Consider the following 143,725-nt stretch of genomic DNA (forward strand, 5'->3'; position numbering starts at 1 on the left):
GCAGGGGCTCTCTAGAGTCCCTAGGCTCCCCCAGAAGGCACTATCTAGCCATCTAGTTTAGATCTTTTATTTTTGAGGGAAATAGAGGCCCAGACAGGTAGGGGGCTTCCCCAGATCACTCAGGTCTCCCACAGTGCTCCAGAGAGTCCAAGAAAGTCATATTAAAAAAACCACCTCTCTCCTGTGCTCAGCCCATGGACTCCCCTCCAGTCTCACCTTCAGAAATTCTGGGCATTTTATCTATACTCTACTAACCTCGCTGTGACCTGCTTTAAAAACAGCAAGGCTGCGAGGCTGTTCCAGCCTCTATCCCTGGTGATGGTCAGCCTAGACTGGGCATCCCTTCCCCAGCCCCTCCTGCCAAACCCTCCACAGGGCCAAGATGACACAGCTTCCTCTAGGATGTCAGGGCTGCTGCAACTCAGCAAGGGCTTCCAAATCCCCGGGTGAAGAATTGTAACACTTTCTCTTCATCTGTCTTTTATTAAAAAGCATAGGGAACACAACAAGGAGAATGTACCTAATGTCCCAGAACTGTACATGTAAAAATGGTTGTAACAGCAAACTTTATGTGGTGTGTATCTTATCACAGGAGCATAAAAAGCACAGGGAAGATGAAAGGGTTCTAGAGACCGATGGTGGTGATGGCTGTGTAACAATGTGAACATGCTTAATAATACCATTGAGCTGTGCACTTAATAAGGGTTAAACCAGTCAACTTTATGTTGTATGTATTTTTACCACAATTAAAAAAGAAGATAGCCTGACCAGGTGGTGGCACAGTGGATATAGCATCGGACTGGGATGCGGAAAGACCCAGGTTCGAGACCCCGAGGTCAGCAGTTTGAGCGCAGGCTCATCTGGTTTGAGCAAAAAGCTCACTAGCATGGACCCAATGTCGCTGGCTTGAGCAAGGGGTTACTCGGTCTGCTGAAGGCCCGCGGTCCAGGCACATATGAGAAAGCAATCGATGAACAACTAAGGTGTCACAACGAAAAACTGATGATTGATGCTTCTCATCTCTCTCTGTTCCTGTCTGTCTGTCCCTATCTCTGACTCTCTCTGTCTCTGTTAAAAAAAAAAAAAAAAAAAAAAGAAAGAAGATAAAGAGTGACCTACACCCCTACCCTATTGCCTCTCAACTGCTTTGCTTGGGCCGCTGCTGGCTTCTCAGAAGCCTTTGCAGCATTGCTGAGAGGCCCAGTCTGGAAGGAGCCCTAAGTTGTGGGTTTGGTTCCCATCTGCCATTGCCTTGCTCTGTGACCCTGGTTAGCACCCTGCCCTCTCTGGGCCTTAGTTCTGTGAGTAATGGAACTAGATGCACTCTAAGGACATTTCCCAGCTTGGATGTTCTCTGAGTCTGTGTTCTAAATTTTCAAAGGGACACTACCCCCAAACCAGGAATTCTTGCTACTATACTCTTGGGAGGTTGGAATAAGGCTGCAGAACAGGAGTCCTTGAGCCCTGGGCCTGAGGATGAGGATTCTTGGGGACTTGTAAGGGGAAGCCAGCTGGGGATCGTCATGAAGACACAGGATACTAATAAGCACAACCCCCTCTGGATGCCTGCTTAGTCTGTTAGCATTTATAAAATAAACACTCATGTTCATTACCTCCATGACCTTTCTACTTCTCAAACATGTAGGGGCCCAGAACCATGGGGCAAATGGGACATGAGACATCTCTGGCTTCCAGGAGACTCCCTTGGAGGAGAAAGGGACGGCGGTGTGGTCAGCACTCGGACTGGGCTGGCTGGAACATGGTCTGGAGTAGGGGCAGCTTGCATAAAGACCTGGGAGAGAGAGACAGAGAGATAGGTTAAGAGATGGAGACAGGCCCTGGCCGGTTGGCTCAGCAGTAGAGTGTCGGCCTGGCGTGCGGGGGACCCGGGTTCGATTCCCGGCCAGGGCACATAGGAGAAGCGCCCATTTGCTTCTCCACCCTCCCCTCCTTCCTCTCTGTCTCTCTCTTCCCCTCCCACAGCCAAGGCTCCATTGGAGCAAAGATGGCCCGGGCGCTGGGGATGGCTCCTTGGCCTCTGCCCCAGGCGCTAGAGTGGCTCTGGTCGCAACAGAGCGACGCCCCGGAGGGGCAGAGCCTCGTCCCCTGGTGGGCAGAGCTTCGCCCCTGGTGAGCGTGCCGGGTGGATCCCGGTCGGGTGCATGCGGGAGTCTGTCTGACTGTCTCTCCCCGTTTCCAGCTTCAGAAAAATACAAAAAAAAAAAAAAAGAGAGAGAGATGGAGACAGAGCTCTGGAGTGTGGTGTTTGGGTGTTTGAAGGGCGTTGGCCAGGTAGAGATGGGGCAGGGCCAGATTCCCTTAGGGCCACACAGACCACTCTCAGAGGTAGTTCTTTATCCTGTGGGCGCAGGGAGCTGTCAGAGAGGTCATGGTCACGAGAAGGAGGCGCTGTCAGATTTGAGAGGAGGAGAGTGAATTGGAGAAGGCATGAGAGGGGCAGGAGGCCCAGGTAAGAAGCCACAGCAGCTGTCAAGGGAGGCTGTGGTCTCCCAGACTGGGGACAGCCCAGTGGATCACGACTCTACTTTCCCCCTGAGGAAACTGAGGTTTTCACAGGTCAGGTGATTGTCCAAAGTCATCAGCGAGTTAAGGGATCTGAATTTGAGTCCTCATGCTTGCTGAGACCCCAACCAAAGCTTTTTTCACCTCCCTGAGCTGTCTTTCAGGACCCAAAACAGTACTATTGAGCACCTGCTAATACTTACCGTATTCCCCCATGTATAAGACACAACTTTTCTCGAAAAATTTGGGGTCTAAAAACTGGGTGCGTCTTATACAGTGGTTTTAGATTTTTTTACTTGCATTTCCCGCTTTTTCGTGCTTGTTTTTGTGCTCATTATTGAAGACAGTGATTTGTTATCAGACACCAATGAGGACAAGGTAATGGATGGGAGTTCTGACAATGATGAGGAGTTGTATGAATTTTATGATGAATAAAACTTGAGGTCAATAACTTTATGTAATACATTTCTTTTCCAAATTTTGGGCCCCAAAATCAAGGTGCATCTTATACATGGGAGTGTCTTATACATAGGGAACTATGGTCATACATGCCAGTTTGGAGTGCGAAGCATACATTAATTTATTTAATCTTCCCAGCAACCTTAGGAGGTAGATGCTCTTATTGTTATTCAGATGAGGAAACTGAGGCACAGAGAGCTTAAGTAGCTTGCCCAGGATCATATAGCTGGTGAGTGGCAGAGTCAGCATTATAATAAGGCAGCTGCAGCCAGAGGTAGCTAGAACTTTAAGCCCTCTGAAATGTATTAATATATGTGGGATGGGCCCTGGCCGGTTGGCTCAGCGGTAGAGCGTCGGCCTGGTGTGCAGGAGTCCCAGGTTCGATTCTCTGCCAGTGTACACAGGAGAAGCGCTCATCTGCTTCTCCACCCCTCCCCCTCTCCTTCCTCTCTGTCTCTCTCTTCCCCTCCCGCAGCCAAGGCTCCATTGGAGCAAAGATGGCCCGGGCGCTGGGGATGGCTCTGTGGCCTCTGCCTCAGGCACTTAGAATGGCTCTGGATGCAACAAAGTGACTCCCCAGAGGGGCAGAACATCGCCCCCTGGTGGGCATGCCGGGTGGATCCCAGTCGGGCGCATGCGGGAGTCTGTCTGACTGCCTCCCTGTTTCCAGCTTCGGGAAAAAAAAAAAAAAAAAAAAAATATATATATATATATATATATATATATATATATATATATATATATATATATATATATATATATATGGGATGGGACCTTTCAGGACAGGGAGAAGGGGAATGGGGGGAGTTTCCAGAGGGAACAGAGGTATGTGCACACCCTCCAGAGCACAGATGGAATCTGTACCCAGACACAGAGGAAGCAGCCAGACCAGAAATCCAGAGACCTAAGTTTTAGGTTCAACTCTGCCCTAAACTTGCTATGTGAACTTGGGCCCCTCCTTGGTCATGAACCCAAGATTTGCAGATTCCCCTCTCTGTCCCAGCTCTGCTTCTTCCACTCCCAGATTAACACTTCCACCCCCCACACCCCTAAACACTCCAGGAGACTGAGGTGGTGGTGGGGAGTTGGAGATGGAGGGAGTCTGTGGACAGGAGGAGGCAATGAAGAGACTAACCTAGTCAACTGCCGAAAATCCCACCTCCTCAATCCCACCCCCACTCTAGGCCTGAGCTTGGGTTTGGGGGCATTAAGCCCCACCCACATTGTTTGCCAGGGCCCACAGGGAGCAGACACTCTCCAGACCAGGCCTTGCTTAGAAAGTATTTCTTTTGGAGCCTGAGAAACCAGATCCCTGGGTGGTCGGGGGAAACCACAGTTACTAGGGGCACTATGACTAGCAGAGGGGAAGGATGGCAGTTCCTGCCACCACTTGTGACAGCAAGTTAGCCTCTCCCGTCTGAGACTTGATTTCCCCATCTGTAAACTGAGGGGCTAGAATTGGATTCTCGGACCCCCATGAAGAAAGGCAGCCACCACCTCTCTCTCCCTGACACCTGGAGCCACCCAACCACCTCAGGGATATCCTTAGCCTCAAAACAGAGCAGGTCTGAAAGGCAAGATAGCTGTGAGAGTGGCGGCCCTGGGTCCCCAGAGGTCAGGCTCATTCTCCCCCATGGACAGGCCACTCCAACAGAACCAATCACAGCTAGCACACAGGAAGAACCCCCAGCTCACTTCTGAGACTCCTTCCCCCAGGGAGCTTGGGCAAATGACAGCATTTATGTATCAGTTTCTCCAACTGAAAAAGGAGAATGACTGAGAACACTGCACAGAGGTTCTTGTGAAGATCAAATGTATAAAGACACTTAGCATGCAGGAAGGGCTCACAAATGGTGTTGTTAGTTACCAACTTGAAAAGAAAAATTCAGTGACTCCCAGCCCATCCTCATGTACGTAGCACAGCCCTGCTCCACTCAGTGCTCAAGAGGACCAAGGCCTGGGACGTGCAGGACATCAGATGGAGTTGTGTCTCCCAGGAGAATCAGGTCCAAGGGTGGCAGAGTGAAGGGGTCAAGGGAGGAGTCTGGGCTGGCAGGGAAACCAGGGGAAAGTTTTCCGTGAAAGAGTGTGGCCATGAGGCTTAATTCTAGAAAGAATCAATGTCACCTGCTTGGGTGGGCACCCTCTAAGAACCTGGGAGATGGGGAAAGGATGTCAGCATCTGGTTGGCATGGAATGGTAGACCCTGTGGTAGGAGGCAGGAAACCTGGTCATATCCCAGCATTTATGATCACCCAATTTGAGATAAGCATTTCCATTCCCTAGGCCTCAGTTTGTTCATCTATAGAATGGGAGTGTCCATCTCTGTCCCTCTTGCTCCTTGGAGGATTATGATCACTACTTCCATATGCAGGCATTGCGGTGTGACTGCTGCTTCCTCTAAAGGCAAGGAATCTGTCAGGAGACTGACATTAGTGAGAACCGTCCTCAGGGAGCCAGGATGGATTTCAGGGCTCAGATGACCCATTCCTACCTGCAGCCTAGCTGTCCTCTGGGAAGCCCCTACAGAGAGCTTCTTCTTTTTTTTTTTTTTTTTTTGTATTTTTCTGAAGCTCAAAACGGGGAGAGACAGTCAGACAGACTCCCGCATGCGCCCGACCGGGATCCACCCAGCATGCCCACCAGGGGGCGACGCTCTGCCCCTCCGGGGCGTCGCCCTGTTGCGACCAGAGTCACTCCAGCGCCTGGGGCAGAGGCCAAGGAGCCATCCCCAGCGCCCGGGCCATCTTTGCTCCAATGGAGCCTCGGCTGTGGGAGGGGAAGAGAGAGACAGAGAGGAAGGAGGGGGGGAGGGGGGGAGAAGCAGATGGGCACTTCTCCTGTGTGCCCTGCCCGGGAATCGAACCCAGGACTTCTGCATGCCAGGCCAACACTCTACCACTGAGCCAACCAGCCAAGGCTTCTTAAAGCTTAGCTCTCATCACCTCCCTGGCCCACGCAGAAACCTGCCCACCTGCCCCCAGAATGCCAGCCCAGCTCCTCATCTTAACATTTGAGGATTCCCAGCCTTCCTTTCCAGCCCTGGTCCTGTTTTAATAGCAGCTGATAGGCACCGATGATGAACCAGGTACTAGTGAGGTACTTAATTCTTCCAATTAACACTTACTTCTCAGGAATAATTTTATTCTCTTAACACTGAGGCACTTTCAGAAGTCCCTGAAGTCACTCTATAAGTGGTACAGCCGAGACCTGAATGCAAGCACGAGTGTCTGGGCCTGACCAGTGGTGGTGCAGTGGATAAAGCGTCGACCTGGGAATGCTGAGGTCGCTGGTTCGAAACTCTGGGCTTGCCTGGTCAAGGCACATATGGGAGTTGATGCTTCCAGCTCCTCCCTCCTTCTCTCTCTCTCTGACTCTCCCTCTCCTCTCTAAAATGAAAATTAAAAAAAAAAAAAAAAGCACGAGTGTCTGAAGACTCCACTCTCTTGCTGCATCCACACAATGGCCTTCTGATTTCTGCTACCTCCTGTGGCATCGCCCCTTTGCTCCTGCCCCCTCTGCTACTCCTAACTTGTCATCTTGCCACTCATCTCTCAGGTGAGGGTCAGAGCTGAAGCACTGAGCCATCCCGGGAGGCGTCTGATTCCTCTCCTCAGCTCTCCCACGGAACTGGCTCCCTAATTCCGTCTTGCCTGGGGACGTTACTAATCCTGAGGAGCCTCTCTAGACCCCACAGATACTGCACCAGTGAGGCAGGTACTCCAGGTGAGCATCTTCAGGGCAGGGCTCAGTGTGGGGTGCCCTGGCATACCCAGCAGTCAGCAGTGACCAACCAGCCCAGAGGTACCAGTGTGCCTTGAAGTGAGAACAGGATTAACAGGGGTGGAGAGTCTGTTGGCACATAACTTCGGGAAACAAAGTGAAATGATACATTTCCTGGACATGGTATGGTGGCTATCCCTACCTCCTGGCATTCACACTCCTGTGCAGTCCCTCCCGTATTTTAACAAGAATGGTTTGTGTGATACACAGAATATGGCAGAAGTGATGGCATGTCACTTCCTAGGTAAGGTTATAGGTGGTGACAGCTTCGCTCTTGGTCATCTCTTGGATCATGTGCTCTGGGGAAAGACATTTCATGAATAGCTGGGGAGGACTCCATGGTGAGGAACTGAGGCCTCCGCCCTATAGCCCCAGGAGTGAGTTTGGAAATGGGTCCTGCTGCCAATGTTAAACCTCAGATGACCACAGCCCTGGCCGACGGCATGAAACCCTGAACCAGAACCACCCACCTAAGCAGCTCCCATACTCCTGAATGCAGAAACTGTGTGATAGATAATGTTAGTTGTTTCAAGCTGTTAAATTAGTTATCCACAGGACTTCCGAGAGCATCTGCTATACAGTACTGATGTAAATCTCCAAGAAAGATACATGATGTAAAATTCCCCTTCATTATTTGGCTAAGGAGGCTTTCTTTTTTTGAGTTTTCAAGAGAAAAAACCTACTTAATATGGCTCTTGTCCTACAATTAGATGTAACTTCTAACCTAGGTCTGTCTCATGAACTAGCCATACCCTTCCAGAACCTCAGCTTTTCCCTTTTATAGAGAAAAAAGAAACCACCCGACTTTCCATAGTTCATGAATGCAGCCCAGATTCTGAACTATTTAGAGGTGGGTGGGAGGGTCGCTTGGTGAGGTCCTGGTCCTAAGAGCTTCACTCTGGAGCTCAGGTGGGCTCTACGTGGTAGTGAGCGAGCCTAAGGCCCACCATCTCAGTTCCTCAGGACATTTCCCAGAGTGGTGAGATACAGCCTGCTCTTCTAGCTGTGCACAGCTCAGAGATGGGAGGGATGGGCCTGCGTCTCCACCATCAGGCTGAGAGTTCCTCCAGGCCAGAGCAGGAGCCTCCCCCATCAGACTGGCATGGATGACTCATGCACTCTCCATTATCCCTCCTTCTCCCCAGCCTCTGGACACAACACAGCAATGGGCAAGAAGGAACAACACGACCTCCTGTAGCCTTAAGAGTAAAGGTATGTCCTTCTTCCCTTTTTCAATGTATTCCCTCTAATCTTTATCTAGTAAAGGGCTTCGTCAAGTTTCAGGATCCCCGCGGGGTCAGAAACCCACTGAAGCCCTGCATGACCCTCTTTGTTAAAATGAAGACAGTTTTTTAAAAAAACAAAACTATAATGCGAATACTTTATTATCAACGAGTGACTGGTATTAGCTTGTTGTCTGGGCATTAATATTTCAAAAACCATACACCAAACCCAGGCTTTTCCACCTAGCTCTGCTGTATCGTTTTCTTTAAAAAAAAAAAAAAAGAAGAATAGGAAGAAGAAGAAGAAGCGGGAGGAGGAAGAGAAAGAAAATATATCTGTATTGAAAGAATTATAAGCCAAAGTGCGTCTTTCTTGTTTTGTCCATATACACACATTGCACCATACATAAATAATTACATTGTAAAAATGACTCCATAATTACAAGTATAATATATATTTCCATATAATATATAAAACTTTATATTAAATCTAGGTAGATGATATTTGGGAGGTTGCGTCCGTGGGAGCAGTGTCTCTGGGCACTGGCACCCCCGGCGGGGGGGGGGGGGGGGGCAGATGGCGGGCCGCTGGTGGGCAGCTGCCGCTATCTGTGGTTGTTGAGCAGGATCTCTAGCCAGCAGGGACAGGAGGTGATGAACTGCCGGGAGTAGCAGGGCCCCCAGCCCTTGGCGAAGCTGATGCGGACGCTGTTGGGATCGTAGGGGCCGTCGGCGGCGTCGGGCTCAGGCCCGTGCTGGAGCAGGCCAGAGCGCTCGAAGTCGAACACTTTGATGGAGTAGCCGGGTGGCACCTTGCGCACGACGAGGGCGCGCCCGCCGGGCGCATCCAGCGTCGGGGAGTTGACGAAGATGGGGTGCTCGCCGCGGTTGTAGGCCCACACGCCGTCAGGTTCCTTGCTGAGCAGGATGCCGAAGCCGATCTTGCTGCGCGTCCGCCGCACCGACTCGCTGCGCTGTTCCAGGTTGAGCTGGCCCAGGCAGAAGCCGCTGCCCTGAGGTAGGTCGTAGAAGATGCTGACGGCCTGGTCGTACACTGCGTAGAGGCGTCCCACACGCGTCCGGTGCTCCCAGTATGCCACGCTGCACCAGTGGCTTGGCTTGGTGGCATCCGGAGACATGCTGGCGTCTGTGGGGCAAGCACAGGGCACAGTGTGTTTATTCAGGGTGGGGAGGTGGGTGGCAGAGGGGAGCAAAGGTGGTACTGCTGCCTGGATGGTGGGAGTTGGGTGGTGTTTCTAGCGGTCAACAGACCTGCCAGCATCTACTGTGTGCCAGCCTGTCCTCAGGAAACTTAACACACAGTGAGACCCCTCCCTTCCCAAAACATACACAAAGGAAGAAATAGAGGCTATGAATCTACAGCAGAGGCAAGACACCTACTATGTGCTAGGTTTTGTAGGAACACAAACATGAACCACATCTGGTTCTTGGCCAAAGAATTTCACAAGCTAGCAGGAGTCGGAAATACACCCATGTGCCCAAAGGAGACCCTGGGCGCTGAGAGCCTACAGTGTACCAGGTGCCATCACTGTACTTGTTACTCTGCACGTGACCTCACTGGGTTGGGTCCTCCAGTCACTTTGTGATGAAGCCACCTTCTTTTTTTTTTTTTTTTTTGCATTTTTCTGAAGCTGGAAACAGGGAGTGACAGTCAAGACAGACTCCCGCATGCGCCCGACCGGGATCCACCCGGCACGCCCACCATGGGGCTACGCTCTGCCCACCAGGGGGCGATGCTCTGCCCATCCCAGGCGTCGCCATGTTGCGACCAGAGCCACTCTAGCGCCTGAGGCAGAGGCCACAGAGCCATGCCCAGCGCCCGGGCCATCTTTGCTCCAATGGAGCCTTGGCTGCGGGAGGGGAAGAGAGAGAGACAGAGAGGAAGGCGCGGCGGAGGGGTGGAGAAGCAAATGGGCACTTCTCCTATGTGCCCTGGCCGGGAATCGAACCCGGGTCCTCCACACGCTAGGCCGACGCTCTACCGCTGAGCCAACCGGCCAGGGCACCACCTTCTTCTTTTACAGGAGGATCTAAGACTTGGCAGGCACCAGCCACCTGCCTACGGTCACACAGGTAGTGAGTGGCATAGCCAGGATTGGGACCTAGTCAGTCCAAGCCTCTGTCTGAACAGCGTAGGGTTAGATATCAGGGGGCAAATCATCACTCGGGGGGACTCAAGCATAGGAGTTGGCCCCCGGGATCCCTTCTAGCTCAGAATCATAACTGTCCGACTGCCCCCGACTGGTCTTTGGGCATTATGTCAAGTTCCCTCAATGTCTCCTCGAGTTGGCTCTCTCGGCAGAAAGTGCAGGTTTTCACCAGAACTGCAGTCACCTCTGTGAGACAGAGAAGTCCAAGGTCTCTAAAATGCTAAAGAAAATTGCTCCTCAGGGGCTTCAGAGTTTGCCGGCTCTCAGTTGTGTGTTGTGCCTCTCTGGGCCTCAGTTTCCCCACAGACAACAAAGAGGTGCACTGCAGCATGACTGGAATCCTTTCTCATTCCAGCTTGGGGCATCTCTATGTCTGGATAAATTTGGCAATTTTCTGAGACCAGACCTAAGACCACACACACAAAGGGTGGGTTCTGTCTTGAAGGACAGCCCCATGCTTACTGCTCTCCTGTGTGGGCAGCTTCTCAGAGTCTGAAGCCCTTTAATATCTGCTCTTTCCTTTGAACTCACAGCTCTGAGAAGCAGGTGGGTACCCATGACTGCCTCGTCATGTTCCCACGTGGGCCCTGGCTGGGGCTTTTGCATGGAGGCAGAATTCTGTTGATGGCCTGATGAGAACACACCAAAGCACTCTATGGCTCTTATTCTCCAAGAGAAACTGATCAAAGTCCAACTAAACTAGAGGGAAAAACAGCACTAACAACTTCATTCAAGAGCCTGAGTGAGGTCAGTTCTGTCTGTCAGCTCAGCCCCACTAGAAGTCCCACAGCAGCAGGGTGACAGGCCCCCTGACATCCTCTTACGTGCTAGGAGGCCTGCCTAGCTACCTAGCAGGAAAACCTGTCTGAGGGGCCTCCTGTAAGCTGTCAGCTCTGCTGTGGCCTTGGGCTGGGCACAGCCCCAAAGGGCGTGCCCCTCACCCTATGTCTGGCTTCAGATGCCAGTCACAGGTTCCCAGGCCAGCTCCTGAGGAGGTATCATTTTGCCTCACAGCCTCCATCCAGGACCCTCATGGTTCTAGCTGATTGTCAGGGAAAAAAGAGACCCCACTCCCTGCCCTCACTGACCTAACCCTTAGCCAGTGGGCGAAAAGACAACTCTACCCTGTTATAGGTGACCAAGCTGTGGGCACTAGGCCAGTCCCAGCAGGGGGGCAGCAAGGAACACCCAAGCCATTGCCCCTCTCCATTCATCCGTCTGGCACCGATTGGGAATTCTCAAGTACCACCCCAACCCAACCATAAAACTCTAGCACCAACATTCTCAGCGAGCAAAGAGGATTCCTATTAATGCTCGTGGCAGAGAGAAGTGAGGAAGCAAAGAAGCCATGCTTGGAGAACACTAGGCAACAGGGTAGGCAACAGGCATCCCTGGGTGCCTAACACGAGCTAGGCGGCTTCTCCGCAACCATCCTGGTACACCTGTTATCACCCCATTTCACAGGTGCAGAAACTGAGGCCCAGGGAGGTGCCCTAACTGGTCACGGGTGCACACTAGTGAGTGCCATAGCCAGCCAGCATCAGTGCCAGACCATACTCCTGCAGGAAACGCTTCTCCATACTCCAGGCAGGCTCCCGGCTAAAACCCACGCACTGAGAAAGTCCCTCCCCTTCCCTAGGCCGCAGTTTCCCTATCTCTAACCATGACTTCTCTCGTGGTCTATGAGTCCTAGAGGTGTTTACCCACAAGCCTGTGAGTCACTCTCCCTCCCTAAACAAAGGGCCTTCACTCCCCAAGGACTCACTGCACAGTGTCACCAAGTGAGGGACTGATGCTACTTCCCTTTCCCAGATAAGGCTCAGAAAAGGCCACCTCATCCTAAAGTGGCAGCTCTTCCCCAGGGTGTAGCCACTTCGTTGTAGAAGGGAAAGAAGCAGTTTCAGAGTCAGAGTGTGGGGGAGGAGGGTGGTAATGGGAAGGGGGGGGGGGGGTATGTACTCTCTCCCAGCTCCTATAGAGCTTTCAATCCAAGGCCAGGTGGGACTTTCTGTCTCCCTTCTCCTCTCACCAGCCAAGCAAAATGCCCCCTATCAGCTACACCCACCCCCATCAAGACCTGTGTCCCTTGCCTTGTCCCAGTGCCCCTCACAGGGATGGCATCCTGTGATTGAGGACAAACCCCACATTGCTGCCCTAGGGCCCAGCATGCCCCGGCCGTCTGGCTCAGAGACGCGGCCTGGGCCAGCCCTCACCTCCTGCGGCCTCTTCGGTTGAGCAGACTAGGTAACACCTCATCAGGCCCGGGCTGGTGGCCAAGTCTTCCAAACTCCAGGAGACGGACTGCTGCCTCAGAAAAGCCCTCTCTGACCCCTCCCTCCCGTGTGGTTACAGGCTAAAGTGCAGCCCCACCCTTGGCCTGAGCAGGTGTCTGTGCTATTGGTCAGTGTCCCTGGCTAGGCTAGACTCTCAAGTGGGAAGGGGTGGGTTTCAGTCCTCTCTGTGTCGGTCCCAAGGCTGCATGTATCCCTAAGGCACTCTTGGAACACACACTAAAAGGGAAGGAGAAAGGAAATAAAATATATCACAAGTGTGGGCACACTGTCCCTGCCGCCACCCCCATGAGAATCCTGCCCAGCGGGTAAAGCTCATGGCTTTAGGCCCAAGGGGATGGTGGGCAACTTAGATCTCAGGTACGATGGAGAACAAACCGGCAGGTGAGCCATCACCATGTTCTGGGGGCTTCCCCACCCCCACTAAGCTGTCGGGGGACTCAGGGCTCCAGAGCTTGAAGGACTCCTGACAGAATCTCATCCAAGGAGCCCCAACACTCTGGGCTTTCACAAACCAACACACACAGTTTAACAGAGGGGCTGGGAATGTCAGAGTAACCACTATTTTATTTTGTAATGACATTAAAATCCTCAAGACCATCTACTATCACTAGCACAAAAGTGTAATTTAATACTAACAAAATTATAATTTTGTATAGCTCAATTAAAGTATAATTTAATACTAAAAGAAATCAGGGATTTTAAAGTTACTACATTTAGGTCAGTGATTTTCAATCGGTGTGCCACACGAGTGTTTAAAACATGCAACACCTGACTGTCAGCAGCACTGACCTCTTTTCCCTTAGACTGTCAAATTAAAGAAGGGAGGGAGGGAGGGAGGGAGGGAGGAGAGAGAGAGAGAGAGAGAAAAGAAAAGAAAAGAAAAGAAAAGAAAAGAAAAGAAAAGAAAAGAAAAGAAAAGAAAAGACAGCTAACACAATAGCCATCTGGTGTGAATGTCCTGTCCTGAACCATAAATGTATGGGTCATGCGACAGCATTACATCTAATTGGTCACACAGCATAATAAGGTTGCATCTGACTTTTTTTTCTGGTGTGCCACAAAATTTTAGTAATTAGTTTATGTGTGTCATGAGATTAAAAAGGTTGGAAATCACTGCATTTATAAGAAATTTTCTTGGCCCTGGCCGGTTGGCTCAGTGGTAGAGCATTGGCCTGGCGTGCAGGAGTCCTGGGTTCGATTCCCAGCCAGGGCACACAGGAGAAGTGCCCATCTGCTTCTCCACCCCTCCCTCTCCTTCCTCTCTGTCTCTCTCTTCCCCTCCCGCAGCCAAGGCTCCATTGGAGCAAAGTTGGCCAGGCGCTGAGGATGGCTCTATGGCCTCTGCCTCAGGCGCTAGAATGCCTCTGGTTGTAACACAGTAACGCCCCAGATGGGCAGAGCATCGCCCCCTGGTGGGCGTGCCGGGTGGATCCTGGTCGGGCACATGTGGGAGTCTGTCTGTCTCCCTGTTTCCAACTTCAGAAGAAAAGAAAAAAAGAAATTTTCTTATTTCTTTCATCATGGATCAATGAAAAATTAGTCCTTTGACTAACCTGTGTGAACCACTGATTTAATCCAATGTCTTTGTGCCCCCAGATACAGGGCGAGTCACCCAAGGACATACCACAGTGTGTGGCAGAACACAGACCAGACTTGAGACCCCAGAATTCTAATCTGATGCTTGTCATATGATCTTGTGGACAAGCCTCAGTATCTCCATTTGGAAAATAAGCTTATTCATAATCAAGTGCCTCACTTAGGTAGCCTATCTTTGGGTTTTCTGGAAACTCTGGAAGCAGATCAACAGGGTGCAAAAAGAAGCAGCTGTCTACTGGTCCCAGCATTGGCCTGACCCTTCAGAGGTCAGGGATACAGAGGGGTGTTGGTGGAAATGACCCAGGGTTACCACCATGGGAGGTTAAATAAGACAGTGAATGGCAATGCCCTTTGCAAACTGTAAAGCACTTTACAATGTTAAGGTTTAGCTCCTAGCTTGGTAGCTGAGGCGAAAGAGGTATTCAGATAGTGAAAGAATGATGAATCAAGCAATGAATAAGAATGTCTAGAACAAGGACTAGTACTGCTGTGACAGTATTTCACTCCACACATATACGTACATATGTGTGTGCGTCCAAATCTCATGCAGTGTTAACATAAGCTGACACGCTGTCTGCGAGTGAGAAGGCAGGTTCCCCCAAACCGAGGTCCCCTCTGCACTTCCCACAGCTGCAGAGCACCAGTACACCCACCACACTTCTCATCTGCAGCCTGCGCTGCCACTCAGCGTGCAGGCAGACAGTCTCTCTTGCAGAAGATCTTTTTCTCCTCAAGGCTCCAAGGCTGTGGTCCCGCCATCAGCCTAATTAGGAACCATCTCCTTAATTGCAAATAAATGCCAGAGAGTCAGACCCGAGTGAGCAACATCAAAGATGACCGCGCTCTGACCGAAACTCCTGCTCACTACCCCCTGCCTGCTAGGGGCCTGGCCTAGTTCCCAGACAGATTCTGGGTCCTGGCTGGGAGGGTTCCAGGGGGAGGAGGAGAGGAGAGGTGCAGTCTGGCACTCACGTGGCAGGAGTTCTGTAGTCAGGTGTCCTGCCTCCTGGCTCTGATCAGGCAGGTCACCTACATTATCCTAGCCTCAGCCTTCCCAGCCAAACAACGAGCTTTCAATTTCTGTGATTTAGTGCATGTTCATAGCAGAGCTCTCCTCATAACCACTTAATCTTGGAAAACTGCCCAGATGTCCAACAGGAGAATGGATGTTATAGGCTGAATGTTTTTGTCCCCTTCAAATTCATATGTTGAAATCCCAACCCTTAATGTGATGGCAATAGGAGAGGTGGGGTCTTTGGGAGGTCACAAGGGTAGCTCATGACCGGGATTAGTGCCCTTTTAAGAGAGATGCCAGAGAGCTCTCTAACCCTTCCAGCATGTGAGCAACAGCAAGAAGATGCCGTCTATGAACTAGAAACAGGCTCTCACTAGACACCAAATCTGCTGACACCTTGATCTCGGACTTCCCAACCTCCAGAATTGTGAGAAAAAACTGTGTTGCTTAAGCCACTCAGTCTGTGTTACTCTGTTCTAGCAGCCGAAATGGACTAATAATAAATAAACAAAAATAAGGTACATCCCTGGCATAAAGACAAACACAAAGATCATTAGAATAGAATAGAGCCCAGAAATCAACCCACGCATATATATGGTCAGTTAATATACAGTGGGGACACAAGAATATACAGTGGGGTCAAGATGGTCTATTCAAACAATTTGTGTTGGGAAAATTGGACAGATAAGTACAAAAAAAATGAGATTAGACTACCTTCTTACACTATATACAAGAATAAACTCAAAATGAATTAAAAACACAAATGTATGACTTGAAACCATAAAACTCCTAGAAGAAAACAGGCAGTAAAATCTCTGACATTTCTCTTAATATTTTTCCTGACATACCTCCTCAGGTAAAGGGACACCTAAGAAAAAATAAACAAATGGGACTACATCAAACTAAAATGTTTTTGCGCCTGACCTGTGTGGCATAGTGGATAAAGCATCGACCTGGAAATGCTGAGGTCGCTGGTTCGAAACCCTGGGCTTGCCTGGTCAAGGCACATATGGGAGTTGATGCTTCTAGCTCCTCCCCCCTGTCTCTCTCTCTGTCTCTCTCTCTCCCTCTCTCCTCTCTAAAATGAATAAATAAAATAAAATAAAATCATTAAAACAACTTACTATAGTAAAACCTATCTTTTAAAATGTTTTTGCACAGCAAAGAAAACCATCAACAACATGAAAAGACAGTCTACTGAATGGAAGATTGTATTTGCCAGTAATACACCAGATAAGAGGCTAATATCCAAAATTTATAAAGAACTGATACAACTCAACACCAAAAAACTCAAACAATCCCATTAAAAAAATGGGCAGAGGACCTGAATAGATGCTTCTCCAAAGAGGACAAACAGATGGCCAACAGACATATAAAAAGATACTTAATGTCACTAATCATCAGAGGAATGCAAATTAAAAACCACAGTGAGATATCACCTCACACCTGTGAGAATGGCTGTCATCAATAAATCAACAAACAAGTGTAGGTGAGGGTGTGGAGAACAGGGAACCCTTGTGCACTGCCGGTGGGAATGCCGACTGGTGCCGCCAAAATGGGTAACAGCATGGAGGTTCTTCAAAAAATTAAAAATGGAACTGCCTTACAACCCAGTGATTCTGCTTCTGGGTATATAGCTGAAGAAACCCAAAACACTAATTCGAAAGAATATCTGCACCCCTGTGTTCACTGCAGAGTTATGTACAAGAGCAAAGATAGGAAGCAACCCAAGTGCCCATCAACAGAGGAGTGAATAAAAAAGTGGTGGCACATGTATACAATGGACTATTGGTCATAAAAAAGAATGAAATCTTACCATTTGTGCCAGTGTGGGATGGACCTAGAGAGTATTATTATAAGTGAAATGAATCAGACAGAGGAAGACTTAAATACCGTGTGATTCCACTCAGATGTGGAATCTAAAGAACAAGATAAAGAACAACAAAGTTGAAACAGACTCATAGACTGGGATCAGACTGATGGTTGCCAGAGGGGAGAGGGGGTTGTGGGGCTGGAGGAAGAGGTGAAGAGATGAAGAAGGACAAATTGGTAGATACAAAATAGTCACGGGACGTAAAGTACAGCATAGAGAATGTCATCAACAGTATTGTAGTAACTGTGTATGGTGCCAGGTGGGTACTGGAAATATCAGGGGGACACTTTGTAGTGTATTTGACTGTCTAACCACTATGCTGTACACCTGAAACTGATACAAAATAATACTGAATGTAAACTGTAATCAAAAAATAAATTTTTAAAAAAATTTAGTGAAATTAAAAATAAGGTACATGTATACAAATGGAACACAACTCGCCAACAAAAGGGAACAAACTACTGAAAAATACAACGTGCATCAGAAGCCTGGGCTGCCAAGACGCCCACAGCAGTGCTGTTTGTTTCCACTAACAGGAAACTCTCGAATAGAAAAAAAAAAAACGAATCTATGGTGACAGACATTAGAACAGTGATTACCTCTGTGGGGTGGGGATGACTGGGAAGGGGCACAAGGGAACTTTCTGGGGTGACAGAAATGTTTGATATTCCGATCGGTACAATGGGATCTCAGGTGTACACATTGTCGAAATCATGATCCGTACACCTAAGAGCTGCGGATTTCATTGTAGGTATGAGGCGTTGAAAGGAATAAAATGAGAAAAAATACGGTGCGCCACCAGGCCAGTGGCAGGCCCGGCGTGGCCTCAGCAGGGCTCTGTGATGGACCGGGGACAGCCCTTGTGTTTCCAGGCCGGGCAGGGGGGGCCAGTGCTCCTGGTGGTGCCCACATTCCTGCCACCAGAGGGAGGTGGATGCCTGCAGTGGGCTGGGACAGAGAGGCCCTCGACAGGCCCTCTCCCCTAAACTGGAGCCAGCCCCTCCAATGGTTGGCATTCCTTCCTCTGGGCCTCTTTGCCCACAGAGGGAGCTGTGAGCCCAACATGTAATTTTGTGGGGGTGATGGGGCACCAAGGGGGCCAACTGCAGTCTGGGGGAGGCAGGGAGAGCTGAAATCCCAAGAAAAGTCTTCAGCTTCTTCGAAATCAGCAGTTTTCTGTCAAAACAAAGGGCAGGAACGTTCCTGTGTGCTCCCCCGTGAGCTGCACGCTCCAAAAGCCTGAGCACACGCAATGCAGCTTGTTTTCCTCGTGATTCCCCCCTTTCCATTTGGCCAGACTGCCTTGGACTCGGCCTTCCTGTGAATGGAACCTAAAATGTGCCCAGATTAAAAGTTTTTGATCCCTTAGGCTTTAGCTAGCCATAATGACTCAGAGCACTTGCAGAAGGCCAGCCGCGGACCTGATCTCCGGGGTCCTGGCCGTCACCCCCACCCCACGCTCCTCTGCATTCAAAGCCTGTGCTGCAGCTTCACACCAGACTCGGGGGCCACAGCAGCCTCCCTGCCTCTCCCGGGGCAGGATGGAAAGGGCCTGCCCCACCACACCCCAAAGGAAGACTGACACAGACCCAAACCCCACTGACACCTGGGAAGGGACATTCAGAGACAGAGATCCTGAGAGGTTAAGTAACTTGCTCTGGGTTACCCAGCAAGTTGGTGGCAGAGCTGGAGAGGAGTCCAGGGCTGGCTTTTCTAATCCTCTTTTCACAAGCCACACTAGGGCCTCCAGCCCTTCTGGAAAACACCTTTCTTCTGTCCTATGTCATGACTGTGGCTTCAAGTTCCAGTCCAACCGGCAGCTTTTTCATCTGCGGCTCTTAGGCCTGGGAATAATTACATGGCCCTGCATCTGGTTAACCTTACACCCCTTTAAAAGCCTTGTTTGCCCATTAGATAAGTAGTTTTTGTTATCAAACTTAAGGAGAAAAAAGGAGTTTCCACTTAACTTTCCTTTGTCATTTTAAGCTATAGAAATGGCTTCAGGTTTTGCAGCAAGTCCAGAGATGCAGCATTAATTAAAGGCTGGGTTTTTTTTTTCTTTGTTAAGGAGGGGGTGACCAGCCCTTTATCCACTGGGCTCAGGCAATAAAAGCAGAGAAGGAATGTGCATGGACCATGTTAATGGTCAACAGCTTAGACCAAGCCTCTAAGCTGAACTCTTTCCAAAAGCAGGGCCCAGCTGACAGGAGTTTCCTCCTATTCACTCCCCCCCACCCCTCCCCACCCCCCACCTCAGAGCCAGCACCTCTGGCTCCTAGAGGAAGCCGGGCTTCCAAGAGGAAGTTCCTAATCGGTCATTACATCATGAGCGGTCTGGCGACCACTGCCTCCTGCACAGGGTCCATCTTGGGGTCTCTTTCGGCCACTGGGGCCAAGGACTGTGCTCACCAGACAGACCACCAGCCACACATCAGCTGGGGTTGAGGTTTACCCCCAAAACAGAGAGCAAACAGAAATGCAAAAGGAGAATGACAGTGAGCAGAGAAGGGAGGCCAGGAGAGGTGCAGTCCATGTAGCCAAAATTCACGATTTTAAGACGCAAAAATTGGGGCCCAAAGAGCTAAAGTGACTTCCCAAGATCACAGCAGAAATTAGCCACATGGCTATGAATGGTCAATTGTCTCCTACACCAGGCTGGATGAAGAGCATAGGCCCTGTATCAAAACTGCCTGCATACAAATCTCAGCTCTGCTACTCACCAGCTATGAAATCTTAGGAAAGTGACTTCACCACCCTGGGTCTCAGTTTCCTAATCTGTAAAGCGGGGATGCAATCAGTGCTTACTTCACAGGGCTGTCGCGATTAATTTCAAGTGTATCTGATCATGCCTGGTTCAAAATAAGCACTCCATAAGTAACAGCTACTGCTATTTTTACTAATACTATTACCACCCTATAGTCTTAACTCTGAATATTATTTACCTAAATAATTTTTATTTAATAGATTGATTCAGCCTGTCTAGTTTCATAAGGGTATTCATATAGGCAGTACTAGTACCGGCAAAGATAAGACGTGTCAATGGAGTTGAGAATGGAGGGGAAGTCATGACAGTAGTCGCAGTAGTAATGATAATAATAAAACATAGTAGCTAATAATAATAATAATAATAATAAACCAGCCGACATTTAATGAACCTTTACCTGGCACCATCTCAACATACTATTAATCCTCTCAGTCGTTCCCATTTTGATATGAAGGAGCTGAGGCCTGAAACTCACACAGGGTATCCACGGTCCTCAGCCAGGATGTTGCAAATCTGGGACTGGGACTCGTGTCTATCTAGGCTTAGAGACAGGGGACTTTGCATTACTCCCATAGGTGCAACCTGTGGGCTGCAAAATCCCAGAGGACTGCAGGGTAAGGGCGGAGGAACTGTGCTGCAATAACCCAGCCCTGTCCACTCCACGCTGGCACACGAAACCTCTATAAAGACTGGACATTAAAAGGGGTCCTTGGATGTGGCAATGTGGGGGCCACTGCCCCACCACATGCTGCCCACCTCCCTGGGAGGGCAGTGGGGTTTTCTAATAGCATGCCTCATCACAGCTATCTACGGCCCCCTTCACAGCCCTGCAAACACATACACTTTTCTGGTTCTTCAGCTTCTCTCATACCCTCCCACCACTCCTCCAAAACACAAGCATTCTCTAGATGCGCTGCAATGAATGGTGCTCCTGGGACGGGCTGCTAATGCTGGCTGAGTCACTGGAGGGTGGGAGGTGCCGGGTGCTCCGTGCTCCCCATCGGTTCTCCCTTCCAAAACCCCAAGCCCAGGAGATGGGATTATCCCCATTCTGAGGACGGACACCAAGTCAGAGGCCAGCAGCAGTGCAGTGTGGGAATCCTGACTGGCTGGCCAGACTCTGAGCACACTCCCCACCAGGCCTTTTGTCTACCTCAACTGCTCCCTCTGCTATTTTGAGGAGTCCTCAGAGTCCTCAGAGCCCCTGGCCTGGAGGGGTTTAGGAGGGATACGAGTATAAGGACAGTCAGTGGCTACCCAGATGGGCCATAACTGGCCTTCTCCAGGGATAGGCCTGTTGAGCCCTGCAGGAAGACCTTTTTTTCAGCCTTGGTGCCCTGACCCTGGCCTGCTCAGTCCCATGTCTCTAACGGAACAAAGTGGCAGCCTGGACTGAGGTGGGTGAGGTTTCCATTCTTTTATCATTTTTTCTTTTTTTTAATTATGTGAGAGGCAGAGAGAGGACAGACTCCCGCAGGCGCCCTGACCAGGATTCACCCGGCTAGCACGCTAGGGGGCTAAGCTCTGTTGCTCTGCAACTGAGTTCTTTTAGCACCTGAGGTGAGGCCATGGAGCCATCCTCAGCGCCCGGGGCCAACTTTGCTCCAACTGAGTCATGGCTGGGGGAGGAGAAGAAAGAGAAAGAGACTGAGAGAGAGAGAGAGAGAGAGAGAGAAGCGGGAGGGGTAGGGGTGGAGAAGCCGATGGGCGCTTTCCCTTTGTGCCCTGACCGGGAATTGAACCCGGGACTTTCACACACCAGGCCAATCAATGTTCTACCACTGAGCCAATCTGCCAGGGACCCATTCTTTTATCTTGTGTAGTATTCAAACAGATCCTGAAAAGATGAACTCATTTGCAACCTGACATAAAACAAGCTTTAGCCCAGGCCCTAATACACAGACCCGCTGCTCAGCATCTCCCCCACAAACAGTCTCCTCGGGACCCCACTGCTCTGGTGGGCAGGGCGTTCCACCAGAGGAAGAAACCGGGGCCCTGCTTTCATCAGCACCCTCCTCACCCTGGTGCCCTGGCAAGACTGTTCCAGGCTCTGGGGCCCAGGGAGCGGCGGCTTTTCTGCCCAGGCTTCGGGGCTTCCTCTGAACACTCTGCAGGCAGCTGCAGCTCCTGAGAGCCACAGTGAGGCAGCCACCAGACTGCTCTCCCCTCCCAGCGCCGATGGGCCAGGCCGCACACCAGAAGCACCGGCGAGGGCAGGGAGCAGAGTCAGCTGGGAGAATTCTGGTTCCTGTGTCCTGGCAGGGAAGGATGGTGACAAGTATCTCCAAGGGAAGAGACAGTGATGAGCAGGTTGTAATATCAGCCCATGTTTTTTTTTTTTAAAGAACCAGTTTCAGCAACAAAAGGCTCTGAACTTTGCTCCCATTCCAAGTCCTCCTTTATCAGTCAGTATGTTTGTTTGTTTTCTTACCCAGAGAACCCCCCCCACCCACACCCCACACCCCGCACCCTGGGGGTAGGAAAGGCTGGCTTTTTATACTGGCTCTGGAAAGACTGAAAATAACATTATTTGTGCAAGATAAAAAAGCTGGGTACCTTGGTCCCCAGGAAAGAAGTGGCAATTGTGAGAGGGGAAGGAGGCCCCAGATCCTCCCTGCCCCTTGGTCTGCACTGCTGACGGCTGAATTCCTGGATTCACACACTAACCAGGCCCCTCGCTGGTCTTCTGGATGCTTAGCTGAGTCTAGGTTTTCATCGTAGGTGTGAAGTGCCAAAGTTCACCGATTCAACCCAACTTTGACTTTGCTGTTGACTCCAAGACCACAGAGAACAAAATCGGCCCTCTGGGGGTTCAAATGGGGACAGCCTGGGCACGTGTCAGAGGGCAGGGATGCAGGTCTGTGGCAGATGACAGTGTTGTGCTTCAAGGAACATTCCTGCCCAGCAGGTTCCCAGAGTGAGGAGAATTTGGGGCACCTCCATTTTTCTCTCATTTCCCAAATACAATTTGAGTTTTATTAGCCAACCTCCTGTCTCAGTCTGTTACTTGGATCCAATATAAAGCCATAAAAACAAAGGACCCCAAAACTGCCTTCAGTCAGCCTATCTCAACTCTGAAGGGCAGGAACTCAGCACACAAGTGCACAAACATTCAGGGGACGACCAGGTGAGGCCCCTCCAGCCGGGGGTGCCCAACAACTCCCTGGCCTCACCATCTCCTGCTATTGGGGTCCCCTTAGCTCTCTGTGTGTACTTTGTCCGTCCCACTCTCTCTTGATCTGTAAGGCTCCCTGAGATCACAGGCAGCAGAGAGGTGAACTGGTGCAAATCCTAACGGCTCTGTTACCATGGGCAGGCGATTACATCTGAGTGCAAGGACCAGCTACTAATTCAGGGGGCCCAGTGTAACAGGGCTCCTTGTTCAAAACCTATCCAGAATTTCAAGGGTGAAAGCACAGAATTAAATTGAGCAGAGGCCCCTCTGAGCCTGGGCCTGAGGAAGGCGTATGTTGCATACCTACAAAGTTGGCCCTGCTCAGCGCTGGCTTCCTCTGGCTTCCTGCCTCACTCAAAGGGGCAGAGATTAGTAAAGGGCCTAAAACAGTAACTGGCACTCAAGGAATCTGAGTTTCCTCCCCTGTTCCCCGCTGTTTTCACAGTCTTGCTCAACCAGCAAGACCCAAATGTCACCTCCTTTAAACAGCTTTCCCAAGGCCCTGGGTCTGAATCCCCTCTGTGATACTCTAATTGATGCCGTCATCAGGGAGCCTGTGTCTCCACCCCACCCACCTGTAGCAGGCTTTCTGAAGCTTAGGCTGCAGGCATCGCTGCCCCTCCTCCCCGGGGCCTGCTGCTGTGCTGTCTGACAAGGGTGCTCAACCCTGGCCTGCGGATGGAATTTTATATTCGAGAGTGGGGAGGGCAGTTGGGAAATCATTAGTCCCCCTCCCCTGTGTTTGAAAAAGGCCCAGCAGCAGTACTGTTCTCATCATCAACAGATGACAACACGGATGCTCTGAGGCCAGGACATGAGGCAGAGAGGAAGAAGCAACTTGCTGATCCTCATGATGCAGCCTGGCCAGTGGACTATTAAACAAGTTCACTATGAGCAAGGTTTGTTTCAATGGCTCAGAAAGAAAAAAAAAATCACCTAGAGCCTACCGTCATGCCATCTGGCAATGGGAGTGGACTTAATGTCTCTGGAAGTCTGTGAGGGTGAAGGGAACAGGGAGCATGGCTCTAAATGAGAAAGCCAAAGGACAGTGAGGGGAGTGGGCTTTCTTGTTTGCAAAGCTCCCAATCAGCCTCATCCAGTGGTGGGACTCAGCTGGTTCACACCGGTTCGGCAGAACCGGTTGTTTAAATGGCACTTGTAATTAGGGTTCTCTCTAAGGTGGGCGCCTGGGCAACCGCCCAATGTGGAAATCACAAATGTACATTCCTTACTGTTTTTTAACATTCATCCACGCCAACAGCGTATACTAAGTGCCCGTAGTAATGTTCTTCCGTCCGTAGGTGAAAAAATTGCAAGTGAGGATGCCAATCAAGAAGCAATATGGAAATATCTTAAATAACAGTTTAGTTTTTTTGGTATTATTTAATATCTTTTAATTCATATTTTAAAATTCTTATACCATAATCTAATTTTGTGTATACCTCTCTTGTTGTTCTTATTTAAGTATTAAATGCATGAAATAATAAGCTACCTTTCAGTATATCTTTTTTTATACTTAAAACAGTCATTAGGGCAGAGAACCAGTTGTTAAATTATCTGAATCCCACCACTGGCCTCATCCAACACCAGCCTGTTGTTATTTACCAAGGAGACAGTATCATGTGACCTTTGCAAATCAAATACACCAGCCTTATTTACATTAAAGATGCGCTTTGGTATAAACATCAAATGAAAGTCCCAAAGGTAAGGGCATTCAACTTTAATCCTCATTAAATAATTTCCTCTAAAATATCCTTTCATACATAACACAAAGGTACATATTTCATACCTCTGTAGTGAATGCTGAGCCCTCCAAACTTTCTTAAAGTGAAGACTGCCTAGATCATTCTTGTATAATTTAAGGAACACAGCAGTGCTTTATAATACTGTAACCAAAAAGCTAATATTGACTGGAGAGATCATTAAGACACAATTAAATACTATTTGCTATAAAGAACCAGTAACATGAGATTTAAATGTTCCCTGCAAAACTGTTGCAAAATGACCCACCAGCTTGGCAGAAGCTCACCCTTGTGACCCGGTCTTCTGTTTGTGGCTGTGCTACTGTGCACAGTTGAAACAGCTAAAGCTGCTTGACGCCACCTATGCCCAAGTTCCTAGATGCCTGAAAAGGGGTGGCTTGTTTGATCTGCGGAGGGAGGTGCAGAGGAGGTAGGGTGCCGGTCAGTCTGTCAGTTCCATCAGGCTTGCAGGTAGACACAGCTCAACAAACCTGGGCCCACGCACCAACCCCAAATCCAAGACTGGTTTCCAAAGCAGAAGGAGGGCAAGCTTGGTTCCCACAGCCTCAATAGTCTACCCCAAGAAAGTGGCCCAATCCTCATCAGTGCTGATAGTGGGATGCCATTTTTAACTGTTAAGGATTTTCCAACTCTCCAAATCCATTTATAAATGACCCCATTTTAGGTTATGGTATATAAAGCTCAGAGAAGTTGGCTGACTACCTTGAGGTCCACAGGGTTAATGAGAAAGCAGGGTCAGGGTTCATCCATGTCTTCTGAGATAGAAGGTACCCCTTCCACTATCACTGCCTCCCACTAAGCATCTTTGGAAGGTGAGCTAGCACCTCAGTAACAGGTTCATATTCCTCAGAGTAATTCTTTAGCCTGTGTCTGGATACACTTGGGCACACACTGCATGACTCAAGTCAATGCACCAATAATGTGAAAGCATTCCTGACGCGGTGATAGCACAGTGGATCGAGTGTCAACCTGGGATGCGGAGGACCCAGGTTCAAAACCCGAGGTTGCCAGCTTGAGCACAGGCTCATCCAGCTTGAGCACAGGCTCACAGCTTGAGTGCAGGATCACAGACATGATCCCATGGTCACTGGTTCAACTTGAACTCCCCTGCTCAAGGCATGTATGAGAAAGCAATCATGAACAACTGAAGTGAGGCAACTACGAGTTGATGCTTCTCATTTTTCTCCTCACTCTCTCTGTCTCTCTCCCTTCCTGTCTGTCTCTCTTAAAATAATAATAATAATAATAATAATAATAATAATAATGCGAGAGCAATTGTCACAACTGTCAACTGTGCTTCTATTTGGTCTTCTTTTCCCAAGGCCAACTTTTCGGCATGTCTTCCCACAGGGCCCTGTGTGATAGTGAGTCAAGGAGTGCCCTTCCTGACTCACAGGGAAGTCTAAAGGGGCTACTGGGAACAGAATCGCAGGTTGAATAATCTCATCTACCTAGAAAGCAGTATACACCTGGCATGCATGGGCCTAGCAAACATTGGCAGAGATTCGAAAAATAATGACCCTGTTTAGAGTAAGCTGCAGGCTTCCATTCCAGTCATCTATGGAAATCCAGCTGCTACTGAGTACCAATTATCCATACCCCCTCCCCCTATCTCATTTAACCCTGAGGACAATCCTAGGAGATAGGTATAACCTTTCAGAGGAGGAAATGAAGGCTCAGGCAGATTAAGCCCCTTGCCCAAGGTCACACAGCCAATTAGGCAGAATTTGAACACAGGGCCACCACACTCCATAGCCAATCTTCCTTCCATTACTCCTTCAGAGGGTGTCCAGGCAGGTACTTAACCTCTAGCCCAGGGGTCCCCAAACTTTTTACACAGGGGACCAGTTCACTGTCTCTCAGACCGTTGGAGGGCCGGACTATAAAAAAAAACTATGAACAAATTCCTTTGCACACTGCACATATCTTATTTTAAAGTAAAAAAAAAAACAAAAACGGGAACAAATACAATATTTAAAATAAAGAACAAGTAAATTTAAATCAACAAACTGACCAATATTTCAATGGGAACTATGCTCCTCTCACTGACCACCAATGAAAGAGGTGCCCTTCCAGAAGTGCCGCGGGGGCCGGATAAATGGCCTCAGGGGGCCGCATGTGGCCCACAGGCCGTAGTTTGGGGACCCTTGCTCTAGCCTATACCTAGTTCCAACAGGCAGTCACTGCAGCCCTCATCTGCAGGTGTGGCTCGCCCCTCCTCCACAGAGGCTGGCGCCCCCATGCTGTTCCCCCTTCCCTGTGGGCACAAATGGCCCTGCAGGCTGCCTGTCTGCATTCCTGGAGGAAATGCCCAGGTTGGGCCCACTGAGGAGGATCCCAAGTAATTCAGCCCATAAATCATGGCCATTGTGAATTTCCCTTTTAGCCACAGGCAAAGTCAAACTTTTCCTTCCCCCACAGTAGTTAACCACTCTTTGTTCACTGTATCTCTCCCAGCTCTGCCTGGCTGGGGGCCAGCTCTCAATTATTAATTAATCTGGGAGATGCAGGTTGCATTCCTGGCCACCTAACCACTTCCTCCTCGGTGGGGACCTCACAGGCCAGGCCCTTTTAGTTACATCAAGCATCTCGCAACATCCCAGCCCTATCTTGTGGCCGTAGCTGCAAGGAAGGACACTTAATACCAGTTTAAAATAACATCAGAAAACCCAAACACCCAGAAGCCTCCTTTCCCAACTCTACCCCACAGCGCCAACCAATCCACCCTGCATGCCACTATTATTATAAAACCACAACATGCCTCGTTTCTAGAAGTCAGTGAAATGAAGATACACTCCCTTGATTTGCAGAGGGTGTGTGTGTGTGTGTGTGTGTGTGTGTGTGTGTGTGTAGTAAGAGGGTACCTGGTACACCCTCCCCTCTGATAATTCTCACTAGCCAGGAAGAGACACCGAGACTTAAAGCTGAGAGGCGATCTAGAGACTGGGCTGGGGAAGCCGCTGCAACTAACTTCAGGGTGCACCTTATTCTCACTGCATGAAGGTAATGACAGGCAGCTGTGCAGGGGAGGGCAGGCGAGGCTATGGCTGAGTGCAGGATGGAAGTGTAAGCCCCTCTTTAGGTAAAGTTTTGGAGAGGCCTTTGCATGGACAAACATCCCCAACAAATTTGCAGATCAACAGAACTAGGTGACCAACCTTGATGCGGAATGTAGCCCCCATGATAATAAGATCACAATTTTCTTAATGTCAGCCCTGAAACCTCGGGCCAAGTGGCATGATGGGCACACAACACAATCAATAGTTCAAATGCTAGAGAGGCGTTTAGCTGAAACCTATGTACTCTTACTGATCAATGCCACCCTATTAAGTTTAATTCCTAAATAAAAATAAAGGAAACAAACAAAGAAGTCATTCTGAATGGCTGATGCCAGCACTAGCTGGATGAATGTCAAAGGTGAGACATAAACCAGTGTAGGACGAAAATGATGGCCGGGACACATCAGATCATTAAAAAGGATAAACATTTGCCCTGGCCGGTTGGCTCAGCGGTAGAGCGTTGGCCTGGCGTGCGGGGGACCCGGGTTCGATTCCCGGCCAGGGCACATAGGAGAAGCGCCCATTTGCTTCTCCACTCCCCCCCCCCTTCCTCTCTGTCTCTTCCCCTCCCGCAGCCGAGGCTCCATTGGAGCAAAGATGGCCCAGGCGCTGGGGATGGCTCCTTGGCCTCTGCCCCAGGTGCTAGAGTGGCTCTGGTCTCGGCAGAGCGACGCCCCGGAGGGGCAGAGCATCGCCCCCTGGTGGGCATGCTGGGTGGATCCCGGTCGGGCGCATGCGGGAGTCTGTCTTACTGTCTCTCCCCATTTCCAGCTTCAGAAAAATACAAAAAAAAAAAAAAAAAAAAAGGATAAACATTTGTTGTTGCTGGAAATGACCATCAAGTGTCCTCCTTCTCACCTTCTCCTTCCACTGGCTCCATACACACTCTGCCGTATACAAACCTCACCTGGAGAGTCTACTGAGCCAGTCAAGCCCAAGGGACTCAAATCCTTAGGGTTACAGTCCAGGAAAGATATTGGAAATCTCATGCCTTATCCACTCCACAACATGTCTGCTTCTGATCTGCTAAGACAAATGACGTGTCCCCTAAGTCTTCACAGAGCAGTGATACTCTGGGGAGGAAGGGACACTTCTGGATTCCCTTACCCTAAGCCCAGGCTTTTGGATAAAGCATGCATACTGCCAAGATAAATTACTGTACACATACAATAAAGTACCATTAATTAGGACTCATAAATCCAGAGTTTGTAATAATTCCAAAAGCAGCTGGGTTGAAGTTATAAAAAAAAAAAAGTTTTGATAAACAGATGCAAAATATAAATAAGGTTCAGGAGAACTGTTTATCCTACGAGCACTGTATAAACAACTGGCATACCAATCACAAATTACTCTTTATCTGTTCACTAAAGCAGATCTCCGAATGACCTCTAACAGGAAACATTATCCATTTAGCATCACAGTCTATGGTATTTGAAAAGCACAAAACTTGGCTTATTAGACAGTATTCTTCCCAAACACCACCCAGTTTGCCCGAATTGGTGAGGAGTCACCAAGTGGTCAGTATTCCCTTTCAGTGTATCTGGAAAGGAAACCACCTGGATGGCTGAACCTCCAGTCTCCCTAGGACCTCCAGGCCCTGCAGCGGCTGCCCAGGAAAGAGTGGTAGCCCTTGGCTCCGGCACATGAACATGCCACCCAATTATTTCTATACCCACCTTAAAGAAGCAGCATTTCCTAGGGTGTTTGCCCAGGGCACCCAGCCAACTGGAGCATATCCACGTGAGAGCCCCCTCAGGCGTCAACTGCAGTCGATGAACCAAGGAAGTTTATGGCCTCCTTGGTGATTTACAAATTAGCCAAACCCCAGGCTTTCTCCCAGGGAGAAGCGACACTTACAACTTTAGGGGTCAATAATGTTTTTGGAGCAGCAGGCAAGGTGAGAGGCCCACAGATAAGCTTGGGGAGTGCAGGCTGGCAGGGAGAGGCCCTGGGCGAGTTGGGAAGCCAACCGTCAAGCTGAGAGGGTGTGTTGGTCCTGGCCTGTGAGGGACAGACTGCAAGGCCCCAGAGAGGTGGGCGGTGGGCCAAGCTGGAAATACCGAGGGCTGCTCCAGCTCGAGGAGAAGGCCCTGCCAAGTCAGGGAGGCAGCACTGATGGCGGAATGGCAGGTTCCGGCCGGGCAGGTCCCCAAGGCCGAGTCAGGAGTAATCGCCTGTGTCTTTGGGCACGTGGGGGGCTGGAGCCATGCCAGGGAGACCCAGAGCCGCCAGTCTCCCCGGGGTGCCTCTGTCCTGGTGCTACCCCGAAGCCCGCCAGCCTTAAAGACCCCTGAGGAAGGCAGCGCCCCTCAGAGTGGCACCGATCTTGGGCAGGCAGTCGGGCCCGGCCTCCAGGCCAGAACAGTCTTCTCCCTTCACCTTCCATCGCCTAGTTTCGGAGGTGCTCAGCAGAGCCCCGTAAGACCACTGCCCACTCAGGGCCTGCTATTACTGCCCCCATGGGCATCACAGACATCTTCTGGATTACCAAGATGCACTGAGTGATAGAACCAGCCTCAGAAGTACTCCCAAGGCTAGCAGAGGCCTCTCTGTTGTGTCCCTGAGGAAAGACTCATTTTGTTTCAATTAGCAATAATCGCGCCTCAGATAAACCTCATTGGCTACGATACTGCCACTGCGCAAAGCTAAGACTCATCTTGTGAGGCAGGGAAGCCAGGGGTCCTGGCGAATGGTTTCTCTCCCTCCCCTACCAACTCCTTTGGGCTTCAAAAATTGCTCTCAGGTAAGACTAACAAAAGCACTGAGGCTGGGGCTTGCCACGTACAGGCATCCTGCCACCAGGTGGACAATCTGCCACAGACACCACAGGTTCTGTAGTTGACCCACAGTTTGATCGAAAGGATCATCTTCATACATACGGAACCTGAGCATCCACTGGTTCAGCCCTCTCCCTCTTCATGGCCTTGACTCGCACATACCAACTCACTTACTTATAAAGACCCACCAAGAACCACATCCTCGCAGGTCATTCGCGGCGGTCTGACCATCTCCACCTTCCTGAAGCGCCCCCTCCTGACCACTCCAACCCAGCCACAAGAGCTGCCCTGCCTTGGCCTCGAACACACGGAGCTCCACCCTGAAACCCTGGAAACAAATTCCCTGAAGGGAAAGAGTGGGTAGGATGTTTTCAAGAACCACTCATTGTGGGTTTGGGGTCCAGCCAACAGAAGTGTCACTGAGATGCAAGAAGAACATTTGCTCCGGAGGCACCTCTCTCATGCTCACTAAAGGCCTACTATGTGCCGAGCACCTCCAGGACTAGGCGATGGAAGGTGGAGGGAGAAAGAAGACTGTTCTGGCCTGGAGGCCGGGCCCGACTGCCTGCCCAAGGTCGTGCCACTCTGAGGGGCTCTGCCTTCCTCAGGGGTCCTTACGCTGACGCTGGCGGGCTTCAGGGTGGCACCAGGACAGAGGCACCCCGGGGAGACTGGCGGCTCTGGGTCTCCCTGGCACTGCTCCAGCCCCCACGTGTCCACAGGCTTCCAGGAGGAATTTAATCCAGTGGCAAGTGAAGTGCCGGAGGCTGAAGTCAGGAGAAACTCACGGAGATGTCAAAGGAAATCAGAGAGACTCTTTATTTTCGTAAACATCATTCCTTCTGGTCAGTTCCAAATTATTTAGCGGGCCTTACACACATATTTTCTCCCTCAAACCAAAATCACCCTCTCCCTGAGATTTCCAGTCTGTGAGGAATAAAAGAAACAACATAAATATTCTCTGCAGCTGGCCCACAGGAGGTGAGCACTACTAGCCTGTAGCGAACTGCAAGCCCGCAGCAAGGCCAACTCCCTGTGAGTTCTGAGGGTCATTTCCCTCCTCCCAATACAAAACAGACTCTGTCACCTGGGGACTCCCCCACCGCTCCGTGGGTCCTAGGGAGGTCTTGGGAGTTGAGGGCGAGAAGGGCATGCCACTCCTGGGGTGGTGGGAACTCTGAAAATTACACAGTGTGGTACAACATGCTAACAACAACATCATGTTTATTTCCAAGAGAAACTTAAGGGAATCTAAAGGATTCTTGGGAGATTGCTAAATGTCAGGGCTAGAGATCATTCAGCCCAACCTCCTCCCTTTACAGAAAAGAAAACTGAGGCTCGGAGAGCAGGAGCCACTTGCCAGGGCGTAAGCAGCAGGGCCAGGCCTCACAACGAGGGCCCCTGTCTCTGGGGAATGACCTGGTCCTGAATACCACTGGGCTCAAGGAACAAATAATCTTGATGAGTCTGACCAACGTGAATTATTTTTGCAAAAGGGTCTGTTTGTTGGTTCTTGCGGGGAGCAGGCAGAGAGTCCTTCCTCCACCGCTGTCCTGGCGGAACAACTCCCCGCCTCAGCCTGAGAAGTGACCCGCCCCGGCTGGCCGGCACCACCACAGACTCTCAGGCAAAGGATGTGCGTTGCAAAAATGGGGCAAAGTTTCCTATTCTGAAGATAACATTGTAAGACACAGGAAGTCTGCAAACAGAGCCTGCATTTCCAGAAGGTCTCTGCACACCCATTCGCAACCGCTTCCATTGTACAGGGTTCCTAGAGACTCAAAGCTGGGGGGTGGGGAGGGCGAGGCAGGGGCAGTGCTGGGAAGGGGCAGCGGCCCTAGCCCAGGTGAGAGTCCAGAGAGGGCTTTCCAGGCCCTCGGGCTCACTGGGAATTTCCCGAGCCTGGGCTTCCTCAACAGAAAGAGAAAAGGGTTAAACGAGCCAGTGATTACTCTACTTTAGGCCCTGAGTCCAGATTCCCAGGCCCCGCCCCTGGAGATTCTGATTCATGGGTCCTGGGTGGAGCCCAGGAATCTCTGTTTTTAACAAGATTTAAGAGGCCCCTTTTCTGGCTCTGATATGTCACCATCCCATGAGTAGAGGGTTCAACAGCCTGGCACGTTAGCGAGAGAGTTGGCTTCCTTGAGGGAGGAATGACAGGGGCAGGAAGGAGACCAAACCAAATCGACTTCCTAGAATGAGATGAACGTGGCGGTCCCAGCGCCAGGCCGGGAGACCGACAGGGAAGGCGACACTCTGGAGCCACCAGGGATGGCCCTGACTCAGTGCGTCTGGGTGTATTTAAGGACAGGCCCTTGGGACAGTGTGCACCTCCACATGGGATTTGGAATCAAAGACCTCAATTCAGATCCCTACTTTCTAGCTGTGTCTGGGAAGAATGGCCGCAGCCACTCTGGGCCTCGGGTTCTCCAAGGCCCAACGTGGAACGGGATCAAAAGCATCCCAATTCAAATCTCAGCTCATGAGTTTGGTCAAAACCCATGTCAAAGAATCATTGGGCCTGACCTGTGGTGGCGCAGTGGATAAAGCGTCGACCTGGAAATGCTGAGGTCGCCAGTTCGAAACCCTGGGCTTGCCTGGTCAAGGCACATATGGGAGTTGATGCTTCCTGCTCCTCCCCACCTTCTCTCTCTGTCCCTCTCTTCTCTCTCTCCCTCTCTGTCTCTCTCTCTCCCTTTCTCTCTCCTCTCTAAAATGAATAAATAAAATTAAAAAAAAAAAAAAAGATCTTAAAAAAAAATAATAATAAAATAAAAAGCTCCCTGCAGTTACCCAGTATCCCTTAAAGAAAAAAAAAAAAAAAAAAGAATCATTGGACAGGGACTACCACGCTAATAACTGACATGTCCTGCAAGCTCACCAGGCACACCTAGTTCCCACAATAAACCAAGGAGGTAGATGTTATTAATTGTCCCATTATACAGATGAGGAAGATAAAGAACTGAAGCCCCCAAACCAATGCAAGGTCATCTGCTGGTGAAGGGGGTGGAGCTGCTGGGACTCTCTAAGCATTCAGTCTGACCTTTCTGCAGCAGGTAGGGAGGCTCCTCACATATGCTGCCTGCCTTCCCACAGGCCCTGTCTAGAGCCTCTGCTGCACACAATACTGTTCTTCTGTGTGCCGGGAGACCAGACACGCCTCTGCCCTCAGAGCTCCAAGTCCAGGGGAAGAAAGAACACACTGCAAAAGAGCATTACCAGTAAGGGGCAGTGAAACAAGGAAAAGCAGATTATGCCATCCATCTGGGGAGGAGGACAGCTGAGTGCCACTATACAGCAGGTGAAACGAACGGGGAGGGAAAGCGGGACTCCAAGAACAGCCTGGGTGAAGGCACAGGAGCGAGAGAAGACAAGGAAAAAACCGTGCTGTATGTGGCCAGAACACCGAAGTGTTGGTGGAGAAGGAAGAGTCCATGGAGGCTGGGTAGGGCCAGACCATGCCGAGCACTTCTGCTGTTTTGTAGGCACAGGATGCCGTGGGAAGGTGGTGGACAAGGGTCGGGGCCCGACCGGTTCTCCACTGTTTCATGTGTGCACATCCCAACTGGCGATTACATGTAACTATCAACAACAAGTTCACAGTATTGTTCCTAAGTCTGTCTCTGTCAACTTTTGAAAGCATTATTTAAAAAGTCCTGTTCTTCTGGGGGTTTCTCAAGTTCTCCTTTTATTTCTACTCATCTTTGATTTAGATATGCCAAAGCTGTATGTATCATTAGGTATATAAAAACCCTTAATTATTGAATCTCGCTGATCATTTTAGCTTTGATCAGTCAAGGGTCTGCAAAAGCCAAATTCGGCCTGCCACTTGTTCTTGCAAATAAAGTCTTACTGGACCACGGTCACGCTCACTGTCGGTGTGTTGTCTGTGGATGCCACGAAGGCAGCGTCGAGCAGTTGAGACGGAGACTGTCAAACCTGCAGAGCTGAGCACATTCACTACTTGGCCCTTTTCAGAAAAGTCTGAAAACCTTGATCTATATAAAATTTGCCCCTTTGTTCCTTTTTTTTTTTTTTTTTTTGCACTTTTCTGAAGCTGGAAACAGGGAGAGACAGTCAGACAGACTCCCGCATGCGCCCGACCGGGATCCACCCGGCACGCCCACCAGGGGCGACGCTCTGCCCACCAGGGGGCGATGCTCTGCCCATCCTGGGCGTCACCATGTTGCGACCAGAGCCACTCTAGCGCCTGGGGCAGAGGTCACAGAGCCATCCCCAGCGCCCGGGCCATCTTTGCTCCAATGGAGCCTTGGCTGCAGGAGGGGAAGAAAGAGACAGAGAGGAAGGCGCGGTGGCGGAGGGGTGGAGAAGCAAATGGGCGCTTCTCCTGTGTGCCCTGGCCGGGAATCGAACCCGGGTCCTCCGCACGCTAGGCCGACGCTCTACCGCTGAGCCAACCGGCCAGGGCTCTTCGTTCCTTTTAATGTGCTTTTTGCCTGGAATTATTTTACCTCCTATTAATGTTACCAGACTTGCTCTCTTTGGTTTCACACTGACTACGTATATCCTTTTTATCGTTCTCTTTAGTTTCAACCTTCCCATATCATTTTGTTTAGGTGCCTCTTTTGGAAACCCAGCATGTAGCTGGATTTATAGAAACAGTCCGAGAGCTTCTGTCCCATTTATTGTCACTACTGTTTAGATTCGCCATACATGTATTTTTTTTTTTTACTAAAAGTACTCATTTATTTTTTTAATTTTTATTTTATTTATTCATTTTAGAGAGGAGAGAGATGGAGGGGAAAGAAAGAGAGAGAGAGAGAGAGAGAGAGAGAGAGAGAGAAGAGAGAGACAGGGGGGAGGAGCTGGAAGCATCAACTCCCATATGTGCCTTGACCAGGCAAGCCCAGGGTTTTGAACCGGCGACCTCAGCATTTCCATTTCCAAGTCGACGTTTTATCCACTGCGCCACCACAGGTCAGGCCATACATGTATTTTTTAATCTACCGTGTTGTGTTGTTTTCTTCATCCTGTTGAGTTTTAGAGCCGTTAACTTTCAGGAAGAAGGTAGGATGAGTAAGAAAAAAAGAGTCTTCTTTATCAGTAGTATATTTTGAATTTTATAGAAAGAGAATATATTATTTGTGTAAAGACATATTACTCTATATTTAATAATAAAAAAAAGAGTTTTTTGTTTTGGGTTTTTTTTTACAGGGTCAGAGAGAGATATAGACAGACAGGAATGGAGAGAAATGAGAAGCATCAATCATTAGTTTTTCGTTGTGACACTTTAGTTGTTCATTGATTGCTTTCTCATATGTGCCTTGACCGTGGGTCTTCAGCAGACTGAGTAACCCCTTGCTCAAGCCAGAGACCTTGGGTCCAAGCTGGTGAGCTTAGCTCAAACCAGATGAACCTGCGCTCGAGCTGGTGACCTCGGGGTCTCAAACCTGGGTCCTTCACATCCCAGTCCCACGCTCTATCCACTGCACCACTGCCTGGTCAGGCAAAAAAGGAGAGTTTTAAAGAACCAAGGGCCATGAAAATACAAGGATCCGTATGATGAATCCTTCAGTCAACAAAAGTTCCAGTCACACTTTCCATCCCACCACCTCCACCCGCAGACACACACAAAGACAGCAACTTTATATAAATAGAGTTTATATAACGTGGGGTTTGCTTCAAGGAGTGTCCCCGGCCCTCTTGGTCAGACTAACCAGAAACCAGCCCTCTGGCCGCTGGAAGCTGCTCCCTGAGGTCACGGAGCATGCCCAGGCAGCCTGCTCCCCCAGCCCCCAGCCCCCAGCCAGACCAGCTCCACGTTTACAGAGGACCTAATCCCCAGTACCCTGGACCATCGTGTTCCGCCCGGCTCTGTTGTGCTGCCAGCACTTCCTTCGCAGCTCGGCGACGTTCCGGCACCCAGGGTGTGTGTGCGGAATGCAGCGCTCGGGCAGGCCCAGCCCGGGCGCCCTCCAGCACCCAGCGGCTGCTCCAGCTCTCCCTGCTGGCTCCATCTCCAGAATTTCCTTTGGTCCTCTCCAGTATGTCAAAGCAAGACCTCCAAGAGACTGGGGGCGAGGCCCTGAAAAGGGCCGGAATTAAGATAGACTGGTCCCCAGCCTGGGGAGTTAGAGAGAGACCCATCCTGAGGGGGTTGGACTCTGCTCAGGAGCCAGGAGGAGCGACAGCCTGGGTTCAGGCTCTGCCCCTGGCAAGTCCTCTGCCATCTCCGGGCCTCTGCCCCACGGAGCTAAACAACTTGTCCCCTCTTTCCTGACTCCAGTCCCTGTCATTCTGGTGATTCCACATTAAGAAAAAGGTGGCTGGAGGACGTAGGTCCCTAACCAAAGGGAAAGGAGCATTTCCTGATACATCTGACACTGACTTAGGGCACCTGCAGACACCAGATTCTCTCTCCTCTCCCGTCCCACCCTGGGGGTCCAAGTTGGTGGTTTGTGAGGATTTTACAAAAGCCCTGGACACCTGCTGTGTCACACTAGTCCTTCTCACACCACCCTCCTCCGTTAGATCCTTAAAAGGACTATACTATCACTTGCACAGTACAGGTGGGAAAACCGAGGCTCAGGAGGATCATGCAATTTACCCAGGTCATAGGGGGCAGTCAGCAGCAGAAGCCCTTCCCTACAGCCCCAAGTTTCAGGATTCTCCCTGGGGGTTTTTCCACTATGTCATAGTTGCCTCAGGTAGACATGAAGCAGAACTTCCCTCCCAACATAAGGGTCAAGACCAAAGCTCCTTGGGAGGAGGTCTCTTCCCAGGGAGAAGAAACAGCCAAAATAGCCACAAGGCAAGAACCCCCCCAGCTCTGACTCTCACCTTTGGTCCAGAGGACACAACTTATATACTTCAAGTCACTCACTCTGTTCCTAATTGGCTATGTGATTTTAGGCATGTCACTTCCCTGCTCTGATCCTCCATTTCCAAAACAATGGGGTTAGACTATAAGAAACTCTGGTGTCTCTTCCAGCTCCATCAGCCCAGTTCCACCCATTACTAAACCTGACTAAGTAGAAGATTCTGAAGTGGATGTGACCCCTCCCCCGTGTGGCTATGTGGGATGGAGGGGAGGGAGGACAGAGCAATGGAAAACAAATATTTTCAAGGGATGGGAGTAAACACCGCTGTTGGCATGGCAGAGCCGGTGGAGTTGCTGAACTAGAATCCTGAAACCGTTAAAAATAGGAAAAGAAACGGTACAGTTCACATATTTTGCAAAGCTAAGTTAAATCAACATCTGCAAAAAATATCCCCGTTAAACGGAATAGCAGGATTTCATTAAGTAAATTGCAAGTTGGCAAAAATTCTGAAAGAAAGGGGAAAAGCCACGGGCTGGCCTGTAATTTAAACCTTATTTTAACTGTGACAGCATGACTGCAAAGAGCTCCGTTTCCAAATGAAAGGAAAAAAATAAAACCTTAAAAAAAAAAAATTTTTTTTTTTAAAGGGCCTCTTGCACTCCCAGGCACACCCCTCCTCCTAGCTTCCATGGACCCACAATATTTTCAGTAATTATAACGTTACCTAGTTTTCCCATGGATATAACAAATGAGGGACAGAGAGAAGGGGGAGTTATGGGGAAGCAGGAGGAAAAAGTGAGCACACAGACAAAGTCACCACTGTCACCTCTAATTAGGTTTCTTCTTTCTTTTCTTTTTCTTTTTCTTTATTTATTTATTTATTTTTACCAAAATGGCTTGAAGCACAGAACTCTGGGAATCTTCTTCTTCCTCCGGGAGGCCTTTCTGTTTCAGCCCACTCTGGGTTCCCCTCACCTGAAGCCCAGTTGGGAGGTGGGAAACAAGCCCAGCCCTGCTTAGGGGTGGGGAGATGACTTCCAACCTCCCTCACCCCTCCACCCCTGCTGCATGGCCACTCTCTCCGTCCCTCAGCTCTGGCAGGGCTCCCTCTTTCCCTAAGCCTCAGTTCCTGTCCCTAAAATGGGGTGATAACAACAGCTTCCCTGCCCACCCAGTGCTGAAAGATCAGTCGTGAGCACCTTGTAAAAAACAGAGCATTTGCAAAGCCCAGAGATGCACCGTGGGCTCTTCTACCTGGAGCCCAGGTAGGACAATGACTGCAAGTAAGCAGATGGCTGCAGGGGCAACTTCCTGGACGGGTAAGCAATTGTGTAACCCTGCCCTACACCCTCTACGCAGCACCACATCCTCCCCCTCTGGGGTTCCCTGGGGGTCATCCAAAGGTGACCTTAGCATAATAATGTCCTCATCATGAAAGAGATTTGAGTGGGTGGGATCATCTGTTTGGTTCTTGAAATTTGTTCCCTTGGTTAGCAGGTGGAACACCCACTCCCCTTTCTCACCCACTAAGAATCTTACTGTTAGCCCCAGGATCTAAAATAGGGAAACAGGCCTGACCTGTGGTGGCACAGTGGGTAAAGCGTCAAGCTGGAAATGCTGAGGTCGCCGGTTCAAAAACCCTGGGCTTGCCTGGTCAAGGCACATATGGGAGTTGAAGCTTCCAGCTCCTCCCCCTTCTCTCTCTGTCTCTCCTCTCTTTCTCCCTCTCTGTCTCTCTCTCCTCTCTAAAATTAAAAATAAATAAATAAAAAAAAATAGGGAAACCCCGTCCCTCATGCTTTGTAGCAGCACCTGAAAGTTTGAAAACCACAGATCCAAATTGTCCCCTCTCCTCTCCTGCTAAAAAAGGGGAAACTGAGGTCCAGGAACAGGGAGTGACCATGGCTTGCTGGTTTCAGGGCAGGTGAGGTCTGGGAGGTGTGGCCCTATACTCACACTGACAGGGTCAACCTAGTACCTTCCAGTGAGCCAACAGGAATTTCTGTCAGATCCTAGCCTGTTGGTGACTGTTCAACAGGAAGGTGACCCTTAGAGCTGGGCCCTGACCCCTACACCCCTAAGAAGCTTTTGAAGAGTAAGGACAGTGCTGGAACTAATAAAAAGAGCTCCTTTCTCTGTACAGCTGATCAGCTGCCGGAGTTTCCATAAAACCCAAAGATGAACTGAATGAATGTGCAGTCCTTACAGGCCCAGAGAGGGAAAGGGGTTTGCCAAAGGTCACACAGCAAGCAAGCAGCAGAGGGGGCACTAGGGACAAGAGTAAAACAGCCTCCTTAGCCTCAAATGAAGTCATACCCTTTTGATGAGGTGAGACACACTGTATTCTCAAAGCAAATATTCTCAAAGAGACTCCCTGCCCCGGCCCAGTTCCTCATGCTGCCTCTGCAGGGGGCCATAAGGCCTCATCTTGTCCCTTACACTATTGTTAAATGGCCTTTTAAAGCTCTGTACTGTTACTTTAAATTGATCTGTGCCTTTTCTCTGAGCCTCAGTGATTCCCCCCCTGTAAAATGGGGATTATCATTAACTATACTCCCCTAATACTCCCTGTTGTTATAAGGATTAAGAAAGGTACTCTTTGTAAAATGCTCGGCTCTGTGCTGAACAGCTAGTAAGCACTTACTCTGCACCACCCTACAAGGCCCAGCCCAGACAGCACCCACCTGGCAACATCGCTGCAGAGGGACAGAAAACAAAATGGGCATGTGTATCATTGAACTCCTAGCAAGTACCAGCAGCTGTACCGCAGCGGAGGAATACGGTGAACTGTGGTGTGTGTTCGTGTATAAGTGAAAGGTGAAGGTAACTGGGGAGAAGTGGGTGTGACCCCTACAACCTACAAACTGCAGCCCAGCAAGAGCCTGCCCACTCCCAGGCCGCATGACCTGTAGCCTGGCACTCTGACCTTTTTGTAAGAGTCTGAGCTCAACTCTGCCTTTATCTTTTTAAATTATTTTTTTAATTCATTTTAGAGAAGAGAAACAGAGAGAGAAAGAGAGAGTGAGAGAGAGAGAAAGAGAGAGAGGGAGAGAGAGAGAGAAGGGGGAGGAGGAGGAAGCATCAACTCCCATATGTGCCTTGACCAGGTAAGCCTGGGGTTTTGAACCGGCAATCTCAGCGTTCCAGGTCGACGCTTTATCCACTGCGCCACCACAGGTTAGGCCTCAACTCTGCCTTTAATTTAAGGGGAGCAAAAGCGAGCGGCCAGCTCATTTATTAAGAGTGGTGGTGGCTGAGGGTGTCCAGAGAAGAGTCAGATGAGAGGAAAGGAGGGAGGAGAAGTACCCCCTTGTCTCTGAGGATGAGACAGCATCACCCATTTATGGAACGTTTGCTGTCTGTGCATTACTAACTCGTTCCCCTAAGGTCGGCCCACCATTATCCCCACTTTTACAGAGGAGGACAAATGAGAACATGACCACCCATGGTGAGTGTCGCAGGGCTGACATTTCACCCCAGAGACTGAGCTCCCAATGCCCCCACATGCTGCCTTTTTAGGGCCTCTGATGGTGAAGGTGGGCAGTGCGCGAAGCTGAGCCAGGAAATGAAGTGTCACCACCAGCTGGGGATCCTTCTCCCAATGAGGCCCTGTCCCCACAAATCTGCAAGAATGATGAAGCCCTTGGCCCTGGCCGGTTGGCTCAGCGGTAGAGCGTCGGCCTAGCGTGCGGAGGACCCGGGTTCGATTCCGGCCAGGGCACACAGGAGAAGTGCCCATTTGCTTCTCCACCCCTCCGCCGCGCTTTCCTCTCTGTCTCTCTCTTCCCCTCCCGCAGCCAAGGCTCCATTGGAGCAGAGATGGCCCGGGCGCTGGGGATGGCTCTGTGGCCTCTGCCTCAGGCGCTAGAGTGGCTCTGGTCGCAATATGGCGACGCCCAGGATGGGCAGAGCATCACCCCCTGGTGGGCAGAGCGTCGCCCCTGGTGGGCGTGCCAGGTGGATCCCGGTCGGGCGCATGCGGGAGTCTGTCTGACTGTCTCTCCCCGTTTCCAGCTTCAGAAAAATGAAAAAATAAAAAAAAAAAGAATGATGAAGCCCTTGCAGAAAGAGAAAAAGTGTTTTAATGAATTCCTCTTCAAGTATCTGAGGACTGTTGGGGTGGGAGGGCCTAAGTTGTGCAAGGCAGGGAGGAAGTGCTGCCTCCCACTATCCATCCTATCACGGCAGAGGACGGTGACTCCTCGCCAGGGGTCCCCAGAAGTTCTGGCCCAGTCCCTAACATAGCATGACTTTGTGCAAGTCACTTCCCTTCTCAGAGCCTCCGTTACCCCATCTGTAGAGTGAAATCTTGAGCCGAGTGACCCCTGATATCTCAGGTCCATGAAGCAGGACCCTTAGAAAAGGCACCCAGAGATTTAGGAGAGAAGCAAGCATGCCAAGGCCACCCTGACCGCACCAGCTTGGCCCTGGTGCATGTCAGAGGCCTCCCGAGGAAGCCAAGGCAGGAGGAGGGGACAGGTGGCGAGATGGTGACCCAGGGGCAGTGCCATGGTTCTGGGAGCAAGGAGCTCCTGGAAACCCTTAAAGATGTCCCAACTCAAGGAAGGCCAAACTCTACCCAGGTCCCGCAGCTGGGATGACACAAGGGCTGGGGGACAAGGCGGCTGCCACTGAGGGAGGCACTGGGACTGTCCACGCCCACCCACCCACCCCCGGGGCACATCCTCTTACAGGACTGTTCGGCCTCATCACCTTCTGCAGATCTCACATCCTAAAAGTGCTGGGAAGATCTGCTCAGGCCTCGGGGCCTTTGTGACAGTGGCATGGGAGGCTGCAGAGAGGTAGAAGGCAGGCAAGGGGCTTTACAACCCAATCCAAATAAGCTATCTCCCTTCTCTAGGGCCCAATGACCTCATCTGCAAAACAGCAATAATTAAACCAACTTTCAGGGCTCAATAAGGACAACATACATAGAGCACAGCGTGCATGGTATGTGTCTGGCAAATGCTACTGCCATCCCTGCATCTTCTCTCCGGAGTGCCCCTCGCTGTCCCTATTCAGGGCTAAACATCACCTCCCCCAGGAAGTCTTCCCACACTCACCTAGGAAACTCCTACTGCAATCCTACAGCCATCTGTTCAGATCTTTATTATAAGAGCTCCGCTTGTCATTTTTCATGAAGTGCCTGCTTCCATTAAACTGCTAGCATCCTTAGATGAGAGATGTGAACTGGTGGGGTGACATGAGACCAGCTATGCCAGTGAAAGAACTCAAAGCACAGAGGTAATGTGACCTTGAGGTGGCCTTAAACGACCTACTAGTAAACGACCTTGTATGCAGAAAGGTCACTATTCTGGGAGTCCCAAGACCCAGGCAAGCTTCCTGGGCCTCAGTGACTCCAACTTGAAAATGGGCGATACCCCTGTTCCTCTCGTGGTTTTCCTAAGGAGCAAGTGAGAAGCCGGGTTGTAGGCTGCTTTTTTGAAAAGGAACCATTAAACGTAAGGGGTTTTTATTATGTTTATAAGCAACTATAATAAAAAATACTCTACACAGCAGCCTCCTATGAAAGGAGTAGAAAGAAAAGTGAGCTGGGCCTGACCTGTGGTGGCTCAGTGGGTAGAGTATCAACCTAGAATACTAAGGTCGCCAGTTCGAAACCCCAGCCTTGCCTGGTCAAGGCACATATGAAGCAACTACTAATGAATTGATTGCTTCCCATCCTCCTCCACCACCTTTCTCTCTCTCTCTTTCTCTCTCCATAAAATCAATACATAAAATCTGAAAGAAAAAAAAAAGCCTGACCAGTGGTGACACAGTGGATAGAGCGTCAATCTGGGATGCTGAGATCCCAGGTTCAAGACCCCTAGGTCCTCGACTTGAGCATGGGCTCGTCCAGCTTGAGTGCAGGTTTGCCAGCCTGAGCGTGGGGTCTCCAGCTTGAACAAGGGGTCACTGGCTCAGATGGAACTTCCCGGTAAAGGCACATATGAGAAAGCAATCGATGAACAACTAAGGTGCTGTAACTATGAGTTGATGCTTCTCATCTCCTCCCGAAAGAAAGAAAGAAAGAAAGAAAGAAAGAAAGAAAGAAAGAAAGAAAGAAAGAAAGAAAGAGAGAAAGAGAGAAAAAGAGGGGGAGGGGAGGGAAGGGGAGGGGAGGGAAAAAAGAAAAGTGACCTGGCCATCAGCACCTGGCTGCAGTCTGGTTGGCAGTAAGTCACTGTGGACTTGGGGAAGTCACTGGTGTCTCTAGGACTGTTTCCTCTTCTCAACAAAACAAAGGTTTGGGCTGGCTGACCACCACAGCCCCACTAGCAATGACATCCTGCTCCATGTCCAGCACTGTCTAGGCACTGAGGATACACAAAGGGCACAAATCAGGAGCTCCAGTCCAACGAGTCTAAAAATCTTGACACAACAACCTGCTCAAGGCAGTGAGTGCCACAGCCAGAGAGAACAAGGCTGGTCCACCCCACCTTGGTATGGCTTCCCCTCCTTCCGCCCCAGGCAGGCTTTTGCCCCAGGTGGGCTTTGCAATTTGCGTAGACTTTTGACACAGACCTGTCTTGTCAGGAAAGCAATGTCACCCAGGGGGGCTCAGGAGATCTGGGTTTTGGTCTTGGTCCCACGGGCTTCAGTTTCCTATTGTGAAAAAGGCAGTGATAAACTATGTCCCACGTGCTACCACATCACGTGTGGGAGGTCTATGGAAGGGTATGGTGTGTGTGATCACCCTGTAAGGAATGGGAGTGGGAGTGACCATTTCTTGAGCATCTATGTGTCAAGTACCAGGCTAAGCCCGCTACTTGAACTATCATCTAATTTAAGGGTCAGGATAAGCCAGGCAGGTAAGTTCAGTGGCTTCCCCAAGACTACAGACCATCCACTGGCCCTGACTTCTGATTCTAGAGTATGATAAAAGCCTCCAGGTCCGAGCCCTCTGTGCAGAGTTGTGGTGACTACTACCACCCTCTGACCATCCACAGAACAGAATTCAACAACTGGCAACGCGCTTTAACCCAGAGAACCTCAAACCCAGGGCCTGTCTCACACCTGTTCTGCAAAGGGCAGGGGCTTGTCAGGCTCTCCTTTTGCTTAGAAGAAACTACTGCTCTGGGAGGCCAGTGGCGGGTCTCAGGGCCACCTGGGGCCAGGCACATGGAGGGCACTCAGTTCACACTGGTCCAATGAACTGAATGAACACCTCTGTTGGTGCTGTGCTCACATCCCCTCAGCCCTCACCAATTTAGTGCATGGCCCAGCTTCCAAATATCAACACCTGCCTTGTTCCGAGGACACGCCCTGGGAGCCAGGAAGGGCCAGGAATAAAATGCCCCAGAAGTGGTGGATTAACACCCCAGTTCCCTCACCCTTCAGATGGCGCACCTCGAAGGTAAGCTCTCTATACTGTTTCCCAAAGTTCCCAGCAAACTTCAGCTCTAAGTGCCCCAGGGGTGACTGGCTTCACAGTGCTCTCTCTCCCTGCACTGGCCTCCGACCCAGTGGTGGGACTCAACTAATTTAACAACCAGTTCTCTGCCCAAATGACCACTTCAAGTATAAAAAAAATGATATTCTGAAAGGTAGTTTATTATTTCATGCATTTAATATGTTATCAGAATGTTTTAAAATATTGATTAAAAAAATATTACTACCTGACCAAAAAAACCCAGTAAAACTGTTAAGATATTTCCATATTTCTTCGTGATTGGCATCCTCACTTGCAACGTTTATCACCTATGGACGGAATGAACATTACTACGGGCATTTAGAATACGCTGTTGCGCAGATGAACGTTAAAAAGGAGTAAGGAATGTACATTGTGATTTCCACACTGGGCTGGGTGCCCAGGTGCCCACCTGAGGGAGAACCCTGATTATGAGTGCCATTTTAACAACCAGTTCGCCCAACTCAACAAAAAATTAGGTAGCGGTTCTGCCAAACCGGTGCGAACCGGTTGAATCCCACCACTGCTCCTACCCTTCCCCTTCCCTACTCTCCCCCTGCTGCTTCCTGGGTCAACCCCCTGTCCCAATAAACTGTGCAACCGAATTGTTGTCTCAGGGTCTGCTTCTGGGAACACCCAAACTAAGAAGCCTCTGCCTTGGCACCAAACAAATCATAACTCACAGTAGCTGGTCCCCAAGCCCAAGCTCCTAGAGACAAGAGGTGCCCCAAGAGCAGGGCTGCGTCCTCTCAGCCGGCACCCCTGCCCCAGGCACAGGCTGGCTCCCCGGAGGTGCCCATAAATGGAGCAAAATGAATCTACGATGCCGCATTCACTGAGTACTCACTGGCCACATAGAGCACTCGTCCTGTCCTGAGAGGTCCCCAGACCAGCTGGGAGATAAAACATACCACAGTTCAGGAATATACTGACAAAATCAGTGGTATTTGGTACTAAGGGGTTTTTCCTGGGCATCTAGGTTAAAAGGTCAGGAGTCTTACTGAGAGACTTTCTAAGAGATGACTTGCCCAAGATCACACAGATCTTCTGTCTTACATGTGAAAACAGGTTACAAGCCCCTCCAGGGCAGGGCTGAGAGGAGCCTCTCTGTGTGGCCCGCAGCAGCTCACAGCAGGCAGTCAATAAAGGGCCACAGGTTAACCTTCGGGGAAAGACCTGGAGCCCCGGCCACAGTGAACCTTGGAGGGAGTGTGAGCTTCGCATGTGTACACATTAACCTCGAAGAACAACACCCAGCCAAGCTTGGAAAATGTGCGGCAGACCCATGATCTTCCCTTTCTCTCAGGTGCCAAACCCAATCTGTCAGCAGGTATCAGCCCAGTCCACCTCCCGAGATTACAATGGCAAAATCCCTAGATCCTAGAGGAATCAATAAGGCAAACTGCATCGAGGCCCAAGCACACGACCCAGCCCCAGGTGGTGCCCAACGGGACTGCGTCCCTACCCACTGGGTTCCTAGACCCAGAAGAACTCTCAGGAGCACCTACCTACTCCAGTAATCTCTGACCAAGAAGGCACAACACCGGCACCCGGGGAACCCGCTGAATCAGGCTGGGCACTGGGCACGTGTATCGTGACAAAGTTCTCCCAAGGCTCTCTCATCCAAGCCCCCAGTTTGCCAGAAGGGAAACTGAGTCTCAGGGATAGGTGGTGACTGACCCACAGTTCCAAAGCGAACACCACATCCTGGCAAAGACAGCATTTGGAAAAGCACATCGCCCACAGGCCTCTCCCAATAGCTTTACAAGGAAACCCCAGTCCAGTTGCTTTTTCCTGACATCTCGGGCAAAAGCGAAGTAGGGCGCAGCAGGGAAGAGGAAAAACCTGGGGAGGGGCCGGGGCAGGACCGCTCCCCCCCCAGGAGCCCGGCCATCTAATGAGGGGAACGCTTCAGGTGGCAGTTCAAACGCTCACGTTTTCAAGATGAAAGTATGCGATTCAATTAAATGTTTAAGTAGTGTTTTCTCATACTAAATCACTGAAACATTTGTGCATTCCTTGAATTTCTCAGGGCACTGTTCATTTTTATTTATTGTTGTAACCCAATGCCCTCAGCAGCGTGAATGGTGCTATTCGAAGGAAACTTGTTTTGCAACGGCGAAAGCTGTCCCAGGCCTCTTAAAAGGTTCATTATGTACGTGGTAACTCTGTTCTATTAATAATCCCCGACTATATAGGCAGGGCTCACTTTCCATTTAGCATTATATTTTCCACAATTCGGTAAACAGCTCTTCCACACAAACCCTTTTGATATTTAATTCCTCCCTGTTTTTTTTTTTTTTCCTAACCCCTCTTCTCTCTGGGCCTACTCCTTATATATAGATATAAAGGAAAGACAGAAATCACCAAGCACACATATTTTTTCAATTAAGCCACGTTCGGTGCCAAAATATATGGATCTCACTAATAGCCATAAGTAATCTTAAGGTCTTTTCCCCAAATATTTTGATTATTTTACAAATCCCCCAAGGAATGTGCTCTTAGGGTGATTTATGGAGTCTAGGCAGGATTTATCATTCAGGGAGGGGTCTGGCTGCGGTGGAGCAAGCTAGGGTATGGGGGTGGCTGTGTGCCCCTCCCCCGCCGCCAAATACCACCTCATGGTAGGGCAAAGGGGAGGAGGATCCAAAGGACTCTCAGGGAAACTTTAGGCCATTTCTGCAGGGGCGAGAAGGGTGAGTGAGTGGTTCCTACACAGGACAGATGGCTGCAGTCAGACCTCGGAGGGAACAGTGGCTGGAGAAGTGACCACTCCAGATAACTCCCGATGTCCAATACTCCCCAAGTCACCTCCTAACCTCTATTAAAATTACACTGCTCACTTTTTAACTTTTAATAAGTATGTGTGACTAAGGGAGAAACCATAGTGGCAGAAAAAGCTAACCTGGAATGAAGAACTACCCTTGAACATTCTTCTGGTAGGCAGACAGGGAGGAACCGATGGTCCGGTGGGCTCTCTGTAAACAACAGCTCCACGGAGTCCATGACCCTGAAGTCCCTCTATATCCCAGGGAACACCCAAGAGGACTGGGCCACAGACCCTTAAAAACCAACTGGGACTGGGTAGTGGGGTTTCCCCCCTGGGGAAGCTAGGGTGCTGAGCAAGGGGCCCAAGTACAGGAAAAGCTTGTCAGCAGGGGCAAATGAGGCTGTCAGTTGAAAGGCAGGTGTGACAGCAAAGGCCAGAAGAAACTCTGTTATTAGGATGTTTTACCAATACTGACATACTAAATGTCCAAATGTATAGCATCTCTCAGAAAGTAACTTAAACCTACCCTTCCCTTACTTATGCTTTAGGACAAGATTAACCCTCAGAGCCAGTGTCCTCAGATTCCAGGATCATCCTCCCCAGCTCTGAGGAACTCAGTTCCTCACACTGAGCTCTGATTCTAATGTCCTGTGAATCCACATGGGGGAAGGGGGGGCATCCTGGACTCACTGGGGGTCATCACAGTCATTCACATCAGAAGCCAGAAGCTAGCGTTTTCTGCATTCCCTCTGTCAGCTCCTCTCAAATTGAACCTCATCCTTAACTTGCCACCTGAGCAGTCTGATTACCATGCCCACCGAGGGCATGAAATCAGCAACAGTCAGAAGTGGCAGTCACCGTCTCAGCCTCCCACATAGCAAGGGGGTGTCCCAAAATGACATCTTTTCTGAATAAGCGAATGACTTTTCATTAGCAGGTACGCACAGATCCCAACCCCCAGCCCCCCACCGCGGACACCAGGAACCCCCCCACCCCAGTGCAAATCCAAAGAGGAACTGGGAGCCTGTGTGTCAGCAGCAGGAACAATAAGCTGAAGTCAGGGTCCTTGAGGATGTACAACAAAGAGCTGGCTCGCCAGGAAAGGAGACCTTTAACTTCCAGAAACCATACACGTTCTCATTCCCACGTTGTCTCACATCCCCACGTTGTCTCACATACCAGAGCAAGTCCCGGGGTCACGTGGCTTTTTTGAAGGTCCCAGGTTTGTTGGAGCCAGAAAACCCCCAGGCTTTGCAAACATATAAGTGCAGGAGCCACCAAAGTTGTACAACTGCTGAGTCTCTTGCTCCCTACAAGTCCAGCATTTGTCATGAAACCTTCTCTCACCTGTATGAGCGCGCTCGGGAGGCCCCAGAAGGGGCGGGCCGAGGCCAGGGAGACCAGTGCCAGCCCGCCCTGTCTCCCTCTGCCCCCAGCACCTCCAGCTGATTCATGGGGAGCCGCAGCCTCTTATCAGTGCCCGCCAGCCAGGCACCAGCACACATCCCCACTGGCCGCACCTTCCTCCCAGAGCAGCCCTTTGTCTCTGGCTCCAAACTGGCTGCAAGAAGTGGGGCGCAAGGGGGGGGGATGTGCCGCAGGGCCTGGAAGCACTGCAAGGGGCCTCCCCACCTGATTCCATGTGATCCTCCTCTAAAGAGAGACAAGCAGAGGTACAAAGGAACTTGAGAGAGCATCCACTACTCACCTACTCTGTGGCTGAGCAAGCTGAGGTCTGAAGAGGAAAGGGGACTTGTTCAAGGTCACACAGCAAGCTGGAGGTAGCGGTGGGCTGGCGCCCAGCTTCCCTGTGCGAGGCCACTGCTGCACACGCACCTGGGCAAGCGGCTGCATTTTCTGCTGCTCAGTGTCTTCACCCACAAAATGGTTTCAGCACTCAGATCTTGGGGATACAAGTCCCAGATGGGAAAGTAGTAGTTTTGACCAAGTAAAAAATACCCTTCTGGAGTAGGAAGGAAAGCCCTTCTCCTCTTAGCCTAAGCAGAGGGGGGAAGTTTGTGGAAACAGGACAGAAGGGAGAAGGGAACCATCAGGAGCTGTTTTATTGTCAGGCCCAGGAAGTGGGTGGGGGTGGGGGTGGGGGTGGGAGTCGGGGTGGGGGAGTCAAGCTGAGGGGCAGAGGCCTGCCAGCCCAGGGGCTGCAAAAGAGGGGCCTCCCAAGTTGGGGTGGGGAATTGGGGGGTGGAGGGACTAAGGCTGGAGCTGCAGGTTTTAAAAGCAGGATGTTTGGCTGGGGCTTCTCCTCTTAAATAAACAATCCACAACCTTATTCAAACCTAGTCACTGCTAGGGAAGAACTGTATCACCTTATTTCCATATCCTTTCCCCAGAGAAGTGCCACCAGCCACCTCTGAGGGCCCTGCGAAGGGGTGGAGTGAGAGGCAGTGGCAGAAACCAGGAGTGGACAGCAGCAGTCCTTGGTCCAGGTCACCCGGGGGACCCTAGCTTGTTGCATGTGTGGGGCCAGAGTCTTGCCAACGGACACCCTCTCTGGCCCCATCTTTACCACTAACACCCCAATTCTTGGCCTGAGAGCCAGAAGGGGGCCCCGAGAACAAAATCGAATCCCTTAAGAAAATTGAGGCTCACAGAGGCAAGTATATCCCAGTCACACAAGAGCAGGGGCATGAAACCAGCACCCAGATTCCCTGTCCAGTACATTCTAGCATCTATGGGGGGGGGTTGTGTACAACACAAAGGCTCATCCCATTTTCTTGGGTGATCTGGACCACTCCTTTATCATTTCCTTGAATTAATTTGTCCTGTGGCGCATTCATACTCCCAGCCAGTCTTTATGCAGAAAGGACCATGTTCTAAGCTCGGGGAGCAGCCAGCTGTGAACAAGGCTCAGACTCGACTTCAAAGAGCTCGTGTAGGCTTCCATTGGTAACAAGCTGCTTTTTGTTATTCGACAATATTCACTACACGTCTAGTCCCTGGAGCACTGAACCAGATGCCAGGGACGGAGGTGGCCGAGGTGGCCGACACAGCGTGGCCCTGTCCGGAGCCTGAATTCATCACAGGTCCTGGGCTCACACTCCTGTTGCCTTCAAGTATCCAGCATCTTCCCCATGCAAAGTGTGGGAGGGGTGGGGGCGGGGGGGGGGGGGAGCCCGTGGCACAGACCAGGTCTCGGCTCTCCTGCGTGTTCCCACAAGGCCTGGCCCGAGGCAGGCCGAAGAGCATCCACTCAGAAACTGGGAGTGGACTATTTACCAAATGCCTCCCTTCCTCTGGCAGGAAGTTGCTCCCAGCACGGCGGTGGTTTTTTTTTTTATTTTTTACTTTTTTTTCAACTCTTTCTGGGCTCGTGGTTTGGAAATAGCCAAGGGTTGTGAGTTACAAGATCCGGGCCCTCTCCTGCATGGCTGCTGGGAGAGAAAACGGATATAGCCCTTCCGGAGAGCACGCTGATCTTGAGTGTGCACGGCCTTTGACCTAGCAGTCCCACTTCTAGGAATTTATCCTAAGGAAATAACCAGTGATGCGCACAAAGATATACGTGTGAGGAAGCTCACCAAGGCAGCACAAGAGTTTGTGACAGTCCAGCCTAACTGTCCGGGCCTGGGGGACTGGTAATAAGCATGGCGCATCCATGAAATGACTCAGCCAAGCAGCCATTAAACAGTCACACACAGTATTTGCTGAACTGAGGAAATGTTCTCCGTATCACTAAGAGAAAGGCCGGGAGCTTGCGAACAGCTATGTGTACTTTTATAGCGCCCTTCCTTTCATTTGAGAATGTATCACAGATTTCTACTTCCCATCACGTGTTAAGAAAGAGGATGACAAGAAATTAATATTCTAAGCTAACTGAAAAATAATAATGATTTCCTTTCAGGGTGGTAGAGTTAAGAGTAACTTGTTTTTCTTCTGTGCTTTTCCTAATTTCTAAATGTTCTCTACATTAATCGTGTATTACTGGAAACAAAGAAAGAGGAATTGCTATAGGGACGGGGCTTTGCTCCTTCATTAACTGGCGACATCAACAAGTCATTTAATGTCTTTGAGAGCCCCTTTCCTCATCTGTATAATGAGGACACCAGTGATACGGAAAGACAATACTACACAGGTGTTGTATACGTCATCTCATTTCACAGTCACAAAGCCCCTTCAGGCAGATGCCCATTTTACAGATGCAGAAACTGACTCCATGCCAGCCCAGAGGTCTCTCTGCTCAGCATCCAAGCCCCGTCACCAGCCACTCCAAGGGAATATAGCCCAAGTCAACCTTGTGGGATTGGTTAGAAGTGGGGGTGGAGGGGAGGTGGTAGGGTGATGAGTGGGGCCCAGGGGGAAAACTGTCCCACCACAGAGCTACCAACCCTTCTAAAAAAGCAAACTCTTAGGCCTGACCTGTGGTGGCGCAGTGGATAAAGTGTCGACCTTGAAATGCTGAGGTCGCAGGTTCGAAACGCTGGGCTTGCCTGGTCAAGGCACATATGGGAGTTGATACTTCCAGCTCCTCCCCCCTTCTCTCTCTCTCTGTCTCTCTCCCCCCCCCCCCTCTCTAAAAATGAATAAAAAAGCAAACTCTTAGCTGCTACATTCTCACTGCAAACTGCAGGGGATTCTCAAAATCCCATGGGAATAAGGCACCTCATGGTCTCTGGCTAGTAGGTGCATCCATCCACTCACTCAGCTCCCCTGGGCAGCTACCACATCCAGGGCAGGGGTGACTGATGGAAGTACAGAGGGTGTGGAAACTGAGGCCCACAGGGGGAAAGGTCACACAGTCAGTGTTTGGCTGACCATGGAGGAGCTGCCACTGAGAAATATAAGACTTTCAGGTGGGGAAATCCAAAGAAAAGAATTCCAGGACCAAGGATTCAGGCAAGAACTCAGTAAAAGCACCTAAGTCCAGAAGCAAAGCTAGGTTTTAGACTAGGGAGTCCAATGGGCAGTCCAAAGCAAAGGCCATATCCACTGACCCACTGGGCTTCGTAAGTAAGGGACACTGACTGTGTGGCCAGGATCAGAAATACCGGTGGTGATCCGGAGAGCCACGAGCTACATCAGGAGGGGGCAGAGAGCCAACAGCTACCCCTTCCCTAAGGGAAGGGTCAACCAGCAAGAACCCTGTGGCTGGGTCCCACTCCTACGGCTACCAATTGCTATCCAAAGGGCTGGATGCACCATCCATGGGTCCCTGAGACCACAAACATCAGAGCTGCAGAACCTTGTGCAGGGTCTTACTGCCTGTAGAGACCCGAGCGGGTGTGGCCCGCCCAAGACCACCAGACACACCCTCCTCCATGGCAGAGCTTCCTATGCCATCTGCCAGGAGCTAATGTAACCCCTGATAAAAAACTTGTCCCTTTATTGACGAGGCAGGAACAACAGTAACTTTGCCCTCCTAACTGTGACCTTGACAAAGGCCTTTCTGCTAGGGGGTCAAGTTTCCAGGTGCCCCAAATGGCTTGGAGGTGAATTATCCAAGGATGCGACATTGGTGCTAGTCCCTGGAGCAGTGGTGCTTGATCAGGGCAGCAAGAGGACACTGACAGCCTTCAAAGGTAGGCTGAGCAAGTGGAGAAGGGCAGCCCTGGGGGTGTGAGGAGCCCCAGGGCCATCACTGTGCACGTGTCCTGCCTGTGAGCCCAAAGCTGCTCCGGCTGCCCCCGGAATCCCAGGCTGCGGACTAAAAGGTCACCACATCTGAGCAGTGACTGCTAACCAGCTGGTGGGGTGTGGGGGTGCACTGCACAAAGATGGCAGAGAGCCAGCCTATGCCCTGGAAAGTTGTGGGGAAATAGGACCACCTTTCCTGAATCTGGCCCTCTTCCTCTCAATTCACAGAGGTTCTGAACACCTGGTTCTCCCAGCATGGACCTCGCGCAGGAAGTAGCCTCACCACCTGGTACCCACAGGTCCATCCCTGTCAACGCCTCAGGACACCCTCTTACAGAGGTCCCGGAGGGATGGGAGGCATTGGAATCTCTTGGGGGCACTTGTTCAAAACGTACATTCCTTCTGGAATTCTGCTGTGGTGATGGGTACATACCACTAAGAATACACCAAAAACCACCGAATTCTATGTTATGTGAATTTAACCTCAATTTTAAAAATTGCCGTCCAAAATGTATACTGTCAGGCCCTGCTCTGGAGATGCTGATTCAGCAGGCCTGGGCATCTGCATTTAACATGTGGCTCTCCGCCAAGACTGGAGACCCTCAACCCCAGATCCTGGTTTCCACACAGAGCTGGATCGGAAAGTTACACATCCTCCCATCAACCTCCTCCCTCATTCTGCAGATGAGAAAACTGAGGCCCAGAGCAAGAAAAGGACCCAAAGTTCTTGCAGGATCCTACTGAAATTCCGATAATCCTTCCCTACAAGCAGGGTCTGCTATTAAGGGCCCTTATGAGGCAAAGCCCCTTGGCCACCCGGCAGATGATCTTCTGGCAGATGGGGAGGGACCCCTTCCTGTCTAACTGCCCTGCATGGCATTCACAGGGCAAAGATGTCCACCATCTCCCCACCTGGGCCCGAAGGAACCAGAAGGCCAGAGAAGATGGAGAATTTTTTTATTATTGTTATTTTTTAAATACGAATTATTTCCAGCCGGAAGGCAGAAGGATGAGGGCCACTGGAGGCCTCCGGCCGCCGGCACCCAGCCAGCCTCGTAAATGTCTGGCAGCTGGAGGGAGACTCAGCTCATTGCTATCGAAATGAGCTCGTTACTGCTAATTTCCTTGGCTCACCAACTGATGTATCCAGTGTGTTCCTGAATCTCCAAAGACAGTTTCCTAAGCCACCCTCAAGGGATCTGCCAAGAGTCATGGAGTGTGGGTGGAACTTCAGGGTGGCCTCAGTTTCCCCAACCAACGTGTGGGCAGAAGAAAAGGGAGCAAAGATAGTGCATTCAACTCTAGCTGAGTCAACTGTACTTAGTTTGGGCCAACCATTCCCCGAGGGGCTGCTCATTTCTATGGGTAAAAGGGGAGATGACCGGACAGCACAGTCTCCCGGTTACTCAGAATAACCCCCAACGCTTATCCAGCATCCGCCATGTCCCTGGACAACACCAGACACTTGACACATATTATCTCTTTTCATTTACACAACAAGCCAACTAACTACAACAACCTTTTTATCAGCCTCATTTTACAGAAACCAAGACTCTGAGACGTCAAGAAACCTGCCCAAAGTCACACAGCTAGGAAATGGCGATGCCTTCCTCTAAAGCCAATACTCCACAAAGCAAGCAAGAGAAGGCAGATGTAGCAGGGACGATGCCCACCGTGGAAGCCCACACCAGAAGGCTCCTCCTGAGTGGAAGTTCAGAAAAGAGGGCAAATACCCACTTGCACCACAAACTGGGGTAACCAGAGAAGGCTTCCCTGGAAGAGCCATCCCATTCATGCCCAGGGCTGCCAAAGCTTAAAGAAGGGAGTGGTTAATACCACCCACGATGGGTGTCCACCTCCCTGGGCCAGCCCTGGGCAGGAAACAACACAGCCCAGAGGAGCGGTCAGGGACTGAAGGAGCCAGGGTCACTGCCTGCCCTGGGGCAGAGCCCTCCTCATGACTGGGGTTCATCTTCCCACCTGGGAGGCCAGGTGTCCAAATTACGAGCTAGCAAGTCAGTCTTGGTCAATCCTTAGGCAGGAATAGAACGCAGCCATCAAAAACAATGTTCATGAAGAGTGTTAATGACATGGGAAAATATTTATGTAATGCTGAGGGGAAAAGGCAGGATACAAAATTGTATTTTTTAACAGGAAAAAAAAATTTAAACAGAATAAGCCAAAATGTTAACAGTGGTTCTTTCTGGAAGGTAGGATTATGGGAGTTTCTCCCTTGCATCTCTGTGCTTTCCAAACTTTCCATAATGAACCATATTGCTTCTTTAAAAAACAAAAGCAGCCTGGACCTGTGGTGGCACAGGGGATGGAGCGTCGACCTGGAACGCTGAGGTCACCGGTTAGAAATCCTGGGCTTGCCCAGCCAGGGCACAGGTGAGAAGTTACTATTGCTTCCTTCTCCTCTCCCCTGCCTTTCTCTCTCCCTCTCTCAAAATGAATAAATAAAATCTTTTGAAAAAATGAAAAAGGAACAGAAGCAAACAGGCGTGTTTTATACTGACCAAAAGGATGCCACTGCTGGCACCCTCCCCCTCTCCAAGGGCCCTGAGCACTGCTCACCTGCATCCCCGAGCAGCCCCCACTGGCCTGCCCCCCGTCCGAGTGGCAGACGACGGAGCTGCACTGGGAGACAGGCGGCCTGGGTAAGACTTTTTCTCCAGGAGGCCTTGGGAGTGGCAATCTGAGGCCCCAGGAAGATGGACACATATGCCAGACGTCCACTGGCTGCCTGCAGCGTCTGGATGGCTGCCGTGTTGAGCAATCCACACCTGAGTTCTGTGTGCAGCCAGGTGAGAGCCTTAGCTCCCCACAGGTGATATAGGACCAAGAGGGATGCCTGTGCATGCAATGCATGGATGAAAATATGCCATATAAATATTCTCAGCATCCACCATCCATAATTTGCTCAAAAAAGGGAGGTGTTGCCTGACCAGGTGGTGGCACAGTGAATAGAGTGTCGGACTGGGATGCAGAGGACCCAGGTTCGAGACTCCGAGGTTGCCAGCTTGAGCGCGGGCTCATCTGGCTTGAGCAGAAAGCTCACCGGCTTGGACCCAAGATCGCTGGCTCGAGCAAGGGGTTACTCGGTCTGCTGAAGGCCCGCGGTCAAGGCACATGTGAGAAAGCAATCAATGAACAACTAAGAAGTTGCAACACGCCACGAGAAACTGATGATTGATGCTCTCATCTCTCTCTGTTCCTGTCTGTCTCTATCTATCCCTCTGACTCTCTCTCTGTCCCTGTAAAAAAAAAAAAAAAAAAAAAAAAAAAAAAAAAAAAGGAGGTGTTGCCTGACTGGTAGTGGTGCAGCGGACAGAGTATTGACCTGGGACACTGAGGTCCCAGGTTCAAAACCCTTAGGTCACTGGCTTGAGCACGTGCTCATCTGGCTTGAGTGCTGGGTCACCAGCTTGAGCGCTGGATCATCGACATGACCACAAAGTCACTGGCTTGAGCAAGGGGTCACTGGCTCGGCTGGAGCCTCCCTGGTCAAGGCATATATGAGAAGCAATCAATGAACAACTAAAGTGACACAACTACACGTTGATGCTTCTTATTTCTCTCTCCCTTCCTCTCCCTGTCTTGCAGAAAAAAAAAGAAAAAAAAAGGAGGTGCCCCACAGCTGCTCAAGTGTAAGGCCTACTTCTACATTTCGGCCCATCCATGTGAACCTGGTCCCTGGCCCCCAGTGTAGCCAGCACTCCCACCCCCACCCCGGCCCTTGGAGGGGACTGATGGTAGGAATGCTCCCTAGACAAGGCTGAGTTGTTTGTGAACATTGGGAAGCCTGGGATGGAACATGGAAAAGGGGTTCTAATATGATGTTAGGTGAGGGGGACAGAAAAGAAAACATTTTCTTCCATGCCACTGCACTGCAACATGAAAACCCCAGCGGGACAGGACCCTGAAGGACAGAGAGAAAACTGAGCATGGCAGTCAGGGTAGAAGCAGCAATTCTTTCCTATTTTCTGAACTTCCAGGATCATTATGACACTTGTTTCACACACTATTTTCATGGGGATGACATGGACAGACAGACTTATAAAAGTGGCCCGTGTGTGTGTACCATCACCTCGTATCCCATCTGGAGCCTAAGCCCAGCCGTGTCCCCTGCTCCCCCACTGCACACGCCCAGCGGTGCCCTCCCCGTTCACCTGTGTCTACCTGGTTCTTGGCTCCTTGACCCTACCTGCCCAATAATAATGAGAGCTTCCTAAGGGTGGGGTTGTTTTATTTATGTGTCCCCCAAACAGTGTAAAATAGCCTCTCATTGTATAAATATTCTTTTCAACAGATTTTAATCAAGGCTCTACACTTGATCTTAGCCAGAAAGGCCGAGAAGCGGTAACATGCAGCTTTACAAAGCCATTCTCCTTTTGCAAGATGAAGACAGTTAATATGGATGGACGATGGTGATGGTTACACAACAATGTGAATGAGCTTTATGCCTCTGAGCTGTGTATTCAAAAAGTTAAAGTGGTAAATTTGATGTTATGTGTATTTTACCACAATTTTTAAAAAAGTAATTCTTTTAATTCCCAAAGAGCAAGTACCCAGGCTCCCCCTCCTCCCTCTCCCCAGCCCTTCAGCCTCCTTCTGGGCCACGGCCCTTTTCAAAAGGCGAAGGCTTCGCTCCTCGCTCGCTGTTTATCCAGTGGAGTTCTGGGAAGCGGAGCATCAGCCTGAGCGGGTTGGGGCCTGGCTCCAAGGCTCCGGGTTTGCCACAGGGGCCTTTTTCCACCGACCCAGTCCCAGGGCTGGCACTGCACAACTTCCTGGCTCGCTTACTTTTTTCTTCCCTCAAGTCAGTTATAAACCTGTTTACCTTTGGGCTGCACGGGCCCTAGGCTCCATGAAACAAAGTCAGATGCCAGCCCAGAAGAGGAGAAGCAGGGGATGGGGGACCCTCCTAAGGGCAAGAGGGTGTGGAGGAAGGATAGGACCCCCATTCTCACCAAAAAAAAAAAAAAAAAATCCTTCCTTTTACCTCCAATTCAATTCCCATTTTCCAAGAGCCTCGCCATGCCAGGCTCCCCCTCAAACATGGAGAAGTACACAGGCAGCAACGCAGGGGGCCAGCAGACCCCTCACTCGTGCCTGCTAAGAAGTGAACTGCTATGGCTGAGTCTATGCCATGAGTCCATGGAGGACAGGGTGGCCAGCTCTGTTGGGAAGGTCAGAGCAGGTTCCAAAGAGGAGGTGACATGAGTTGGACCTCCAGAAGGAATAGGAGGAGTTGGCCAGGTGGATAAAACAGCCTGGTAGGCACTCCGAGTAGAAGGGACAGCAAAGGCTGAGGGGCTGTGGAAGAGCCTAGAATGCTGGCAGTTTGGGACGGGGCCTGATGCCAGGCTGAACCATCCACTGCCACGGGAGGATGCTAAACTGGGGAGGGTGACAAAAGGGCTCCCTGCTTCTCCCTGGCACATTCCTGGGCCCAAGCCAGGACAGAGGCTCTGGGTACTTTCCAGGTGCCAGAGGGTTCCCTCTTGGTCTCTGGTAGACTCCTTTCCACATCCATGAACAATGAGAGCTGAGCCAGTCTGGGCCAGCAATCCTTGGCCCTGGTTGCATGTCAGATTCACCTGCAGAGCTTTACAAAACTACTGGGGGCTGGTGGGGGCTGTCCAATAGAGACTCTATATTCATTAGTCTGTGGTGGGGCCCAGGCTTCAGAATTGTTCAAAGCTGCCCAGATGATTCTAATGGACTCAGCTTTCAGGCAGCACCCTAATGAGGCCCTGGCAAGATCCTGGCTCCAAAAAACTTTTGTTAGTGCTGTGACCATCAGGTTGAAAAATATAAGCTGTAATGTCAGCTCCAATTGAGTATGAAGCTTAGCTCTCCACCCCTTACAATGAAATACCCTGGGTAGGGCTGTCAGATAAAATATAAGATTACCAGTTAAAATCTGAATTTCAGATAAACAGTGAAAAACTTTTTAGTATAAGCATTTCCCAAATACTGCATGGGACATACTTAGACTTCAACCTGTTGCTGTTTACCTGAAATTCAAATATAACTGGGCCCTGGCTGGTTGGTTCAGTGGTAGAGCATCGGCCTGGCGTGCAGGAGTCCTGGGTTCGATTCCCAGCCAGGGCACACAGGAGAAGTGCCCATCTGCTTCTCCACCCCTCCCCCTCTCCTTCCTCTCTGTCTCTCACTTCCCATCCCGCAGCCAAGGCTCCATTGGAGCAAAGTTGGCCCGGGCACTGAGGATGGCTCTATGGCCTCTGCCCCAGGCGCTAGAGTGGCTCTGGTTGCAACAGAGTGACGCCCCAGATGGCAGAGCATCGCCCCCTGGTGGGCACGCCGGGTGGATCTTGGTCGGGCGCATGCGAGAGTCTGTCTGGCTGCCTTCCCATTTCCAACTTCAGAAAAATACAAAAAAAAAAAAAAAGAAACAAACAAATATAATTGGACATCTTGTATTTTTATTTGCTAAATCTAGCCACCCTAGACTTAGGGCTAGTCACTTAATGTCTCTGAGTTTCAACCTCCCGTTTACTTCAGAGAAGTCACCCAGGTAAAAGAAGGTAATTACCCGCTTGGCACAATACCAACACCCATTGGGTAGACGTTACCTATTCCTCCCTTCCTTCTCAGAACATTGTGTCAGTAGAGATTTTCTTTTTCCTTATGAAAAATTTCAAGCATACACCAAAAGTAAAAAGAATAGTAACAAACTCCTATATAGATCTTTGTAGCGGATGCTGTTGTAAGCCCCACCAAGGTCCCCTTTATCCCCAGCTACTAGGAAGCCTGGCTGCCACCGGTTCACAGATACCCTTTATCGGGAGAACTGCCCTGAATCAGGCAATTACAGCCACCCACCCCAACATGGGTGTGTGTGTGCGTGCACGTGTGTGCGCATGCCAACAACCAATGACTAACAGACATGGAAACAAATGGCTGACCCTTGCCTCAAGGTGTGACCAACTCTGTGGTGCAGCTCCCGCCCCAGAAGAGCGCCCTGTGGGGCAGGCTGAGGCTGGACTCCCCCCCCCCCCCGCTGAGACCACGTCCTCGCTGCCCCCCTCTGCTTCCCTCACTCTCCTCCTGAGAACCCCCCCATAGACCACATGCACCCAAATCTGCATCACAGGCTCTGCCCTTAAGCACTCGGCCTAGCTAATGTTCACTCATGCAACAATTATCAAGATTGCTTCATTTAGCCCCCTGTATTCAGTTATTTGCTTATTTGTTTTGGCTGAAGTACCTCGTATCATTTCCCCTTACATCCTTCATTATGCAGCTCTAAAAAAATATCGGCAGTTAGGTTTTGACTTCCTTCCCTGATTTCCCTCTCAAAGGGGAAGGCTCTGGTGGGGGAAAGAGTCAGAACTCCTGGCAGTGCCAAGGGACAGAGACCAGAGGCCAACCAGGCGGGCACCAGGCCATCCACCCTGGCTCCAGCCCAGTCCTGGATTATGGCGTGGCTTTGGTGGCCAGCAGGCCCTGGTCACCCAGGTCCCACCTCTTTTGTGTGGATCAAGAGCTCTGGGACAGTGTCCCAGCATCCTCTTGGGGATGCTGCCAGGATCTAAGTTCCTCTCTATCCTTAAAGAGAGGGATGAGGTGGGAAGGCCAACCCAGCCACGGCTATCCACTAGCCAAAGGTGCTGCCTGCTCTTCTGCCTGGACCCTGGGCCATCCCACCAACCGGAAGCCACAGTCGCAGGGGCCCACACTCTCCATGCCAAGGAGCCTGCTATGGCAAGAGGTACCACAGATGGGGGAAAGGGCACACCAACTTTTTTAATTATAGTGAAATACACATAATATAGAAATAACTTTTTTTTTTTTTTTCTGAAGCTGGAAACGGGGAGAGACAGTCAGACAGACTCCCCCATGCGCCCGACTGGGATCCACCCGGCACGCCCACCAGGGGCTACGCTCTGCCCACCAGGGGGCGATGCTCTGCCCCTCCGGGGCGCCGCTCTGCTGCGACCAGAGCCACTCTAGCGCCTGGGGCAGAGGCCAAGGAGCCATCGCCCTACCCAGCGCCCAGGCCATCCTTGCTCCAATGGAGCCTTGGCTGCGGGAGGGGAAGAGAGAGACAGAGAGGAAGGGGGGGGGGGTGGAGAAGCAAATGGGCGCTTCTCCTATGTGCCCTGGCCAGGAATCGAACCCGGGTCCCCCACATGCCAGGCCGACGCTCTACCGCTGAGCCAACCGGCCAGGGCCGTAGAAATAACTATTTTTAAATGTACAGTTCAGTGGCATTAAGTACACTCACAATGTTGTACAGCCAGCACCACCGTCGACTTCCAGAGCTTTTTCATCACCCCAGTGGGAGCCCTGTGCTCCCCAGCAACTCCTCCTCACACCAGCTTGAGATCAGAGGAAACTTGAGTTTGAATCACAGCTCCTTCACTTTGCTACTTGTGTGACTCTGGTAGATAAATGAAACATCTGAGTCTCAGTTTCTTCATCTGTAAAATGGGGTGACAACTCAGAGGTATAGAGGTGCCATAAAAATCAAAGCTAATGGGCACTAAATGCTAAGAGCTGTTCCTGGCTTTATTAAGTAAAGGCCACAGGGGCCTCTCTGGCCAAGGATGCTCTTCCCCTTCATCTCGTCTCCTCACTGCTCATACCCTTCAGGTTCCTGGGCCATCTGCAGTGACGAGGGTGGGGGGGAGAGGAGGTTATTTCTCCTTCCCAGAGGCAGATCATCGGGAACAAGCACTAATGGATTCCAGTGTTTTCCCCTAGCCATGCCCTGACCCTGGTCCAAACCAAAGAGTTACAAAGTCCTTTAAACTCCACACTCGGGGCAAGGTCAGCCAAAACCCGAGCACAGTGCTTTTACACTGTGAAAACAGCCAAATGTGAACTGGCCATTCCTGAGGGTCACAGCTCCCCGTCGCCTTCTGGCCGCCTGCACCCCCTCTCTGGCCTCTCTTTCTCTCCCTCTCTCTTCTCCTTCCCTCCCTCCTGGCCATGGCTGTGGTGTTACCTCCCAGTCACCATGCTGTGTGGAACATCCAACTCAGCAGTCCTATCCTCTCATAAGCTGTGGGCAAGCCCTCAGAGCCCTCTCGGTTCTGTGAACTAAAGAGAGGGTTCCCTGAGATAAAGACTCAGTTCTCTCCTCAATCTCCCATCCTGTAGTTTATGTGACCACCAGGCTCAGGGCAGAAAGAGATCTCACCAGGTCATCTGATCCGCGTCTCTCCATTGCCTTCCACTGTACGGACAGGAAACCAACACCCAAAGCCTTAGGCAACTCACCTGAGATGTCACATCTGTCTCGGTAGGATAAAGTCACACTTGACTAGGGAATGGCAAGAGGCAGAGGTGATATTTCTGAGAATCCAGGAGGAAAAGAATTCTCCACTTTGCAACTCTTCCTTCGAAACATGGCACTCAATGCCATGCACCAGAGCCTTTAAAATCCTATGCATCCAAGGTCGATATATAAAAATTAATTGTATAATATTTCTATGTGCTATTAATAAATAATTGCAGTTATGTTTTACAATTTAAAATAGTACCAAGAAACATGAACTACACTGGTAAATTTAACAATAATATACAAGATCTGTATTCTCTGTTGAGAGAAATCAAAGACCTAAATGTATAGAGCTATACCATATTTATTGATTTGGAAAACTCAATATTGTCAAGACGTCAATTCTGCCCAAACTGATCAATAGATTCAATGAAAACCCAATGAAAATCCCAGCAGGCCTTTTTGTAGAAATCAACTACTGATTCTAACATTAATATGGAAATGGAAATGCCTAGAATAAGCAAAACAACTTTGAAAAAGAGGACTCATGCTAACGGAGTGAAGCTGCAGTAACGAAGACAGTGCAGTATTGATTAAGACAATGGACACACAACGACACTATATAATCCAGAAAGAGAACACATGAACACGATCAATTAATTTTTGATAAAGAGGCCAACATAACTCAAAAGGGTAGTCTTTTCAACAAATGGTACTAGAACAACTGGACTTCTAGAACCTACACCTTTATCTCATATACAAATATTAACTCAGTGAGATTTTAAACCTTAATGTAAAACCTAAAACTATAAAATTTCTAAAAGAAAGTCTTTGTGACCCTAAGTTTGGCAATGTTCTTCATACAACACTAAAAGCGTGAAAAGAGACACCTGATAAACTGGATTTCAGAAAAATTTAAAACTTCTGTTCTTCAAAAATCTCCATTATGAAAATGAAAAGACAAACCACAGACTGAAAGAAAATAGTTACAAAATACATCTTTTCAAGGATTGATAGCCAGAATATATAAAGAACTTTCAAAATTCAATAAGAAGCTAACCCAATATAAAAAAAATGTGCAAAGATCTGAACAAACACTTCATCAAAGATGTACAATACAGCTGGCAAATAAGCATATGAAAAGATATTCAACCTCATTCGTCATTAGGAAAATATGAATTAAAACCACAATGAAATACCACCACACATCTATTAGAATAACCCAAATAAAAATAAACTGACCATGCCAAACGCTGGTGCAGATGCAGAGTAACTGGAACTCTCGTACACTGCTGGTGAGATTGCAAAATGGTACGGGCACTTTGGAAAACCATTTGACAGGGTTTTTTTGTTACAAAGTTTTAAGCATACTTTTAACTCTACACCCAGTAATCCTAGTCCTAGGTATCTAACCAAGTGATTCAAAATATATGTTCACACAAAAAGCTGAACACAAATGTTTATATCAAACACAATGGAAATAACCCAAACATTCATCTATACAACAATATAGATAAATCTCAAATTATTATTATGAGTTAATGAAAAAGGTATGAAAGGTTACTTGCTATAGGACATTCTAGAAAAGTCAAAACCATATAGCTAGAAATCAGATGGGTAATTACCAGCCGCTGAAAGTTGGGATAAGTAAGAGCTGACCAAAAAGGGGCTCCAAGGAATTTATGGGGCAACAAAAATATTCTATACCCTGACTGTGTGATAATGGACACACAACTGTCAAAATTCATAGAACAATACACTTTCAAATAGTGTTACTACATGTAGAATGTATTTTTTTATTTTTTTGTTTTGTGCCCTGACCAACGATCAAACCTGTAACCTTGGTATATAGCCAGATGACGCTCCAACCAACTGAGCTACCTGGCCAGGGCTATAGATTATATTGTGTGTGTGTATGTGTGTGTGTGTTCGAGAGAGACAGAGAGAGGGACAAACAGACAGATAAGAAGGGAGAGAGATGAGAAGCATCAGTTCTTCCTTAGTTGTTCATTGATTGCTTTCTCATATGTGCCTTGACAGGGGAGCTACAGCAGAGCAAGTGACCCCTTGCTCAAGCCAGAGACCTTGGGCTCAAGCCAGTGACCATGGGGTCATGTCTATGATCCCACACTCAAGCCAGCAACCCCATGCTTAAGCTAGTGAGCCTGCAGTCAAGCCAGCGACTTCGGGGTTTTGAACCTCGGTCCTCTGCATCCCAGTCTGATGCTCTATCTGCTGTGCCACCACCTGGCCAGGCTGTAGATAGTATCTTAATAAACCAAAGCAAACAAACCTTATGCAGCCTCTTCTTGTTTCTCCAACCAGTCTGTGAACTCACTGATAGAATGTGGTAATAATTTCAGCTCAGAGAGGTAGAGTGGCCTGTCCAAGGACACAGGTTCGAGACCCCGAGGTTGCCAGCTTGAGCGCGGGCTCATCTGGTTTGAGCAAAAACTCACCAGCTTGGACCCAAGGTCGTTGGCTCGAGCAAGGGGTTACTTGGTCTGCTGAAGGCCCGCGGTCAAGGCACATATGAGAAAGCAATCAATGAACAACTAAGGTGTCACAATGAAAAACTGATGATTGATGCTTCTCATCTCTCTCCGTCCTGTCTGTCTGTCCCTATCTATCCCTCCCTCTGACTCTCTCTCTGTCCCTGTAAAAAAAAAAAAGTATCAGTTACATGTTTTGCTCTCAAATTTTAGCCATTATTATTACTTCTTCTACTGCTATTGTCGTTATTACTGTGAGAGCGCCTGAACTGAGTTGCAGGCTCCATGTCTTCTGCATGAGGCGGGCAATACCAGGGCCCCCAGTTTCCCTGAGGGGCAGAGGCAGGTCCAGGCCCAGACCAGAAAGCGCCCACTCGGTCTGGCTGGGGACAGCAAGGGAGAGGTATGAAGATGAAAAGTACTGAAAGTTCAAAAAAGAGAGGAACCACTATGGGTTGTGCAATCCCTGACAGCTTCCTGAAAAAGGAAGGTTTATTGAACTCCAGAAAACAAATCAGATGTAATAAAATCAAAGGAAAAGAGCTATCAGGAAGGCAAGGCTTCAGAAAATCCCTCTACTCCTAACTTCTCCCCCACCCATCCCTGGCAAAAGGTAGTAGGCAGCCCTCAGCCTTAGTTAGCATTTCCTTCCAAGAAACAGCCCTGGGCCAAGATGAAGGCTAGGCATGACAGCAGAAAGCAGGCACCATGTGTCAGCTAGGCACCCACATGTGTCCCCACATCTGGACAGGAGGCTCCACTGGAGGGCTGGCCCGGGTTTCTGGGCTTTCACTTTCCCCTCTTTTTTCCCATGGACCTGAATTTGAGTTTGTCTGGGGAGTGTTTTCTTAAGCCCAAGTGTTCTTCCTGCAGCCCGGGCCGCCCCCTCCCTGCCCCTCCTGGCCTCGTCTGGAGTGCCAGGCCAGTGAACCGCTGCCTGGCTGGGCCTCGGGCTGCCTTTGATGCGCGCCCCTCCCCAGACTTCAATGTTGCTGTGTGCACGGCCCCTTTAATAAGTTATTTCCGTGGAAAACCCTGGTAACTCCGTTGTGAATCAAGCCTATAAACACCTCAAACCCATCAAAGCACCCAAGAAAGGGAGGAGGTGGGCAAGTGAAGAAAATCTCTTACGGTAACTCACACACTGCTCCCTCGTAAGGGCCTAGGCGGCTTGTTGTCAGAGGCCCCGCTAGGGCTGAGCCAGCCCACTGAGAAAATGACAGGCCACCCCCCAAAGTCCAAGGAGCCAAAGCCCCAAAGGACACTGCCTGTCTGTGTGTCCCAGGGACGATACAAGAGGAGAGTCCAACCCAATACCCAGCAAGATTTACAGCCCAGAGAGGCAAACCCGACCGGCTGCTCCCAAGGTCCAGGAATGTAATGTTTTGGCTACCAGTGAAAGGCCCAGTTTATTGGAAACACACTTCTCTTCTAATGTTTGGTTTCCTTTCACTCTTTTCTTCATTTTGTTTTTCCCAGAGTGCACTATCCAGAGTCTTCGAAAAGGATATGGAGCTAAAATCCTGCCTCAGGGGTGAAGAGGGAAGGTGGAGTACAGGACCTGAATTTCTCCAAGTGTTGGGTAGGCAGCATCTCCATGTGGGCAAAGGGGAGCCCAGGTCTGAACTGAGCTTTGCCACTTGGGAACTGTGGGGCCAAGGACAGGCACAGTGCCCTTCTCAAGGTCTCAGTAAAATGGGTGGAAGGAACCAAAACCCTCGTAGAAGTGTTTCTGACTGAACACTGTGAAACCGGACAACAGTCCAGCAGAGCATGGAATAGAGCTGACCACATGATTAATGTGGAGCCCAGCGATTCCACTCCCAGGTATAAGGAAAAAGAACTGTGTGTGGTGATGGCAGTTAACTAGACTATTGTGGCTACCATTACCCAAGAGAAGTAAGCCCATATGCTCACAGAAAGGCTTACCCAAGAATATTTATTATAACATCATAGGTAGGAGCCAGAATATGGGAACTACCCGAGTGCCCATTAGTAGTAGAATGCATACATTAAGAGTAGGAGAATTGTGGTCTATGCCAAGAATATTATCCAGCAATGAACGAGCAAACACGGGTGTCACAACAATATCGATGGGCTTTGCAAACACTGTTGAGTTACAGAAGAGCCCACAGGATTGGTACTGCCAGAAGTGGGGAGGGGGATGACATGTGTGATGTGGTCAAAAGGTACAAACTCGTAGTTACAAGATACCTACGTTCTGGGGATGTAACGTGCAGCAAGCACAGCGACTATAGTAACACTGATGAACGGTATCTAGGAAAGTTGTTAGGAGTAGATCCTAAGAGTTCTCATCACAAGGAAAAAGAACTGTGTGTGGTGATGGCAGTTAACTCGACTATTGTGCCTATCATTTTGCAATATATACAAATATCAAAATCATGTTGCGTGTGAGGGCTGGGGACTGACTGGAAGGGAACCTGAGGGGGGCTTCTGATACAGTGTTCTGTTTCTTAATCTGGGCACAAATACATTTGATTTGGAAACACTGTTCACTTGTGATGTTTGTACTTTTCTGCACACATATTGCACATCAATAAAAAGTTTACATTAAACAAACAAAACTGTACACTCTTGGGCTATATAAACCTATCCTCTAAAGGTGCAGTCAAGCCATCTACCAATCAAAAGTGCTTCTGGGACACGCAGCTGTGGCCCCACAAAGGAAAGCCCAGCCCTCCCTGAGGTGGCATTCAAGGCCCTCCGTGGGCCTCACTTCTTACTGTCCTGCCAGGATCCCTCCCTTTCCTAGGACAACCATCTTCACACTGCCTTGCCTTTTCCCAGCAGTTCCCGGGCCTGGCATGCCCTTTCCCCCTCGGCCTGCTGAAAAACCCTCTTCCTCCTTCGGTCCCAGCTCCGCCCTCAGCCCACACTTCTCTCAGGAAACAGCCTCCACCTGCCTCTCGAGTTCAAGTCCCCTGAGAAGATACCTTCCTGCCATGCTATCCCTCATACTGATACTTGGTTACTAATTCACTCAACTACTCCTTACTGAAAATTAAATGTGTGCCAGACACTGTGCTGTTGGCAGTGGAGCGAGGCGAGGCTACAGAGGGAGGCGAGGTGATCTGGAACACAGGTCTGTCTGGGCCCAGAGCCGGGGCTTTACACCCGACCTATGGAGTCCCCAGCGTCCCCTTGTCACCTATACCCCTCACTCCGTACCCCAGCACCCCAAGGGCTAGATGGAGGCCTGGGCAGAGCTGGGTGGCTCATTTTATTCTTAGTAAAGCTGTTCGGATCCAAGGGAGGTGTCAGGGCAACAAGGAGGGCATGAGGGCTCAGGTGCGGCTGCCCCCAGCCTCCTAAAGCATCACAGGGGACCCGTCTTCCTTTGGAGATGAAAACCACATCATCACCTGGTCAGACGCTCACCTTCCACTGAGTCTGAGCAAGTCACTTTAACCACCACCTCCCAGACTCAGCTCTCTCACCTAAAAACTGGAAGTTACAACACCTACCTTCGCAAGGTTGTGGTGAGAATCAAACTCACCCTCCGGTGAGCCTTAGAGGGACTATCTGATGTGACCTCACTAGTGCTCTTGTACCACTAACTCCCAGAACATATACATCACAGCTGAAGGGACTGCAGCCAAGGCAGCTCACAAATGAAGCAGGCTGCTTTACGATGCTCTGTGTGCCCGTCCCCAGAAGTGACCAAGTACAGGCTGGGGGCCCAGGTACGGAAGAGGCTGCTGCAGGGGAACACGGCGGGATGCTCCAGGTCCCTTCTAGGTCAGCCCAGACCTGGGTTTTTAGGCCTGGATGCAGATAATAATCACCTAGGGAATTCTAAAAAATTCTGATGCACAGTCCTCCCTAACCACTTCTGGAACGGATCTAAGCTATTTAAAAAGTCTTCACTAGCCTGACCTGTGGTGGTGCATTGGATAATGCGTCGACCTGGAACGCTGAGGTCACCAGTTCAAAACCCTGGGCTTGCCTGGTCAAGGCACATATAAAAGTTAAAGGTTCCTACTCCTCCCTCTTCTCTCTCTCTCTCAAATGAATAAAATCTTGAAAAAAAAGTCTTCACAAGACTCCGTGCGGAGGGTTGAGAACAAATGAATTAGACCAAATGGCCCATTTCACAGATGGAGAAGCTGAGTGGAAACAATTTAAAGTCAACAACAAATGTGGGACAGAGCCAGGACTAGGACCTGGGTCTCCTGGCCCCCAGGTGTGGCACTCCTTCAGATTCACAGGGAGCCCCTGGAGCTCTCTCCAGCCTCTGCCCCGTGAGGAAGAGGACTGACAGCTAAGCCCCAGCTGAGCAGCCAGGAAGGAGACTGGGTCTGTGTCCCCAAACATCTGGGCCCTTGCTGCCCTCCCCAGTTCCTCTCTCGGGTCACACAGGAGTAGAGGCTCCAAAGGCAGGGCTCTTCCACCCCGAATCCGGGTCTCCTTGAGCCCGAGACAGACGACGTGAGCTGAGTTAAGAGGTGTGGAAAAGCCGCGTCCTCTCTACGAATCATAAACACAATCCCGATATTCACTGCACGCGAGGCCTTGAGCTGGGCGCTATGTAGGAAAGACAAAAGCCCTGTCTTCAGAGTCAAGCATCCCAAACCCCATTCCTAAGATCTACCCTCTGAGAGCAGCCTAGAGTCCTTGTTTTGGAAACAATGTCCCTTCTTCCCCCTGCGACCCTAGGGCAGGCCTGGGAGGAACCCTGCACATAAAACCTAAGGCCCAGAGCAGACATGTGGTTGGTGGAAGAACACACAGCCACTGAGCGGAAGGCTGGGCCCCAATGTGGGGGCTGGGGAGCAAGGCTCTCAAGGCCGGACATGAAGCAGAAGGTGGGAGGGCTAGGGAGCTTAGCAGAGACGGGCAGAGGGGTCCAGGGACAGGCTGCGGCTTCCTGGGGCACACATGCCAATGGGCTGACCCGGACAGCTCCTATCTCTGTCTACAGAGGGTGTCTGCTGGGTGCCCCACTTCATCCCATTCAGCCCAAAAGGCCAGAACCGGAGTGTGAGCCAGAACAGCTGTACCCTGCCCTTATCCCTCTCCAACACTCCCCACTGACTATATCTGCCCAGAAAAGCCCTTCCCCTTAGCTGCGTCCTAGGGCTACTGAGGGGCCACACAACGCCCAGACCAGTCCCACGGACACATCCTGATTTCAGGCCATATGACTGTGTGACAGAACCTACCTCTCCACCTTTTCCCAGCTCTGCCCAATGCTGGTACTACCCTGGACCTGCAGAGAGATCAAAATGGCTTCCAGGCTCCTATCTCTGAGCTACACCTCTCCTTTTAAAATATCAAAGTCTCAGCAATAATTTGCTTTGCAGCCTGGGACAGTGGCTTGGATGTCTGCTCCAGACCTGAGACCTCTGCTTTCTCAAACCCAGAAACCTCTACCCCAGCATCCCTCCCTCAGGCCAGGGCAGCCTGTGCTTTGCAGAAGTACCAGCCCCCAGGCCGGACTCACTCTGGCTGGGGGTGCCAGGCCCTAACTGGGGGGTGTGGGGAAAGGCCTGCGAACACCAGGAATTCTTTCCACAAGGACAACTGGAAAAGCCATGCATCTCCACTTCCCTTGGCAGCCAAGGGCCATGGAGGGAGAATGTTTAATATAAAAACATCTGACAAAGTACCTTCGGGATATATTTTTTGCATCAAAGGAGCTCTTGGCAACAGCTGCTCTACCCTGACAAGGAAACTTTCGAGCGCAGCTCCCGATTGTTACAGATGCCCGGGCAGAGCGTGCCAGCGGGGACAGGAGGAGGGCAAGCCGTGGAGCCTGGCAGACAGATGGTTGTGATTAGGCTGGATGCAACCAAGTGCATTTTCTGGAATTTCAGATCTCCTGAGAAAATCTGCCTGTTCCCCCCGTGATGCAGGCTGCCTGAAGTGGAGGGGCCATCTGCCTCCAACTCTGAGTCAAACAGCGCAGGACAGACCCTCAACCCAATGCCTCCTCCCAGAAGCCCACTCACCTCCCATCTCACTGGCCATTCGTTTACTCATCGAGCAAACATCTGATGAGCAGAGCTGGTCTGGGGCCCGGTGAGAAGTGTTCATACTGAATCTGGGGTACCGGGGACATAAACCCACAAGGAGCCAGAACAATGTGAGTCCTACATCTCCCAGGGCTCATACAGGGCACCAGACGCTGGGGAGCCAACAGAGAACCCAGACTGATTGGGTTCTGATCCCAATTCTACTGCTTTCTAGCTGGATGACCTTGGGCAGGTTACTTAACTTCTCTGAGCCTCAGTTACCTCTCCTTTAACATGGCTAATAAAAGCGGGCGCTTTGTAAGACTTGTGGGGAGGAGTCCATGAATGAATATGTGCATAGCACTTAAAGACAGTAACCGGCACAGAGTTGTGTTAAGCTATGGTTCTTTAATATGTGTGATGATCTTTCTGTCTTTATCTTTATTTTTTTTTAATTAATTATTTTTTACAGAGACAGAGTGAGTCAGAGAGAGGGATAGACAGGGACAAACAGACAGGAACGGAGAGAAATGAGCATCAATCATTAGTTTTTCATTGCGCTTTGCAACACCTTAGTTGTTCATTGATTGCTTTCTCATATGTGCCTTGACCGTGGGCCTTCAGCAGACTGAGTAACCCCTTGCTGGAGCCAGCAACCCTGGGTTCAAGCTGGTGAGCTTTTGCTCAAACCAGATGAGCCCGCGCTCAAGCTGGCAACCTCGAGGTCTCGAACCTGGGTCCTCTGCATCCCAGTCCGACGCTCTATCCACTGTGCCACCACCTGGTCAGGCTCTGTCTTTATCTTTATATGTGCGTGCTCTCTCTCTCTCTCTCTCTCTCTCTCCCTGGATCTTTTTGTACCAGGAAAAAAATCACTTATTTTTTCCACGGTGATCTCTGGCTATGGGCTAGGCCATGCACTGGATGCCAGACAAGATCCAGAGCCCCTTCAGGACCAAGCATGTCCCAAAGTTCCCCTGGCCCCAGGGACCACAGTCCCTCTGCTCCAGCCCATTCCTCCAGACTCAAGATACCCTCTGGATTCACCTTTCTCTATTCCCCCACCTCTCACATATTAATCTACCAGCCACAAAGAATACATGGTGCTATTGCACACCTCCCTACTCCTACACAAGCTGTTCCAGCTGTTCCTTCTCTCTGACAGGCTGTCTATATCCTTTTGTCTTCTTGGTGAACTCCTAGTCATCCTACAAAACCCAACTCAGAATCACCTTCTTCTTGAAGCTTTCCCTGAACATGCCATTCCCACCCCAACAGAGTCCACTGCTCTTGTTTCTGTGCTGGTGCTAAACCGTGCCCACTGTTTCCACTACACGTAACACGATCACTCACCATTCACTTTCGCTGTCTACTTTCCCTTCTAGCCCATCAGTTCCTCAAGGGAAAGGTCCAGGCTTTCTTCACTTTGTATCACCTGACACTGGCATACAGTAGATTCTTAATGAATGTTCAATATACTGACTTTTCACCCCAAAGCCTACAGTCAGGAAACACACCAGCCCTGAAGTCCTTTGTCAGAGACCTCAGAGGATGTAAACGCTGGTGATCTCTGCCGGGTCCTTCGCCCTCTCCAGGCCTTGGATTCTTCCTTGGTGGAGGGTACCCTCAGCTCCATTCCCCAAGCTTTATTGGTCTGGGATATGGGGGAGGAGAACCAGGACACGAATTCCCTCCCTCCACATGGTCTTGTCCCAGGCCTTAGTTTTGCTTTGGGACAATGATGAAAAGCCGAGATGCTACAGGCCAGAAGCCCCAGCTCTCCACACAGCCTGTCAAGGCTCAGGAGCTTGGACCCTCTGCCCAGAACACATCAGCATCAAGGTGCCCCTGAATCAGTGACCCAATGGTCCCAATGTACAGCTGAACAAACTGAGACTAGAGAGTGAGGGGCTTACCTGAAGTTACAGCAGAATAAAGGGAAGGCCAAGCCTGAAACCCACTCTGTCTTTGTGGTAAACCCACATTGCTTTATGGACAACCAAACTGCCCAGAACGCCTTCGACACTGTCTGTTTCTCCCAGGACTGCTGAAGTCACCTTTGTCACTCCTGCCCTTCACCCCTCACCACCACTTTTCCAACTTCAGACAATCAGCCCAGGGAGAGTGGGTCCCTTCGTGAAATACCTGGGAGGTTTTGAGGGAAGAGGGCTTCTTTTTTCTTTGATCGGTCAAAACTAAAAAATGCAAGGCAGAGGCCTGATGTGAGTTCCAAACACTGCTGACTTTGGAACCAGAGGTGAGTGTTCCTTCTCCCCAACCTCCACCCCAAGAGGAGGCAAGGAGTCTGAGGCCCTTTCCGAATTGGAAACGGCAAGCTGGTCCTGGCCCAGGAGCTCAGGGTCAGTCCTAAAACCTGTCCACCACCCCTAGGTTGGAGCCTGACTTGGGAGGTAGGCAGAGCAGTGTGGGCCACACCCAAGGGCCAGCTCTTAACCCATGGGACTGATCTAGGTTCACATCTAATTGCTTCAGGACACCAGGGGCCCCAAACTCCAGGTAAAATGTCCTTCTTGCTCTCCAAAACCAAATGAAACCCTCTTTCAGCTAAAATGTACCCCCGCCCACTCACTAGATCCGCAGTGGCCTTGGACCCACGGGCAAGGAACACTGCCCCATGTCAGGACTGAGCACTGTCACATACAGCAATGGTATCCAGGGTGTGGTCAATTTGTAAAAATTCACCGAGCTGGGCACTCTGTGTATTATAGTAAAAAGTTTTTAATAAATGTTACCCCGGCCCTGGCCTCCCCTTGCCATATCTCCCACCAACACCTGGTGCTATGCTTCCTAACCCCTGACCTCCTTTGGCTTTTCAACATCAGGCTGTTTTCACACCTCCAGGCCTTTGCACGTGCTATTTCCTGGGCCTGGAAGGTGTCTTGTCTCTTTGGCAGACTCCCATTCATCCTGTAAAACCCCACTTAGACATCACCTCTTCCAGAGAATCTTCCTGGACCACCTCCCCACTACACCAAGACTCAATCACGAATCCCTTCTCCCTCTGGACTGCCTCTTATACTACTTCTCCTTACGCCTGTGTGTGTCTTTACCTGTCTGTGAGTACCCTGAGGGCAGAAACGGTATCATTTTTATCTCGGTGCCTCCAGACCTAACACCTGGCTATCCCAGAGTCCCACAGCTGGGACAGGGCACAACTGGGACCTGATCCAGGAACTCGGGTGTCCAGCCCATGCTCTTTAGTTCACCTTGCTCTAGGCTCAGCGCATGCTGACTGAACTGAACTCAACACAGTGGAGAACGAGGAGCTTCAAGATGTCTGTTAAATGAGGGCATCTGAGGGGAACATGCTTGGGCCCCAGAATCAGGAAGCAACAGGAAACAAGACTGCACCAACACACTCTGCCTCCAGCTTCTGTCGGCCCTGATGATGAACATCAGACAGCCTCGACCCCAAAGGGTACCTGTTCAGGGACCACTGGGAGGAAGGGTGGCAGGTGGGTAGGCAGCACGGTCACCTAGATTGTGAACTGGCTCTACCTGCATATGCTTGCTGTGTGGCCCCCAACCACTCCCCTAACCTCTCTGAGCCTCTGTTCCTAAACTCTGTCAATCTGCAAAATGCAAGAATCCTAGAGAAGGATGCATGCCTGCAAGCAACTTACACTCTGATTGATGAAGAAAGTCCAGCTGAGACCCCAACTTTCCACGTGGTCCAACAAAGCTCCCTTCCTTCCCCAGGGTCTCTCTTTAAAATGAGGGGCCCGCCCTCACTGACGCAGCTCTACCAGCATGCTCCAAGGACTGAGATACCGGTGCACACAGCTCAAGTCAGCAAGAGGGACAGCCTGGTCCCCATGACAGGCAGCTTACAACATGGCTTGTATACAGTGGGTGTTTAACAAAGCACCTGAACTATGTATTTTCCAAAAGGCACTAGAATAGGATACCAAAGAGAAGTCACTGGTTCCTGAAGAAGCCTGCTCAGTGCTGCACCCCCAGCATGGAGCCGGCCAGGCCTGGATTCCAAAGCAGCCCAACCACTTCAGGATTTCATTAGAAGACCCAGAACTCACTCAGCACCCAGCACCAACCCAGGCCTAGCTGCTACTTATCTCACAGAGCACAAAGCTCCCGTGTTCTGCTCATTTTGCTCTTCTAGCCTAGAGTACCACAGAGCTGAGAGAACCCTGCCTTCCACCCTCAGCCCTCCACAGAATGGCCCTTCCCAGGTGGCCTTTATCCTGCAATCCCTTGAATTATGGCATAGTCTGCCTTTAAATTCCCAAGAAGGGTGGCCTATCAGCCACTTACACCTTAGTGTGAATTTAACTAGCTAATCTGCTTTCTTCCCAGAACTAAACTGAACTCAAGGAAATGGGAGAGGGGTAGAGATGTTGTAGAGAGAACAAGGATGGCCTGGGGGGGGGCGGTTTAGACAGTGGGGCGGGGGAAGCGCCCCAGGCTGAGTTAGGCAAGGAAGCCGGGGGCCAAGGCTCTAGGCTTTGGGTTTGGAGGTGATATAGGGATCAGAGGAGAGTGTCGTTGTGTGTGTCAGCCATTCGGCAAAGAGCTGACATTAAACAGTCTCCTGTCTGCTGCCCCCTGCCCTGCCCACCCCCCACTGATGAGTTCTTTCTGCTAGGCTGTGACTAACCCTCAAAATTCCCACCATTCCTTCTAAAGTGGCCTCAACAACAGGACAGGAAAGTGAAGAGGAGACCTTGGACTGGATAAAAATAGACAGCCCAGGCCAGGCGCTGGGATTGTCATTGCGCAAGACAAACAAGGGCAGTCCTGCCCCAGGGCTGCAGAACCATGCTCCAGCAGGACACCTATTCCAAGACACTAGGAGGGGCAGGCTCTCAGGATGATGGGAGACAGGGGGTTAGGGCAGCTGAGGGGCTGGGGTTGCTGGCTGATAACGGTCGGTCTCTGGGTGGTCTGCAAGGTTTGCCTGGTAGTGAGGTGGATGAGCACAGAGCCCAGAGCCCGGTGCCTCTAGCCAGCCCCTCACCCTTATCCTTGGTTCATCTACTGGGACTGGCTGCCACCAGGTTCCTTTTGATCACTCGACATTGTGCCCAGGGCATGTCTCCTTGGGGGATGGGAACCCTTGCTGTGGAACGCTAGGAAGGCCATCAAGGTGGCGGAGCTGGGCAGCCACCCTGCTCAGGCTTCCATCCCAGGCCTGCCTCTTACAATCTGTGAGTGTGGGCTGCTGACCCAGCATTGAGCCTCAGTTTCCTCACCTACTGGGACCACTGGAACTCAGACAAAAGCCCACCAGACCCCATTCAATCTCACCCCCGCCGGAAATCCCAAACTTCCGCCCCAGCTCCCCTTAGAATTCCACAGCCATTGGACGCAAAAATTTCTCATGACAGCCCTCCAGTCCTGGTCCACAGTAGAGAGCAGCAGGGGCTTTCTCAGTGGCCAGGACCGAAGACTGCTCTGGGATAACCGGTAGGGAATCCCAAACCGAGGCCCACGGCACCTCGAGGGCGCTGTACACCACGACCCTCGGGTTTCCAGAGACCTCTCAGCCTCCAGAGCTCGCTTCCTCTGGGGCACCAGATGGGAGGTGACTCCAGCAGGTGCTCTGGAGTCTGCTCCTTCTGGCCTGAGCCACACACCAGGCCCACTCTGGCATGACAGAGTTTGAGAGACTACATGCCTGCAATCACATCCTGAAACTGTAAGGCATCTCCACACATCGGCATTTCCACGATTAACAATGAGGGGGAAGGGAATGTCAAAAAATTACCCATCCATCCAACCAAAGCCAAGGTGACCCATCTAAATTACACACACTTCGAGGGTTGGTAGGGACACAGAATCATGCGTTCAGATATACTTCTAATCTTCAAACTCATATGTAGCTTCTACCCCCACAGTCACTGAGGAAAAAGAATGAATTAAAAAGTTAACTCCCTGTGTTCAAATGGTTAGGACTTTCAGAGAAAGACACTATATATGGCAAGGGCCAAAAGGCAGAGAAGAAAACAAAGCGGCCCCATTAGAGGGGCCACCGGAGGCAAAAAGGATCCAGAAGACCTCAACCCCAGTACCAGCTGTGCCATGAGTCCCATTGATGCGACCCTGTGGCCAGTCACTTCCTGGTCCAGCTTCTAGTTTCTCTATTTTTGAAACAGATGTAGTCTTGTGATCTCCCACGGTTGTGATGGAACAGAGAATGAATGAGGAGGGGCTCGCACATGGGAAATGGCCAGGCAGCCAGGAGAAGCCAGTCTGGGGTCGAGTCACGGGGAGAATACTGCAAGAACGGCAGCCAGAACTTAGTACAAAGTAAGTTTATCAGAGGTACATTCAGCCCTTGCAGAAAAGGGGTGGGTGGGCAAAACACTGGTTAGAAGTACAGAGACAAATGGCTCAGCTCTGTCTGCCCCTGGCCTAGTTCCTTTGCTGCTGTTCCGAGATGATACATACAAAGGGGCCCCAAGCACAGGCCATGGCCCAAAGTAAACACTGAACAGCTCTGATCAACATTGTTTCTATTATGACATGGGTGTGGGGCACAAGAAAGATAGTGCAGATGTAGACAGAGGCCTCCAGGCCAAGATCCAGTCATGTCCACTTGGGAAGCAGCTCCAGCCCCAGGGGCCATCACCCCATGCAGCACAGGGCACCAGGCCACATGCCCCAGCTGTCCTCATGGAGCACCACCTGCCATGTTCCCAAACGGCCCCACAGACCGTGGCACCCAAGTCCTTCCTGGCCCTTCAGGCATGCAGGTTACCACCAACCTCTTTATTTCTTAAGGAAAGCTTGATTTAGGTATTCCTGGAATTTCCCTATGGCCAACTCTTAATTGCAAGGAGTGGGAGCTCCAAACCAGCATTCTCTCTGCAAGCTAGTCCAGCATCCCCTGCTCCAGGAGACGGGCAAACCACTGGCCTCTGGCAAACTCCCTGCTCACCAGACCCTCCCAAAAGCTTGTTCCACCCACTCCACTGCCCCCTCTTCTGACCCTTCACATAGGTCCTTCCCCAGAGTGGGGACAGAAGGAGAAGTCTATAGAGAAATGCAAACACACACATCCGTTTGCTGCCTCTCAGCAACTGGAAGATTGCTTTCTAAAACGAGAGATGGTGAGTTGTGCTGGGTTTTACTCATTTCCACGAGACAAGGCAGAGACAACTAGTTAAAACGCGGACCAACAGGCATTTTAAATGATCATCTTTAGGTTTCATTCATACAGACTATTCTTAATCCCCAAAACACCAACAATAAAGACATGGGCAGTCTTCCAATCCAAGAGGTGGGAGGAAAAGGGGAAAGAAAAGGAGTGGGAATAAATATCCAGAAGGCTTCCGTCAAGTACCGCTTCTACCTGCGCCCCTCTGTGAAGTCCAACACAACAGCACCAAGCAGAGAAGAAATGCCAACCTGAGAATTCACCTGGAGCAGTGATGAGGGAGTTGGTGGCCTCCGTTTCAGTGTAAGACAATGTGGAATCGGATAGATCTGCGGGAGGAAAGAGAAAAAGAACTTAGTTGGCTGTGGAGTGTGTCTGCGTGTCTGCTTTCTCATGCAAGTGTGTGCACGGGTGTCCACGAGTGTGTGTGCATGCAAGCCCTTGCAAAGGGCAGCATGTCCCCCCCAACCTTCTGATGCCGCTCTGTAACCCTGTCCCGTGACCGTGGGCGACCAGGCCAGTCAGCCCTAGCACTCTTCTGGAAAATGCTGACTGCTGCAGCCCTGGCACCTGAAAAAGTTGCAATTGCTCTGACCACAGAAATAACCCAAGTTCATGGGACTGTGCAAGTACCAACTTGGAGCCTCCCTGGGTAAGGTTAAATTAAGCCCCTAAACAATTCATAGTTGCTGTACTTAATTACAACCATTAAAATTCTTGAAGTTGTTCCTTCTTGCTTCCTTCCTTCCTTTCTTCCTTCCTTCCTTCCTCCCGCTGGAGCTCGGGAAACCCTGTTTTAACAAGTTACCAGCCATCCTCACTGTTTCCTGCTTACACCCCTCTAATTAAGGGCTCAAGCGTTTGCTCCCAGATTAACTTTTTTTCCTCTCTCCCCTCCTCTACTCCCTAGCATCCAAACCTGCTCACAGAGCAACTTTCAATGCCTGGACTGTTTTTGTTTTCTTTTTAAGGCATTCTTTTTTCGTAAGGAGTTTTAAGTACTTCATATGGCGTGCATTTATTTATTTTCCCCCGTCTGCCATGTAGTTAGATGGGGAAAGGAAAATCTTTTGCATGTTTTTTGTTTTTTTTTTTCTTGAATGCCGAGCTGCTAGTTTGACAAGCTGATGCCTTTTGGGGCAGGGAGACTTGGAACATTTTTCCTGGGCCGTTGCCTCTTGCTACCAGCGATGGGGTGTTGTCCCTGTTAAGGGGCAGGCCTGCCCAAGAGTCAGAAGGCATGTTCTGTGAGGCCTGCAGCACTTTCCTCTTCTTCTCAGCCAGCACAGCCCAGGTCTGGCTCAGCTGGTCCCACCTGGCTCAGGGGAGGCACCCAAGCTGGGGATTCCTGGGGCAAAAACCGTTAGTCCAGGCCCTCGCCAACTAGGATTCCATTCAATCCTACAGGATTATTTTTTTTTTCCTTTTACCACATGGTTTGGGGAACGGGAAGATGAAACATTAACCAATTTGGCCTCTTCCCTCCCCCTCCCCACTTATCAGAGGCTGACTGGGTGTTTTGGGTTTTACTTTGTTTTTTGGTGTCATGTGATCACAGAGGCTTAGAAGTGAACTGACTTATTGTTTATGAAAAAAACAACAATCCAAGGGAAAGAAAATAATACAAAAATAACTTGGACAATTTATCAGGGCATGAAAAAGTTATCTGCTGGTAAAATGTGTTCAGAGGAAAATAAGGACAGATGGAAAATCTCATTTTTTAAAAATATAATAATAACCTCAACGCCTCAGTGGGACTTCTTAAAAGATTGCTGCTTTTAACACCTGGTGTTCCCAAAGTGGTCACTGCCCCAGTCTTGCTGCCACTTCTTGTCTGAAGCAGCAACATCAAAGGCTGAATCCTACTTCTTAGTAAACCATAGTTGAGCCAACATAGACAGCTCTGTGAGGTTCCCAGAGTGGGAACACACAGGTAGCTTCCACCTTTCACAGCTAGTAAGTCAGTCCCTACAGTGGATTCTCCAAACCTTCGCATCTGGTGCTTCTAGTGAGGCCCTTGAAGTCTGAAGTGTCTTCGGGCTATTGAAGAAAAAGAGCACTCCTTACCTCCATCATGGCTCAAGCCCCAAGGAGGGGCCCTGGCCAGAAGTTGGAGCCCCAGATTCAAGTCCCACCTCCACTGTTAAGTCAGCAAAATCAAGGCTCACCAACTTTTTCTGCAAAGAGCCCAACGGTATTTTCAGGCTTGCAGGTCATACAATCTATTACAGCTACTCCACTCTGCCACTGGAGTGTGGAAGCAGCTACAAGCAATATGGAAACGGGTGAGTGTGCTCTGTTCCAGTGCAACTTTTATTATGAACACTAAAATCTGAATTTCATATAATTTTCACATGTCATGAAGTATTATTCTTCTTTTGACTTTTTTAACCATCTAAGAAAGTAAAAACCATCCTCAGCTCACAAGCCATACAAAGACAGCTGGTGGGCTGTCTGTCACAGATCCCTGAGCTATTTGACCACCAGCAAGGGGTCACTTCTTCTCTCTAGGCCTCAGTTGTCCCGTTTGTAAAATAAACAGGACACCTGTTGATTTCCGAATGGTCACTCTGCAGGGCTAAGTAGTGTCCAGGCTTTTGCTGCATTATCACAAGCTGACCCACAACTCCTCAAGGCAATGATCCTTGACATTCAAACTAAGGTGCAACTTTACTAAGAACATTTGAGGGTGTTTTCCCTTTTTTTTTTTTTTTCCTCTAATGAAACCAGGGATCTTCTAAATGACTAGTCTAATTACACTGACTTAGGAAGTGCTGAGGGAGGGATGGGGAATCGCTGAGCTAAACAGAGGGCTGGCTTTGGATTTCCGCCTCAGCCCTGCTGCTCATTAGCTGGGAGCCCTCCCTATCCTTCAAGTATGACTCCCCACCTATGAAGTGACAGGGTCCAACCACATGACCTCTCCAGTTCCCCAGAGAACTAAATAAAGCTCCTCCATGTATGAGGTGACCATACGTCAGGAAAAACAATGAGGAAGTTGCTATCATTAAGCCACTGACTCACACCATCATGGGACAGCCTCTGTCCTCCTAGACTGAGGAGGTTAAACTCCTGGACGAACCTGGTGGGCACTTCTGACTCCACAGGAGGGCCTGGAAGGAAAGAGCTGGACCGGATGCCTGAGAGTCGACAACGTTTAGAAGGGACCTCCCAGATGATGCTGACACAATGCTACTGGGAAGAGCCTTTATCAAAAACAAAACCAAACCCAGTTTTTGTGGTCACTTGGTGGAATGTGTGAGCATCACTGCCACGCCATCTGACTTTTAAAGCTTAAGTCCCACGGGAACAGCCTGGGTCACAACGCTGCTCTCCTGGTATTGCTAAGGCCAGACTAACTCACCCCACCACTAGGATTCTCCACTAGAGGAAACAGGAGGGCCAGGAAACAAGCCATGTCTACTTTTAAAACCACACACATTTACTCCAGAATACAAGCTGCTCACCTAGTCCCTAGGTTTACAGAAAACACATTCTGTCTCTGAATGGGACCTGTTCTAAAATGACAAAACTACCTCCACGAAGTGCACCTAGGGGACTGCCATGCCAGGGTCTTTATGTACCAATCCACATGCTTTCTAAACCTTCCAACTGTGGCTCCTGCCCAGGTAAACTCTTTGGCTTAAAAAGGGGGAAACCTGGCCCTGGCCGGTTGGCTCAGCGGTAGAGCGTCGGCCTGGCGTGCGGGGGACCCGGGTTCGATTCCCGGCCAGGGCACATAGGAGAAGCGCCCATTTGCTTCTCCACCCCCCCCCCTTCCTCTCTGTCTCTCTCTTCCCCTCCCGCAGCCAAGGCTCCATTGGAGCAAAGATGGCCCGGGCGCTGGTGGGCAGAGCCTCGCCCCTGGTGGGCGTGCCGGTTGGATCCCAGTTGGGCGCATGCGGGAGTCTGTCTGACTGTCTCTCCCCATTTCCAGCTTCAGAAAAATACAAAAAAAAAAGAAGAAAAAAAAGGGGGGGAAACCTACAGCTCCTCTCAACAGTGACATCTTGCTCAACCTATCTGTCATAGTAACAACTAATACACACTAAAGGCGAACAATCTAAGACCAGGGGAGGGAGCGAAAGGAAGAGACAAATACCAACCCACCTCCAATGAGAGGCTTGAGTCCAAACCCTATTCGTCTCCCTCAGGCCCGTGTTTAAAGGTCACACAGAGGTTAATGATGAGCTGAGGAATTTTAAGATGTAAATAGCCGGCTGGAGGGGCTGAGTCTACTTTGGCCCCAACTGAGGCTGTGTTTGTAAAAAAACTTCACCCCATTTCAAAGGCAAGCAGGCCAGCTTCCCCCTCATCCTCTTCAGCACTGAAACTGGGCGCTAGAATGAAGGGGAGCCCCAAATGGACACACCTCCCCCAAGGGTCGGAAGGAGGACACACTTACCCAGTGGCTTGTACTCGTCGCGAGGAGACAGCCGAGAGTAGGGAGGTGGTGGTGATTCTGGAAGACAGGAGACAGCATGTCACTGTCAGGGTGGGACAGTCCACACCTAGGGGTTCTTCTATGTGCTTTTGATTACGGATTTCCTCCAATAATAAACCCAGGTCACAGAAAACCTGCCTTCTCTCCCAACGCCTATGCTGCCCAAATCCACTGCAACATCACTGCTCTACCACCTTTGGCTGTGCAAGCTCAGGCAAATGTCTTCACTTCTGAGTCTGTTTCCTCAGCTCAAAAGTAGCAACAATACTCACATGCACCACCCAGGTTGACCGGGAAGGTGAAAGATTATGTATATAAAATGCTTAATACAGCTCCTGGTACTGTGGAAAAATATTTCCATAAACAGTAACTGTTACTACTGTAACGAGAGAAACGCAGGTGCAAGGAAAAGTCAAAGCCAGTGTTCAGATGCTCGGGTAAATTTGAATTTTGGATTTCCATGGCATAAGCTTTCGGTATAAGTATGTCCCCAGCTATTGAGAGGGTATGAGTTGTTTACCTGAAATTCAAACTTCATCTGGGCACTCTGTATTTTTATTTGCTAAATTTGGCAACTCTAATCAGAACTGAGTGTGAGTACAGAGGCTCAGACATAGCAGCTCACTTCCAAACAAACTGCATTAGATCTACATAGTATTCTTTGGAGCAAGGAGGAGGGCAAGATTGGTTGGGACTCAAGAAGCCAAACCCAGCTACCCAGATGGGAGACCTTAAACCAGTCACTGCCAGCCCTGGGCCTCAGTCCCCTGCCTCTCGAACGATAAGGGGTGGGACACAAGCTCTCGCCTGCCTTCCAGCTCAGACCCACTGTGATTCCTTATTGTCTATGGTATTTTTCTTTTGGTTTCCTTTCATTTGCCTGAAATACTCCTCCTTAAAAACATATACTTTGTCTTCAGAAGAATTCCTTAGCCTCTTGCTTTAGGGGAAGTAACAATTTGCTAAACTAAGTAACAATTTGCATGAATGAAATGACCCTTCATTTTCCCTAATTGAAATTAAACACCATCAGGTCTCAAACTAAAACAAACGCTCAGTGGTAGTAAAGTGATAATAACTATTATTAGGCAGGTATCAGTAATGACACAAGGGGTAATGCGTGCTTTTTGCAATTATAATAAGGCACAATTAGCTGTTGGAGCATTTGTTTTGTTCCATACACCCTATGTAGCTTCAGCTCTTCCCTAACCTGGCTTTTCCAGCCAGAAATTATTTCAACAAAGTGAAGGCCCTGAGGTCTAGAAACAGGGAATCTTTTGTGGACAGTATTAAGGAAGAAGGAAAGGTAAATCAGGGAGTAGCTACTGGGAGAAAAGCAAGCATTTGCGGAAAGCCTGCCCTGTGTCTCTCTTCATGCCAAGGATTTTCAATTTCATATATTGTATTTTGTTTTCTTAGACCTTAGGTACAGAGTGGTTATGGTCAATGACATTCACTGGGCACTTATTTTTATTTCATCCTTTCTCAATGACAAAGCGGTCAATACTACTCCCATTTCACAGAGGAGAAAACTAACTTGCCCAGCACCTACCCACCCCCAGTCAATCATGTTAGAACTGGAATTTGAGCCCAGACCCGACTGTGCTCTACACCCCAACAAGACAGGAATCAAAAGACACCCCATCTTCCACCCTTTCATCTCAGTTGAGTCACATCATCTGCACAGAAAGTGGTCAGGAAACATCTGTGGACAAAGACAACAGTGATGAAAATAATGGTCAGGTTGAGGGCATCAGCAGACAAAGGTGTGGATCAAGAGGACCAAAGAGGCCAAAGGGGTGATCCATGGGAGACCTCAAACAGGACTCCAGGAGGGGAGTTACTGGCCCTCAGTAGGAGTCGCCTCATCTACTGGTCCTCAAGACTTGGAAGGGCTAGAGACCAACCTTGAGTAGGAGCAACTTCCCAGGACGGGAATCAAAACTCAGGTAGGGCTCAAGCTCCACACGGAAGCAGAACTGAACACGGTACTCCCCCGTACAGAGAAGACTGAGGCCTGGACAGTGGCAGTGACTCCCTCAGGGCTAAAGAAGGAGCTGGTTGTAGAGCCAGAACCAGAACCCAGGTCTACTGACCCCGAGGAGCCTCATGCCCTTTCCACTACCCCATTAACTTATCAGAAGGACCGCAATTACTATGTTAGGGTTCCTTTGGCAAAAATCTGTTTGGCTAAGGCTCAGGACACACAAGGTGGAAGGCCCTCAGATCTGTCCCCAAAAGTAAAACTCAACAGTAATGGGCAGTGGTGGGAGTGCAAGCCACTGTCATCAACCCCAGCATCTCTTCCAGGGGTCACCTGGGCCTTGAATTGTGACACCCATGACCCATGGTCACACCTGAGCTGGGGGGGTTCTAATGACATGAGTGAGACAGAAAGCAAATCTTGACACTTGAAATGTCAGACACACCAGCTAGCAGGGAACTGCAAAGCTCTCAGAAGAGACTTTCCCAGGCCTTCATTCGCTCCAATAAAATGGTTTGTAGGGCACTGTTTAGCTGTGGGGACTAGAAGCTAATCACTAACTTCCACACTAGGCAAGTAAAGTATGAAGGCCTATACAGTGCATTGTGTGTTCACCGCACAAGTCAAGTCTCTGTTCATCACCATTTATCCCCCTTTATCCTCCTCCCCCTGCCCCTCCCACCCAGGCGATCACCACGCTGTTGTCCCTGTCCGTGAGTTGTTAACTTTTTTTCATTGCTTTTTGAAAGACAGAGAGAGCAAGGGAGAGGGAGCGTTCATTTCCTGTTCCACTCAGTTGTTCATTCACTGATTGGTTCCCGTGTCCATGAGTCTCTCTGTTTTTGTTTTTTTGGGGGGGATCCTTTTTTGTTCAAACCTTCTACTCCTGACATGCAATCTGCTCCACCCAAAGGCCTACAGACTTCACCCCCAAGAGAGAGATTCAGATTTAGAATGTCAGAGGTTTGCCTAACTCAACTTCTTTCTTTTTAAATTAACTCAACTTCTTGGAGTTCACTCAACTCAACTTCTTTTACGTGATGAGACAACTGAGGTCCAACAAGGGAAAGGACCAGCCCACGGCCACCCAGGAAGGTAGGAGAAATTACTCTGTTTCAGCTAAACAAAGGGAAGACCAGTTGGGGACCATTATCAAGTTACTTTTTCTTGAAAAATGAAGTTATCATTCACATACTCTTAAGACTCATTCTCTTGAAGTATACAAGTTATAGGTTTTCACTACCCTCAGAGTTGTGAGACCAACACCACCATCTAATTATAGAACATGTTCATCACCCAAAAGAAACCTTGTTCCCAGGAGCAGTCAGTCCCTAGTCCCTCAAACCCCAAACACTAGGCAGTCACAAATCTACTCTCTCGCTTTATGGATTTGCTTATTCTGGACATATGGATTCATATCATATATGGTCTTTTTGTCTGGCTTCTTTCACTTAGCATACAGTTTTTAAGGTTCATCCAGGTTGTAGCATGTATTAGAAAATCAATCTTGGCCCTGGCTGGTTGGCTCAGTGGTAGAGCATCGGCCTGGTGTGTGGAAGTCCCAGGTTTGATTCCAATCAGTGCACACAGGAGAAGCGCCCATCTGCTTCTCTACCCCTCCCCCCCTCGCTTCTCTCTCTGTCTCTTTCTTCTCCTCTCCTCCTGCAGCCATGGCTCAATAAGAGTGAGTTGGCCCTGGGCGCTGAGGATGACTCTATGGCCTCCACCTCAGGTGCTAAAAAATGGCTCTGGTTGCAACCGAGCAAGGGCCCCAGATGGGCAGAGCATCGCCCCCTAGAGGGCTTGCCGGGTGGATCCCGGTCAGGGCACATGCGGGAGTCTGTCTCTGCTTCTCCTCCTCTCAATAAAATTTTTTTTAAAAGTCATTCTTTTTTACAGCTGAATGATATTCCATTGTGTGGATATACCAAATTTTATCTATCTATTTGTTTATCTCTTAATCAGCTAATGGACATTTGGGTTGTTTCCACTTTTCAGGCATTAGGAATAATGCTGCCAACACCACTGGGTAAGCTTTAACTGGTACCTCCACTCCACTCCCGCACATCCAGGCCTCCTGGTTCCGGGAGAATGGAGTTTCAGGATATCAAATCAGGTGAGCAAGGTGGGCACTCAGATGGGACAGCTGGTATGTGAGACAAAAGGTCAGATAAGGAAGTGTGAGCTGCCTCCAGGTCCTCTGTTCACTCCCTTCTTAGAAGCTATCTTAGTGCTCGCAAAAACTGTGTTGATTTCAAAATAGTAACTTCTGGAGTCCTGCAGGCTCTTTTGAAAGAAATGCACATGGGGGAGAGAAGAGAGAGAATGGGAGAGAAGAGGGAGGGAGGGAGGGAGGGAGAGAGGAAGAGAAAGAAATGAGAAACTCCAGTCCCCTCAGACATCTAGCCTCAGGCGTCAACTTCAGAAATCTCCTCCAACTTCCTCCAGGAGTGAGAGCGCAGTCGGCCAGGGGCTGAGTGGACCAGAGGACCAGAAGGCTAATGCTCAGCACAGCCCTAACTGCCTCTGGTCAGTCCCCAGAGAGTACCTGGCCTTTTCCTCTCTATCTAATCCTAAAGCCAGAAGAGTTCACAGCCTCTCTTAGTGGCTGGTAAAGTTTCAGTTTGGGACACTACCTTCCACCCCTCTCCTTGCAGCCTAGCCTTTTGCTTAGGAAAAGCTCCATTGGCCTCCCTGGGCCTCCCAGTTTTCACCCTGCCAAGGGGTAGATGTAGGTCAGGAGGTAGCCTCCAGGGCGCCTGTCCCCTCCACCCCCCCAGAAGCTTTAGGCTCAACCCCAAGCCCCAGGGTGGGAGACACAAAAAAGGAGCTCCTGGCACTTTAAGGCCGGCAGAGCCTAATTGCCTAGATTCCCCCAGCAGCCAGATAAACAGCACGGCCGGCTGGCGCCAGCAAGAGGCAAACTGCACATTATCACCCCTTCCTCACCTCCAAGGAGGAGCTCGGAGGAGAAGGGCAGGCCAGAGAGGCGGGGCGGGGCGGGGGCTTGGAAGCCCAACTTGAAATTGATCTCATTTCAAAGGGATAATGCCAGGCCAAATAAAAGGAAAACTTTCTGGCCCATTCTAATTCCTCTAGTCCTGGCCTGGGAACCCTGTGTTTTCCTAGGCGGCCTCCTACAGTCGTTTAGAAGTTCTCTCTCTCACTCTGTCTCTCTTTCCCTGGCACAATTTGGATAATAGTAATTTACTGAATATAATTACAGAAAAAAAAAAGTGGTAAAGCAAAGAGCAGGAGATTTATTCCAAAGTTAATGGATACTTTCAGGAGAAAGGAGCTCTATAAACACAGGTTAGAACTGTGATTAAAGTATTTCTCCACATTTCCGTCCACATAGGCACCGAGCTCAGTGAACTGGCTCTTCCTGGGACAGAGAGACACATAGAGGAGGGAGTGCTAGGGCCTGACTCCCATGAGGAGTGGGGGCTTGGGGGAAGCAGCAGAGGGAGAAACCCGCTTACTGAGAGAAGTATTAGGGAGAGGGCAGGGAAGGAAGGCAGCAGGCCTGTCACCTGAAATCTGCCCGTCAGACCTAAGGTATTCAGTCCACCCATACCATGTTACAGATGGGAAAAGAGGCCCAAAGATGGGTAAAGAGCCTGATGCCCTAAAGAAAATTATGGATGGAGCAGCCTTTGCTCTAAGCAGCAGGGGTCTGCACTGCCCAGTAAGGGGCCGCCTGTCACTGAGGATCCCTGTGGGGGATCAGGGGCACTGAGGGGACTGGTGCCAGGTGGGTGTCCCTCAGTTGGCCTGCTGGGTATTCCAGTGTACTGTCTGTCTGTCTGTCTGTCTGCCTGCCCCAGTGCCCCAGCCCTCTCCCCCAGAGCCTGGGAAGGAGCAGTCTCCTTATCAGGACGCGCACGACTGAGCTCCAGCTATGCACCCGCCCAGCTCTGGGAGCCAGGCTGGCGGCCAGCTGGCGGGAGTGGGGTGGGCAGTAAAGGGCTCCCCAGGTCCCAGTCTCTTCAGCACATGCCATTAGGCAGGGAATGAAACCAGAGGGTCTACCTGGTGCATACTGGAAACTCTTCCCAGACCATCCGTCCTCCCAGCAGCCCCCAGGATGGCTTGAAAAGAGGGTCTCTTCGGCTGAGGAAGGGAAGGAGAGAAGACACAGCCCCAGCAAATAGTGCCTCCTCCTGGGAGCAGGAAGGGAGTAGAGTGCCAATGCTTAGTCTAGAATTAGATATGGAAAAATGTTCCTGGAGCCACCTTCACTGACCCATAGGGAGACTAAGAGGGCAGGTTACTCGTCCAAGATCAAGTAGTGTTACTGGCCAAGCAGAGCCTAGGACCAAGTCTGTGGTTAAGCATCATCCCACTGCAGTTTGTCTCTCAACCTGTACCTGCCCAAGTCCACCAAACTCAAACCAACACCCAAGATGACTTGTCATCCAAGGAGTAGGGACAACCTAACACCATTGGCAAGGCTGAGTCTTGTTGTGGCCAAGTTCTTCACTGCCCCCTTCCTACCCACACACCTGAGCTCGCCTGACCCCTTGATTCTCAGCTGGCCCTGTCTTCCTCTTCCAACACCCACCTCTCCTTACCCACCCTCCAAGGCCTGCTCCAGGTTAGAGTGCTGGAGCTCCTGGAAGTGACCGGGTTACATACATACCCCACAGCACCCTAATAGTTCTCACCCCCTCACCTGGCCCTTCTTCCCCCACCTCTATCCCATCTCCTCTGGAAGATAAAATTTCTTGAGGGGAAGGATCCTACTCATATTTCCACTCTCCCTGCTGCTGCATCCAGCATGGTGCCTGGAAAAAATAAGTGCTCAACAAGTATTTGCTGGCAGACTGACATGGTGAGAGAGAAAATACCTGCCAGGGCTTTCTAAAATAGCAGAGTGAACCTCACCAATTATGTCCCACTAAACATTAATGACCAGAGATAGGGCACCCACACACAGGGTCCCCTTCCCCAGAGCCACAGGGGAGCAGAAGGGAGGAAGCCACTTCCAGGGGATGCTGTCAGAAAGAGAAGAGAAAGCACAGAAAGCTGTGGGCCACAAGTTAGGGACTGCCAATAGCTTCTGTATCGGACCTAGAATGACCAACCATACAGGGGCACAGGGCAGCCAGATCAACGCTGCCTTTCCCCACCAATGCCCATCAGTCAACCACCACTGAGGTACCTTTCTTTCCCCTCCAGCCACTACCCCCGTGCATACTCACAGTCCCACCCCACCCCATTTCACATTGGGAGTCAGAAGACCTGAGATCTGACCCTCTACGGACCCTCAGGGTGGATGCTGACTCTCTCAAGAGGCACCAGACTGGAGAAACTCAGAGCCCTCCAACACCCAATAGCCTGTAACTCTAACCATCACAACCCTGCAGAACCCCCAGTGCCACCTAAGATGCATACAGCCCAAAGATGCTACAGACTAAACTGTGTGATCCTGCAAGCTTCTGGCCTGCCAGAAATCACCAGTCCTCATCTCTGCTCCAGCACTCAGGGCATCCTCAGGAAAGTTGGGCTGAGGGTGGGGTGTGTGCAGGAGGTCCCAGGAAGCGAACAAAGACAGGGAGCAGTTCTCAGATGTAGTGAAATACCTGCCTTCCTCACCTACTTATTCACAGACGCCCCCAGGACCCTCAACTGAACACCAAAACTGGACGCAGAATTGAGAATGGCAATGATGGTGAGCCCTAGCATTTGACATCCAAGAGATGTGGGGAGCAATCAGGTCAAGAGGGTGGTATCCACTTTGAGAGTGGTTACCCTAAGAAAGCTTTGCTCCAAATCATACTAAGGAACAAATGGGACAATTTACAAACACTTTGACTCTAGGTACTGAATGTCTACACCCAATTTCACAACTTATTTCTCTACAGTTGGATACAGGAAAGGATGGCTCAGGTATAGGCATATGCACACAAAGGCTAAAGGCCTGAGCATTCCCTGGGATAAATTGGGGGGGGGGGCACGCAACCTTTGCCTTGACCTAAGTCTAACCTTTTCGTCTGTGAAGTCAGAGCTTATATTCTGCCCCTGAAGCTCCATAGAGAGAACTCCACCGTGTACCGTTTTACTGCTGCCGGTGCCTTGATGAAGTTGCCATTTGATGTAGGGGCCCAGATTCCCACTCCCCAGCACCTCCACTGGAGCTCCCATACTAGACTAGATACACTGGCAGGGCACAACTCTACCCTCGAGGTATCTGGCCACGAAAGGGGACGGGAGTGGAGCCCCGAGCCTGCCCTCCCCGCCAGCCTTGCGCAGCGCGCTCACCTGGCCCGCAGAGCCGGCTGAAGTGGTAGGGGTTGCAGCACACGGTGGGGCCGTCGGCGGCGGCAGCGAAGCTGTGGCAGCCGCACAGGGGCTTCAGCTCCACGGCGTGCTGCAGGTCAGGCCAGCGGAAGAGGCGGCCGAGCAGCAGCTGCGGTGGCGCGGGCTGGCCGCCCAGGCGGAGATCGGCACGCGGCACCAGCACACAGCCGCCCGGCACGCCGCCGCGGGACTCCACCGCTTCCAGCAGCGTGTCCAGCGAGCGCTCCTTGAGTCGCTTCAGGAGCGAGTACGTGACCGTCTTGAGTTCCTGCTCCAGCAGCAGCAGCCGCGAGCGGGCTTCGCGACTCCGCCCGCCGCCCGCAGGCTCCAGGACCGCCCCGGCCAGGGTATCGCCGGCGTCCCGGGGAGCGCCCGCAGCGTCCCGCTCCGAGAAGAGACAGCAAGTCACCGTCTCGCAGTCACTTTCGGGCAGCCAGCCCGGGCCTCCCGGCTCCGCCACGTCCAACGGGGAACCCCCAGAGCCGGCCCCCGGCTCCGACATGGGCCTCGGGGGGCCCCCTGCGCGCCGGCGCCTCACCGCGCCCTGGGCGCCTCGCTGTCCCACCGCGTCCCGGGGCCGCCGCGGGGCTACCGGGCAGACTTCTGAGCGGCTGCAGCCTCCGCCTTCTCGTGCCCGCGGGGCCGGCTCAGCTTGGCTGCCCAAGCTCCCATCCTCGTCGTCGCCGCCGCCGCCACCGCCGCTGCCGCCGCCTTCCTCCCGGTCGGGGACCACACGACTTCGCCAAAGTCGCCGCACCAGCCCCGAGCGTTTGGACCTGAACATACGATATCCTTTGGCGCCGGGGGTGGGGGGGTGGCGGTCTCCGGTTACCGGGGGTCCGTTCCCTCAGCGAGGCGCCGGCTGCGCGGGCCGCAGCCCCACATGAAGCTCCGCCGCGGGGCGTCGTGCAGACCGCGCACAGCTTGTCGTCGAAGGGGCGCCGCAGGGCTGCAACATGAGGGAGCTCGCCGGGGTGGGCCGGCGAGGAACACGCGAACGCCGAGCCGAAGTCTGCGCCCGGCCAGCGGCTACATGGATCCCAGCGGCCGGGCTGCTCAGCAACTCCAGCCCCGGCGCTTGAGGGGGACCGCAGGCGGCGCGCCGCCAGAAAGTCCCCGCATGGGCCGGCGAACCTTCAAAAGTTGCGCGGCTGGTCCATGAGCACAAAGCGCTCGCGCCGAACCCCCAAATGTGTCTGGGAAGCCTTGCCTGTAAAACCCAAGCGCTTAACTACATGGGCTTTTCCTGCAGGATCCGAAACGCAGGCTTGTTGATAATCTCAGCTTCCTTCTTACTCCCTGCAAAAAGAAGAAAAAAAGAGAGAGAGAAAGAAACCCCAAACAAAACCAAAATCCCTGGAATTGCATGCACGAAAGGCCAACTCCGTCTCAGGTCCCAGGCGCTAGATGCACTTGGAGCGAGTTTCTCCCGAACGCGGGTGTCAACACATGAGTGGAAACTGTAAAAATCCCAAAGAGCTGCTGGAAATCCTTAATTAAAAATGCAATCCACCGAGGCAGAGGTCGCAGCCCTCCCCACGCTGCGCTCGGACGCCCCGGGCGCCGCGGCTGCAGAGGTCGCCCCCCCTTCCCCCTCCACAAAAAGTGCCTCCCGGTGGCCCCGCGGTCCCGGCGAAGTCTGGCGAGGCAGCGCCCGGCAGCTCTTTCTCTCGGCTCGGCTCCCTCGCTCGCTCCCCCGCTCGGCTCTCTCTCTCTCTTTTTTGTTCTCCTCAAACGCACACTGAGGGCCCCCGGAGGAGCGCCGCGGAGTCATTGGCTGCCTCCCATCATATGCCAGTCTAGACACTTTGGCGGCTCCGCGGCGCTGATTGTTGCGCAAACAAGGTTTCAAGTTTCTTAACTCTTAAAGGAGAACACGTCCCATTGCAAGGCCCGCGGCTCCGAGGGGCCGGCTCCTGGGGCGGGCCGAGCCTCGGCCCCCGCCCCGCGCTCTCTCCGGCACCCCCACCCCGGGCCTGACTGCGCCCACAGCCCGCTCTCTGGCTCGCCTTGCGCCGCGGGCACGGATGCAGGCGAGTACTCGCGCGCGCACACAGAACACACGGTTATACAAACCACAGGCGGGTGGAGCGAAGGCTCCACGAACCCACTGAGGCTCGTACGCAAATGGGTCTCCTTGCCTCTCTGTGGCTTGGGCACAGACTTACAAACACACACTGCACTTTAGAGTTGATGCACCCCTCCTTCCCAGAGAAAGCTAATAAAAATGGGTGTGTGAGCCTTACTGGCTTGTGTCTCTTGGGAACAGAGGGTACTGGTTTGCTGTGGTAGCGGGATCTTCCGTGATGGCCCGAGGTCTCAACATCCCTTTCGTAAAGTCAGGGGTCGCTCTACTGGGCCAAACGGGGGACTATGTGACGCTTCGAACGCAGGGGTTCCACGCGTGCCCATGGTAGGGAGTTGTTGAGGGTGGGGTAGAGGCGGGAGTGTCGCCTTCCCGAGCTCTTCTTGGTCGCCATAGCCCTCCCTCTGAGCCAGGCCGGCGGCCAGCGGCCCCAAGCCCCCTCTAGTCTGATGCTTCCTCCTCTCTTTCCCAAATTTAACTCTGCACCACGGTGAGGGATGTAGGTAGATAGAGGTCGTGCTTTCTCCAGCGACGTTTCACCAGTGAAATGGAAATGGACTTGGGGACGGGGTATCGCAAGGTCAGGGATGAGCTGGGGGCGCGGCGGCAGCAGCGGACCGCCTGGCGCTGGAAGGGTTAAGGCCGCTCCAGGCCCTGGAGCCGGCGCGGCGGGGTACCTCCTCGGGCGCGCTCGCTCGTCCGTGGGTGGCAAAAGTTCAAGCTTGTAAAGTCCGGATTGGTCCCGCGCGGAGGGAAAAAAAGGCCTGGTCCCCCCTCCCCCCACGGGCGCGGCGCCGATTGGCCCGGCCCCGGCGGCACCGCCCCCTCTTCGGCACGCGGCGGCCCCGCCCCCCGCACGGCATCCCGCCCCTTTCCGGGCAGAAGCGGGAGCCCGGCCCCTCGCTGAATGAAAGAAATTCCGCTACTCCCATTGGCCCGGGGCTGGGCGCCATTCTCCCGCGGGGGTTCCCGCCTGGGGGTCTCCCTTCCGGATGCCCACGTAGAGCTGGCCTTGTGAGTGTGTGGCGGTGTGAGTCCCCCGCCTGGCGTCTGTGTGTACGCTGGGGTGAGGGAGGTATTTGCAGGAAGGATTCAGGACCATTTGCTGAGCTTTACCTGGAGCCCGGTACTGTTCGCTCAGAGCTCCCTGGGAGAGGCATTTGCTCTCCCGAATGGAGAGGCTCCCTCACCCTCATCCTCTACTGCTTTGGCCAAATCAAAATAGTTGTCTTTGCCTCATTTCCTTATTTGAAAAATGGGGATGAAGCCTGCCTTGCGTTCTTCACAGAACCATATAGATTCTAGAAGATGGTGCATTTTAAGTGCACAAATCCCGTGTGACCAGCAGGATGAATTTTCACAAGTAAACACAATACCTACACAAACAGTACCCAGAAGATGTTACCAGAACCAGGATGGGTGCTCACCCCAATAGCTAGAAAGTGATGTATGGGTCAGACCACATCCTTCAGGGCAGTGATTTTCAAAATGTGGTCCATTGAACCTGCTAAATCAAAGTGTCATGGGGTAAGGCACCAGACCCCATATAACACAACTTTGAGGGTAGGTATAGTTGTTACCGCCAGTTTGCAGATAAGGACACTGAGGCACAAAGACATTAAGTAACTTGCACAAGTTTGTAGTGGCAGAGGTAGAATTTGAACCCAGCCAGTTTGGAGGAAGGGGTATATGTGTATAATGGGAAGCAAAACGAATGGGCCAACAGGCAGGAGATGGGTGATCAGCTTCCACAAAAACTCAGCACCTACACCTGGGGGCAAATATGTGAACTGTGCCTCCTTCCCCTCCATGCCCGCCACCCCATACCTCTCTGTAGGGTTCCTCGGGGACTGCTCTGAGGGATGTTGGGACTGTGTGGGGGCCTCAAGCCTAGCATAGACTGAAACAGTAGCCTTCCTGGGAGGACTGCCTTCTTCCCTGGGCAGTAATTCAGACCAAGTATGGCTTCAGCTGTTGCTCACCCACAGATGTGGTAATGGGGCGGGTGGGGGGGGGGGGCTGCCATTAGGTGCCAGCTGGATGAGCCTGAAGAACACTGCACCCAGCTGCACCCAGAGTCAGCTAGGCCTGAGTTCAGTACTCACCCTACTTCCCTCAGCTCTGTAAGCCTTGGGGTTCTCCTCTGTGCAATGGGAGTAGGAATCATACTTGAGGTGGTTATCAAAATGAGGACAGGAGGACCAGAGTCATCCCACATTACTGAGAAGACTGCTTCTGCGGGGAGATAGTATCAGGGAGGGAAGGATAGTGATAGTCCCACAGTCCTTAGATTCCCAGGTCCCATCCAGCCTAGCACCAGCCTGCTTTATGACCACTAGAGGGTGTGTGCAGCAGGGCAGGGCCTTGGAGCTATAGCCTAAGGGCACCCTCCTAGAGACTGAGCCCCAATTCCCTGAGGGTAGGAGAAGGTGGAAGGTGGGGTTCCAGCTGCTACTCCTCAGGTGTCAGTGGCCAAGTCACTAACAAAGTAAATCACAAAGAAGTAACTCTAACCTATCAGATTCAAATCTGCCTTTTCCCCATTATTCCAGTTTCCCCCAAAAGCATCTTGTGCTCCCTTTTTACAGTGCTTCTCACAATTCCCAACCATACAACTCCTTGTCATTCTCCTCTACCTCTAGAATATAAGCTCCACATGGATAAAAACGCTGAAACTATCAGTCACAGGACACCCACTGCAGCACTGAGGGAGCAGAGTCAGAAGCAGGCCATTTGATGCCATTCTGGCTGTGTCCTCTCTAAGGAACTAATTCACACAAGACAGTGCCTGCCCCATATTTTTCTCCCCTGTCTCTAGTCCAATGCCTGTCAAATAGTGGGCAGATCATAAATATTTGTCACGTGGATGAATTGAAATCCCTTACTTCACCAAGCTCCATGCTCATTATCATCCTGAACAAGCACTTACATGCACCATCTCATCAAATCCCCCCAACGACAAAATGAAGTTATTCTTACTAGACCTGATTTTTTAGAGAAGGAAACAGCGAGGTTAAGTAATTTGTCTCTGGTCACAGAGCCAATAGGTGGCAGAGTTGGGACTTGAACCCAGGGCTACTTGAGGTGAGTGTTCATCTTCTTAACAACTGGTCCTAGAAAAGAAAACATGGGCCTGACCAGGCGGTGGCGCAATGGATAGAGCATCAGACTGGGAAGCAGAGGACCCAGGTTCGAAACCTCGAGGTCGCCAGCTTGAGTGCAAGCTCATCTGCTTTGAGCAAGGCTCACCAGCTTGAGCCCAAGGTCGCTGGCTTGAGCAAGGGGTCACTCGCTCTGCTGTAGCCCCCAAGTCAAGGCACATGAGAAAGCAATCAATGAACAACTAAGGTGCCGCAATGAAGAATTGATGCTTCTAATCTCTCTCCCTTCCTCTCTGTCCCTATCTGTCCCTCTCTCTCTGTCTCTGTCACACAAAAAAAGAAAACATGGTTCTTTACCCTTGGGAAGTTTCCACATTAGCTGGGTAGATACAAGGCATGAAACAAATCATACAAAGCAGAACTTGCTTGTTGGTGGTAGGAAAGGGTGGGCTCTAGGGGCCACTGCTTACAAACAGGCATCACAGAGGGAGTCTGGGCCACCTCTCACTATAGTCAGATGGTTTGGCAGGGAGACTGATTCATCCTAACCCACTTCACAGGAGACTGATGAATAAACAAAGGCCCCACTCATTAATTCTCATGGAGAATATGTATAGCTCCCAACTGATTAAGTGATATTGTCTACCCCAAAATTGAGTTGTGGGACCCTTGGGAGATAGACAACCCTTCTGAGCCTTTGTTGGACCCTCTCTCTCTCTTGAAAAATGCATATGTGCATGAATGGAACTTTGTTTTCATTCATTCAACACATACTTGTTGAGCTTTTGTTGGGTGACAGGCTGTGTTCTAGGGAATTCTACAGTAAGTAAAACACAAAAAAATTTCTGAGCTCAAGGAGTCTAGTGGGAGGACAGACAGACCATAAACAAAAGAATCAGGTATAAAGTATAAAGTGTTTTGGGCCTGACCTGTGGTGGTGCAGTGGATTAAACATCGACCTGGAATGCTGAGGTCATCAGTTCAAAACTGGGGCTTGTCCCGTCAAGGTACATACAAGAAGCAACTGCTTTTCGCTCCTCTCTCCCCCCTACCCTTTCTTTCTCTCTCTCTCCTCTCTCTAAAATCAATAAATAAAATTTCAGCCTGACCTGTGGTGGCACAGTGGGTAAAAGCGTCAATCTGGAATGCCAAGGTTGCTGGTTCAAAACCCCAGGCTTGCCTAGTCAAGGCACATGTGGGAGTTGATGCTTTCTACTCCTCCCCCCATCTCTGTCTCTCTGTGCCTCTTCTCTCTAAAATGAATTAATAAAATCTTTTAAAAAGTTTTTTTTAATATATTTTTTAAATAAATATTTGTATGTTTTGGAAGGTAAAGGTGCCAAGAAAATAAAGCAGACAAGGGGAGAGAGGAACGTTAGGAGAGAGTAAGTGTGGTTCAATGAATCTATCAGGGAATGCTTCCCGGAGAAGTATCTTGATGGTGATGGGAGAATCGCAATGACACGATCTGGAGGAAGAATGTTCCAGGCACAGAGAACAGCAGGGGTCCTGAGGTGGGAGTATGCCTGACACGTTCCAAAACCAGTAGAGGTGATGAGAAGGGAGAAATTCTGGGGGGCAGGGGTGACATATTGTAGGTTTATACAGGACACTGTTGGATCTTGGGCTTGTCCTCTAAGTGGGCTGGGAGCCCCTGGAGGCGGGGGTGGGCATGATCCTCCTTGTTTTAACTGGCTCCCTCTAGTGGCTATGTGAAGAATAGACTGCAGGTGCCCTGTTGGAGCAGGGGCATGCCTGGTAGAGGCTGTTGCTGTGGTACAGGAGAAGCCAGGCTGAGTTGGGAGAAGTGGTCGGATCTTGAACATATTTGAAGATAAAACCAGCACGATCTGTTACACATCTGAGAGTGTGAGAAAACATCTGAACAGTATACAAATGTATTTCCTCAATTTTTAAAATCAACTCACCACGTGTATTTAGCCTTATCGTAAGCAGTGATATCCATGAAGTCACAAATGTGCTAGTTATATTTATCACTTTAAAATAAATAGACTGAGCTGTGGTGGCGCAGTGGATAAAGCATCGACCTGGAATGCTGAGGTTGCTGGTTCGAAACCCTGGGCTTGCCTGGTCAAGGCACATATGGGAGTTGATGCTTCTCCACCCTTCCCCCTTTTCTCTCTCCTCTCTTAAAAAAAAATCAATAAATAAAATATTTTTAATTAATTAAAATAAGTATATAAAATATGTTTATCTTTGCATCACCTGAAATTATCCTAGGAAGCACAAGGATACAAGCAATGTTGGAAACACTGGTTTAACCAATTTCTAATCTCACCCACTTTTCAGCTTTTTTTGTTATTCATTTGTTGGCCTTTTACTACTTTTCCCTCAAAGAGAATGATTTTGTTTAGTCCCGTCTATAACTATGGGGCCCGTTACCATAGCCTGTCTGAATGGACTGCTGGTTTTTACTACTGCCACTGCAGGCAGCCTGTGCTAGGGCAGTACAGAATAATGGTTCTTAACTATTACATTGTTGAACCCAACAGACCTGGGTTCAAATCCTGCGTAGCCACCTCTTAACTATATATGGCTTTGGGCAACTTCCTTCACCTGCTACAATAATCCCCGATAGTGCACTATTATTATTCCCATGTTATAGATTGCAGAGGGGGAGCCTGAGACTTAACTGGTAATAATAATATTGGGAAGTTGTTTTAAAGATTAAAATGCTTAGCACAGTGTCTGGTATCTAATAAGTGCTCAATAAAAAGTAGCTATTATCAGTTCAATGAAATGGAGTTAATCATTACCAGGAACGACTTACTTAATCTCTAGGAGACTCAATTTCCTCATCCATAAAATGGACCTATTTGACCAAGGTGGGAGTTAAATGAGTCAAGTCCTGACTCAGCAGCTCATCATGGAAAGTGACCTGGAGACATAGGTAGGCTATGTTAAAGAACCAACAGAAACTTCCCTCCCAACTGCTACTGGTCACACCCCCTTGGCTTCCCTTAATCCTCCTTATCTCTTTGACCTTTCACAAGTGCAGGGCAGAATGGGGCAGGGAGGGGAAGACTCGGCAGATTCTAGGACCAGGAAAGAAGAGTGACTTGTTCAAGCTCACATTGTCAGTTGGAGGGAGCAGTGAATTGAGCAGAGGTTTGCTGACTCCCAGGGTTCCTTGCCCTTTACCCCGGTACTTAAGGCTTCTTGCCCCCAGCTGAGCAGAGCGTGTAGTGCAAGATAAGAGGGCAAGCTCTGGTGTCATCCTAATCCTGGCTCTGCTCCTTACACAGTTGCTTTACGTGTCCTTTATGAGTTTCAGTTTCCCCATCTGTAAAATGGGCTTATTAATAACAGTACCTACCTCATTGGATCCTTATGAGTATTGACTGAGATAAAAATGGAAAGCATTCAGAGCCGCTGTTATCATTCTGCTCCTGTGGATGGATGTTACAGGAGAGGGCAACACCCTGTGCGTGATCAGTTTTCAGAAATAGCCCAGGATTGAATGAATAGAGAATCTCGTGGTTGTTGAGAGGGCTGTAGCCCAGAGTGAGGACTGTAGCTTTGCTACAGTGAGACTGGATTACCTGCACCCTTCTCAAACTGGGTGGCTGGGGGGTGCTCTTGAAGTCAAAGGGTTTTTCTGGAAAACTAACTTGACTCAAACATGTTGGGGAAATGTATTTGTATATTACATTTATAACATATTTCATTTTTAATATTAAAGCTAACCCAGATATATCATGGAATAGAATGTAAAATTCTCAAAAGTTTTAGACAGAGATGAGAGACTTTGAAAAAATGACACAGTTGCTGGGCATGGTTCAGACCACAACCGCAGACCTGACCTGACCCTGGCCCCCCCTCCACCTTCAGGGGAATACAGAAACCCTCATTTAGGAGATGATGCGGGGATGCAGCTCATTTTAGTGCTTGGCTATAGTATTTCCGTTGGGCACTTGCTACAGGCCAAAAGGCAGTTAGTGCAGGGAGCCCTGCCCTTCAGCCTTCACATATTCTGGTCCATCCACCTGGAATGCCTTCCTTCTTCTCCTCTGAAGTGACCTTTCTTTCTCTCTCTCCCCAAGTACAGGCCTGAGACTGTCTTCCTTGCACTGTCCTGGCATTTGTACACCCCTCCTCCCCTGGGCTGGAAATGATGTGTCCGCACCTGAGAGCCCCTGAGTGCTCCTCCCGACTGTACTCCTAGTCCAGCTGTTTAAAAAGAAGGAGGCAGCCTGACCTGTGGTGGCGCAGTGGATAAAGCGTCAACCTGGAAACACTGAGGTTGCCGGTTCAAAACCCTGGCTTGCCTGGTCAAGGCACATATGGGAGTTGATGCTTCCTGCTCCTCCCCTTTCTCTCTCTCTCTCTCTCTCTCTCTCTCTCTCTCTCTCTCTCCCCATCCTCTCTAAAATGAATAAATAAATAAAATTAAAAAAAAAAAAAAAAGGAGGCAGCCCTCCGCATCCAAAGACTAAAATCCTAAGTGGCTGACAACAATGTACACAGTATGCTATGAAACTTATGTAAGTTTTACAAAGCACATATGCTTTCATATGCATAAAATGCCTTTGTAAAGATACATCAGGAACCGGTAGAGATGATTGTCTCTTGGGAGTGGGACCAGGAGGCTGGAAGCCAGGGGAATGAAATGAACTATTCAACCCATACTTTGTTTGGGTTTTTTGTTTGCTTGCTTGCTTATTTTAATTCATTCTATTAAGTAGGTAATGCTTGCATCTGGTACAAAGTCTAAACAGGACCAAAGGGTTAGTAAAGAAGCCTCTGTCTCTCTCCTGCCTCTTGCCTCCAGCCTTCTTAATATGTACTCTTCAGTACATTCTGAAGTTCTGTACCATGGGCGGACATATCCATTCAAAAAAAAAATTAAGTCAAGTATTTAAAATTAAAAAATATTTATTTGTTAAGAAAGGAATAAATCAACAAAAGACTAGTTGATTCAAGAATTAAGTACATGAAACAGACCAATCACCTGCAAGCAGGACCTAAGTGACGAATTAAATGACAAAAACAAGAAGAGATATAAGAACTGACGGCAACTGAAGAGTACATCCTGTCTTGTGTCGTTCTTGGTTTCCTGTTGCATATACCTTCTCTTCCAAACCAGATCAGGGATCAGGGCTAGGCGTACAGAGAGGTATGATAAACATTTCCGGCCTTAATCCCCACCAGCACTAGCCATGCTCATGGATGGGCCTTCCAAGGCTGCATCATGGGCTCTAGACACTTTTGTCTACATAGGCCCCTTCTTCCATTAAAAAAAAAAAAAAAATATATATATATATATATACACACACACATATATTATATATATATACACATATATATTATATATATATAAAACATATATATATATGTTTTTACAAGTGTATTGGCATAAAGATAAATGTAATCCAGGCTAAATTCATTGCTATACATTCATTCTTTTTTTTTGGGGGGGGGGAGACTGAGAGAGGGATAGATAGGGACAGACAGGCAGGAAGGGAGAGAGATGAGAAGCATCAGTTCTCCATTGCAGCATCTTAGTTGTTCATTGATTGCTTTCTTATATGTGCCTTGACCAGGGGCACTACAGCAAATCCAGTGACCCCTTGCTCAAGCCAGCAATCTCAGACTCGAGCCAGCAAGCCAACAATCATGGGGTCATGTCTGTGATCCCACACTCAAGCCAGTGACCTTGTCGCTCAAGCTGGTGAGCCCGCACTCAAGCCGGCAACCTCAGGGTTTCAAACCTGGGTCCTCTGTGTATCCACTGCACCTGGTCAGGTTATACATTCATTATTATTCTTTTTTTCCTTCTTTTGGTTTCCAACAAAATTGAAATATTTCATAGGTCCTCTACAATTATCCTGGGCCCTAGGTATTGTGCTGCTGGAGTCTAATAGATAAATCTGCCCTGGGCCTGTCCCCTGGGCCTGGCTGCTGTTCACTGAACGGGAACAGCTCCTGGGAGCAGCCCGGCTAGGGAAATACACGGGGGCTTTATCCTGGCTCCAGCAGTACCCACTGGGGCTCTGAGGGCAATCACCAAGGCTTCCTGAACGGTTTCTTTCCTGTGAAAATGCAGTGTTGCAGTGAGGATTAGAAATAACATAAGGGGCTTAACAAATACCTAATATTGTTGGTTGATTTGTCTCCAGGATAGAGGGAGTACTCTGGAGGTGGGCCAGGGACACGACTGGGTTCTAGGGCAGTGACCACAGCCAGGAGTCCCGCCCCTTCAGAGGGAGAGGTGGAAGGAAGGTGATAGTGGTGGAAGGTTCAGTCACCAGCCTTCTCTTAGCATAAGACTAGAGCAGACAGAGAAAGATTAAAATTCAGAGTTAGGCCACTGCTCAGGTATTCTTCGGCTTTGACTGTGTTAGAATCACCTGGTAGCTTGAAAGATACTAAAACTCAATCCTCTCTCCAGACAAATTATTAATCAGAATATTTGCTGCAGGCTCGTGTGTGTGGTGTGTGTGTGTGTGTGTGTGTGTGTGTGTGTGTCTCGTTTCTTAAGCTCCCCCAGGTGATTCTAATATGAAGCAAGGTTCAGCATCCCCATGGCTATCCCCATAGATGGAAGGAGTGAGCTGGGGAATAATCTATCTTGTCCAGCAGACAGCTTCTCATCCTGACAACATCTAAGATCACAGACTCTCAGTGGCTGCCGGGGTAGACTGAAAATAGGGAAAATGTCAGTTGTAGGAGGGCCCTTCCAAGGTCCTGCACCCAAAAGAGTACTCTTTTTCATAAAGACAGCCTCCCAAGTTAGCTTCAGGCTGCACCCAGCTTGGATCCACCCCTGTGGGCACCACTCTCAGCCCAGAATCTTGTTGGACCCTGAGGTAAAGGGACCAGATGTCCCTCTAAGGGTTATGTCCCCACCTAAGGAGGGAATAACAGAGGATATAGGACCTACCTCATCAAGGGTGGGCTGCCATGACCCCAGCCTGTAGACCTGGGGCAGGTAACCTGCCCTTCTCGGCCATCCCAGACCCTCTGAACCAGCATTTCTGGGTTAGGCCAGAGGCTACATTTTTCACATACTCCCAAAATGGATTCTCGTACACAGGAACATTTTTGAGTTAAGAGAGGACCCATGTTCTACATCTGGGGCGGGGGGGGGGGGTACACAATATATACACATGTCAATAGTCATCAAGGTTTACACTTAGGATGTATACTTTATTTTTTTTATTTTTTATTTTTCTGAAGCTGGAAACGGGGAGAGACAGTCAGACAGACTCCCGCATGCGCCCGACCGGGATCCACCCGGCACACCCACCAGGGGCGATGCTCTGCCCACCAGGGGGGCGATGCTCTGCCCACCAGGGGGCGATGCTCTGCCCCTCCGGGGCGTCGCTCTGCCGTGACCAGAGCCACTCTAGCGCCTGGGGCAGAGGCCAAGGAGCCATCCCCAGTGCCCGGGCCATCTTTGCTCCAATGGAGCCTCGCTGCGGGAGGGGAAGAGAGAGACAGAGAGGAAGGAGGGGCGGGGGTGGAGAAGCAAATGGGCGCTTCTTCTATGTGCCCTGGCCGGGAATCGAACCCGGGTCCTCCGCACGCCAGGCTGACGCTCTACCGCTGAGCCAACTGCCCAGGGCCAAGATGTATACTTTATGTAGCTGATTCAAAAACACATGAAAACAAAGGAGAACCAACCTGCCATGTGTCTGGAACTTGAAGAAGAAGAATCAATGGAGGCTGCCTGGAAGAGGGGCTCTTTGAGCTGGGCCTAGACAAGGAGAAGAGCAGGGAACCGGGCAAAGGGAGTTAGGAGTCCCATGGGGAAGAGGCTTTTGTAGACACAGCAGTGGGGAAGCAGAGAGGAACGGAGAGAGGGTTGGTTCTGAAGCCTCGACAGGCCACTACCTCACTCCCACCTAGGAACAGGGTGTTCTCAGAGGCCCACAGACTAGTGTGGCCAGCATAGGTAGCTCGTGTCAACTCCCCACTGGCCTCGAAGTGCATCCAGGTCATTCCCCCCAACAAGACGGCATTGTTTGGGGTTCCAATTCAGGGCCAGAAAAACAGAGAGCCCAATTGTCCCTGTCATAATGGATATATAATTTATAATAATGTCAGCTATTAAAGGATTTTTAGTAATTAACTGACAGTGGTGTGCTATTTCACTGCATTTTTGCCTGTTATAATGATCTTGAACTTTGCAAGGCGGTTTTGAACTTGCTCAAAATAAGCCCTGAATACAAAAAAGGGCAAGATCATGCCAAAGGAGGGGTAAGAGAGGTTGGACAAAATGAAGCTATTCTCCCAGGAAGAGGGGTGAGCTGTGCAGAACCAGGGAAACCTGAGGCCCACTATCTTCGAGGATGCAGCACAACCAGTAAAAACGCCTGCCAGGCCAGAGTGGTGAGTAAAGCTATTTCATAATGGTGTGTTAAGTTGCATTGTTTTTAAACACACCGTGTTTGCATAATACACAGCTAGGAATATTTTTCTCTTCCCTCCCAAAATATACTTCCACTCTCAGTTTTCTTAAAACACATGACTCTCTGGCCCTGGCCGGTTGGCTCAGCGGTAGAGCGTCGGCCTGGCGTGCGGGGGACCCAGGTTCGATTCCCGGCCAGGGCACATAGGAGAAGCGCCCATTTGCTTCTCCACCCCCCCCCCTTCCTCTCTGTCTCTCTCTTCCCCTCCTGCAGCCAAGGCTCCATTGGAGCAAAGATGGCCCGGGAGCTGGGGATGGCTCCTTGGCCTCTGCCCCAGGCGCTAGAGTGGCTCTGGTCGCAGCAGAGCCACGCCCCGGAGGGGCAGAGCGTCGCCCCTGGTGGGCATGCCGGGTGGATCCCGGTCGGGTGCATGCGGGAGTCTGTCTCACTGTCTCTTCCCGTTTCCAGCTTCAGAAAAATACAAAAAAAAAAAAACCAAAAAACAACACATGACTCTCTTGGTATATCTTTTGCTCTTTTGTTTTTAACAGAGAACAGGTATAAAAATTTTTTTCATTTCTTAATTCTACTAAGGAGAAAAAGAAAAAGCCAGCATAAACCCAACAATAAATAGTAACTGACACTGAGTGCTGGAGAGCATTAGGGAGTGGTGGGGTCTGTGGCAAACTGGTGAACTCCAGCCTAACGTGAGCACAGTATCTGCTACTTCACTCCAAACAATCAGGACTGCAGTCCCCTGGCAGAGACTGAGGTTGGCAACCTGCCTATGGCAACCTCAGTTCTCCCCCCTTCTCTTTAATAACAGAATGATGATTTATTTTTAGCTGGGCAAGTTTTATCCTGGGGAAAAGTACTAGCTTGGCCTGAGCATAAACACATGGCTATCCCTACCCTCCCTTGCACTTGGAATAGCCATGTGACTATTTCTGGCCAATAAGATATAAGTAGAAGCTTTGTGCAGGAATTCTGAGAAGGCTGCATAAAAGAGTTGACTGAGCTGGGAGGTTCCCTTTTATGCCTTCAACTTTTCCTCCTCCTAGAGTACGAATGTAATGACTGGAGCTCTGAAAGCCATCGTAGACTGTGAAGCAAACTTTGCTAATAGGAGTTATACACTGAAGACAAGAGAGTGGAAAGAGACAGGGGCCTAAGCCCCGGATGACTTTTTTTTTCTCTTAAGTGAGAAGTGGGGAGGCAGAGAGATAGACTCCCACATGTTCCCCAACTGGGATTCACCCAGCAAGCCCCCGATAGGAGGATGCTCTACCCATCTGGGGCCATTGCTCTGCAACTGAGATATTTTAGTGCCTGAAGTGAGGCCATGGAGCCATCCTCAGCACTCGGGGACAACTCATTCCAACCTAGCCATGGCTGCAAGGAGGGGAAGAGAAAGATAGAGACAGAGCGAAGGGAGAGGGGAAATGGTGGAGAATCAGATGGTCACTTCTCCTGTGTGCCCTGACTGGAAATCGAACCCAGGACATTCACATGCCAGGTTGGTGCTCTACCATTGAGTTAACCAGTCAGAGGCCCTGATGACATTTCTTAATCTACCACTGCAGGCCTGGGCTGCCTATTTATCTCCTTGCTTCTTTTTTTTTTTTTTTTTTTTTTTTTTTTTTTTTTTACAGAGAGAGAGAGTCAGAGAGAGGGACAGATAGGGACAGACAGACAGGAAGGGAGAGATGAGAAGCATCAATTCTTCGTTGCAGCTCCTTAGTTGTTCAGTGATTGCTTTCTCATATGTGCCTTGACCGGAGGGCTAAAGCAGAGTGAGTGACCCCATACTCAAGCCAGCAACCTTGGGCTTCAAGCCAGTGACCTTTGGGCTCAAGCCAGAGACCTTTAGGCTCAAGCCAGCAACCATGGTGTCATGTGTATGATCCCATGCTCAAGCCAGCAACTCCTCGCTGAAGCTAGTGAGTCCATGCTCAAGCCAGTGACCTAAGGGTTTTGAACCTGGCTCCTCTGCTTCCCAGTCCAATGTTCTATCACTGTGCCACCGCCTGGTCAGGTGGTCTCCTGGCTTCTTTTAACTAAGAAAGAAGCATCTACAGGTGTCTTATTTAAGCTACTGTTATTTTGCATTTTTCTGTTATCTGCCCAACTCATCTGCCCTAATTAATTAATACAACCAGGCTCACTATCACCAGATTATCCAACTTTTTATACAGATTTACAGGTGACATATCTTGATGTCATAAATGTTGGAAACCTTATACAAATATTTAAAATACTGAACAGGTCAAACAAACCACATTTGAGCTGCATTCAGCTCAAGTCACCCTCTATCTAGCCTATACCATTGATGGCAGTTATTAGGACTGTTGACAAATGGCCAGTCCTTTCTTTTCTAGGAACATAGTAGGACACCATGTACTAATTTACCCGCCTGCACTCAAGAGTGGCCATGTGACTTAGTAGCCAATGAGATATGAGCAGAAGTGATGTGAGTGTGTCTGGGCAGGTGATTTAAGATCCTGTTGGGTCACCACATTCTCTGTTCCCTGCCGCTGTGACTATGGAAGCATGTCTACACAGAGTTTCCTTCAACTGGATCTTTGAGTGACTTTATTTATTATTATTATTTTTTTTTTTTGTATTTTTCTGAAGCTGGAAACGGGGAGAGACAGTCAGACAGACTCCCACATGTGCCCGACCAGGATCCATCCAGCACGCCCACCAGGGGCGACGCTCTGCCCACCAGGGGGTGATGCTCTACCCCTCTGGGGCATCGCTCTGCCGTGACCAGAGCCACTCTAGCGCCTGGGGCAGAGGCCAAGGAGCCATCCCCAGTGCCCAGGGCCATCTTTGCTCCAATGGAGCCTTGGCTGCGGGAGGGGAAGAGAGAGACAGAGAGGAAGGGGTGGGGGTGGAGAAGCAAATGGGCGCTTCTCCTATGTGCCCTGGCTGGGAATCGAACCCGGGTCCCCCGCACGCCAGGCCGACGCTCTACCGCTGAGCCAACCGGCCAGGGCCTTTGAGTGACTTTAAAGAACAGAGCACCCTGATAACCCACCAAGTCATGTAAGCAAGAAATAAAGATGGTTGTAAATAAGGTGACCAACCTTTTCACAATGAAAATGAGGACAAAAATAAATAGAATAAAACAATATCGTAAATAAAAGAAACATTTTATTCATTGCAACAATAATACACTATAATATGATAAATGCAAAATAAAAACATTTGTAATATTTTATAATTTGATTACATGCCTATTAATTTTTAATAATAATTGTAAGAAAAAAGTACTCACTTGGTAAAACTAAATATCAAACAAGACCACTAATTTGGAGTGATAATTGGGTGTATTTATCATTTTCTAATTAAAAATGTCTGTTTTATGCAACTATTAAAACTATTTAATCAAAATGCGTTATTAATTGATATGGTTTGAGGCTAGATTTCCACTTTAAAACTCGAATTTCAGGAAAATACTTGTAAATAAAATTATACATATTTGGGAATTATTAAATAGATAATAAATTAATAAAACGTAAATTGTGCTTACCTGTCTATGATTGAATATTCACTAAGAAAGAAATAATCGTGAGTCTACAATGTCATATGTGCCGTGTCGTGTTTCAGTAAGAAGTACACAAAGCCATTGTGTGCTCGGTATATCGTCACTCTGTCAAGGTCTCCTGTGCGGAGTGCATGCGTCTCATAATCGCGTCTCACAGTACTATACTGATCCTTGACGAATCATCATGTCAAATACAAATACGTCACATCACTCGCAATGGATCGACTCTGCATCAATCGAATATGGACATTTACAGATTAGTCTTCCAATATCAAAAAGGAGGACATTTTTCAAGGGAGGATGGAACTTAACAAAAGAAGGACTATCCTCCCTAAAGGAGGGCGATTGGTCACCTTATTGTAAAGCTACTGAGACTTGTTACCACAATATTGTCTAGCGTGTCCTGACTGATCTGTCATCCGCACCTTGGATATTGATCACAGGAATTTCACGAAGCCCTCCTTCAGGTTTTTTCTCTGGGGTGAAATTTCTCCATCTTTGTAGCCCTTTTACTCACTCTGCGTTTCATTTATTCTTTCATCCATCCGTGCCTCAAACAGATGGAGAGCCCTTTCATGTGTCAAGTCAAACCACTGCTATCTGGGGGCTCACACCCTTCCTTTCACTGGGTTCTTTCTCTTTCTGATATCCCTTTGGACCCTTCCTGACCTCCCTCACATCCACCCCGCAATGGAAAGGAATGAGGAGAAAGAGATGAAGTCCTTTGAGGGCAGCCTTTCAGGGCTAAGGTTTGTGCCAGGGCTAGTTTGTTTCTTTTATCTAACTCAAATCTTACCACCTCCAGTAAGAAAACCAAGGCTCAGAGAGATTAACTAACCTGCCCGGAGCCCCACAGTTGGAAAGCAGGGGACCTAGACTTGAGGCCAGTTCTGACAAGGCCTGTGCCCTACAACTACTTTATACCACCTGCCTCCATGAAGTCTCTTTACTGTGGTCGGTGCCACCAGCAGAAGCCATCTGTAGGGCAGCCTAGCGGAGGGTCACCTCCCACTTCTGATTCTCTCATCACAGACTGGGACAGCGTCTGGAACTGAGTATTCTGCAGTCAGCACCAGCCCATGGTCAGCGGAGGAAAACAGGAGGGCTTGGTCCGTGGGAGTCTGTGGGAGCCAAGAATGCTTGAACACGAGTTTGGAGATGGTGGATGCAGCTGTGTCCATTAGGACAAGTAGTCCAACTCAAAAAGGTTCAAACAGTAAGAACCTTTATTATTTCACGGGGGGGGGGGGAGTAACTTCGAGGTAGCACAGGTTCTTGGAGAAGTTCCACAAAGTCACTGAGGACCCAGCTCTTTCCATCTTTGCTTCTCCATCCTCAGTGGGTCCGGTTTGCCTTACGCTAGTTTCCCTCACAGTTGCAAAATGACTGTTTCAGTTCCAGGCATCAAATCACACATGATGAAGAACACCTTTCCTGCCATCTCCTTCCTGAGAGTAAAGAACCTTTCCCCAGATACTCCTTAGCAGATGCAGCCTTGAATCTCATTTGCCAGAATAGGGTCACTGATTGGCTTAAGCTAAAGAAACGTCACGTGTTAGGGGGGACTAGACAGCATCCATTCATCCCTCCCCTTCTCCACCCGCTCTGTGTCTTGTGAGGCTGCTGTGTATGGACAGCACGGGCAGGTAACCTTGCTCTCTGACTTCAGGTTGGACTCAGCCAAGAGGAGACACTAGAAAGTTCTCCTGAAGAGGAGGCGGGAATAGTCAGGGTATGTATTCCCCTGTGTCCTCCTTGCTGGGTTGCTGTGGATTATCTGCACCGCCTACTGAAGGCCACAGTTCCTGTAAGGCAGCTCTATCCACACCGCACCCTCTCTTGGTTCTGGTTCTTACTCCCTCCCTTGGAGCCTCCTCAGACCTGCAGGGTGATAGCTCCCCACCGTTGCTAGCCCTAAGCTACTCCACCACCCCATCTGTAATACACAAACTCTTCACACACCTTTGTAAGTAGTCCTTTATCCACCCCTCTCAATTGCCCAGTCTGAATGTGCTATTATTCTCTACCCTTCCCGGACCTGACTGATATACCAGTCTAAGGATAAAGCTCCCTTTGCAGTTCTGAATCACTGTCTCCCGGGCCTCTTTCCAGAGGTCCCTTTAGCACTTAACCCTCAGTCTGTCCCAAATACCACACATCTCTCTAGCCCCCATGCTGACTTCCGCATCTCTGTCAATAGCACCACCAACCATTGAGCCTCCCAGGATCAAAACTTGGGTGTCAGTTTCCACTCGCCCGCTGCCCTGCCCCCCACCCAATAATCCAGAACAAGTTCCATTGATTCTCCTTCTACTCTCTCTATCCCATTCCTCATCCCCTACCCAATTTTAGGGCTCCATTACTGATTATCCGCCTCATGACAGCAAGCTCTCAAATGATGCCCCTGGCTCTGATTCATGCCACCCCCTGCTGCCATAGGGAAATCCTTAACCACAGGTCTGATCATGTTCTTATTCTCCTGCTCATATACCTCCTCCTATTGCCAGCAAATTAATGCCTTAATCTGACATCAAAGCCTTCCACATTCAGGCCCCTACCCTGCTACCCAGGCTCAGTTCCTACTGCACATAAAACCTTCTGGCTATGCAGGTTATATCAGCTATTTCTGGGTAAAAAAAAAAACACAACAAAAAACAAATAACCACTCTAAGTCAGTAGCTAATACAACAACCTATAGTATTGCTAACAGGTCTCAGGTCAGCCAGAAGTTCTACTGATCTGAACCAGGCTCAGCAGATCTTGGCTTGGCTCACTCACATGTCTGCAAGCAGTTAACAGGTTAACTGGGGCTGGGTGGTCAAGAATGGGCTCACTCACGTGTCTGGTGGTTGTTTGGTTGTTGGCTGGGTGAAAGAAAGTGACTGGGTTACATGTCACTAATCATGCAGCACACTAGACTGGTGACATATTAGTTATCTACTGCTGAGTAACAAATTACAGAGCTAGAAACAACATTTTATTGTCTCCCAGTTTCTGTAGATCAGGGATCTAAGTGCCATTGAGCTAGGCATCTTTGAGCCAGGGCCCCTTACAAGGTACAATCAAGGATTCAACTTGGGCTTCCTTTGGGCACAGCTAGGGGAGGATCTGCTTCTAAAGCTCACTCATTGGCCCTGGCCGGTTGACTCAGTGGTAGAGCGTCAGCCTGGCGTGCGGGGAACCCGGGTTCGATTCCTGGCCAGGGCACATAGGAGAAGCGCCCATTTGCTTCTCCACCCCCCCCCTTCCTCTCTGTCTCTCTCTTCCCCTCCCGCAGCCGAGGCTCCATTGGAGCAAAGATGGCCCGGGCGCTGGGGATGGTTCCTTGGCCGCTGCCCCAGGCGCTAGAGTGGCTCTGGTCGCGGCAGAGCAATGCCCCGGAGGGGCAGAGCATCGCCCCCTGGTGGGCAGAGCGTCGCCCCTGGTGGGCGTGCCAGGTGGATCCTGGTGGGGTGCATGCGGGAGTCTGTCTGACTGTCTCTCCCCGTTTCCAGCTTCAGGAAAAAAAAAAAAAAAAAGCTCACTCATGTGGCTTTGGCAGGTCTCAGGTCCTCACTGGCTGCTGACCAGGGACATCATTTCCATAGAACACTCACAATATGACAGTTGGAGTCCTTCAAAGGTTGCCAGCAATAGAGAGAGATAGAAGTCACAAAATCTTTTTACAACCTAATGTCAGAAGTGCCGGGCCATGTCTTTTCTTGTATTTTATTGGTTCGAAGCAAGGCACTAAGTCCAAGCCAGCATTCAGTGGGAGAGGACTCCATAAATTATTAATCTCACTGGGGATTGGGGATCACTGGGGCCATTTTGGAGGCTGCCTGTCACACCTGGGCTTGGTCATACACTGGTGACAAGGTACTCAGAACAGCAACAGTGAGTGTAGAATTATACAATGCCAGCCCTGGCCAGCTGGCTCAGTGGCAGAGCATCGGCCCAGTTTATGGAAATATCAGGTTTGATTCCTGGTCAGAGCACACAGGAGAGGCAACCATCTGCTTCTCTACCCCTCCCCCCCCTTCTCTCTCTCTCTCTCTCTCTCTCTCTGTCTCTCTCTTCCTCTCCCACAGCCATGGCTCAATTGGTTTGGGTGCATTGGCCTCAGGCACTGAGGATGGCTCCCTGGAGCCTCTACCTCAGGCACTAAAAATAGTTTGGTTGCAAGCCTGGCTGCAGATGGGCAGAGGATTGGCCCCAAATAGAGGTCACTGGGTGGATCCCAGTCAGGGCACATGTGGGAGTCTGCCTCTCTATCTCCCCTCCTCTGGTTTGGAAAAATAAAAATAAAAGAATTTTACAATGCCTCTTGAGGCTCAGGCTCAGAATTTGCATGTTTGGCCAAAGCAAGGCATAGGGCCAAATGCAGATTCAAAGGGTGGGGAAATAGACTCAATCTCTAAATCAGAAGAGCTGCTCAGTTACATTGTAAAGGGGATACTGGCAAGGGTAGAGAATCATGTCCATTTTTGCAAAGAACGACACCATGTTTCCCACTGGTTTGCCAGCCTTGTGCTTTCTAGCCTAAGGGTCTTTGGGTGCATTTTCCTCTTCCTGTGTATCTTGGCCCCACCTATGCCTATTAAGATCCTACCAGTCTTCAAGGACCAACTCACCCCCTTTTTCGCTGCTATAATAAATCACAATTAGTTTTCCTTTTGCTGCTGCCACAAATTTCTGCAAATTTGTGACTTAAATTGTATTACCCTATAGTTCTAGAAGTCTGAAGTCCAAAATGAGTGTCACTGGGCTAAAATGAGAGCCCTGGCAGGGCTGCATCCCTTTCTGGAGGCTGCAAGGAGAATCCATTTCCTTGCCTTCTCCAACTTCTAGAGGCAGCCTGCATTCCTTGGCTCATGGCCCCATCACCCATCTTCAAAGTCAAGATTGACTGGTGGAGTCCTTCTCATTCACATCACTCTGACACTGACTATCTCAGCCTCCTTTGTCCACTTACAAAGACCCTTATTACTTTGGGCACCCAAATAATCTAAGAGAATCTCCCATCTCAAGGTCGACTGGTTAGCAACCTTGACTCCCCTTTGGCATGTAACCTAATATAATTACAGATTTCAGGGACTAGGACATGAACATCCCCGAGGGGAGGAATCATTCTGTCTATCACACCCCCACTTCCACCCCCATGAATAATAATGGCAGCAGCATTTGCTGAGCACTTATAATGTGCCTGCCAGTGTGCCCAGTGATTCTTTCCCGAAATAATCTCCTCTATTCTTCACAATCCTCTGAGAAGTTTCTATTAGCAGTCTCATTTTGCAGACTCAAAGTAGTTAAGCAATCCCCCAAGCCACCCAGCAAATAAGTGCTGAGTTTTAGATTTTTTTTTTTTTTTGTATTTTTCCAAAGCTGGAAACAGGGAGGCAGTCAGACAGACTCCCGCATTCACCCGACCGGGATCCACCCGGCATGCCCACCAGGGGGTGATGCTTTGCCCATCTTGGGGCATCGCTCTGTCACAACCAAAGCCATTCTAGCGCCTGAGGCAGAGGCCACAGAGCCATCCTCAGCACCCGGGCAAACTTTGCTCCAGTGGAGCCTTGGCTGCGGGAGGGGAAGAGAGAGACAGAGAGGAAGGAGAGGGGGAGGGTTGGAGAAGCAGATGGGTGTTTCTCCTGTGTGCCCTGGCCGGGAATTGAACCTGGGACTCTTGCACGCCAGGCCGACGCTCTACCACTGAGCCAGACGGCCAGGGCCGAGTTTTAGAATTTGAACTCATGTCTGCCCAACTCTGAAGCCAGATTCCCAACCATTTGCTCATTGCTGCCCCCTGTAAAGTTATCTGATCCCTTCAACTAGATGTCACCCCTCTTCTGGGTTCCCATAGCTGAGTCACTGGGCCTTTCTTTTTAGAAATACTCTTTTGAAGTCTCAATTTTGAGCAGGCCACCTCCCCAACGCAACTGGAAAAGTACTAATAGTAATCCATTAATGAGAATCTACCATGTACCAGACCATTCACATACATCTCTCACACTCACTGCTAAGGCAGATGCTACCCTACTTTCCAGAGGAGGAAACTGAAGCTCAAAAAGGTGAGGTTCAGCCTCAGGGCTCATTAGCATCAGTGCTGGGAGTTGAACCCAAGCCGAACTCCAAAGCCAGTTATTCCCTTTGCTAGGCTACCTCAACAATTGTAAGCAGGGTAGATATATATATATATATATCTCATTACCTAACTTGAAGCTGGCAGCATAGCTCAATAGTTCATTTGGAGTTTCTGGAGTCTTACTGCTGGGGTTCAAATCCAAGCTCTCCTATTCTCTGCCTCTGTGATTTAGTCAAGTTACTTAACCTGTATCTGCCTCAATTTCTTCACCTGTAAAATGGGCATAAGAATAGCACCTACTTCAGAAGGGCTATTATGAAGATTAAACGAGCTAATATATCTAAGATACTTTTGACAGTTATTGCCACACCGTAAACACTTTGTGTTTGCTATTACTGTGGGTTGGTCTGGTTAGCTGAGGGTCATTCAGGGTCCCTGCCCCAATGTCTGGCCACGTCATTGCTAGGCAATGACAAGGCTCTGCTCCAGCCTTGCTAGGCATCTCTCTTCTGTTAAACTGCATCACCCCAGACTACCTCAATGGAGGGTTATCTGGAAGAGCAAAAAAGGTAAATGTTGAGAAAGGCTTTGTAAACTCTAGAGTGAAGTGCCCATGTTGGCTATTAATGACCTCTATGAAGTGCTTAACAATCAGGCCTGAAAACCATAGACTCCTTCAAGGATCCAATGCAGGCCTTCTCAGTGTGAGCGCAGGGAAACAGAGGGCCAGCAGCTGTCATATTTCCTCCTCCCCTTCCATCTCCACACCCCACCCCCGCCCCATCCATCCTGGGGTGGCCGTGGCTGCAGGAATGCGATGGTATCTCAGCAAACAGACAGTTTGTTCCCAGAGGAGACAGGGCCGCCCCCAAGAGGCCCCACTCTCATAGCCACAGTAAACACAAGGGTCTGTCCTCTTTATCACTTGGCTCAGCAGCAGCGGAGACAGTCTGCCCGCTGGAGAGTCTCTGCGGAGCGATAAGCTGCTGGGCCCCTTGTTGGCAGCCCTCCTGGGGCTACAGCCGAGCTGCTCTGGAATAGGAATCTTGGGGCTGGCCTGGCTTGGAGCCTAAACACCTCATCCAGGGGCTGGGGGGCTGAGGGCGGGGGCTGGCTGCCTGTGCTCTGAGGATGTTGGCCCTCCACTGAAAGAAGCAAAGGCCCGGCGTTGTGCCAAGGGGTCAGGACACAGTCTGCAAAGCTCCCAGTTGCTCTCAGAGACTTGTGAATCCCTTAGTTACATTACTTTGCAAGATATCTTATCATCATCGTCTTTACAGACCCTATTGATGGTCATGTATCCTTCCAATGTTTCCCAATCCGCACCTCATTCAGAATTAATGCACATAAGCCATTTAGCACTGGGCCCGGTGAGGGCTCAGTACAGGCTAGCCTGCAGTAAGTGCAGTGTAGTAGCATCCTTGTCATCATTTTAGTGGTGCAAGTGACCCCAGTCCCTTCAAATAATAACAGCTAACATTTTTGTGGGAAGGTCAAGCCCATTATGTCCTCAATGTCTCAAGTGACTGGAGGTGGGGATACTGAGTGCACAGTGTCCACATTTGACAGAGGAGGAAACTGAAGGGCACAGAGAGATGAAGTGCTTTGACCAAGGCTGCACAGCCAGGACATAAGAGCTGCGACCAGCCTCTAGCCCTCAGACTCAAAGACTGGTATATTCACTTCCACCTTAGCCGAGCACCGAGGAGCCTGGGCTGGGTCACTGGTCCAGGTCCCAGATCCGCTCAGGGGCCAGGCAGGGGCAGACCAAGATCCTTGGGGTCAGGGACTGGCTAACAGCTCCTCCACTGCACTCTAGTAAACAGCAGTGAACAGAACTCCAAAATAACCATTGGCAGCTCTGAGCGTGCAGGATGAGCACTTGGTGGGGAGTCCCACAGCCCTGGGCTCCAGGCCCAACTCTGTTGTTTTTATGCTGGTGACCTAGAACTAAACACTTACCCTCTCTGGGCTTGGTCCCAAGATCATTATTTCCTTATCTGGAAAATGTCACCTCCTCTGCCTTGGCAACCTTCTCTGAGAGTTACTGGGTGAATTTAAAACCACTGGTTTTGGACTTCATGAGTAAAATCTTCTCTCCTTCTGACAAGCTGACTTTCAAACCCCTGGCCATCATTCAGTGCCCAACTCACATGCCTCCTCTTCCAGGGAGCCCTCTCTTATCTCTCATTTGGGCACAAATGCAGCCTCCCTGAAGCTCACATCTCTTCTAGGGTACCCTCTACCATGCATGGGGTCAAGGTTAGGACTGATTCCTCATGGCATCCCCTAATCCCAGCACAGAATTCAGCACACATTAAATGCTTAATAAAGTGAATGAATGAATTACCAAAGTAAAATGACCATTCTGTGCCCCTTCTTTGTCTACAAGACTCAGAGAGCATGTCTCCTCCTCCCCTTCGGGCAGCTCACACTGGTAAAGACCCCTGCGTGGCAATTCTTCCTGAATACAGCTTCTTCCTTGCTTGGCCAGCTCCTATTCTCAGCTCCAAATCCTTGCGTGCTCTCTGGGACCCCCAAGGCTCTATGCTGACTCCCTGGCCTAGCCTTCAAGGCCCTTCCCAGACAGACCTCAATGCCTGCTCAGTCTCTTCTCTGGCCCCTGGTCCTGAGCATGCCCTCTACCTGAACCTTGCTATCTTTCCTCCAAGTCTCACAGAACATCTCTGTTCAGCCACCAGCATCGCAGGAACTTCAGCTGCCTCCTCCCTTCTAAATGCACGGACACTCTCTCTAGACCTAGGGGACCACCATGTGACAGTTGGTTCTTATGAATGGGTATCATCGCTTCACCCAACAAAGCAACAGGGCCCCTGACTCAACAGGCTCTGATTCCCAGTGAGAAGGGAGGGGGCACTGAGGTAGAATTCCACGTAGAACAGCCCACAGAATGTCTCAGGTTTTCTCTAGGCCACGTCTTCTTCCCTGTGCCTGCTCGAGTGTTCCTGCCTCAACATCTCCTTCAGATGCCACATCACGGAGTGCCCCGTCGGTCCACGCTGCAGCCTCGGCGCTCTGGCCACCGCCACAGGCACAGCCCTGGCCTTGCCTCCGTCTGCCCCTGAATAGCCACCCTATCATCACCATATTTACAAATACTTACTGAATGGATCACAAATACTTCCTGAGTGGATACTCTGTGCCAGGTACTGTTCTAGGCACTGGGGACATAGCAGTGAACACAACAAAGATGGTCCCTTTCCTCATGGAGCTTTCGTTCTAATGAAGGAAATGAGAGAAACGGTTAAAACAAATGAGCAAAATATATAGCATTTCCAGTTAGTTTTATTATAGGTAACTGTTATCATCAAAAGTAAAGGCTTTGGCTAAAATTAAAGCCTGGGTGGATTTGAGCATTGTGGTGTACAGCTGCTATTTATTATTATGGGATGGTCAAGTAGGCTGGCTTGAGAAGTGGACATTTGTTTGAAGAGTTGAAGGAGGCAAGGGGGTGGGCCTTGAGGACCCTGGGAAAGAGCGTTCCAAGGAAAGGGAACAGCCAGTGCAAAGGCCTGTTTGAATTCATGTTCCCTTCTCTGTGCAGCCACATTTTTCATTCTTTATTTGTCCCTTAGCAGAATTCAAGAATGACAGAGGGCCCTTGCCAGGTGGCTCAGCCAGCTAGAACATTGTCCTGATATGTCGGGTTTGCAGGTTCAATCCCCAGGTCAGGGTACATACAGGAATCAACCAATAGTCCTGGCTGGATAGCTTGGTTAGTTAGAGCGTCATTTCGAAGTGCAGAGGTTGCTGGTTTGGTCCCCAGTCAGGGCACACACAGGAACAGCCCGATGTTCCTGTCTATTTCTCTCTCCTTTCCTCTCTCACTGAAATCAATAAATTAAAAAGAAAAAAAAAAAAAAAGAATCAACCAACAAATGCATAAATAAGTGGAACAAATCGATGTTTCTCTCTCTCCTCCTACCTCTAAAATCAATAAATTGAGGGTGGGGGGGAGAATGATATAGGAAGTTGTTCACTCGGCTACCTGAGGAGCTCCTTGGAGCAAGGACCCTGTAATGGTCAACTTCGTAGTACCCCCACACCTCACACTGACATGTCCAGACACACACATACCCCCAAACCCACATGCCCCCAAACCCACATGCCCAGACATACACACCCACACTTGCAGAGAGACACACACTCTGGCCAATAGAGAGGCCTCGCTTATTGTCTACTGAGATGAACTGGAGGAAGAGTAAATAATCATTAAGTGCACCCAGCCTGTCTAGTTTACAAAGGTCTCCGTTGTGCCTCCTCTTTGAGCTTGAGAACTGAGTGGTTATTAAAGTGAGGCTCAGAGAGACCAAGGTGAGCAGGCTGGTAATTGGTATTTGCAGTCCTGGAATCAGCTCTTCTGATTACCATCCAGTATATGTTTTCATTAAAAAAAAAAACAAAACAAAAAAAAACAGGTCAGATGTGAACATAGCACAAACTCAAAATGTCCACAGAGGTAAGTGTCCCCTCTTCCCCGGCCCCTGCCTTAGGCACCAAGCCGTCTCCTTGGAATCTGAGCACACAGTTTGTTTCCAATTTACTTAAATGGAGATGTAGGCTCCCCTCTCTTTATTAAGAGAATCTGCCTTAAAAAATACATCTGACAGAATGAAAATGGACTAGGAGACCTGATTCTGGAAGCACCTCCTCTTTGCTCCTAGAGTCTAGGCTGTCTGGGGCCAGGCTAGGCATCCACCTGGTTTCCCCCAAACCACAAGTCTCTTGGAGCCATGACGTGGTCACTGCATGTCCTACATCGTGGTCTCTGGGGAAGATCCAGTCCTCAGGAGGAATGAGCGAGCGAGAAGGGGGAAGGAGCAGGAGGGAGCTCGGGAGGGGGAAGCAGGGCACTGTGGAGGAAGTCACACTGTGCTGGAGCGTCTTTAAAGCAAGAACCCCATTTAATGACCTTTGTGTTCTTCCCCAGTGGTTTCACGGCTGATGAACTGTGAGATCCCCGTGGAAAGCGTGGTGCTGCAGTCACTGGATGACTATCCGACCACACTCAGCACAGTGCCTCAAACACACTCCACTGCAACTGCGTGGGGGTGCCTGCCTTTCCTTTACTAGGAACAGACGAAAATGAGTCAGCTGTGGGTCTGCTCTCTGGAGCTTACAGTCTAGGGGAGAGCACACACAGCCCACTGGGACAGTGCTCAGGGAGCCAGGGGGACCACAGGGTGGTACTCTTCCTGGAATGAGAGAAGCAGAGAGAGAGAGAGAGAGAAAGCACACAGGACCCCAGGCAGAGGGGACAACATAGGCAAAGAGCAGGGGTGCTAAAGAAATGTTAAGGGGAACCTTGGTCTTGGGTAGCAGAGACCAAACAGGAGTCAGGAGGGTCAGAAGTGAAGGGCCTGGATGTCATGGGGCGTGTCTGACTTTGTCGTTATAGGTGGAGATTGTCAAGCAGGGTTCTGGCAGGACCCAGTTGTGTTTGTCTGGGTATCTCACAGACTGTGAGCACAGTAGAGAATGGGTCAGGGGCAGGAGATTCTAGAGGCTTCCAGGACATAGGATATCAAGGCCTGACTAAAGTTGAACAGAGAGAATGTATTTATAATACGTACTTCTTAAATAGGGTGATGGGGACACAGAGTTCATGGTTGTTGTTTTTTTATGTCACTTCATAATGGAAAAGAAATTTTAAGTAACAGATGTCCGTGAACATAAGGTCCAAGAGGGTGAAGATTATAATAATAGCGCCTCACCCGGGTGGTTCAGGGGATGGAGTGTTGACCTGGAACACTGAGGTCACTGGCTCGAGACCCTGGGCTTGCTGGGTCAAGGCACATACGAGAAGCAACTACTATAAGTTGATGCTTCCCACTCCACCCCCCTCCCTGCCTTTTTTTCTCTCTCCTGTCTCTAAAAGATCAATAAATGAAATCTTTAAAAATAATAACAATAATAGTTAATACTGAAGCTTATTCTGCACTTAATAGTGCTTAATAAGCACTATTCCTAGGATTTTATAAGTATACATTCATTTCATCCTCACAGCCCTATGAGGTAGCCATTTTACTTCTAAATTATAGATGAGGACAGTGAACTACAGAGGAGTTGAGTATCTTGCCCAATGTCTCCCAGTCAGTAGGATGGAAAGCTGGGATTCAGGGATGATGCTCTTAACCAGGACTTGTACTGCCATGTGGGTCCTATTCACTACAACATCCCCGGCACCTGGCAAAGCCAAGTCTATAATAAGTTTTTGTTGAATGAATGAAGCCTAGAGAGGTTTAGCAAATTACCTTAGGTTAAACAGCCCTTCAGGATTAGGACCCCAGGCTCTGGCCAGTAGAGCATCAGCCTGGTGTGTGGAAGTCCCAGGTTCAATTTCCGGTCAGGGCACACAGGAGAAGCGACCATCTGCTCCTCAACACCCCCTTCTTTCTCTCTCTCCCTCTCTCCCTCCCTCTCTCTCTCTCTCTCTTCCTCCCTCCCTCCCTCCTGCAGCCATGGCTCAAATGGTTCTAGCATTTTGGCCCCGGGCACAGAGGATGGCTCCATGGCCTGACCTCAGGCGCTAAAATAGCTCTTTTTTTTTTTTTTTTTTTTTGTATTTTTTTTCTGAAGCTGGAAACGGGGAGAGACAGTCAGACAGACTCCCCGCATGCGCCCGACCGGGACCCACCCGGCACGCCCACCAGGGGCAACGCTCAGCCCACCAGGGGGCGATGCTCTGCCCCTCCGGGGCATCACTATGCCATGACCAGAGCCACTCCAGCGCCTGGGGCAGAGGCCAAGGAGCCATCCCCAGCGCCAGGGCCATCTTTGCTCCAATGGAGCCTTGGCTGCGGGAGGGGAAGAGAGAGACAGAGAGGAAGGGGGGGGTGGAGAAGCAAATGGGCGCCTCTCCTATGTGCCCTGGCCGGGAATCGAACCAGGGTCCCCCGCACACCAGGCCGACGCTCTACCGCTGAGCCAACCGGCCAGGGCCAAAATAGCTCCTTTCAAAGCAACGGAGCAGTGGCCGCAGATGGGCAGAGCATCACTCTGTAGGGGGCTTGCCTGGTGGATCATGGTCAGGGCATACGCGGGAGTCTGTCTTTCTGCCTCCCCATCTCTCCTCCTCTCACTTAATAAAAATTTTAAAAAATAATAATAAGATTAGGCCCCCAGGGAAGCCTAGTTGGCAGGCTCCTGGTCCAGTGCTCTTTCCCCGGCCTGGCTGCTGCGCCCTTCCTCCCTCTTCTGCTCTTCTCATTATCTCCATACCCAGCTGTCCCTGGTCACTATGCCGGCAGCCACAGCCTGACTCAGCCAGACCAGCGGAGCCAGGCTGGTGGCCACACATACATGACCCGACTGAGAACAACATAGTGTGGGTAGGCGGGGTTGGCACACAGGATGGGGCTATATTGGGACAAACCTATGGTGGGGGGGGGGCAACACAAGCAGAGGCGTCTGTCCTTGAGCTGCGTCTGATCTTTCTGTCTTGTTCATTGCAAACTATGGGAGACACAGCTACTGCAGGCCTGTTTCCAATGCAAAATGGTAGTGCCCTTGGAAGGGCCTAGGCCAGGTGGACTGGGGAGGAAGTCCAAGGAGACTTCCCTTTCTCTGCTGGGTACAGGATGCTGTGATGATTCAGATCCAGGATTCTAGGCTCAAGGCCTAGAAACATCATCACCTACTGTGGCCATTGCCTTCCAGGCTTCAGTTTCCTGATCTGTAAAATATGGCAGTTGGAGGGGGTGGTCTTTCCACTGCTAATGCCTGGGAGGCTTAGGGAGATGCCCACCCCACCCCCACTCTTGTCCTCTAGCAAAGCTTCCAGTGGCTTTCTGGTCTACAGACCAGCATTAGCAGGTCCCCTGACAACTTGCCAGAAATGCAAAAGCTTGGGCCCCATCTCAGAGTCACTGAATTAGGAACTGTGGAGGTAACGTCCAGCAATCTGGTTTAACCAGCCCTCCCAGTGATTATGATGCACGCTTAAATTTGAGAACCATTGCTGTAGTCTGTAATTTCCCTGATTCTACCCTACAGCACAACTGCCATCTTTCTTGTGTTCAAAATATTATCAATGGCTCCCCACCGTCATATAATCAAGCCCAAGCCCTTCTGCCGTCCAAAGCTGTTCATAACTTTACATTCCAACCCACCCCCCAAAACAACCAGCCTTTATGGCTCTATTTAGTGGTGGGATTCAAATAATTTAACAACTGTTTCTCTGCCCTAATGACTGTTTTAAGTAAAAAAAAAAAAAAAGATATACCAAAAGGTAGTTTATTATTTCGTGCATTTAATACTTAAATAAGAACAATAAGAAAGGTACACAAAACTAGATTGTTATAAGAAAGAGTTTTAAAATATTAATGAAGAAATATTAAATGGGCTCTGGCCAGTTGGCTCAGCAGTAGAGCATTGGCCTGGCGTGTGGAAGTCCCAGGTTCAATTCCCAGTCAGGGCACACAGGAGAAGAGACCTTCTGCTTCTCCACCCCTCCCCCCTTCTCCTCCCACAGCCATGGCTCAAAGGGTTCAAGCAAGTTGGCCCTGGGCACTGAGGATGGTGTCATGGCCTCGCCTCAGGTACTGTAATAGCTCAGTTGCCGAGCAATGGAGCAGTAGATCAGATGGGCAGCGCATCACCTTGCAGGGGGCTTGCTGGATGGATCCTGGTTGGGGTGCATGTGAGAGTTTGTCTGTTGGCCTCCCTGCCTCTCACTTAATTTTTTTAAAAAATTAAATAATACCTGACAAAAAACAATAAAACTGTTATTTAAGATATTTCCATATTGTTTCTTTTTTAATTAATTAATTTATGTTTTACAGAGACAGAGAGTAAGTCAGAGAGAGGGATAGACAAGGACAAACAGACAGGAACGGAGAGAGATGAGAAGCATCAATCATTAGTTTTTCATTGCACGTTGCAACACCTTAGTTGTTCATTGATTTCTTTCTCATATGTGCCTTCACCGTGGGCCTTCAGCAGACCAAGCAACCCTTGTTGGAGCCAGCGACCTTGGTCCAAGCTGGTGGGATTTTGCTCAAACCAGATGAGCCTGTGCTCAAGCTGGCGACCTCAGGGTCTCGAACCTGGGTCCTCTGCATCCCAGTCCGACGCTCTATCCACTGCGCCACCGCCTGGTCAGGCTCCATATTGTTTCTATGTTGTTGTTTTTCTGTTTTGTTTTTGTATTTTTCTGAGGCTGGAAACGGGGAGGCAGTCAGACAGACTCCCGCATGCACCCGACCGGGATCCAACCGGCACGCCCACCAGGGGGCGACGCTCTGCCCATCTGGGGCATCGCTCTGTTGCGACCAGAGCCACTCTAGTGCCTGAAGCAGAGGCCATGGAGCCATCCCCAGCGCCCGGGCCATCTTTGCTCCAATGGAGCCTTGGCTGTGGGAGGGGAAGAGAGAGACAGAGAGGAAGGAGAGGGGGAGGGGTGGAGAAGCAGATGGGCGCTTCTCCTGTGTGCCCTGGCCGGGAATCGAACCCGGGACTCCTGCACGCCAGGCCAACGCTCTACCATTGAGCCAACCAGTCCATATTGTTTCTTGATTGGCCTTCTCACTTGCAATTTTTTCACCGATGGATGGAATGAAAATTACTACCAGCGCTTAAAATATGCTGTTGCATAGATGAACGTTAAAAAAGAGTAAGGGATGTAAATTTGTGATTTTCATGTTGGGCAGCTGCCCAGGCACCCACCTTAGAGAGAACCCTGATTAAAAGTGCAACTTTAACAACCATTTTACTGAACTCAACAAAAAATTAGGTATCAGTGCTGCTGAACCGGTGCGAACCAGCTGAATCCCACCACTGGCTTTATTAGACAATTAAACAACTTCTCTTCCCCCAAACACATCCAGCCTGTGTTTCCAGGCCCTGGTAATGCTGTTCCCTGTGCCTGGAATGTCCTTCCTTCTTCTGACCAAAACTTCCAAGTGTCTCTCTTCCAGGAAACTTTCCCAGAATGCCTAACCCCCTTTTTTTAGATTAAAATTTTCTTTTCAATTTCAGTTTACATTCAATATTATTTTGTATTAGTTTCAGGTGTATGGCATAGTGGTTAGTTAAACTTTATAAAGTGGTCCTTCCAATATTTCAAGTACCCACCTGACACCTTCATAGCTATTACAATATTATTGACTATATTACTTATTAATCTCTTCACCTTTTTCACCCAGCCCTTCCTCCAACCCCTGTCCCCTTTGGCAACCATTAGTCTAATCTCTCTATCCATGAGTCTGTTTTGTTTGTTTGATTATTTTGTTCTTTGGATTCCATATTTAAGTGAAATGTGGTATATCTGTCTTTTTGTCTGACTTATTTCCCTTAGTACAATACCCTCTAGGTCCATCCATGCTGTCACAAATGGTAAGATTTCATTCTTTTTATGGCTGAGTAACATTCCATTGTATCTATGTACTGCCACTTTTTTACTGACTCGTCTATTGATGGGCACTTGAGTTGCTTCCGTATCTTGGCTTTTGTACATAACGCTGCAATGAACATTGGGGTGCATGTCTTCTTTTGAATTAGTGTTTTGGGTTTCTTTGGCTATATACCCAGGAGAGAAATCAATGGGTCATAAGGCAGTTCTGTTTTTAATTTTTTGAGGAACTTCCATACTGTTTTCCACAGAGGCTGCACCAATTTGCATTCCCACCAAAAGTACACGAGTTTCCTTCCCTCTACATCCTCACCAACATTTGTTCTTTGTGGATTTATTGATGATAGCCATTCTGACGGGTGTGAGATGATATCTTATTGTGGCTTTAATTTGCATTTTTCTAATGATTGGTGATGTTGAGCATCTTTTCATATGTCTATTGGTCATCCCTATGTCCTCTTTGGAGAAGCTTCTATTCAGGTCCTCTGCTCAGTTTTTAAGTGGATTGTTTTGTTTTGGTCTTGTTTTATATGAGTTCTTCATAAATTTTGGATATTAACCCCTTATCTAATATATTATTAGCAAGAATCTTCTTCCATTCAGTTAGTTATCTTTTCATTTTATTGATGGTTTCTTTTTCTGTACAAAAGCTTTTTAGTTTGATGGAGCCCTTTGTTTTTCTTTTGTTTCCCTTGCTCAAGGAGAGATATCAAATATAATATATATGTATTGCTAAGAAAACTATCAGAGATTTTACTGCCTATGTTTTATTCTAGGAGTTCTATGGTTTTGAGTCTTACATCTGTCTTTAATCCATTTTGAGTTTATTCTTGTATATAGTGTAAGAAGGTGATCTAGTTTCATTTTTCTGCATGTTACCACAATGCCCAACTCTTGATGCCTCCCTCCTGGGAATCCTCAGTCTTTGTACTCCTGCCCAGGGCTAAGCATTTTTTAGGTTGAGTTTTATTATGGGATAGTGTCCTCCCAAAATTCATTGTTGTAGCCCCAACCCCAGTACCTCAGAAGGTGACTCTATTCAGAGATAGGGCTTTAAAAGAGGTGCTTATCGTATTTCCCCATGTATAAGACACATCTTAATTTTGGGGCCTGAAATTTGAAAAAAAAATGTATTGCATAGTTATTGAACTCAAGTTTTATTCATCATAATTCATACAACTCCTCATCACTGTCAAAATTCTTATCCATTATCTTGTCCTCATCTGTGTCTGATGGCAAATCACTGTCTTCATATATTGCCTCGTCCTCAGTTCCATCTATGGCATGTGAAATGCCACAACCAGTGTATAAGATGCACCCAGTTTTTAGACCCCAACTTTTTTTTTGAAAAGCTGTGCATCTTATACATGGGGAAATATGGTAAGTTAAAATAAAGATATTAGTATGGTTCTTAATCCATTCTGTTTGGTATCCTTATAAAAGAGGAAGTTTGGGCACACAAAGAGATACAAGGAATGTATGCCCACAGAGAAAAGAAAATGTGAAGAGGCAGCAAGAGGGAGGTCACCTATAAACCCAGGAGAGACCCCACCAAGGAAACCACCCCTGTGGCACCCAGCTCTCAGACTTCCATCCTCCAGAGTTGTGAGAAAATAATTGTGTAAGCCAGTCTGTGGTATTTTTTATGACAGCCTGGCAGACTAATACAGATTTCCTCTGGGTTAATTTATTTTCCCTGAGGTCTCTGCCTCCCCTTTCCAAACCTCACTCCTGCTCAGGCCACTGTTGGCAATCTCTGCCATCGCACCGTGCATGGCCTGGGGCCCGAACAACAGGCGTTATCAGCTGGGGATCCCCAGCTCTCCCAGTGTGAGAATGGAGAGACACAAGCAAAGACAGATGGATGTTGTCTACTCTATCTATGTCTCTGACCTGCAAATGGCTTCTCCCTGAGGAACAGTGTGCTTAGCATTGAAGGGGCCAGGCACCAAGAACTTTGCAGAAGAAGTCGCTTCTAGGTAGTGGAGTCCACCTTCCTCATTCCCTGTTTCCCCCCTTTTCCATAAGTCACATTGTGATACAAGCAACATCGACTAAAATGATCAACCTAAGAAACTATAAGACCTAGAACTCAGAATCATGAAAACTTGGCTCCAGACTTGGGCCATAACCGGCTGTGTGGCGCTGGCTTAGTCACATCTCTCTCTGGGCTCTGGGCTTTCCTGTGAAAGGAAGAGCCTAGATGAGCAGATACCAAGCAGTTCTGATCAGAGTAGATAGATGGTGGGGTGGGAGGGAGGCAAATCAGGCTGGAGCATAAAGAAGCTGGACCATGGGATCCTTGAAAACCACACGAGGAGGTGGGAGTTGCGGGGCTAGGCGGTTGGGAGTCACGACAGGCTTCTGAGCAGTTGGGAGGGACTTACAAACCTGGACAAGAACTGGCCATGCTGTGGGGGCAGGAAGCTACCTCAGCCTACCCATATCCTCGCCTTCCTGGCTCCATCCCTTGCCACACTCCCCGTGTTCACTCCTGATCTCCTTGTTTTTCCTCCAAGCCCTTTCCCACCTCACAGCCTTTTACCCTTGCTGTCTCTTAAAACAGTGGAAGAAGCATTGCTAGCCCTTACTAATGTGCCAGGCACTGTCTAACCACTCCACACATACAGGCAGTCCCCAGGTTACAAATGAGATACATCTGTAGGTTTGAAAATGTTGAAGTATTTATACTCACAGAAAGGTAAAAATACTTATGTTAAAAAAACATCTAAGTTGCATTTAATAGGTAAACGTACCTGTTCCAATTTACAGACAAATTCAACTTAAGAACAAACTTACAGAGCCTATCTTGTTAATAACCTGGGGACTGCCTGTATTTTCTCATTTAATCCTCTCCACAGCCCTGCAGGTAGATACTAGTACTATCCCTATTGCACAGACAAGCAAGCTGAGGCATAAAGAGAAGTGACTTGCTGAAGGTCTCACTGGCAGTACTGGCAGAGCTGGGGTTCAACTGATACCCCCCCGTGAATGGCTTGCCTGGCCCTTCACCATCCAGCATAAACCTCTCCCTGGGCACACTGCCCTCACCCTCTGTGGTTTTCATCAGAGCATTTGTGTCCTCCTGACATTTTACATTGCTTTGCTGGTCTCTATTATCTGAGTTGTCCACCGGACTGTGAGCTCTGTGAAGGCAGGACTTTATCTTGTTCACGGCTGTATCCCTAGCTTCCAGCACAGGGCCTGGCATACAGTAGGGACTCAATAAAGGTTTATTGAATGATTGACTAAAGGAACAGGAAGGTAGAGGTGAGATGGCAAAACTCAGCTCAAGCCTCACTAGACCTCTACTTTCCTGAACCCTCACGCCAGAGAGAAAGGGTTCTTCCCTCCTGCTTCTTGCTCCCTATCCCATCCCTGCACTTGTTAACCTGTTTATTTTGTGTCAGGCACTCTTCTAAGTATTTTACATGAACACTTTTAATCTTACAGTCTTGAGAGGTGTGTACCACTGTCCCCATTTTACAGATTAGGGCAGTGGTCCCCAACCTTTTTTGGGCCACGGACCAGTTTAATGTCAGAAAATATTTTCACAGACCGGCCTTTAGGGTGGGATGGATAAATGTATCACGTGACCAAGACCAGCATCAAGAGTGAGTCTTAGACGGATGTAACAGAGGGAATCTGGTCATTTTTTAAAAATAAAACATTGTTCAGACTTAAATATAAATAAAATGGAAATAATGTAAGTTATTTATTCTTTCTCTGCGGACTGGTACCAAATGGCCCACGGACCAGTAGCGGTCCGCGGCCCGGGGGTTGGGGCCCACTGGGTTAGGGGACTGAGGCAGAGAAAGATTAAGTATCTGCCAACAGTCATACACCCTAGTAAAGGGAAAATGCAGGATTTGGAGTCAGGCCCTCCAGACTCCAAAGTCAGTGCTCTTTTCCCATGCAGCAGCTGGCAGGGCTGTTCCCGACTGGAGCCCTGGGGGGTGGGACTGAAGTCTGGAGCATGCTCTGGCCTCCGCATGTGCTGGCCAGCATCTCTTCCGATCATACACAGGCCTGTAGTGCCACAGGGCCAGACATGGAGCAGTTGTGTCCCTGAATTGACTGGGGTTTCCAGTACAGGGGAGAGAGCTGGCCGATCACCAGCTTCTGGGATGTTAGTGTCCTATTGCTGCCATAACAAACTTAGTGGCGTAAAATAATAGATTTCTGGAATACTGACGTCACTGGTTCAAAACCCTAGGCTTGCCTGATCAAAGCACATACAAGAAACAATCAATGAAAAACTAAAGTGAACAAGCTTCTCATCCTCTCTCTCTAAAAAAAAAAAAATCAATAAAAATAATACAGACTTATTACTTTATAGTTCTGTAGGTCAGAAGTCTGACACAGGTGTCTGAGATGAAGGTGTCAGCAGGGCTGTGCTCTTTCTGTGTGTGCGAGGGGAGAACGTTTCCTTCCCTTTTCCAGCTTCTAGAGGCTCCTGCATTCCTGGACTCCTGGCTCTTCCTCCCTCTCAAAGCCAGCAACAATGGCGCCAGCCCTCACACTGCACCACTCTGACTCTGCTTCCCTCATCATCTCTCTCTGCCTCTCTCCTGCTTCCCTCTCCTTATGTGCCTTGACCAGGCAAGCCCAGGGTTTCGAACCGGTGACCTCAGCATTTCCAGGTCGACGCTTTATCCACTGCGCCACCACAGGTCAGGCCCTCTTCCACTTTTGAGGACACTGTGATTTCACTGACCCCCTCCAGATCACCAAGAATAGTCTTCCCACCTAAGCCAGCTGCTAATGACCTTAATTCCATATATAACCTTAATTCTCCATTTCCATGTGAGCTAACAAATTCACAGTTTCCGGGGATTAGTTTGTGGACATCTTGGTGGGAAGAAACATGATTCTGTCTACTACACAGATGTTTCTTAGCTTGTTCCTCAAACCTCCCCAGTCCTGCCGTGGCCTGATAGCTTGGTTGGTAAGAGTGTTGTCCCAAAGCACAGAGGTTGCCAGTTCAATCCCCGGTCAGGGCACATATAGGAACAAATCAATGTTCCTGAATCTCTCTCTCCCTTCCGCTCTCTCTAAAATCAATAAAATAAACATTAAAAAAAAAAACCTCCCCAGTCCTAAATACCTGTGAAATTGTTGGAGCAGCTCCAAAGACCTGCCCAGTGGAACATCCCAGGCCCCAGTTCCCTTAAGGCAGGGGTCCCAAAACTACAGCCCGCGGGCTGCATGCAGCCCCATGAGGCCATTTATCCAGCCCCTGCCGCACTTCCGGAAGGGGCACCTCTTTCAATGGTGGTCAGTGAGAGGAGTACATTGATCATCTCATTAGCCAAAAGCAGGCCCATAGTTCCCATTGAAATACTGGTCAGTTTGTTGATTTAAATTTACTTGTTCTTTATTTTAAACATTGTATTTTTTCCCGTTTTGTTTTTTACTTTAAAATAAGATATGTGCAGTGTGCATAGGGATTTGTTCATAGTTTTTTTTATAGTCTGACCCTCCAACGGTCTGAGGAACCGTGAACTGGCCCCGTGTAAAAAGTTTGGGGACCCGTGCCTTAAGGTCTCCAGTGTTGGGGCACAAGCCTCCCTCAGAAAAGCCCCTCACTGCCTGACCAGGCGGTGGCACACTGGATAGGGCATTGGACTGGGATGCAGAGGACCCAGGTTCGAGACCCCAAGGTCGCCAGCTTGAGCGCAGGCTCATCTGGTTTGAGCAAAAGCTCACCAGCTTGGACCCAAGGTCGCTGGCTCAAGCAAGGGGTTACTCAGTCTGCTGAAGGCCCGCGGTCAAGGCACATATGAGAAAGCAATCAATGAACAACTAAGGTGTCATAACGAAAAACTAATGATTGATGCTTCTCATTTCTCTCTGTTCCTGTCTGTCTGTCCCTATCTATCCCTCTCTCTGACTCTCTCTCTGTCTCTGTAGGAAAAAAATAAAAGCCCCTCACAACCTACAAGAAAAAGAACATAAGGGGGCTGGCCAGGACTTGCAGTCAACCACTTGGCAAGAAACAAAGAGTGGCCCCTCAGAGCAATTTTTCCCATTACAACATCTCACTAATCCTGAGCAGGAGGCCAAGAAGAGATTCTCATCCCCATTTTCAAACGTAGGAAAGTAAGGCTCAAAGAAATGAGGAGCGTCTCATTTCACGTACACATGCTCTAAATCGCCTGCTTCTTTTCCTGCAACCTTGCTTCTCACAGTGCGGAATTTATATCATCCAGGCAGCCAGGAATCTGGACTTCAGGTAAACGTGGCCCTTCTTTCCCCACTGTAAAGCTTTAATTAGCATAAGTTACCTAAAATATTCCTTTTTTACTAAAATAGCATAAATATTATAAAGTGCAAAAGCCATTTGAATTTTTCAGAAAAAGCCTGAGACCTAACTAAGAGAGAAACCGGGGGGGGGGACTTCATGAGTCATGTGTGCAAATCTCTGAAGTACTGTACATTTTCCCATCTCACAATCTTGAGGGACGTTTCAAAGATGCAAGATGCATAGCACCAACACAACACTGCATGCACATATATGCACAGGCGCATACACACACACACACACACACACACACACACACACACACACACACACATTGCCACTCTCCCCAGAAGCCCAGAAAAGCTTGTAGTTCAGCTGCAACTGACTCAATTTTTCCCTTCCAATATGAATGCTTTTTGTTTCTTTTTCTTGCTAGAACCTCTAGTACAATGTTGAATAGAAATAGTGAGAGTGAACAGCCTCATCCTGTTCCTGATGTTCTTGAGAAACATTTAGTCTCTCACCATTAAGGTGGTAGCTGTGAACTTTTCATAGATGCCCTTAATAAGGCTAAGTTCCCTTTTAATCCTATTTATTGGGAATGAATGTTGGATTTTGTCAAATGTTTTGTCTGCACTTTTTGAAATTTTGAAATGATTATATGGTTTTTCACTTCTAGTCTGTTAATATGATGAAATACATTGATTCCTGGGATAAACCCCACTTAATATAATGCATTATCTTTTCCATATATTGCTAAATTGGCTAAAATTTTGCTATTAATTTTGGCATCTATATTCAGGAGGCATATTAGTCTGTAGTTTTATTTTCTTGTAATGTCTTTGACTGGTTTAGGTATGCCAGCCTGAAAAAATGGGTTAGGAAGTATGCCTCTTCAATTTTCTAGATTTTGTGGATAAAGGTATCCTTTCTTCCTTAAATGTCTGGGAGAATTCTTCCCTGAAGCCATCTGGGCCTAGAGTTTTCTTTGTGGGGAGATTTTCCACTACATATTTAATGTCTTTAATAGATATTGGGCTATTCAGGTTCTCTCTTTTATTGAGTGAGTTTCAGAAGTTTGTGTCTTTCAAGAAATTTGTTGACTTCATCTAAATTATCAAGTGTATTGGCACATCTTGTATATAACATTTCCTTATTATTCTTCTAATATACATATAACCTGTAGCAATCAATGCTCATTCTCAGTACTGGTAATTTTTTATCTATTATTTTTCTGTTTTTAATTCCATTAGTTTTTGTTCTGATCTTGATTACTTTCTTTCTTCTACTTTGGGTTTCATTTGCTCTTCTCTTGTAGTTCTTTAAGGTAGACACTGAGGTAACTAAGGATATTTTCTTTTTCATATAGGCAGTTTAATGCTGCAGCTTTTCCTCTATATACTGCTTTAAATGCATCTCACAAATTTGGATATATTGTGTTTTTATTTACATTCAGTTTAAAATACTTTTTAATTTACCATTTTTTCCTTTGACCCATGGTTTATTTAGAAGGATGTTGCTTAGTTTCCAAGTATTTGAGGATTTTTCAGATATCTTTCTATTGTTAATTTCTGACTACTTCCACTGTGATAAAAAAAAATCAACATACAGTGGTACCTTGACACACGAGCATTTTAAATCGTGAGCAATTTGAGAGACAAGCAGTCACTAGTGGGATTTTTTGCTTTAAGTCACAAGCGGATATTTGAATCACAAGTGTTGGGCAAATGAGTTTGTAAAATTTGTGTTTTTTGAGTTTGCTCACTTTTATTGTTAAAAAACGGCACTGGGCAGCCATGTGTGTGCTTTCCCTCAGAGCAGGGCAGTTGATTGCAAATTGTGGATTGCATTCCTGCTTGGGAAAGAGCCATTGTTATACTAATGTTGGATGGAGGAGAGGTTTTGGTGCCAGAAAAGTTTTTAAAAGGAGAGAAAAAGAAGGAGGAAGAGAAGAAACCATGATAGCAGAGTGAGAGCAGAGAGAATGCAGTGCTGAAGGAGGAGCCAAGATGGCAGGGTGCTGAAGGAGAAGCCAGTTTGTGCAGAGAGGAGAAGGGAGAAGGGGAATCAGAGGTGACTGAGGCTGGTGGGGGCCTTTGATTCTAGGAAAAACCAGAGAAGATTCTCCTGGCTGTGGAACCAGAGAATATGTAAGTGGCTTTGGGAGCCCTGTATGTATTTGCTCATTGTCTGGTATGAGTCAAATAAAAGAATGGCCCACCATTTTTTGGCTCCACCGTTTCTTTACTGTCTGCCTGAATCTAATGGGAACCTGCATGTGTATGGTCACAATGGCCATGACTACTGGCCAAACATTTGGCGTAGTTTGAGGCAGGATTTGGATCAGACCGGTTTGGAGCTGCCACCACCCTTGAGGGGTGGGGTAGAGGACTGGTTGTTGTTATGGTTCTCCATGGCTGTCCTTTCAGGGACTGTGGGCTGGCTGATTTTACAGCCCTGCAAGAGGAAACCGAGAGCTCTGTGGAAGAGGTTGCCCAAGGCCTGCAAACCGAGCAGTGGAAGGAGTTGGAATGCCATGGGAGAAAGAGATGCAGATCCTGGAACTGGAGCAATTGCTGGAGAAAGAGGTTGCCCAGAATCACGAATTACACCTGGAAATGGAGCAGTCTCTGGAGAAGGAATTGCAGGTTCGTGAGTTGCAGTTTTCCCTGGAAGTTGTGGAGAGCCGGCTGCCACAGGAGCCTAAGCTGGAGCCACGCCGGCGGAGTGGCTCTGAATTGGCAGGAGCAGGCATTTCCAGCTCCTCTTCCGAGGATGAGGAGACTGGGGCTCAAGTTGCTGTCCGAAGACTCCAGAAGGTAAAATCCCAGCAGTGAAGAGTACCTACTAAACCCCTGGTAGTATGGGACATAAGGGTGGGTGGCAGCATGGTCTCTCTGGAGCAGAGGTGGAAATGTTGGCTGCCATTGCCACATGCTTCCCCTTGGGGCAGTGTCTTTAGAGCTGCCAGGACAGCAAGGATGAGGGGGGAGGCCTGAGGCCCCATATGCGTGGACTGACTCTTGGACTGCGACCAGAGGGAGCACCAGGTCCCTTGTTGGATGGATATGCAGCTTTTGGACAATATGAGACACCCTGATGGAGGCGGAAGCAGGTCTGGTTGAAATTGTATGACTTATGCCAGGGGTTGGGAATCTATGGCTCGCGCGAGCCAGATGTGGCTCTTTTGATGGCTGCATCTGGCTCGCAGACAAATCTTCAATAAAAATAATAATGTTAAAAATATAAAACATTCTCATGTATTACAATCCATTCATTTCCTACCGCTCATGTTCATGGTTGTTGGTGGCTGGAGCCAATCACAGCTGTCCTCCGGGACAACACCAAATTTTTATTAGGTAATGCATAAGGTACATGGGTCGTTGTATGGCTCTCACGGAATTACATTTTAAAATATGTGGCATTCATGGTTCTCTCAGCCAAAAAGTTTCCCGACCCCTGACTTATTCTGTTGCTGTAATTTGTTTGTGTGAGGTATCTAATTCTTTGTACAGGAATGTCTGTAGTGTGAGTTGCAAAGTAAGCGAAAGGGGTGGAATGTTGGGCAAATGAGTTTTTAAAATTTGTGTTTTTTGAGTTTGCTCACTTTTATTGTTAAAAATGGCGCTGAGCAGCTATCTGTGAAATTGCTGATTACCTTCCTGCTTGGGAAGGGCTATTGTTATGCTAATGTCTCCTCCCCCTCTGCCAGCATCTTCACCTGACCTTGAAGGTAAATACACTCCATAAACCAGTTTATTTCTTTACATTTTCTCTTATTATGTGTGTGTGTGTATGCATTTATTTATAAAGTACATTTTCTTATTTAAAATCATATAAAACAAAAAATTTGTGTGGTTTTTTTGGGGCTGGAATGGCTTAATTGCATTCCCATTAATTTAAATGGGGAAATTAGATTTGACACATGAGCAAATTGAGTCATGAGCTTGGCCATGAAACAAATTAAATTCGTGTGTCAAGGTACCACTGTACTTGGTATGACTAGAATAATTTTAAATTCACTGAGACTTTTTTAATGGCCCAGAGTGTGATCTGTCTTGATAAATGTCCTGTATGCATTTGAAAGAATGTGCATTCTGCAGTTACTGGTTGTATTGTTCTAGAAAAGTCAATTAGGTCAGGTTGGTTGGTAGTGCTTTTGAAATCTTCTATGTCATTCTATATCACTGATTTTCTTTTTATTTATTGTATAAATTATTGAGAAGAGTGTCAAAATCTGTCTATAATTGTGGATTTGTCTATTTCTTTTTACAGTTCTATTACTTTTTGCTCCATGTATTTTGAAGTATGGTTATTAGGTATATAAACACTTAAGATTATGTCACTTGGAGGAATTAACCTCTTTATGATTATGAAATTAACTCCTTTATCACTGGTATTGATTTTTCTCTGATATCTACTTTGTCTAAAATTAATATAGCCACTTCAGCCTTTGATTAGTATTAATATGGTATATCTTTTTCTATCCTTTTACTTTTTTAAAGATTTTATTCATTGATTTTAGAGAGAAGATAGAGAGAAAGGGAGAAGGAGGAGGAGCAAGAAGCATCAACTTGTAGTAGATACTTCTTATATGTGCCTTGACTGGGCAAGCCCAGGGTTTGGAACTGGTGACCTCAGGATTCTAGGTCAACACTTTATCTATTGCACCACCACAGTCAGGCTCTATATTTTTACTTTTAACCTATTTTTTATTTATATTTAAGGTGGGGGGTTTTTGTAGGCGGCATAGGGTTAGGTCTTGATTTTTATATACAGTGTGTCCGTAAAGTCATGGTGCACTTTTGACCAGTCACAGGAAAGCAACAAAAGACGATAGAAATGTGAAATCTGCACCAAATAAAAGGAAAACTAGCCCAGTTTCATACCTATTCAGTGCAGTTCGATGTGGGCTCACGCACAGATTCTTTAGGGCTCCTTAGGTAGCTATCCAGTATAGCCTCTACAGACTCATCACTGACTGATGGCCTACCAGAACGGGATTTCTCCACCAAACTGCTGGTTTCCTTCAATTGCTTATCCCACTGAGTAATGTTATTCCTATGTGGTGGCGCTTCGTTATAAACGCGCCGATATTCACGTTGCACTTTGGTCATGGATTCAAATTCAGCAAGCCACAGAACACACTGAACTTTCTTCTGTGCTGTCCACATCTCGACTGGCATGGCCGTGGGCTGCTCTGCTGTATACACGGTGTTACATCATCGTCTGCACCTGCACACATGCTGCCACATCCTACAAAAACTGGGAGGGTTTTCCTTTTATTTGGTGCAGATTTCACATTTCTATGTCTTTTGTTGCTTTCCTGTGACCGGTCAAAAGTGCACCGTGACTTTACAGACACACTGTATATACATATCTTTAAACAGTGAAACTTGCCTGAACTGTGGCGGCACAGTAGGTAAAGCGTCAACCTGGAACAGTGAGGTCACCAGTTCGAAAACTTGGGCTTGCCTGGTCAAGGCACACATGGTAATTGATGCTTCCTGCTCCTCCCCCCTTCTCTCTCTCTCTCTCTCTCTCTCTCTCTCTCTCTCTTTTTCTCTAGAAATGAATAAGTAAAAAATAAAATTTCAAAAAACAATAAAGTGAAACTTTATGTTTAAATTACTAAATAATAAAAATAATCTGGGCCCTGGCCATTGGCTCAGTGGTAGAATGTCAGCCCAGTGTGTATGTCCCGAGTTCAATTCCCCATCAGGGCACACAGGAGAAGCACCCATCTGCTTCTTCACCCCTCGCCCTCTTACTTCTCTTTCTCTTCCTCCTCTTCCTCCTCCTGCAGCCTTGGATAGATTGGAGCAAGTTGGCCCCAGGTGCTGAGGATGACTCCATGGCCTCCACCTCAGGCACTAAGAAGAGCTCAGTTGCTCAGCAATGGATGGGCAGAGCATTGCCCCCTTGTGGGCTAGCCGGGTAGATCCCAGTTGGGGTGCATGCGGGAGTCTGTCTCTCTGCCTCCCCTCCTCTCACTGAATAAAAAAAATGGGGGGTGGGGGCCCTGGCCGGTTGGCTCAGTGGTAGAGCATCGGCCTGGCGTGCAGAAGTCCCGGGTTCGATTTCCGGCCAGGGCACACAGGAGAAGCGCCCATCTGCTTCTCCACCCCTCCCCCTCTCCTTCCTCTCTGTCTCTCTCTTCCCTCCCACAGCCGAGGCTCCACTGGAGCAAAGATGGCCTGGGCACTGGGGATGGCTCCTCGGCCTCTGCCCCAGGCGCTAGAGTGGCTCTGGTCGCAACAGAGCGACGCCCAGGAGGGCCAGAGCATCGCCCCCTGGTGGGCAGAGCTTCGCCCCCTGGTAGGCGTGCTGGGTGGATCCCGGTCAGGCGCATGCGGGAGTCTGTCTGACTGTCTCTCCCCGTTTCTGGCTTCAGAAAAATACAGAATAAAAAAAGGGGGGGGGGGAGAAAGTAGTTTGGATGATAAAACTAGTTTAGGGGTCTTTCTCTTTTAACCAATCTGATCATCTCTGGTTTTAATTGGACTATTCACATTGAATCACATTTAATGTGACTATTGATAGGGTTAGGTTTAAATCTATCATTTTGTTATTTATTTTGTATTTGTTCTATCTGTCATTTGTTCCCTTTTTCATCTTCTGCCTTTAAAAAATTAACTGAGTAGTTTCTTATGATTCTATTTTATCTCCTTTTGTTAGCCTATTAGCTATAACTCTGTGTGTGTGTGTGTGTGTGTGTGTATTGTTTTAGTGGTCTCTTTAGTATATTTCTTTAAGTTATCACAGCCTACTTTCAAATGATACTATACCACTTCAGCAAGTATAAGAATCTTATAATAATATTCTTACATTTGTCTCCTTACAACCTTTGTGCTATTGTTGTCAGACATTTTCCACTTGTTATAAATTCAACAATACATTGTTATTATATTTTCTCTTACCAGTCAATTATATTTTAAATATATTAAGTAATAAGAAAAATAATCTTAACATTATCAACGTAATTACCATTGCCAGTGCTTTTTATCCTTTGTATAGACTGAGGTTTCCACCAGACATCATTTTTCTTCTGTTTAAATTTAAATTTTCCTTCAGCTTGAATTTTCTTCTGCTTGAAACTTGCAGCAATTTAAAAATTCTTATAGAGCAGATATGCTAGCAATGAATTCATTCTACTTTTCATATCTCAGAAAATAGTCTTTCCTTCACTTTTATTTTATATATTTCAATTTTAAAAATTAATATTTAGGTCCTGGCTAGTTGGTTCGGTTGAAAGAGCATCAGCCTTGCGTGTGGACATCCCAGGTTCGATCCCTGGTCAGGGCACACATGAGAAGCGACTCTCTGATTCACTTTCTGTCCCTCTCCCCCTCTCTCCCTCTTCTCCTCTCTTAACCTGTGGCTCAATTGGTTCAAGTGTGGCCCTAGGCACTGAGGATGACTTGGTTGGTCAGAGCATTGGCCTTAGGCACTGAGGATAGCTCCATTGATTCAAGTATCAGCTCCAGATCAGGTTTCCAGGTGGATCCCAGTCAGGGCACATGCAGGATTCTGTCTATCTCAACCTCCTCTCACTTAAAAAAAAAAAAAAGAAAGAAAAGAGAAAAAATAAAAATAATAATTTTTATAGAGAGGGGGAAGAGAGAGAGAAAAAAACCTTCAATTTGATGTTCCACTTATTTATGCATTCATTGGTTGATTCTGTTTTTTATTTTTATTGTTTGTTTTTTTGGAAGAGAGAGACAGAGACAGAGAGAGAGAGACAGACTTACAGGAAGGGAGAGAGATGAAAAGCATCAACTTGTAGTTGCGGCACCTTAGTTGATCAGTGATTGCTTTCTCATATGCCTTGAGGGAGTGGGGGGTGCCTTCAGCTGAGCCAGTGACACCTTGCTTAAGTCAGTGAAGCCAGAGACCTTGGGCTTCAACCGGTGACCCCCCATCTCAAGCTGATGAGCACACGCTCAAGCCAGATGAGCCTGCACTCAAGCCAGCAACCTCAGATCTTTGAACCTGGGTCCTCAGCATCCCAGGCAGGTGCTCTATCCACTGCACCACCTCATGGTCAGGCCATTATTTGATTCTTGTGTGTGCCTTCACAGGGGATCAAACCTACAACCTTGGCATGTTGGGATAACGCTCTAATGAACTGAGCTACTAGGTCTGGGACACTTTTATTTATTTATTTATTTATTTATTTATTTATTTATTTATTTAATTTATTTTTTTTCTGTATTTTTCTGAAGCCAGAAATGGGGAGAGACAGTCAGACAGACTCCCGCATGCGCCCGACCGGGATCCACCCGGCACGCCCACCAGGGGGCGACACTCTGCCCACCAGGGGGTGATGCTCTGCCCCTCCGGGGTGTCGCTCTGTTGCAACCAGAGCCACTCTAGCGCCTGGGGCAGAGGCCAAGGAGCCATCCCCAGCGCCCAGGCCATCTTTGCTCCAGTGGAGCCTCGGCTGTGGGAGGGGAAGAGAGAGACAGAGAGGAAGGAGAGGGGGAGGGGTGGAGAAGCAGATGGGCGCTTCTCCTGTGTGCCTTGGTCAGGAATCGAACTCGGGACTTCTGCACGCCAGGCCGACGCTCTACCACTGAGCCAACCGGCCAGGGCCGACACTTTTATTTTTGAAGGAAGCTTTTGCTGCTTAGAGATTTTTCTTTTTTTTTTCTTTTGCTACTTTAAGAATGTGTCCAGTCTTCTATACTGCATTTTTTACCATGAGAAATCTGCTGCCATTCTTAGCTTTGTTTTTCAGTATGTAATGTCTTTTTTCCCTCTTGCCACTTATAAATTTGTCTCTTAAGCACTAGTTTTAAGCAATTTGGTTATGATATGCTTTGGTTTAGTTTTCTTTAGATTTCTTTTGCTGGACTTTGTCGCACGTTTCAGATCTATGGGTTTATAGTTTTCATCCTATTTGGACATTTTTCGGCCATTATTTCTTTAAATGTTTTCTCACTTGTACTTTCTCTTTTCCTTCAGTCATTCCAGTTACATATATTTGGTCTCTTGAAGTTGTAGCGCAGTTCCTTGATGCTCTCTTCATTTTTTATTAATCCCTATTTATTGCTGTGTTTCGTTTTGGATAGTTTTTTAGCTATGTCTTCAATTTATATCCTTCTGAAATATTCAATCTGTCATTAATTCTATTCAGGATATTTCTCATCTTAGACATTTGTGGTTTTCATCTTTAGAAGTTTGATTTGGATCTTTATGTCTTTTATGTCTCCACTTGCCATGTTCAATATTTAGCTTCTTGAACTTACAGAATGCAGTTATAGTAACTGTTTTATACCCCTTATTCATTATGCATTATTGAACCTCTTTTTAATGAGTATTAAATTTTCCTTTTTCTTTGCATGCCTGGTAATATTGATTAGATGTGAAGCATGTGACCTTTTGAATACAATCTTTTTGTATTTCTTAAGTTATTCTTGAGACTAGTTCTGGGACATGGTTAAACTACTTGGAAAGAGTATGAGTCTCTCATATCTTGATCTTAAGCTTCAGTAAGCAGGACAAGAATAGCACTCAGTCTAGGGTTAAGCCTTCCCACTACTGACATGAGATCTCACATGGTGCTCCTACAGATGGCCCATGAGTTATATATGATGCTTTGCACTCTGGTTATTGGGAACAGGCACTATTCTGAGTTCCGGGTTCTATTCTTTCTAATATTTGGGGTTCTTTTATAGCCTTGGGTAGTTTTCTCATACCTATGTGCTAATCAGTACTCAACTGAATACTAGAGAGAACTCTGACTTTTCTGATGCAGCTCTCTCCTATACAGTCCTTTGTCTGTGAATTCTAGCTACTCCTCCACCCTTGGACTCCCAGCTTTATCTTCTCAACTCAAGGTGACTGCTGGGCTCCTCCTAGATCATTCACTGTCTGTCCCTTTGCTGTGGCCTGGAAATGCCACCAGGCAGTACTCTGAGGTAGTCATAATACATCTCATTTGTTCTTCATCACTGTCCTCTGTTGCTTGATATCCACTGTTTTGAGAGTCACTGTTTCTTATATTTTGCCTGGATTTTCAGATATTTTCAGGTGACATGGTAAATCCAGTTTTTGCTACCTGAAAGGAGCAATAATCAGACTTTTAAATTTAAAACAAAAACAGTACTATTTAAAATAGTATTTAAAAATATTAACTACAGATATATAGACCTATACAGTGACAACTATAAAGCATTGCTGAGAGAAAATTAAAGCATACAAAAATGAAGAGGGCCCTGGCCAGTTGGGTCAGCAGTAGAGCGTCAGTCCACCATGTGGAAGTCCCAGGTTCCATTCCTGGTCAGGTCACACAGGAGAAGCACCCATCTGCTTCTCCACCCTTCCCCCTCTCTTTTCTCTCTATCTCTCTCTTCCCCTCCTGCAGCCAAGGCTCCATTGGAGCAAAGTTGGCCCGGGTGCTGAGGATGGCTCCATGGCCTCTGTCTCAGGCGCTAGAATGGCTCTGGCCACAACAGAGCAACGCCCCAGATGGGCAGAGCATTGCCCCCTGGTGGGCATGCTGGGTGGGTCCCAGTCGGGCACATTGGGGAGTCTGTCTGACTGCCGCCCGCTTCTAACTTCAAAAAAATTAAAAATAATTTAAAAAATGAAGAGATACATAAACCATCTTTATGTATCAGAAGACTCAATATTGCTAAAATGTCAATTTTGTCCAAATTGACATAGATTCAATGCAATTCCAGTCAATATCCCAGCAGGCATTTTTTGTTGTTTGTTGTTGAAATTGACAAGCTGATTCTAAAATCCATGTGGGAATGAAAAGAACCTAAATAGCCAAAATGGAAATCAAAGTTGGAGGACTTACACTACCTGCCCTTAAGACTTACTAAAAAGCTACAGTAATCACCCTGGCTGGATAGATCAGTTGGTTAAAGCATTAGCCAGAAGCACAGAGGTTTACAGTTTGATCCCTGGTCAGGGCACATACAGAAACAGATCAATGTTTCTGTTTCTCTCTCTCTACCCCTCTCTCTAAAATTAATAACTTGACAAAAAAATTTTTTAAAGCTACAGTAATCAAGACAGTATGGCATTGCCCTCAAAATAGGCAAAGAGATTAATGAAACAGAATAGAGAGTCTAGAAATAGAAATACAAGTACTATAAATCAGTGGTCCCCAACCCCCGGGCCACGGACCGGTACCGGTCTGTGGGCCATTTGGTACCGGTCCACAGAGAAAGAATAAATAACTTACATTATTTCCATTTTATTTATATTTAAGTCTGAACAATGTTTTACTTTTAAAAAAGGACCAGATTCCCTCTGTTACATCCTCTAAGACTCACTCTTGACGCTTGTCTCGGTCACGTGATACAGTTATCCGTCCCACCCTAAAGGCCGGTCCGTGAAAATATTTTCTGACATTAAACCAGCCCGTGGCCCAAAAAAGTTTGGGGACCACTGCTATAAATGGTCAATTGGTTTTTGGCAAATGTTCCAAGATAATTCAATGGGGAAACAAAAGTCTTTTTAACAGATGGTGCTGGGACAATTGAAAATCTATACGCAAAAGAAAAGAAAAGAAAAGAAAAAGACTTTAATCCACACCTTGGACTATATAAAAAAAAATTAACTCAAAATGGATCATAGATTTAAATGTAAAACCTAGTAAAACTTTAGGAGAAAATCTTTGTGACCTTGGATTAGACAAACATTTCTTAGATATACACACAAAAAAAATTGATACAAGAAAAAAATGATAAATCAGACTTCATCTACATGAGGACTTGTGCTCTTTGAAATACACTAGTAAAAGAATGAAAAGATAAGACACAAACGGGGAGAAAAACTTGCAAATCAGATATTATATGATAAAGGACTTGTATTCAGAACATTTATAGAACTAAAACCTTGCCTTGGCCACATAGCTCAATTGGTTACAGCATCGTCCCTAAGTGCAGTGGTTGCCGGTTCGATCCCTGGTCAGGGCACACACAGAAACAGATGTTCCTGTCTCTCTCCTGTTCTATCCCTTTCTCTCTCTAAAATCAATAAAATAAACATAAAAAAAGAACTAAACACTCATTGATGAGAAAATAAACCACCAAATTTAAAAATGGGCAAATGACTGGAACAAATACTTCGCCAAAGAAGATATACAGATGGCAAATAAGTAAATGAAAAGATGTTCAACATCATTCATTAGTCATTAGAGAAATGTAATTTAAAACCACAGTAAGATAACACTGCATACCTATTAGAATGTCTAAAACCAAATAGACAAATCATACCAAGTATAGATAAGGACGTGAAACAGCTGGAATTCTCTTACACTGCTGGTTGGAATGAAAATGGCAGCACCACAGTGGAAAACAGTTTAGCAGTTGCTTTAAAAAGTTAAACACATAGATAGATACTACATGACCCAGTCTCCCATTTCTCGGTATTTACCCAAGAGTAAGGAAAGCTTATGCTCATACAAAGATGTGTATGCAAATTGTAAGGTCGGTGGATAGAGGGATGTTCACGTGAAGGACCTTACACAAATGTTCATAGCAGCTTTATTTGTAATAGTAAAAAATTGAAAGCATCCCAAATACCCATCAACAAGTAGATGGATAAACAAATTGTGGGACGTCCATTCAATGGAATACTACTCAGCAATAAAGTGGAATGAATAATTGATAAACACATACTGTGTGTGAGTCTCAAATAATTGTGCTGAGTGAAAACTTACAAGAATACGTTTTCTCTGACTTCATGTATATAAAATTCCTGAAAATGCAAACGAATGCATAGTAACCTAAAGCAGATCAGTGGTTGCCCGGGGACTGAGGTAGGGGGCGGGGAGAGAGGGAAAGATTACAGAGTAACACAAAGAAACTTGGCAATTATGGACATGTTTCTTTTCCTGATTATGGTGATGGTTCCATGAGTATAAACATATGTCAAAACTTATCATGTTGTACACTGTAAATATGTGCAATGTATTGTATGTCAGCCACATTTCAACAGAGCTGTTTTTAAAACATAAAAGAAAGAAACACAGAGATAAATCTGACCTGGACTCTGCTTCCAGCACCCTGGAGGGGTGAAGGAGAAGGGCTGTGCATTGTAACCTAATCAAGGCCTGAGGCTGGAAGGGCGAAGCTGGAAGGGCGGAGTTTGGGCGCAGAACAAGGGCGAGAATAGCGCTGAAGGCACAATCCTTCCGAGTTCCTCAAGTCACCCTCCCACATGAGAGGCTGGCTCTGCCTTATCTAGAATGGTCTTCTCTCTCCAACATTCTTTCATCCTAAGAAATTTCCAGCCAAAAAAGACTTCCTGAAATTGGGCAGGGCAGCCTGAGTAGGCAAGAACAATAGT

At 48.9% G+C, this 143,725-nt stretch overlaps 1 protein-coding gene and 1 non-coding gene across 3 annotated transcripts; both read right to left on the bottom strand.

Moving 5' to 3' along the window:
- Nucleotides 1-8,132: 8,132 nt before the first annotated feature.
- Nucleotides 8,133-92,679, bottom strand: SMAD6 (SMAD family member 6). 2 transcript variants are annotated; one of them, XM_066276381.1, is made up of 4 exons: nucleotides 90,584-92,679; nucleotides 82,297-82,353; nucleotides 78,155-78,220; nucleotides 8,133-9,135 (listed from the first exon to the last, which is right to left on the bottom strand). In XM_066276381.1, exons 1-4 carry the CDS (start codon nucleotides 91,404-91,406, stop codon nucleotides 8,594-8,596), a joined length of 1,488 nt encoding a protein of 495 aa, XP_066132478.1. In that variant the 5' UTR covers nucleotides 91,407-92,679; the 3' UTR covers nucleotides 8,133-8,593. The 2 variants fall into 2 exon arrangements, with proteins under 2 accessions (XP_066132478.1, XP_066132477.1); XM_066276380.1 differs by having other exon boundaries at nucleotides 78,143-78,220.
- Nucleotides 30,201-30,345, bottom strand: LOC136336868 (U4 spliceosomal RNA). Its single transcript, XR_010731621.1, has one exon. It is a non-coding gene; the product is annotated as a U4 spliceosomal RNA (small nuclear RNA).
- Nucleotides 92,680-143,725: the final 51,046 nt, after the last annotated feature.

This window comes from Saccopteryx bilineata, chromosome 4, assembly GCF_036850765.1.
Source record: "Saccopteryx bilineata isolate mSacBil1 chromosome 4, mSacBil1_pri_phased_curated, whole genome shotgun sequence".
Taxonomy (NCBI): domain Eukaryota; kingdom Metazoa; phylum Chordata; class Mammalia; order Chiroptera; family Emballonuridae; genus Saccopteryx; species Saccopteryx bilineata.

Excerpts from the sequence above, each read along its gene's own strand:
- SMAD6 (XM_066276380.1), bottom strand. The coding sequence starts at position 91,406 with ATGTTCAGGTCCAAACGCTCGGGGCTGGTGCGGCGACTTTGGCGAAGT. Across the intron at positions 78,221-82,296 it reads CGACGAGTACAAGCCACTGG|ATCTATCCGATTCCACATTG; the intron begins GTAAGTGTGTCC and ends TTCCTCCCGCAG. Across the intron at positions 9,136-78,142 it reads TGCTCCAGGTGAATTCTCAG|ACGCCAGCATGTCTCCGGAT; the intron begins GTTGGCATTTCT and ends CTTGCCCCACAG.